General features: G+C 48.9%; 5 protein-coding genes and 2 pseudogenes across 38 annotated transcripts; 4 read left to right on the forward strand and 3 right to left on the reverse strand.

Annotated features, from left to right (window-relative positions):
* Positions 1-3,193: 3,193 nt before the first annotated feature.
* ZNF256 (zinc finger protein 256) lies at positions 3,194-9,619 on the reverse strand. 2 transcript variants are annotated; one of them, XM_005590562.4, is made up of 3 exons: positions 9,365-9,619; positions 6,354-6,480; positions 3,194-5,080 (listed from the first exon to the last, which is right to left on the reverse strand). In XM_005590562.4, the coding sequence occupies exons 1-3, from the start codon at positions 9,395-9,397 to the stop codon at positions 3,357-3,359; spliced, it is 1,884 nt and encodes a 627-aa protein (XP_005590619.1). In that variant the 5' UTR covers positions 9,398-9,619; the 3' UTR covers positions 3,194-3,356. The 2 variants fall into 2 exon arrangements, with proteins under 2 accessions (XP_005590619.1, XP_065391154.1); XM_065535082.1 differs by lacking the exon at positions 6,354-6,480.
* Positions 9,620-17,573: 7,954 nt separating this feature from the next.
* C19H19orf18 (chromosome 19 C19orf18 homolog) lies at positions 17,574-37,661 on the reverse strand. Of its 2 annotated transcripts, XM_045381272.3 has the most exons (5): positions 37,189-37,661; positions 35,579-35,620; positions 27,264-27,366; positions 21,681-21,841; positions 17,574-17,857 (listed from the first exon to the last, which is right to left on the reverse strand). In XM_045381272.3, the coding sequence occupies exons 1-5, from the start codon at positions 37,520-37,522 to the stop codon at positions 17,739-17,741; spliced, it is 759 nt and encodes a 252-aa protein (XP_045237207.2). In that variant the 5' UTR covers positions 37,523-37,661; the 3' UTR covers positions 17,574-17,738. The 2 variants fall into 2 exon arrangements, with proteins under 2 accessions (XP_045237207.2, XP_073881157.1); XM_074025056.1 differs by lacking the exons at positions 35,579-35,620; positions 37,189-37,661 and adding an exon at positions 27,791-29,120.
* A 2,608-nt stretch (positions 37,662-40,269) lies between these two features.
* Positions 40,270-66,215, reverse strand: ZNF606 (zinc finger protein 606). 3 transcript variants are annotated; one of them, XM_005590563.5, is made up of 7 exons: positions 65,783-66,215; positions 64,697-64,765; positions 64,094-64,150; positions 63,211-63,299; positions 52,262-52,388; positions 51,874-51,969; positions 40,270-43,476 (listed from the first exon to the last, which is right to left on the reverse strand). In XM_005590563.5, exons 2-7 carry the CDS (start codon positions 64,725-64,727, stop codon positions 41,498-41,500), a joined length of 2,379 nt encoding a protein of 792 aa, XP_005590620.2. In that variant the 5' UTR covers positions 64,728-64,765; positions 65,783-66,215; the 3' UTR covers positions 40,270-41,497. The 3 variants fall into 3 exon arrangements, with proteins under 3 accessions (XP_005590620.2, XP_015296496.2, XP_073881088.1); XM_015441010.4 differs by lacking the exon at positions 63,211-63,299; XM_074024987.1 differs by lacking the exons at positions 51,874-51,969; positions 52,262-52,388; positions 63,211-63,299; ... (1 more) ...; positions 64,697-64,765; positions 65,783-66,215 and adding an exon at positions 48,098-48,211.
* Positions 65,498-72,208, forward strand: LOC102121610 (uncharacterized; annotated as a pseudogene).
* Positions 66,315-108,309, forward strand: ZSCAN1 (zinc finger and SCAN domain containing 1). Of its 2 annotated transcripts, XM_065535099.2 has the most exons (8): positions 66,315-66,434; positions 77,497-77,629; positions 80,917-80,955; positions 81,786-81,838; positions 82,482-82,954; positions 85,195-85,289; positions 102,175-102,313; positions 103,120-108,309. In XM_065535099.2, exons 2-8 carry the CDS (start codon positions 77,546-77,548, stop codon positions 103,740-103,742), a joined length of 1,506 nt encoding a protein of 501 aa, XP_065391171.1. In that variant the 5' UTR covers positions 66,315-66,434; positions 77,497-77,545; the 3' UTR covers positions 103,743-108,309. The 2 variants fall into 2 exon arrangements, 1 of the variants encoding a protein (XP_065391171.1); XR_012428059.1 differs by lacking the exons at positions 66,315-66,434; positions 77,497-77,629; positions 81,786-81,838; ... (1 more) ...; positions 102,175-102,313; positions 103,120-108,309 and adding exons at positions 79,101-79,170; positions 81,621-81,743 and having other exon boundaries at positions 82,482-82,507.
* Positions 93,474-95,936, forward strand: LOC107128206 (mitochondrial proton/calcium exchanger protein pseudogene; annotated as a pseudogene).
* A 319-nt stretch (positions 108,310-108,628) lies between the features above and the next one.
* On the forward strand, positions 108,629-118,681 carry ZNF135 (zinc finger protein 135). Of its 29 annotated transcripts, none has more exons than XM_074025009.1 (6): positions 108,658-109,243; positions 109,357-109,423; positions 110,889-111,015; positions 112,331-112,404; positions 112,724-112,819; positions 116,021-118,681. In XM_074025009.1, exon 6 carries the CDS (start codon positions 116,212-116,214, stop codon positions 117,739-117,741), a length of 1,530 nt encoding a protein of 509 aa, XP_073881110.1. In that variant the 5' UTR covers positions 108,658-109,243; positions 109,357-109,423; positions 110,889-111,015; positions 112,331-112,404; positions 112,724-112,819; positions 116,021-116,211; the 3' UTR covers positions 117,742-118,681. The 29 variants fall into 29 exon arrangements, with proteins under 29 accessions (XP_015296497.3, XP_015296500.3, XP_073881097.1 ...); XM_074025011.1 differs by having other exon boundaries at positions 108,658-109,175; XM_074025012.1 differs by having other exon boundaries at positions 108,658-109,175; positions 112,724-112,807.
* The last annotated feature ends 10,394 nt before the right edge of the window (positions 118,682-129,075 follow it).

Below are 129,075 nucleotides of genomic sequence, written 5' to 3' on the forward strand. Positions count from 1 at the left end.
CTAATTTTTGTATTTTCTGTAGAGATGCGGTTTTGCCATGTTGCTCAGGCTGGTATCAAACTCCTGAGTTCAAGCAATCCTCCCACCTCGGCCTCCCTAAATGCTGGCATTATAGGATTCAGCCACTACACCTGGCCTGTTCATCTTTTTCTGACGTAGAATCCACTCAGTGACAGTGTAAGGAAAATGTCAAGAATCAAGAAAGAGGCCAGATGCAGTGGCCATGCTCCCTGAGCACTTTGGGAGCCCAAGGTGGTCACATCACTTGAGGTCAGGAGTTTGAGACCAGCCTAACCAACATAGCAAAAATCCGTCTCTACTAAAAATACAAAAATTAGCTGGGTGTGGTGGCGCACACCTGTAATATGAGCTACTCAGGAGGCTGAGGCAGGAGAATTGCTTGAACCCGGGAGGCAGTAGTTGCAGTGAGCTGAAATCGTGCCACTGCACTCCAGTGTGGACAACAGAGCAACTCCGTCTCAAAATAATTAATTAATTAATTAATTAATTAAAGCCAGAATACAATACACAAGCAACTGAAATATTTCAACAGCAAAGAAACCCTCAAACAATCCAATTTAAAAATGTCAAACGACTTGAATAGGCATTTTTCAAAAGCACATACAAATGGTCAACAAATATATATACATATATATATATATATTTTTTTTTTTTTTTTTTGAGACGGAGTCTCGTTGTGTCTCCCAGGCTGGAGTGCAGTGGCGTGATCTCGGCTCACTGCAAGCTCCGCCTCCCGGGTTCACGCCATTCTCCCGCCTCAGCCTCCCAAGTAGCTGAGACTACAGGCGCCCGCCACCACGCCCGGCTAGTTTTTTGTATTTTTAGTAGAGACGGGGTTTCACCATGTTAGCCAGGATAGTCTCGATCTCCTGACCTTGTGATCCACCCGCCTCGGCCTCCCAAAGTGCTGGGATTACAGGCTTGAGCCACCGCGCCCGGCCAACAAATATATTAAAACACACTCATCACTATCTGGGAAATGCAAATCAAAACCGCAATGAGGTATCACCTCTCCCCGTTTAGGATAATTATTAAAAAGACAAAAACAGATGCTGGCAAGGATGCAGAGAAAAGGGAACTCATGGTCGGGCGCGGTGGCTCACACCTGTAATCCCAGCACTTTGGAAGGCTGAGCTGGGTGGATCACGAGGTCAGGAGTTCGAGAACAACGTGCTGAAACCCTGTCTCTACTAAAAATGCAAAAATTAGCCAGGCGAGGTGGTGTGCGCCTATAATCCCAGCTACTCAGGAGACTGAGGCAGGAGAATTGCTTGAACCCAGGAGATGGAGGTTGTAGTGAGCCAGGATCACGCCACTGCACTCCAGCGTGGGCAACAGAGCAAGACCCCGTCTCTAGAAAAAAAAAAAAAGGCTGGGCGTGGTGGCTCACGCCTGTAATCCCAGCACTTTGGGAGGCTAAGGCAGGCGATCACCTGAGCTCGGGAGTTCGAGACCAGCCTGACCAACATGGAGAAACCCCATCACTACTAAAAATACAAAATTAGCCAGGTGTGGTGGCGCAGGCCTGTAATCCCAGCTACTTAGGAGGCTGAGGCAAGCGAATTGCTTGAACCTGGGAGTCGGAGGTTGCGGTGCGCCAAGATGGCACCATTACACTCCAGCCTGGGTGACGAGAATGAAACTGTCTCAAAAAAAAAAAAAAAACCAACAAAATACAAGAAAAGGGAACTCATACACTGGTGGTGCAAATGCAAACTAGTACAGCCACTACGGAAAACAGTATTGAGGTCCCTCTAAAAACTACAAATATGCTGGGCGTGGTGGCTCACGCCTGTAATCCCAGCACTTTGGGAGGCCAAGGTGGGCAGATCACCTGAGGTCAGGAGTTCAAGACCAGCCTGACCAACATGGTGAAACCCTGTCTCTTCTAAAAATACAAAAATTAGCTGGGCGTGGTGGCACACAGCTGTAATCCCAGTTACTCAGGAGGGTGAGGCAGGAGAATCACTTGAACCCGGGAGGCAGAGGTTGCAGTGAGCCGAGATCACGCCACTGCACTCCAGCCTGGACAATAGAGTGAGACTCCGTCTCAAAAAACAAAAGAACACACAAAAAAACTACAAATACAACTACCATATCATCCAGCAATCCCCCTACTGGGATTTTATCCAAAGGAAAGAAAATGATCACATTGGAGACACATTGACACCCTGTTTACTGCAGCACTATTCACAACAGCCAAAATATGGAATCAACCTAGATGTCCAACAACAGATAAATGGATAAAGAAAATGTGGTTTATACACACAAAGGAATACTATTCAAAGAGCAGAATGAAATCCTGTCACCTGAGGCAACATGGACGGAAATGGAGGACACTATTTAAGAGAAATAAGCCAGGAACATAAACATGCACATTCCCACTCGTATGTGGAAGCTTAAAAAAAAAAAAAAGTCACGTGCGCTGGCTCACGCCTGTAATCCCAGCACTCTGGGAGGTCAAGGTGGGTGGATCACCTGAGGTTGGGAGTTCAAGACCAGCCTGACCTACATGGAGAAACCATGTCTTTACTAAAAATATAAAATTAGCCGGGGTGGTGGCACATGCCTGTAATCCCAGCTACTCGGGAGGCTGAGGCAGGAGAATCGTTTGAACCTGGGTGGCAGAAATTGCGGTGAGCCAAGATTGTGCCATTGCACTCCAGCCTGGGCAAAAAGGGCAAAAGTCCGTCTCAAAAAAAAAAAAAAAAAAAGCCTGGGAGACAGGGGAAGACTGTCCCCCACCCCCACAAAACAAAAGTTGATCTCTTAGAAGTAAAAAGTAGAACAGAGGATACTAGAGGCTGGGAAGGGTAGTGGGTAGGCAGGAATAGACAAAGATTGGTTAAAGTCTACAAAATTACAACTAGACAAGAGGAATAAGTTCTAGTGTTCTATACCACTACCGGAGAACTAAAGTTAATAATATATAATTTCAGGTTGTTGGGAGAATGGCAATTGAGACTGAATGTTCCCAATATAAAGGAAAGACGAATGTTTGAGATGATGGATATGCTAATTACTCTGATCACTCTAAATTATAGGTATTAAAAAAACATCACTATGTACTCCAGGAACATGGACAATTATAATTTGTCCATTTAAAAATAAAGATTTTTTTTTAAAAAGAAACCATTTGGTTTTATGTGTGGACATAAGAGAGACAAAGTAGTATGTACACATATAAATTTATTTGTATAAAACAAAATTCAGATAACATATACTAGATATAAAGCATGGTTATTGAAAATACATATTTATTTGTTTATTTACATCTATGAATTCTGCAGGGACAATTCTCAGTCCACAACAGCCCTATGTGTGTTACCTAACCTTTATCCCTTGTGAACATGCTGATGTTTTAGGAGGTTGGAGTTGAAGGTAAAAGATTTTCCACAGTCACTACACTCATAAGGCCTTTCCCCACTGTGAACTCGCTGGTGATTACTGAGGTTAGAGCTCTGGCTAAAGGATTTTCCACATTCACTGCATTCATAAGGCCTTTCTCCAGTGTGAACTCTTTGGTGTTTAACGAGGCTAGAGCGGTTACTAAAGGATTTCCAACACTCACCGCACTTATAAGGCCTTTCTCCGGTGTGACTTCTCCTATGTCTAATGAGACTGGAGCTCTGGCTAAAAAATTTCCCACATTCATTGCACTCATAAGGCCTTTCTCCAGTGTGAACTCTCTGGTGTTGAAGGAGTGTAGAGCTATGGGTAAATGATTTCCCACATTCCCCACATTCATAAGGCCTTGCTCCAGTATGAACTTTCCAGTGTGCGATGAGGTAGGATTTACAGGTAAAGGATTTTCCACATTCACTACACTCATATGGCCTTTCTCCTGTGTGAACTCTCTCATGTACAATGAGGTCAAATTTCCTGCTAAATAATTTTCCACATTCATGACATTCATGAGATCTTACTCCAGTATGAACTTTCTGGTGTTGGAAGAAACGAGATCTATAAGTAAACAATTTCCCACATTCACTACACTCATAAGGCCCTTCTCCAATGTGAAGTCTCCGGTGTTTAATGAGGTGACAGCTCTGGCTAAAGGATTTCCCACATTCACTGCACATATAAGGCTTTGTACCAGTGTGAACTCTCTGGTGTGTAATAAGGCTAGAACTATGGATAAAGGATTTCCCACATTCACTGCACTCATAAGGCCTCATTCCAGTATGAATTCTCTGGTGTGTAATGAGGCTGGAGCTATGGCTAAAGGATTTCCCACATTCACTGCACTTGTAAGGCCTTTCTCCAGTATGAACTCTCTGATGTATAAGAAGATCATACTTCCTGTTAAATAATTTTCCACATTCATCACATTGATGAGGTCTTACTCCAGTGTGAACTCTTCGGTGCGTAATAAGGCTCGAGCTTTGCCTATAGGATTTCCCACATTCCCCACATGTATAAGGCTTTTCTGAAGTGTGAACTCTCAAATGATCACTGAGGCTACAGCTTGTGCTAAAAGATTTCCCACATTCACTGCACATGTAAGATCTTTCCCTAATGAGATCTCCCTGGTGCTGAACACGTACATGTTTGTAGCTGAAAGCTTTCACACATTCTCCCCAGTTGTAATGATTTTTTACACTGTGAAAGGCCACTGCACTCTTGGTTCTGTTTGACTTCTTTCTGGTGTGAGTAGCCTGTTGCTGAAGAAATCTTGATCTCGCCAGGAAATCCTTCCCAACCTCCTTGCAAGTAAAGGGCTTCCCAGATACTTCAAATGTGCAGCTGTTCAAAAACATGTCTCTGCCCCCATTGCTTCTGAAGTGCTTCTGTCCAACGTGCTGCTTCTGGTGCTGATGAAGGTATGCAGTAAATTGTAACTGTTTCCTACAGGCCCCATCTGTATACAGTTTCTGACCATGGTGTGTTCCCTGGTGCTCAAGCAAGTGCAAAATCTCTCTCAAGACTGGGCCACATATCTCACAAGGGTTGGTCTTCTGGGGAGAAGGAAGGGCCTTAGGAAGCCTAACCTGTGACACCCGCTGTGAAGAAGTGCTCTGCTGATAAGGTGCCTCCTCATCCCCTGCTCCACAACCACCTGCAAGAAAGAAAATGATGGTGAAGAGCATGCTGACTTTAGTGGCGTAGGGGTAGCCCACAGACAAAGGTGCATCCAATAAACCCAGAAACTGAGTCCATGGGGTTGTTTCCAGGACCAAGGTGTTGGGTTCAAGTTGAAGATGGGGCTGCCTAGCAGAACTGGGCCTCTAAAGATCACGGAACTGGGGAGGGTTCCTGAGTTAAAAAACACAGCCATGGGATGAGAAACATGGAGAAGAAGCAGGATACACAACTCATTCCTCTACAGCAATTTTCAGTGAGATCTGTTCTCCTGCTAACATGTGCATTGTGTACAGGTATGTGTCCTGGTCCAAGAAAATGTGACAACAAAATAGCAGCTGACATACGTGGACATTGGACACCTCATAACATACTATGTAGGGGCCAACACTGAAGAGCACTGCAGATAAGGCAGTGAGAAAAATGGGTGAGACATGGAGTCCAGAGATGTGGGGATTAACCCCAGGCTGCAAGTAAGAGACACAGAAACCAGGTATAGAGCTGACAAGCAGGCTAAGTGTCCAGAATGGGAAAGAAAAGGCAGTAATGAGGTTTGGCCCCAAATGTCATTAGCACCAAAATATTAGTCAAACAGGATATGTTTCTGGTATGATTTGGACACAACCCGGACAGAATGTCCTCCTTTAGGCGGTCCCTAGGGCCAGGATCCCTCTGAGTCCACCTTGCTGTGGGGAATCACAGCCATCCTCGGAACCATAGGGCCTGTCCACCTGACTCCTACGATCAAGAACATGGAAGTTGGAATATGCAAGTACCCAAGACCAGCCCAGAATGACTCTGCATATGATAGCCCACAGGAAAAGAAAACAATACAAGGAGAAATTCAGAGGAGGATTTTGCAAGAGCCACTCATAGTCCACATAACTGCTGGCAGAGGCAGGCGTGAGGAAGTGTACCCTAGAGGAAGGAAGTAGAACCTGGGTCTCCAGGGCCTCCAGGAGCCTCAGATCTGGGCAATGCCACCTGGTCAGGGAGACGCAAACAAGGTGAGATCCATGAGGCTGACTATAAGAAGCCTGACTCTGAATCTTTCCACATGAAAGGGAAGCAGGTGTTGCCTGCTCACGGAGAAAAGCAGGCAACATGCAACCTCAGCCCTACCAACTGCAGCACCTACCCAGGAACAGGAAGCTGTGTCAAGGGTCCTCTTGTGAAGACATATCTGTCCCTGGGGAAAGGGTAAGAGCAAAGACTAGCTCGGGGAACAGAGGTGGGTGTGAGGACCTTACCCAGGGAGGTTGTAAGTGTCAAGTTCTCCAGCATCACATCATGGTACAGGCATTTCTGAGCCTCATCAAGAAGACCCCATTCCTTCCAGGAGAAGTACACAGCCACGTCCTCAAACGTCACAACGCCCTGCCAGGATGGGGACAGATGAAACCACAAACGGTTCCTCCTCTCAGGATCCATAATCCTTCCCCTCACACATTTACCCCATCCTCTCTCCAAGTTCCCCAACTCAGAGGAGAAAGCAGTCAACTGGTGCTGTCGTCTCCTAATGGGGCTCTTGGTCACCGGTTGCAGCCATCAGTAACAAGAGGCAGGTGAACAAATACATGTATCTAAGCTGTGGGCATGGCGTAAGGGCAACCACTCCTTCCTGACAAGCATTCCTCTGGTATCACCAAGGTCACGTAAGTCTCAGCGGGGGCACTGGGGCCATCAGGTACACTCCCTCTCCAAGTGCATATCATTCATTATACTGCATATATCTCAGGTCTCCACATCCCACTGCCATATGACCGTGACCACCACTACGTTCCATACCAAATCCTGGTCTCCCCACATGCTACCTGGGTGAAAGAGTGGATAACCTGGGCCGGGCAAAGTGGCTCATGCCTGTAATCCCAGCACTTTGGGAGGCTGAGGTGGGCAGATCACGAAGTCAGGAGATCGAGACCATCCTGGCTAACATGGTAAAACCCCATCTCTACTAAAAATACAAAAAATTAGCCAGGCGTGGTGGCACGGGGCTGTAGTACCAGTTACTCGGGAGGCGAGGCAGGAGAATCACTAGAACCCAGGAGGTGGAGAGGTGGAGGTTGCAGTGAGCCGAGATCACGCCACTGCACTCCAGCATGGGTGACGGACCAAGACTGAGTCACCCCACAAAAAAAAGAGAGTGGATAACCAACAGCCAAATACAGACACGTGACACTGGACAAATGAGATCAACAGTTTATTTATTTATTTATTTATTTTGAGACGGAGTCTCACTCTGTCGCCCAGGCTGGAGTGCAGTGGTAAGATCTCAGCTCACTGCAATCTCTGCCTCCCTGGTTCACGCCATGGCCCTATTCAACTTCTGTGCTGCACTTACCATCCCCTTGGCAGTCACTATACACCTAAAGCTCATTTAAATCCCAGCCTCACTGGTCGCTCATCTCACACACAATGACTCTCACAAATGACCACGTGACATTAATTTAATATTCAAGCCTGAATGAAACACCCAGGCCCCATCAAGTTATCACAAAATCCTGGATACCTACAAAGTGGTGAATAAGCACAAGTTCTGTCCTGAATGGCCTATGCATTTGCATCTGTCTCATGTCCATTCTTCTCCTGGGAGCCCTGGCCCCTGCCAAACTACACTGTCTTTTTCATACCCTGCCTTCATGACCACTTACTCCATCATCCTCCTCCCCATCTTGGCCCACTAACAGCTTTACAACCAAAATCTAGAGCTTGCCCCGCCTGTGACCCACAGCTCACTCACCTCGGTGCACACAACAGCCACATCTTGAATATCTGCACCCTGAACTACTGTTTTGTTTTGTTTTGTTTTGTTTTTGAGACGGAGTCCCGCTCTGTCGCCCAGGCTGGAGTGCAATGGCGCGATTTCGGCTCACTGCAAGCTCCACCTCCCGGGTTCACGCCATTCTCCTGCCTCAGCCTCCCTAGTAGGTGGGACTACAGGCGCCCGCCACCACGCCTGGTTAATTTTTCTATTTTTAGTAGAGATGGTGTTTCACCGTGTTAGCCAGGATGGTCTCGAGCTTCTGATCCACTTGCCTCAGGCTCCCAAAGTGCTGGGATTACAAGCGTGAGCCATCGCGCCTGGTCACTACTCCCTAGATTTCAAGACCTGCGTGTTCACCTGCCCACTTAACGCCTGCATTTAGTAGGCTCTGAAAGATGTGACTCTTAGCATGACCCAAATAAACCTGATATCCCTAGTGAATATTACTCCTGTTGCCAATTTGTTCATCTTAGTTGATGAAACTTCTTTCCCTACAGCTACTAATACCAAAAACCCGGGGGTCTTCTCTGAATCCTCGGTTTCACTCCCTCACCACCTACATTATGTAATTTAGTTGTCCCTTTTGAAACCGCGCATCCAGAATCTAACCACATCTCCTAAACCACGATCCTGGGCCAGTAACCCTCACTTGGACTAGTCTACCCTGATTTTTCTTCCTCCTTCCTCAACCCCACAGTTTGTGCCCCACTGTGCACACAGATGAAGCCTGTGAAGACCTTGGTAATAACTTTTTGATTCACACTTGCTATTACCTCCTGAAAACACACTCAACTTCTCAGGCAGCCACTGCAGTCCTGACACCTATCCTCCTGTTCTTTGCTTCCCACCAGAAAGCAAGGAGACTTGTGGCTTCACAAATGCTTCCAGCTCCGTACTACACCTAAGCATTTGCACATCTTGTACCTTTCTGGAAAAACTTTCCACACCTGTTCATATTGGCTGCCAGAAATTGGAACAACTCTATATACAGACTAACATGGACATAGAACCCTGGGCTTGGGGTTCACCCAATGTCTTCAGAACTAAGGGCTGGGGGAATGACACTCCGCAACCCAGAGAACCTGTGGATGGGAGTTAAGGCTAGTGAGAGACTGGAAAACCCTCCCCTTCCTGGCGTAGGTTTCATAAACCCCTCTACAGCCAAGGGAAACGTGGAAAGAGCCAGGCCTCAGAGAAGGGCATCCATGGCGGTATTAAATGGGCTCAGGCCTCCCTGAAGCCCCATGCCTGGCCTCGGAGCCGGGTGCCCTCGCACTAGCTGTGTCACCTCTGTGCCCCAGGGCTCGGTGGCGCCTCTCATCAGGGACCCGTTGCAGTCGCGCCCTCCCTTTCCTAGCACACCAGGTGTTGGAAACGGGCGCCCCTCCGGCGAGCCCCCATGTCCTGTCCTGGGCTGCAAGGCCGCGACCAGGCGCCCTCGGGGTGCTACGACTCGCGTGGGGAGGGCGGGGAAGGTCCGGAGGATGCGGCACTTACCTGGGCCGGGGCCGTCAGCTCAGCCGCCGCCATCGGACTCTGTGGGCGGAGGGGGACAAGAGAGGAAGTCCTTATTCCGGGCCGGGCCGGGCGCCGCCGAACCTCAGCTTCGCCTCTGTGCAGCGAGGAAGACTGCTTTTGCGCCTTCTCAGTCAGTCACGGATGATGCTGACTCATCGCTCCGCTGCTTTCTACCAAGGAAAGAGTCCGGACAAATGCCAAAACGACCGCCACGAAGAGGACGACGGAAGTCCCGCCGCGACCGCGCGTGCGCTTACGGAAGCGCCACCTTTCGGAGGCCTCATTGGCTGAAGGCCGCCGTCGCCCAACGCAGGCCATTCTGGGTAATGTTGTAGGCACTGCGGGAGAGTAAGGGTCGCCTCCACCTCCTTCCGGAAGTAAAGGCCAAACCTTTGTAGGGGGCGCTGGGAAATGGACACTCCAGATTGGGGCGGAGGCGGGGCTTCGCTCTTTCTTAAAGGAGACGTATCCAGGTTTCTACCGATTGCTGTCTGAGAGTATTTGTTTGAAGACGTGTCATTTCATGTGTTCCCAGAGGCACATATCCAAATGCACATATTATTACATACAGTCAATCAGTCACAAAATATATCCACTGGAAGAGAAAGCAAATAAAAATGACTATGTTGCGGCCGGGCGCGGTGGCTCAGGCCTGTAATCCCAGCACTTCGGGGGGCCGAGGCGGGCGGATCACGAGGTGAGGATATCGAGACCATCCTGCCTAACACAGCGAAACGCCGTCTCTAAAATACAAAAAATACCAAAAAAAAAAAAAAATTAGCTGGGTGTGGTGGCGGGCGCCTGTAGTCCCAGCTACTCCGTTGGCTGAGGCAGGAGAATGGTGTGAACCTGGGAGGGGGAGCTTGCAGTAAGCTGAGATCGCGCCACCGCACTCCAGCCTGGGGGACAGAGCGAGACTCTGTCTCAAAAAAGAAAAAAAAGAAAAGAAAAGAATGTTGTAATTCAAACGCATGCACTCAAGCCCTGGAGTCAGTTTTCTCAGTCTCTATATGTTTGATTAGGGACAAGAAAAAAAAACACTTCACACAGGTTCATGACAAAGAGGGTGAAAGTGGGATACGGAAGCACCCTGTAGCAGCAGGACATAAGCAGATCCCTGTCTCCCGGCCCCACAGAAAATAACTCTCATGGGTGTATAGTTAAACATTGTGTCCAATTTACTAAGCAACACTTGTATGCATCTAATCTCACTTTCTCTACGTCTTTTTATTCACTTCCTTTTAATAATTTGACATCAAGCTCAGAAAGAGAACAACAAAAGGAATGCTATTTTGAAAAGGCACGATGGCGAGCCAGAGCATTCACAGGTGGAACAAAGGGTGCTCTGAATCTCAAATGTAGGGAGTATCTTAAATTCAACATCTCTTCTCATCGCTGAAATGATTATCTTTGCCCCCATTAGTTTCGCTCTTGTTGCCCAGACTGGAGTGCAATGGTGCGATCTTGGCTCACGGCAACCTCTGTCTCCCGCGTTCAAGCGATTCTCCTGCCTCAGCTTCCCAAGAAGCTGGGATTACAGGCGCCCGCCACCATGCCCGGCTAATTTTTTTTTTTTTTTTTTTTTTTTTTTTGTATTTGTATTTTTAGTAGAGACGGAGTTTCACCATATTGGCCAGGCTGGTCTCGAACTCCTGACCTCAGGTGATCCACCCGCCTCGGCCTCCCAAAGTGCTGGGATTACAGGCGTGAGTCACTGCGCCCGGCACTTTGCCCCCATTATTATAGGGCTGTTATGCTTAAAAAATTGATATGATCTCAGGAAAAGAATTGTAAAATACAAATTACAGAAAGCTACTAATAATGGGTGTCGATTCGCCAGCCAGAAACCTCTGTGGTCGCGCCTCTGCTTGAGTTTTGCTCACACCCGCTGGGCTCGTTCCACCCACTCGGCCCAGTAGGCTGCATCTGGATCCCACAGCTACCAAGGGTGAGCCAGGCGCGGAGCCGCAAGGGGTGTGTGAACGAGCAAGTGAAGGGTTCGGCCACTGCACACAGCCAGGCACGCTGGCTGCTGCGGTGGGGCGGGCAGCTCCAGGCGCTGGCACAGGCGCCGGCTCCTTGTAAGGCTGCGGCTGGACCAGACATACTGCAGGCGGCTTCTGCTGCAGGCACCAGCATCCAGACGAGAGAAAAGTGGTGGCGCTGGAAAGCTCGGAGACACCATGAACAACAGAGCCCCAAAGAGGGTGTTGCAGCGTGTCACAGCCCTGGCTCCGGAGTCTCGAGTCTGGGCTCCCGGAAGAGCCACAGCTCTTCTCTCCTTCCCGTCGCCAGCGGCCCGGCAAGCGGGGAGGTGTGTTTTGGGAGGGGTGTGTTTTCAGCTTGTTTGTGATGTATCTCTTTTAGTCCCGCCGCCCTGCTCTGGCCGGCTGCTGCTTCCCGTCGTCCGGGGCAGCCACCCAGTGCTGGCTGAGGGCAGGAGGGCTACAGTGTTACAGCTCTGGCTCGGGGAATCCCAAAGTCTGGGCCCCCAGAAGAGTCGCCATTTTTCACTCATGCAGCCCAGGAACATGGCTACTCAGCCAGGAATGTGTTACAGCCCCTTTCTCTCCTGCTGTTCGTTGGGTCCTAAGTTCTTGTCCCCCAAGTTCTTATCCCACGTCCAGAAACAATGAGGTTATGCAGACAACTGGATGGTGAGCAAGGCAGAGAAGGGCTTTACTGGACGACCCAACAGCCCTCAGTGGAGAGGAAACCTGAAGTGAGTAGCTTACACCCGCAAAGAAAGAGTCTCCAGAGTCTGAGTCTGGCTCAGTCTAGGGTTTTTTATGGGCTCAGAATGGAGACAGTGTGTACTGATTGGTCCATGGGTGGGGGGAAGTGCATGCTGATTGGCCCACAGTCAGCCATGGGCAGGCCTGGGAAAAGCACCATCCCATTGGCCGAAAGGCATCAAGGAACTTCTCTCTGTGGATCACAGACTCCACCTGAAACTGGCAGCGTGGCTTCCAGGCTTCAGACCATCCGTGGCTTGAAGGTGGGGTTTCACAGAAAACCCACCCCTTCCCACCTAGGAACCTGTCTGCCTCTCATGGCCATCAACAGGCTGTCCATGCTGAAGGTCGCCTGCAGGCCCGCCCCGAGCCACCCTCAGTGCCCCCGGCCTCCTTCCCCTGTCCTTGGTGCCCAAAGTGTCAGCCTCAGAAGCAGTTTCTGGAGCAGGTCGAAGTGGTGGGGGGCTGGCATGTCATCACTGCCCCGAGTGCACACACATTTGGCCGGGTCGTGATAGCTCCCAGGCTTGGCTATCTTGACACGTCCACAACTTTGCTCTGCCATGGAGCAGGTGCGAGAGTGGGGAGAGGCCAGGGAGTGGGAGCGGGCACTTTTGGGCCTGTGGAGAAAGGGTGCGTCCCAGGTCCCCAAGAGTGCAGGGACGCCCTGTCTGGAGCCGCGACTAGGTGGCTGCAGCTGCGCCTGGAAGCACAGGGCTCCCGTCCTGACAACTCAGTACGGCTCGGGGCTGGGATCCCACTGGGATCACCTGTTTCCAGCCCCCATGGGCTCCACGGACCATGCAGCCCTGGCTGTGCCTCCCCATTTGCAGCGGGCATCATCACAGCGGCCCCTCCAGATCAGCCACTGCTACCATTATAATGACTATGTGGTCATTCAAAAATGGTGGCAGAATCGTGTTTGGGAAGTATCAGCTGGTGAAAAAAGTGAAGGTCTCACAGAACTCTTTTGGTTTGGTTTGGTTTGGTTTGTTATTGTTTTTTTGCTTTTTTTTTTTTTTTTTTTTTTTTTTTTTTTTGAGACGGAGTTTTGCTCAAAACAGAGTTTTTGAGTCCAAGGATGTGAACTTGGACTGGAAGGTGTGCAGGAGGGGTGCTGAGTACTAGGTCTGCATGTCTTGTTCTGGTGGATGTCTCAAGCCATGGTCCACCTGGAGTGTGGGCTAGCTGCATTTCAATAATGGCCCGGTGGTTGACTAACTGCCTTGAAGTAATCTCTGAAATTTCACAGATAGGTCCATATGCCTACCAAGTCTGTCTCAAGATTATCCCCAGGAACTTCTGAGTAAGCACATAATTAGATACTAGCATACAATTGGACAAATGTGCATGGTCTAAGGGAGTGTATGGTGAGAAGTGGTGGACATGGTGTTTCAAAGAAAGTACATTTCAAGGCTGTATTTTAAGATTAACAAGAAGAAAAGATTCTGTGGTAAGGTTCAAGGTTATATCGCAAGACTAGGGAAAAATTAGAAAAAGGAAAAAAACTTTTAAAGTGCATTTTCAGGCTAGACTGTTCAGTTACAAAACTAGTTTTAGAGTTGCAGTGTGTCCTTTCAGTAGCCATGAAATAAAACTTGTTTCAGGTTACAGCAGGGAGTTTCAGCAGCCAGGCTTCCAGAGAATTACATTCTTGGATCAGTGTTACATGCCCTGAATGCTTTTCTTCCCACAGCTGTTTCAACTCTGTTTTAGGTGGGTATGACAAGAAGGACCCAATTCATATGATCAACTTTCGCACAATTAACAGGGATCCCTTCTAAATCTGCTAAATCTGCAGGATTTTTGAGCTGCAACTGGGGGAAAAAACGCACCAAATCTCAAATCAACACGTTTGTTTTCCTAATACAAAATAAAATGTTGTTTTCTATTATATATGTACTATCATAAAGTAGGATGTGAAAAATCTTTGTCAGAGACATGGAGGACATTTCCATGTGTATTAAAAAGCAAAGAAGCCATTCTGAAAAGGCTACACAGTGTGATTCCAGCTCTATGACTTTCTTTTCTTTTTCTTTTTTTTTTTTTTTTTTTGAGACAAGGTCTCACTCTGTCACCCAGGCTGGAGTGCAGTGGTGCAGTCACGGCTCAGTACAACCTCAACCACCTGAGCTCAAGCAATCCTTCCATCTCAGCCTCCAGAGTAGCTGGGACTACAGGTGCACACTATACCTGGCTAAGTTTTGTATTTTTTTGTAGAGATGGGGGTCTCGCTATGTTGCCCAGGCTGGTCTCGAACTCCTGAGTTCAAGTGATCTGCCTGCTTCAGACTCCCAAAGTGCTGGGATTACAGGTGTGACCCACTGCACCTCGCCATTTCCCTTATTTATATTTATAGCTCACACTTCCCCAGATGGGATCCATTTGCTGTGTCAGCCTGTCCAGCTGGTTGTGTAATCGGCCTTTCAGACTAGACTTGTCCAAAGGTTATCCCAAACCCCTGCTCCCGGATCTGCAGCCCCAGAGTCACCCCCTCAGCAGTGGCAGCTCAGACCTTCTGGTTCCTCAGTAGACAACCCAATAATCATGCTTCACTCCTTTCCTGCCCACGTGGAGCCTGTGAGCAAGTTGTCTTCTGCTTTCCAGGGACAAGAATCTAATATTTTTCCGCACTGCATGTGTTAACAACATTGATCCAGCTAGAGTCTTTTTTGACTCACGGAGGCCTCATGTGCAATCTTTCAGCAAAGTTTGTCCTAGACTCAAAATTCAACCAGAATGGAATTGGTTGTCATCAATACATACGTGATAGCCATGGACCACACTACCATCATCTCACACCTGCTTTCTTACAATTGTCTCTAAATGGTCTTCCTCTTCCATTCCTCATTCACCATTGTCTATTCTCCAAGCACAAGCCAGAAGGACGTGTTTCAATCCCCAGTCCAGTCTGGTCACTTCCCTTTCCAAACTCTCCAGTGCCTTCTCCTCCCTGAGTTAAGCCTTAGCTCCCACAGTGGCTTCCATGACCCTACAAGGCTTTGTCTGGACCCAACACTCAATTTTTGTTCTCCTAGAACTTCATACCCATCTCACCACTTGGGCCACAATGGCACCATAATGTTTCCATTATATCTTGAATAGGGGCTGGGTAAAATGAGACAGACCTGCTGGGCTGCGTTCCCAGGAGGTTAGGCATTCCATGTCACCAGAAGTTGTTAGTTAAGGGAACAGGTTAATCATGTTTTCCAGACAGACTCAGGACTTAACCAACCCAGAAATTAATGGACCCAGGAAATGTCCTGATGTCTCAATATCTTAAGAACAAAAGCATTCTTAGTTTAAGAATAAGTTTCACTTTAGGCTGGACGTGGTGGTTCACGCCTGTAATCGCAGCACTTTGGCAGGCCAAGGCAGGTGGATCACGAGGTCAACACATCAAGACCATCCTGGCCAACATGGTGAAACCCCGTCACTACTAAAAATACAAAAAATTAGTTGGGCGTGGTGGCGCATGCCTGTAGTCCCAGCTACTTGGGAGGCTGAGCCAAGAAGATCGCTTGAACCCGGGAGATGGAGGTTGCAGTGAGCCGAGATCGCACCACTGCACTCCAGCCTGGTGACAGAGCAAGACTCCATCTCAAAAAAAAAAAAAAAGAAAAGAAAGAAAAGAAGTAAAGAAGTTTCATTTTAATATTAATAATAGAGATTGTTGTGGAAGACAGTAGTTACACAACGATTAACAATCCTTTGTCAGGAACTCTTGTGGTAGAGCACACCTCCCGTATGATCTTTTACTTTGTTGTCTTATATATAAACAAGCACCGCACCTAAGGTGGGCATGTTCCTCCTCTTACTTCTGGGAATGCCCTGCTCTGTCTGAAGTAGCCATCCTTTGATTCCTTTACTTTCTCAATAAATTTACTTTCACTTTACACTGTGGACTTGCTCTGAATTATTTCTTGAATGAGATCCAAGAACCCCGTCTTGGGGCCTGGATCAGGACCCTTTTCCGATAACAACTTCAGATCTCTCTGCCCCAACTGTTTTCCTCTCAAATAGCTGTGTGGAGTGTTTGCTACCTGCTCCTTTCAAGTCACTGGCTAAATGTCACTTTACTATAGCCCTTTCAGATTCCCCTGTATTGGTCCGTCCTCACTCTGCTAATACATACCCAAGACTGCGGTAATTTATAAAGGAAAGAGGTTTAATTGGAAGGTGGAAACAACACAAATTTCCATTAACCAATAAGTGGATAAGCAAAATGTGGTCTATCTGTACAATTAAATATTTTTCAGCAACAGAAAAGAATGAAGTCACTCTGAGAGGCCGAGGTGGGAGGATCACGAGGTCAAGGGATTGAGGCCATCCTGGACAACATGGTGAAACCCTGTCTCTACTAAAAATACAAAAATTAGCCAGGCATGGTGGCGGGCGCCTGTAATCCCAGCTACTCACAAGACTGAGGCAGGAGAATGGCTTGAACCCAGGAGGCGGAGGTTGCAGTGAGCCGAGATCGCACTACTGCACTCCAGTCAGGGCGACAGAGCAAGACTCCATCTTAAAAAAAAAAAAAAAAAAAAAAAGAACATTAGTGTGCAGGTTTTTGTGTGTACATGTTTTCAATTCTCTTGCATGTATACCTAGGAGTGGAATTGCTGGGTCGTAAGTAACTCTGTGTTTAACTTTCTGAGGAACCGTCAGATTGTTTTCCAAAGCAGCTGCACCATTTCACTCAATCTTGCCTCTTTGCATTCCCACAGCCCTTGGTGTCCACTTGCTACCTCTGGCTGTGTTTCTTAGCTCCTTGCCTGTGGGCCTGTTTCCCTTGAGAGAGCTGGAACCTGACAGCGATGAGCATACATTTCCTTTTTTTGTGGAGACGGGGCCTCACTATGTTGTCCAGGCTGCTCTTGAACTCCTGGACTCAAGCAATCTGCCTGCCTCATGCTCCCGAAGTGTTGGGATTGCAGGCATGAGCCATCATGACTGGCCTGGATGAGTGTGTTTTATTTACTTATTAATTTAATTTATTTATTTATTTGAGACAGGATCTTGCTCTGTCAACCAGGCTGGAGTGCAGTGGTGCAATCTCGGCTCACTGCAACCTCCGCCTCCCGGGTTCAAGCGATTCTCCTGCCTCAGCCTCCTGAATAGCTGGGATTACAGGCGCGCACCACCAGGCCCGATTAACGACTATGTTTTAATCCGGTGTCATATTTATTTTGACATCCTCAGTTTCCTCATGTGTACAAAGGAGACAAGGTATGGAACTGACAGGTAATCTCACCAGGAAAGTTTGGCTTCATGAAAGCTATTCCCTGGCAAAGTCTGGGAGATGGCCCCCCAAAACTACTTATGCAATATTTCTGGTCAGGAGCAAGAAAAGAAAATCCTGACAAGTTCTCTTCACCCTTAACAAAGTTAGATTCTTTTCTATTTTCCAATTAAGTTATAATTATTCATGAAATATGAGAGCCAATAAGCAAGAGTTGCTATATCATGTGCCTTTATTTTCTGGGATACACGTTTGGCGTTTCTTTCTTTGATGTTCTCTTCCACAAGGTTCTCTGGGAGCAAGCCACGCCCACGGGCTCAGTCTCCCAGCACCCCCATAGTCTCTCCTCTGCCTCAGCCGGCACCTCTGTCATCTGTGTTCACAAATCTTCCATTTTTCCATTATGTGACGCATTCTTTGTTTCTTTTTGTGTTACTGAGTTTTTCTCTTCCCTCAGTTTCTTCTTCTTCATATTTTTCCTTCTTTTTGATCTAATAACTAAAATGTAGAAACGATGTTATCGATATAGTAATAAGTGAGGATTAAAACTGGAGACACAGGGGTGAGGGAAAAAGCCTGGAAAAATGGAGGTACCAACAGTGGAATTTTCAGAGGATTCATAATGAATGTTATTTGTCTGACAAGGATGGTGAAAATTAAATTTTAAAATTATTTTCCCATATTTTGTATTCAAGTTGTATAAATGCCCAGTAAAAGAAGAAGAAGAATGTAGAAAAGTTATAATCCGGCCGGGGGCGGTGGCTCAAGCCTGTAATCCCAGCACTTTGGGAGGCCGAGACGGGCGGATCACGAGGTCGGGAGATCGAGACCATGCTGGCTAACACGGTGAAACCCCGTCTCTACTAAAAAAATACAAAAAACTAGCCGGGCGAGGTGGCGGGCGCCTGTAGTCCCAGCTACTCGGGAGGCTGAGGCAGGAGAATGGCCTGAACCCGGGAGGCGGAGCTTGCAGTGAGCTGAGATCCGGCCACTGCACTCCAGCCTGGGAGACAGAGCGAGACTCCGTCTCAAAAAAAAAAGAAAAGTTATAATCCAATGTGGTAAAGAGACATTGGGAAAGTGTTTTCTTTTTCTTTTTTTTTTTTTTTTTTTTGAGACGGAGTCTCGCTCTGTCGCCCAGGCTGGAGTGCAGTGGCCGGATCTCAGCTCACTGCAAGCTCCGCCTCCCGGGTTCACGCCATTCTCCTGCCTCAGCCTCCCAAGTAGCTGGGACTACAGACGCCCGCCACCTCGTCCGGCTAATTTTTCGTATCTTTTTAGTAGAGACGGGGTTTCACCGTGTTAGCCAGGATGGTCCTGATCTCCTGACCTCGTGATCCACCCGCCTCGGCCTCCCAAAGTGCTGGGATTACAGGCTTGAGCCACCGTGCCCGGCCCGGGAAAGTGTTTTCTACAGGTTATGACAAAGCCCTCTGCCTCACTGAGCATCAGTGATCTCTCCTGCTCTGGCCGTTCTGCCTCTTTCTGGCTATGTCTGGAGTTTTTAGAGAGTAAGTCCATGTGAGGAATGGTTACTATGGCTGAATCACACACTGCACTTTCTATAGGTTTCTCTCTAGAAATTTTTAAACAGATACCCACGAATCTCAGAACTTCTAGGCTGGGCTCAGTGGCTCAAACCTATAATCCCAACAGTTTGGGAGGCCAAGACAGGAAGATCTCTTGAGCCCAGGAGTTTGTGACCAACCTGGGCAACACGGCGAAAACTGTCTCTACTAAAAATACAAAAACTAGCCCAGTGCAGTGGCTCATGCCTGTAATCCCAGGACTTTGGGAGGCTGAGGAGGGCAGATCACTTGAGGTCAAGAGTTGGAGACCAGCCTGGCCAACATGATGAGGCCTTGTCTTTACTAAAAATACAAAAATGAGCCAGTCATGGTGGTGCATGCCTGTAATCCCAGCTACTCGGGAGGCTGAGGCACGAGAATCACTTGAACCCAGGAGGCAGAGGTTGCAGTGAACCAAGATTGTACCACTGCACTCCAGCCTGGGCAGCAGAGCGAGACTCCGTCTCAAAACAAAAACAAAAACAAAAATGAGTTGGGCATAGTGACTTGCACTTGCAGTCCCAGCCACTCAGGAGGCTGAGGTGGGAGGATTAACTGAGCCCACAAAGTTGAGGCTGCAGTGGGCTGATATCGCACCACTGCACTCCAACCTGGGTGACATAGTGAGACTCTGTCTCAAAAAAAAGAAAAAAAAAAAAAAAAAAGCCAGGAGTGGTGGCTCACGCCTATACTCCTAGCACTTTGGGAGGCCAAGGCAGGTGGATGACTTGAGGTCAGGAGTTCGAGACCAGCCTGGCTAACTGGTGAAACTCCATCTCTACTAAAAGTACAAAAATTAGCCAGGCATCACGGTGCACGCCTGTAATCCCAGCTACTCTGGAGGCTGAGGCAGGATAATTGCTTGAACCCAGGAGGCAAAGGTTGCAGTGAGGCAAGATTTCGCCACTGCACTCCAGCTTGGGTGACATAGGGAGACTCTGTCTCAAATAAATAAATAAATAAGTAAATAAGGCCAGGCGCGGTGGCTCAAGCCTGTAATCCCAGCACTTTGGGAGGCCGAGACGGGCGGATCACAAGGTCAGGAGATGGAGACTATTCTGGCTAACACGGTGAAACCTCGTCTCTACTAAAAAATACAAAAAACTAGCCAGGCGAGGTGGCAGGCGCCTGTAGTCCCAGCTACTCGGGAGGCTGAGGCAGGAGAATGGCGTAAATTCGGGACGTGGAGCTTGCAGTGAGCCGAGATCCGGCCACTGCACTCCAGCCTGGACGACAGAGCGAGACTCTGTCTCAAAAAAAAATAATAATAAAAATAAATAAATAAACAAAAAATAAATAAAATTCTATAGCTGGGGTGCACTGGCTCACTCCTGTAATCCCAGCACTTTGGGAGGCCAAGGCGGGTGGATCACGAGGTCAGAAGATCAAGACCATCCTGGCTAACATGGTGAAACCCCGTCTCTACTAAAAATACAAAAAATTAGCCAGGCCTGGTGGCGGGCACCTGTAGTCCCAACTGCTGGGGAGGCTGAAGCAGGAGAATGGTGTGAACCCAGGAGGCAGAGCTTGCAGTGAGCTGAGATTGCGCCACTGCACTCCAGCCTGGGCAACAGAGTGAGATTCCATCTCAAAAAAAAAAAAAAAAAAGAACTTGTACAAAATCAGTTTTAAATGATCAGTGTCACCCTCTTCTCACAAGTACAGGAGAACATGTCTGTGGTGGACATGGCATGCTGGGAACTTTGACCCTGGGCTAGTGACCTCTATTTTGTGGGTCTGGATCCCATTTCCACATCAGATGGAGACATGGTGCAGGTAAAACACCTGCGTGTTGGTGTTCTGAATGCAGGATAACATCATGGTAATAAGTATGTTTAACGGAAACATGTTTTGTGCTGGGAAAAGTTTGTTTCCTGAACTCTGTTAGATCCTTGGAATTGCCCTGCAAAAGGAACTGAGCAACCCCACAGTTGTTCACCCCTCTGTAAGATTTGATGAGAAAGGTTCACTTCCATAAGTGTGGCTGTGAATATTTGTCTCTCTTACTTCAAACTCCCTTAACTCCCACTTATCTTTGCCTTTGAAAACCAAGCCACAGGCCGGGCACAGTGGCTCACACCTGTAATCCCAGCACTTTGAGAGACTGAGGCAGGCAGATCACAAGGTAAGGAGATCAAGACCATCCTGGCTAACACGGTGAAACCTTGTCTTTACTAAAAATACAAAAAAAGAAAGAAAGAAAGAAAGAAAATTAGCTGGGCATGGTGGCACTCTCCTGTAGTCCCAATTACTTGGGAGACTGAGGCAGGAGGATCACTTAAACCCAGGTGGTGGAGGTTGCAGTGAGCCGAGATTGCGCCACTGCACTGCAGCCTGGGCGACAGGGAGACTCCGTCTCAAAAAAAAAAAAAAAAAAAGTTGGCAGCAGTGGCTCACGCCTGTAATCCCAGCACTTTGGGAGGCTGAGGTGGGCAGATCACGAGGTCATGAGATCGAGACCATCCTGGCTAACATGGTGAAACCCCGTCTCTACTAAAAATACAAAAAATTAGCTGGGCATGGTGGTGGGCGCCTGTAGTCCCAGCTACTCGGGAGGCTGAGGCAGGAGAATGGTGTGAACCCAGGAGGCAGAGCTTGCAAGGTGAGCCAAGATCGCGCCACTGCACTCCAGCCTGGGCGACAGAGCAAGACTCCATCTCAAAAAAAGAAAAAAGAAAGAAACAAAGAAAAGAAAACCAAGCCACCGCTGCCAGCTTGGCCTTCCTGCGAGTGGCTCTGACAGGTCACGTTACCTGAGTGGATGAACTTCTCCAGCTCCTTTTCGTTCTCTGGAAGTAGGTGCGTGGACTCATCCTCATCCTCTGAGCCCTCTTCTTTGTCTCCTAATGACGGTATCCTGATATTCTTATAAAGCGACTCGAGCTGTTGTCTTTCCTCAGCCTGTGCCAGTCGACTGGAGAATGATATAAATAAATTTAGAAGCACAGTTTTCATGGTGAATAATTCATTTCTCAATCATGCCACTTTTTGACTGGAAAGGAGTTGCTTGTGGGGTGGGTGTAGAAGTAAGACTTTGAAACCAGACTAATCATGGTCAGATCTCAAATGTCTACCTGGTCAGGTCATTTCCTGGAGTAAGGAGTAACTCTTATCCCAAAGCATGGATCAAAGCCAGGACTAGACGTGAGCAAGGCACTCACATCGGGTTCCAAACTTAAGGTGTTGACAAAAAGCTCCATAATCAGACAAATCATCTTTCTTTCTCTCTTTTTCTTTTTCTTTCTTTCTTTCTTCCTTTCTTTTCTTTTTCTTTTTTTCTTTTCTTTTTTTCTTTCTTGTTCCTCTCTCTTTCTTTCCTCCCTCCCTCCCTTCCTTCTTTTTTCTCTTTTTTTTTCTTTCCTTTTTCCCTTTTTTTTTTTTTTCTCTCTCTCTCTCTCTTTCTTTCTTTGGAACAGGGTCTCAGTCACCCAGGCTAGAAGTGAACTGATGCAATCATGGTTCACTGCAGCCTCAAACTCCTGGGTTCAGTCTTCCCTGCTCAGCCTCCTGAATAGCTGGGACCACAGGCTCATGGCACCATGCTCGGCTAATTATTTTTGTATTTTTTTGTAGAAATGGGGTCTTGCTATGTTGCCCAGGATGGTCTCAAACTCCTAGGCTCAAGCTACCTTTCCTCCTTGGCCTCCCAAAGCACTGGAATTACAGGTGTGAGCCACTGTGCCCGGCCATAGTCATATTTCAGTGTAATATTTTACAAAATAAAAATTAATGGAAGAAATCCGTGATGAACAAAATGGGATAGAAAGGGTGTTACTGATGTTTCTACCTCACTGTAGGTCCAATCCTGGAAGTGGATCATTGAACAGCTATTTCTGTTTGGTGTGGAAATGGATGACAGTGTTTTCTTAACATACTTACCTTCCCAGTACTTTGTGAATTATGTAATAAAAAAATACTTTTAGATGCCAGGCGCAGTGGCTCACGCCTGTAATCCCAGCACTTTGGTAGGCTGAGGCGGGCAGATCACCTGAGGTCAGGAGTTTGAGGCCAGCCTGACCAACATGGAGAAACCCCATTTGTACTAAAAAAATACAAAATTAGCAGGGCATGGTGGCGCATGCCTGTAATCCCAGCTACTTGGGAGGCTGAGGCAGGAGAATCACTTGAACCCGGGAGGCAGAGGTTGCAGTGAGCCGAGATCGCGCCATTGCACTCCAGCCTGGGCAACAAGAGTGAAACTCCGTCTCAAAAAAATAGAAAATAAAAACTTTTAGGGTTAGCTTTTTTGTTTTTTGTTTTTCTTGCTCAAAGCCAAATCCCAGCAGAGGGTTGGCTCCTTTGGGTTCCAGGGGCAGTGGTGGAGGAAGGGTGTGGGCACTCTAGAAGCTGTGAGGCAGCAGAGCTGGCCGCAAACATCACCAAAGATCGTCAAAAGGCTGGGGCAGGAGCAAGAATTGAGTGACAAGAGGGAGGTGCTCGCCTCAGTGTGAAATGTAAGGAGGTGCCCCAAACACTGAAAAATGAAGATGAGGCCGGGCGCGGTGGCTCAAGCCTGTAATCCCAGCACTTTGGGAGGCCGAGACGGGCGGATCACGAGGTCAGCAGATCGAGACCATCCTGGCTAACCCGGTGAAACCCCGTCTCTACTAAAAAATACAAAAAAAAAAAACAAAACTAGCCGGGCGAGGTGGCGGGCGCCTGTAGTCCCAGCTACTCGGGAGGCTGAGGCAGGAGAATGGCGTAAACCCGGGAGGCCGAGCTTGCAGTGAACTGAGATCCGGCCACTGCACTCCAGCCTGGGCGACATAGTGAGACTCTGTCTCAAAAAAAAAAAAAAGAAAAAGAAAAATGAAGATGAGTTTTTTTTTGTTGTTTTTTTTTTTTTTGAGATGGAGTTTCGCTTTGTTACCCAGGCTGGAGTGCAATGGTGCGATCTCGGCTCACCACAACCTGTGCCCCCAGGTTCAAGTGATTCTCCTGCCTCAGTCTCCCAAGTAGCTGGGATTACAGGCATGCGCCACCACGCCCGGCTAACTTTTTTTGAATTTTTAGTACAGATGGGGTTTCTCCATGCTGATCACGCTGGTCTTGAACTCCCAACCTCAGGTGATCCACCCACCTCAGCCTCCCAAAGTGCTGGGATTACAGGCGTGAGCCACCACTCCCAGCCCTTAACTCAATATTTTTAAAAATTGAAATGAGGCAAAAAAAAAAAAAAATCCAGGATATACCAAATATCAAAATTGTAAACAGAGATAGGATCCAACAGTGCTGTGCTGAACCACGGGGGAGCTTGAGTCAAAAGGAAAGGTGTGAGTCCCTATACATATGTTTTAATGTATTTTTAAATGCTTATTCTTTTCCAAAACACTTAAGAAGTTCAGAATATTTTTAATAATTGAAAACTGGTGTATGAAAAGTCACAACGTTAAGTTTAAATATTTTATCTAGGCCAGGCATGGTGGCTCACGCCTGTAATCCCAGCACTTTGGGAAGCCAAGGCGGGCAGATCATGAGTCAGAAGATCGAGACCATCCTGGGTAACTCAGTGAAACCCTACTAAAACTACAAAAACAATTAGCCAGGTGTGGTGGCGGCGCCTGTAGTCCCAGCTCCTTGGGAGGCTGAGGCAGAAGAATGGCGTGAACCTGGGAGGTGGAGCTTGTAGTGAGCAGAGATCGTGCCACTGCACTCCAGCCTGGGCGACAGAGCAAGACTCCATCTCCAAAAAAAATAAAAATTATTAAAAAACATTTATACCCCAAACAAAATTAATTGTAATTTTACTTTCCTGGTTTAAATAAAAGCAAACTTACCAATAGTATTTTCAGAATCTACTTCTGGAAAAAATGAACCACTAAAAATTACATAAAACTTGTAATTTTGAATAGGTGGTTTTGTTTTTTTTGTTTGTTTGTTTGTTTCGGTTTTGGCCTCAGGCTCCACTCTAGCTTAGTGCTAATACAAATGTGAAAACAATAAGAATTGACTAGCTCAACAACTCAATTCAACACTGAGTGTCCAGGAGATATTTTTTACTGAGTTGCATTAGAAAACTTTATATTTATTAATAGTTTTGTCTATAATAATGAAATATACAGAAGCTACGGTTACATAATTTTTTTTTTTTTTTTTTTTTTTTTGAGACAGGGTCTCACTCTGTCGCCCAGGCTGGAGTGCGGTGGTGCGACCTCAGCTCACTGCAACCTCCATCTCTGGGGCTCAAAGCATGCTCCCACCTCAGCCTCTAGAGTAGCTGGGACTACAGGTGTGTGCCACCATGCCTGGTTAATTTTTGTATTTTTTGTATAGATGGGGTTTCACCATGTTGCCCAGGCTGGTCTCAAACACTTGAGTTTAAGGGATCTACCTGCCTCGGTCTCCCAAAGTGTTGGGATCACAGGTGTCAGCCACTGCCCCCGGCCTATACAGTTACATAAATTAAGTGGATGTAGTGGAGATAACCCACAACCAAGCACGCAGGTTACACTCTCATTAGCAACATTTTTCTCTTTTACCTTTAATGTCACTTTGCCTTCATGTGACCTACTCCAAGGTGGTCTCAACATAGCTGCCTCAAAAAATATCCCACACATGGCAATATATCCCATTTTCATACTTAATTCTAATGAAGCAAGTAATTTTGTACTTCTCAAGCTGTTTCTGGTGAGATAACAACGGAATCCTAGCATGGAATCATAGAGTAGGAGTCAGGGTCTGTTGCTTTGCTGTGACATGAGGTCACAGTGTGTCTCACCATTTTCTACCGTGAATTTCAAAACGATTACATCACTCGAAAGAGCTTGATCTCAAGCTTTATTTGCGAAGATGGTGACGTATCTTCCCCCAAAGCTGCTGTCACCCCAGACTGCACTGACATATTTCTAGTGAAAAGGAGAGTCGTCACTCTTTTCTGCTGTGCACTATTGAGATTCCTTCCAAAGTAGCAAGTTCATTTTTATTTATTTATTTATTTATTTATTTATTTATTTATTTATTTATTATTTGAGACAGAGTTTTGCTCTTGTCGCCCAGGCTGGAGTGCAATGGCGTTATCTCTGCCCACTGCAACCCCCGCCTCCCAGGTTCAAGCGATTCTCCTGCCCCAGCCTCCCAAGTAGCTGGGATTACAGGCGCCCGCCACCATGCCCAGATAATTTTTGTATTTTTAGTAGAGACAGCATTTCACTATGTTGGCCAGGCTGGTCTCGAACTCCTAACCTCAGGTGATCTGCCTGTCTCAGTCTCCCAGAGTGCTGGGATTACTGGCATGAGCCACCACACCCGGCCTCAAGTTCATTTTAAAATACCAAATGCTGGGGTCTGAGAATGGTGGCTCACATCTTTAATCCCAGCACTTTGGGAGGCCCAGGCGGGTGGATCACCTGAGGTCGGGAGTTCGAGACCAGCCTGACCAACGTGGAGAAACCCCATCTCTACAAAAAATACAAAATTAGCCGGGTATGGTGGCGCATGCCTGTAGTAATCCCAGCTGCTTGGGAGGCTGAGGCAGGAGAATTGCTTGAACCCAGGAGGCAGAAGTTGCAGTGAACCGAGATCCATACCACTGCACTCTAGCCTGGGCAACAAGAGCAAAACTCCGTCCCCACCCAAAAAAAAAAGTAAAAAAATAAATAAAATACTGAATTTTGGGAGGATGCCAGCATCTCAAACTGTGTCTTTCAAACATTTTTTTATCATGACTCCCAGTAAAAAATATATTTTATTTCACAACCATGTGTCTCTGTGTGTACATGTCTCACATGTGCATCTGAAAAGTTTAAAAATCAGCCTTTTACATTAATATTTTAAGTAATATTTCCTAATATATTCTATTCTGCTGAATTGTATTCTGTCCTGTGCCTTTCTTTCTTTTTTTTTCATGTGTATCATGACTCAACATGAGTACAACCCACATTTTGAAAAACACTAATCTGGAAATTTATAATGACTATAATAATTTAACAATTGTAAGATGTGTCATCATCATCCTTTGACACTAAATAATAATCAGTTGATTTGTTACGTCTCATTTAAGGATAGCAGATTTTTTTTTTTTTTGAGATGGAGTCTTGCTCTGTCGCCCAGGCTGGAGTGCAGTGGCCAGATCTCAGCTCACTGCAAGCTCCGCCTCCCGGGTTTACGCCATTCTCCTGCCTCAGCCTCCCGAGTAGCTGGGACTATAGGCGCCCGCCACCTCGCCCGGCTAGTTTTTTGTATTTTTTAGTAGAGACGGGGTTTCACCGTGTTAGCCAGGATGGTCTCGATCTCCTGACATTGTGATCCGCCCGTCTTGGCCTCCCAAAGTGCTGGGATTACAGGCTTGAGCCACCGCGCCCGGCCAGGATAGCAGATGTTACTTAGCAGATACTTACTATATCATATAGAAGATTGCCATCCCACTTATCAGGGCAATGCTGAAGGCTACGCTCGAAATTAAAATTACTTTAACAAGAGCAGGTCTATGCCGAATTATTGCTAAAAAGAAAGAAAAGAAAATAGTGCTCAAAAATGTTCATTTTAGCTATGTCTTTCAGTTAATATATTTGTCCTTACAGAGGGGAATAGAAGTCAAAACCAGACACACTTTTAAAAATAGCTTTTTTTTTTTTTTGGACACAGAGTCCCGTTCTATCACCCAGGCTGGAGTGCAGTGCATGATCACAGCTCACTGCAACTTCCATCTCCCGGGTCCCAGCGATTCTCCTGCCTCAGCCTCCCAAGTAGCTGGCACCACAGGTATGCGCCACCACACCTGCCTAATTTTTTTATGTTTTTGTAGAGATGGGGTTTTGCCACGTTGCTCAGGCTTTCTTAATTTTAGAAAATACTGAAGTTAGATTTTACGGCCTATGTGAACAAATATAATTTTTGCCCCCAACAATCCCTGACTCAAGTTCACCTTCCGTCCTGGGCTGGAGCCCTCCCCTCTGCTCTGTAGAGACACTGGGTCCCTGACTCTGTGTGGCAACACCTGCTGTGTATGCAGCTGAAGGGGAAGTGGCCTTCATCTTATGATTTGGGTGCTGCCCTGATGGTCTCAGATTGTGTGGTGCTCTCATGAAAGGACACTGCAGGACAACTTAGGATGGAATTCCATGGACCTGCATTCCAGGTGTCAATTTTAGGACTACGGAACACGCTATAAAATCACGGCTGTTCTTTGCAGGCTCAGGTGTGTCATCCTCCTTCATATTATCTGAAATGTGAAAAATAACAAGTTGTTGTTTGTGCAAACTGAACAAAGTAGCAGCTGGCGAAGTAAGTGCATTATTCAGCCACTTGTAAAATCTGACAAGTTGGAATGGGTGCCGTGGCTCACACCTGTAATTCCAGCACTTTGAGAGGCCAAGGTGGGTGGATTACCTGAGGTCAGGATTTCGAGACCAGCCTGACCAACATGGTGAAACCCTGTCTCTACTAAAAATACAAAAATTAGCTGGGCATGGTGCCGCGTGCCTGTAATCCCAGCTACTCAGGAGGCTGAAGCAGGAAAATTGCTTGACCCAGGAGGCAGAGGTTGCACTGAACCAAGGTTGTGCCATTGCACTCCAGCCTGGGGGACAGAGCGAGACTCCATCTCAAAAAAAAAAAAAAATCTGACAAGTTGAAGCAGCTCCCCCTTGCCTCATGCCTGGCCTTCCCCTGACTGCCATCTCTTCACTGGCACAGGGCAAGGGGTTCAGCCACCTGAGCTGAAAAGCGTCCTGAGATTCACCTGTCAGTGGAAACAGCATACTGAAAACAACCTGGACTATGAAAAAGCTAAGCGTGTAAAATGAATAACTAGATTTTAGGTGAGGGATATGGGGTGTTCACTCTACAGTTCTGTCTACTGTTCTGTATGTTTTCAAATTTTCATGAGGAAATATTTTGGGAGGGAAAAGAACACAGGTTGCAGATAGTTTAGGTGTGATGAAAACTGAAAATGGGCCAGGCGAGCTGGCTCATGCCTATAATGCCAGCACTTTGGAAGGCCAAGGCAGCTAGATCACTTGAGGTCAGGAGTTCAAGACCACTCTGGGCAACATGGTGAAACCCCGTCTCTACTTAAAATACAAAAATTAGCCGGGCATGGTGGCTCACACCTGTAGTCCCAGCTACTTGGGAGGCTGAGGCAGGAGAATCACTTGAACCTGGGAGGCAGAAGTTGCAGTGAGCTGAAATTGTGCCACTGCACTCCAGCCCGGATGACAGAGCGAGACTCTGTCCAAAAAAAAAAAAAGAAAAGAAAAGTAAAGACAACTGAAAACGGACCATTGGATGGGGCATCCAGAAGTTCATTAGAGATCTAGGCAGAGGACATATTAGCTGTGTGGTGGGGACACAACTGAAGCAGGTTCAGGAGGGAGTAAGAAGAAAGTAACTGGAAACCGTGATTTTGAAAATGATTTTGGGGAACTTTGTATAAAAGAAAGAAGAGAAATGGGCACAGCTCCTGGAGGAGTCTAAGAGATTGAGAGACGGATCTTGTTTTTAAGACGTGAACATTGGCAGCACGTTCGTGAATGGGAATGAGACAGTGAATCGTGATACTACAGTACCAGTTCATGCTGGCTGCTGTAACGAAACACCACAGGCTTGGTGGCTTAGAAACCACAGACACAGCCAGCCGCAGTGGCCCACTCCTGTAATCCCAGCACTTCGGGAGGTGGGCAGATCATGCGTGAGCTCAGGAGTTCAAGACCAGCCTGGGCAACATGGTGAAACCCTGACTCTACAAAAAATACAAAAATTCGTCGGATGAGGTGGCAGGTGCCTGTACTCACAGCTACTCAGGAGGCTGAGGCAGGAGAATTGCTTGAGCTAGGGAGCGGGAGGTTGTAGTGAGGTGAGACTGCACCATTACACTCCAGCCTGGGTGACGGGAATGAAACCCTGTCTCAAAAAAAAAAAAAAAAAAAAACCCTTTGGGAGGCTGAGGCAGGTGGATCAGGAGGTCAGGAGTTCAAGACCAGCCTGATCAACATGGCAGAACTCCATCTCTACTAAAAATACAAAATAAAATTAGCCAGGCATGGTGGCTGATGCCTGTAATCCCAGCTACTCAGGAGGCTGAGGCAGAAGAATTGCTTGAACCCGGGAGGCGGAGGTTGCAGTAAGCAGAGATCACACCACTGAACTCCAGCCTGGGCGACAGAGCAAGACTCTGTATGAAAAACAAAAAACAAAAAACAAAGAAACAACAGACATTGATTTCTCACAATTCTGGGGGCTGGGAGGTCCCAGATCAAGGTATCAGCAGCTTTGGTGGCTGGCGAGGGTTCACTTTCTGGTTCAACAGAGGGTGGCTTCTTTGTTGTGTCCTTACAGGGTGGAAGGAGTGAGATAGCTCTCTGTGACTTCTATTGTAAGGGTACTATTCCCAATCATGGGGGTTCCACCCTCATGACCTCGTCATCTCCCAAAGGCTGCAACTCCTAATATCCTGACCTTTGAGATGAGGATTTCAACACATGAATATGGGGTTGGGGGACACCAGCATTCAGACCGGAGCATGCAGGAAAGGGAGAAAGAATTGCCAGGAAAGTCCTTGAGTTGGCCTAAGAGGATGGAAGCTGGGACAGAGGCCAGCCTTGGCATGGACGGTTCAATTTCCAGTAGGAGATGGAGAAAGGGGGTGTGATTGCTGTTAGACAGGAGGGTGTGGACACTGTCTTTTAACTGCTTAAATTTTGTTTGTGAAGGAGGCAAACAAGGGCATTCTGGGAGTGCAAGGCTGGGGTAGAATACACTGAGATATTTGCAGAGCTAGATAAATATATGAGAAAGTCATCAAGCAGGATGGGAGAAGTAGACTAGGAAAATGAATAGCATATTTTTAATAAAATTTCCTAGAAATAGACCAGGCATGGTGGCTCACACCTGTGATCCTAGCACTTTGGGAGGCCGAGGTGGGTGGATCACGAGGTCAGGAGATCGAGACCATCCTGGCTAACATGATGAAACCCCGTCTCTACTAAAAGTACAAAAAAAAAAATGAGCCGGGTGTGGTGGCAGGCACCTGTAGTCCCAGCTACTCGGGAGGCTGAGGCAAGAGAATGGCGTGAACCCGTGAGGTGGAACTTGCAGTAAGCCAAGATCGTGACACTGCACTCCAACCTGGGGGACAGAGTGAGCCTCTATCTTAAAAAAAGAAAGAAAGAAATTCCTAGAAATGGAATTGCTGGGTGGATTTATTATATTTTCTTATTTTCTGTATTCCTGATGCTCTGGCATTTGGGGCCTTAATCCTGGAGAGACCTCCCTTCTCAGGGCTAGTTATTTCTTAGAGACAGCAGATGACTCCCCTGCAAGCACACCTTTGATATACAAACCAACCAATCCAGAGCCCACACCCCAACCATCTCCTTTTCAAACTCACACACTAAGCCAATCTCTCCCTGCCTGCCCTAAATCACTCCAGGGTCAAATACTGGATAACTAGAAACCACCCCTATGGTTTGCCAAAATTAAACCATTCAAATCTAAATTTACTCAGAGTACCTGCCATGCCTCACCCATTCCTTCCCTCGGAAACCCCAGTAGAGGCAGGGGCCATGCTCACCCTCCCTCCCTGTGCTTCCTGAGGGTCCTGCTGTGCCCCTCTGTGGTGGGCCGTGTCTCCTGTTTCCAGGAATCTGTGGGTATAAACTTTTTCCTTCATGAAGATCATTTGTATGTCTGGGAGTTTTGTCATAACTGATTAAAATAAATCCCCCAGGTATATTTCAACACTCTAAGTTAAAAAGTAACCACTGGCCAGGCGCAGTGACTCACACCTGTAGTCTCAGCACTTTGGGAGGCGGAGGTGGGTGGATCATGGGGTCAGGACTTTGAGACCAGCCTGGCCAACATGGTGAAACCCCATCTCTACTAAAAATACAAAAATTAACTGGGTGTGGTGGTGCACACCTGTAATCCCAGCTGCTCGGGAGGCTGAGGCAGGAGAATCTCTTGAGCCCGGGAGGCAGAGGTTGCAGTGAGCTGAGATCACGCCATTGCACTCCAGCCTGGGCAACAGAGCAAAACTCTGTCTCAAAAAAAAAAAAAAAAAAAAAGTAATTGCCTTGGCCAGGCGCGGTGGCTCACCTCTGTAAGCCCAGCACTTTGGGAGGCCGAGCCGGACAGACCACCTGAGATCAGGATTTCGAGAACAGCCTGATTAACAAAGTGAAACCCATCTCTGCTAAAAACACAACATTAGCTTGGCATGGTAGTGGGCACCTTGGCTGGGTGCAGTGGCTCACGTCTGTAAGCCCAGCCCTTTGGGAGGCCGAGCCAGACAGACCACCTAAGATCAGGATTTCGAGACCAGCCTGATTAACAAAGTGAAACTCCATCTCTGCTAAAAACACAACATGAGCTTGGCATGGTAGTGGGCACCTGTAATCCCAGTTACTCGGGAGGCTGAGGTAGGAGAATCGCTTGAACCCGGGAGGTGGAGGTTGCGGTGAGCTAAGATCTTATCATTGCACTCCAGGCTGGGGGCCAAGACTGAAACTCCATCTCAAAAAAACAACAAAAAAAAAGTGATCGCATTGTTTTTCTATTTTTTTTTTTTTTTTTTTTTTTGAGACGGAGTCTCGCTCTGTTGCCCAGGCTGGAGTGCAGTGGCCAGATCTCAGCTCACTGCAAGCTCCGCCTCCCGGGTTCCCGCCATTCTCCCGCCTCAGCCTCCCGAGTAGCTGGGACCACAGGCGCTGCCACCTCGCCCGGCTAATTTTTTGTGTTTTTAGTAGAGACAGGGTTTCGCCGTGTTAGCCAGGATGGTCTCAATCTCCTGACCTTGTGATCCGCCCGTCTCGGCCTCCCAAAGTGCTGGGATTACAGGCTTGAGCCACCGCGCCCGGCCTGTTTTTCTATTTATGAGAACTGTCAATTGCCCTTTCTAGAAGTTGTGCTCACTGCTATCTTACAAACAAGACCTGAGGTTATGTTTCCCAGCTCCTTTGCCGATACAGTTATGAGACATTTTACCCACTTTCAACAGGATAGCTGAAAACCGGAATTACAGTGTAGTTTTATGAAATCAAATCATTCAAACTTAAACTAATTTAAACTTAAAGCTGCTGGAACCTTGAACTACTCTGAAACTTGAGAGCAATGTGGCTATGCAGCTTGAATCACAAGGATGCAGCAGCAACTTCTGCCTTTTTTTCCTGTAAATAAGAAGACCAAGAGGTGCCAGCTGTGAGAGCCCCCTCTGATGGTTGCTCCTCCTCACACAGCAATAATCTTCCTTGGAACGGGGTTGCTGTCTGGAACCAATCAAATAGATGTAACTTATGCACTGGTCTCACATGGAAAATGTTACAATCCTGCTACAATGTCAGTCTCTGTGCATATAAGTGAAACCTTAACTTCTCTTTAGAAATGCTGTCCCCATTAGTTTGGAGTCAGTGTCTCCTGGGTGGACATCCTCAAGCTTTGTGCTCAAATAAACTCTGTACTTAATCATATTTGTCGAACTTCATTATTTAAGCTTGGCAGTTTCAATGCACAATTCTTACTATGAGTAACGCAGACATCTTTCCATATATATATATTTTGATATAGAGTCTCACTCTGTCACCAGGCTGGAGTGCAGTGGCTGGATCTCTGCTCCCTTCAACCTCCACCTCCCGGGTTCAAGTGATTCTCCTGCCTCAGCCTCCTGAGTAGCTGGGATTACAGGTGCCTGCCACCATGCCCAGCTAATTTTTGTATTTTTTAGTAGAGATGGGGATTCACCATGTTGGTCAGGCTGGTCTCAAACTCCTGACCTCAGGTGAGCTACCCACCTCAGCCTCCCAAAGTGCTGGGATTACAGGCACAAGCTACCGCAACCGGACCATCAACTTTATTAGACAATTTTGTCCCGCCTCCATTCTACCTACAACTGGGACCTGAAGCTCAGGGGTGGCAGAGGTCTCAGTGACCTTCCAGCGCCAGCGCACAAAACAAGCTAGTGTCAAAAGAAGGACCAGTGTACAGGCCTTTGACACCCCAGCCGGGACTCAAGCTCTGTGCTTTGGTGACGGTGGTGTCAATGAGCAGGAGAAATAGTCATAGCTGAGCTTTAGGAAGATTGATAATGTGTTTGGCATGGATGGATGTATTCATTGTGTTTTTTATTTTCTGCATTTCCTGATACTTTGACATCTTGGGGCCTTAACTGACCCTTGAAGATACTGCCCCTCCCAGGTCCAGCCAATTCCTAAAGATAGTAAACTCTGGCCTGCGAGTCCACCTTTCATGTGCAAGCCGACCCACCTGAAGCCTACGCCCCAACAATCTCTATGGAGCTCTCATGCTCCAGGACACTATCCCCTGCCCCCAGCTACCCCAGGGCCAGGTCCCGGACAACCAGGGACAGACCCCATGCTGCACAGCCACCAAATCACTCAAGCTGATCCCAAGCCTGCCTTGCCTACCTGCTTCCTATAAAAACCAGAATAAAGTTTGTTTTGTTTTGTTTTGTTTTGTTTTTGAGAAGAAGTCTCGCTCTGCCGCCCAGGCTGGAGTGCAGTGGCGCGATCTCAGCTCATTGCAAGCTCCGCCTCCCGGGTTCACGCCATTCTCCTGCCTCAGCCTCCCGAGTACCTGGGACTACAGGCGCCCGCCACCTCGCCCGGCTAGTTTTTTGTATTTTTTAGTAGAGACGAGGTTTCACCGTGTTAGCCAGGATGGGCTTGGCCTCCCAAAGTGCAGGGATTACAGGCTTGAGCCACCGCACCCAGCGTTTGTTTTTTTAAAGACAGTCTCCCTCTGTTGCCCAGGCTAGAGTACAGTGACGCAATCTCAGCTCACTGCAACCTCCACTTCCCAGGTTCATGCGATTCTCCCCCCTCAGCCTCCCGAATACCTGGGACTACAGGTGCCCACCACCACTCCTAGCTAATTTTTGTATTTTTAGTAGAGATGGGGTTTCACCATATTACCCAGGCTGGTCTTGAACTCTTGACCTCAAGTGATTTGCCCGCCTCGGCCTTCCTAAGTGCTGGGATCACAGGCATGAACCACTGCGCCCGGCCCAGAATAAAGGATTTTGCTCACACTTTCCTGGCTCCCTTTGCCTCCTGACCAACCCTGGTGCTTCCTTGTGTGGCCTCCTACTTCTAGGGACCCGTGAGTACCAGGCTTCTTCCTTCACGACAGTCATTTCTGCGTCTGCATGTCTCACTCAGCGTACGTGATTAAAACAAATGGTGGCTACGTGCTAAAGCGGTGGGGATGGGTGGGGGGCGGAGCTGACTCAGTAGCCGTCCAGTTGCAGGCACTTAGCGAATGTGCAGAGGAGAAGGAAGGACGCTCTGGGGCGGGAGTAGCAGCAGGACACAAGGTACCTTCTGCTTTGGAGGACTCTGAAGCGAGTGGTGTTGAGGAGGTTCCAGGACAAGCCACAGTGGGGAGAGTTGCTAGAAAGGCTGCTGACGGGGTCGCTGTGTGTGCCCATGCATTCTGTGTGTTCCACAGAGATCTCAGACACAGCCTGTGCTCTACTCACTACACCACCAGCCCATGGAGTTCAGCCACCTTCTCACCCGCCCCAGACGGTGTCACTGTGCATCCCCCTCCATAGGGGGCACCTTGTCTAACACACGTGAAGGTGCAGACTCCTTGTGCAGACTCCTTGGTGACCACCCGGCACCCTCTGCAGCCACATATCACAACAGCTTCAGGAATGTTGCGGGTCCACCCGCCCGCCCTTCCAGATCCCTTGTCTTACCTTTATTCCTCAGGAATTTCATGGGGTTCGTAGGTGACGCCGCTAAAAGGGCATCAAAGGGGATCAAGAAGAAGAGATTTTAAGATGGCTTAAGATGAATTTGGGAAAACAAGGAAATAACTTGGCATTAGAGAAGGCTGCCTAACACACAGCTTCCAAATATCTCAGATGGCATGTGTTAATACATTCCTCCCAACGCCTGGCAGCAATGTGTGGGTTAATTTGCAGAAGCCTGGTGTTCTTTTTGCATCCGGTGCTCCCTATCACGAAGAATGACCTTTAGGAACAGGATACCTTTGGTTTCTGGCCTCCTTTTGCAGTCATACAAGTTGGGAAATCTCTGCCCAAATTGAGGACCTGGAGGGAATTTGAGTTGAAGGGGCTATGACCTCATTAGAAGGTCAGAGAGGGTTGGGCACAGTGGCTCGTGCCTGTAATCCCAGCGAGGCAGGCAGATCACGAGGTCAGGAGTTCGAGACCAGCCTGACCAACAGGGTGAAACCCTGTCTCTACTGAAAATACAAAAATTAGCCAGGCATGGTGGTGCATGCCTGTAGTCCCAGCTACTCAGGAGGCTGAGGCAGGAGAACTGCTTGAACCCAGAGGTTGAGGTTGTGGTGAGCCAAGATCGCACCATTGTACTCCAGCTAGGCAACAAAGACTCTGTCTCAAAAAAAAAAAAAAAAGATCAGAGAGCCAGGCAGAGAGGCCAGGGAGCCAACAGTAGTGTCCTTTCCTCGGACACAAATTAGATGCAAATGTATCACACAGCATTTCCTTTGCACGGAATGGAGATTGTTTATAAGCATCATGTATCTCCACAGAGGGTTGCTGAGCTTCAAAGATTGTTGGGGTTGGTTTTGCTGTTGTAAGATAAACAGACATCCTCTAGTACTCAAATTAGAAAGGAACCATAGAAAACATTTATAAAGAATTCTCGGCCAGGTGTGGCAGCTCATGCCTATAATCCCAGCACTTTGGGAGACTGAGGCAGGAAGATCATGAGGACAGGAGATTGAGACCATCCCGGCTAACATGGTGAAACCCTGTCTCTACTAAAAATACAAAAAATTAGCTGGGCCTGGTGGCAGGCGCCTGTAGTCCCAGGTACTCAGAAGGCTGAGGCAGGAGAATGGCGTGAACCTGGGAGGCGGAGCTTGCAGTGAGCCGAGATCGCACCACTGCACTTCAGCCTGGGCGACAGAGCAAGATCCGTCTAAAATATAAAAATACAAATAAAAATAAAAATTCTCTACACTCGTAAACCTTCTGTGTCTAGACTTGCATGCTCTACTGCCAAAACATGCACCAAATTACAATTCAAGTCAGACAGACACATCTGTGTAATCTGGGTGGGATCAAGGTTTTTGTGTGTGCTAATTAAAGTGAAATGAAGAAGAAAGAGAAGAAAGTGGCAATCCCTAAAGAGAAAGCACAACTTAACAGAGTGAAGAGCATAAAATCGAATTTCCAAGCAAATGTTTATCTAATTACACTCTATTTTATGAACCTTTCTACTACCAAGCACACAGTACACATTCACATAGCAGATAAGAGAGGACTCCAGGCTACGATTCTCACTTCACTGAATGAGGAATTCAATGACTCACCCACGGATCTCGACGCAGCCCCTTGAATCCCAGGTAACTGGGTTTTACGAGAGAACACTTTGGGCCCTTTGGTGATGTTTCTGGGTGGTTGTGATTGTTTATTGCCTTGAAAAGAAAACGTTTTGTGGTGAAATGTAATTACCCTCTTTTTATCTCTCCTGAAACAGCTTTTCAGTTTTCCCTGAGTCACGTAAAACCAATGGCTGAAGCTACCTGGTAAGCCTGTTACGTTTCTAGTGGGATGGAGTCCATCTGCAAACGGCAAGCATAAATGAAGTGGGCATTCCATTACAAACAAAAACAAAATGAGGAAACCACTCTGAACCTTGTCCATCACTCTCAAATTATCAGCATTTTATCCTACGGATGAAAGGAAATACTCAGCTACAGTCCAGCATCTGCCCTCTATTTATCTGAGCAATCAAACTCTACTCCCTTCAGAATGTTTGGGCAGTGACTTGGAGCCACCAGTGTGAGGTCAGTCCTTGCTGTGGTAACGGAGTTCCTTCATGGAACCAAGCTGACCAATGGGGAGACTACAGGGTAAAAGGGCAGTGCTTGGAGGTGCAGGCATGATGAGACCAGGTCCCTGCCTGCAGTGTGCAGATTAGTGAGGAGGCAGAAAGAAATCAATTACAGTCAGCCCTCTGCATGCGTAGTTCCCCATCCGTGATTTCCACCAACCTCACTTGGAAAATGTTCAGGAAAAAAGGAATGGGCACGGTAGCTCACGCCTGTAATCCCAACACTTTAAGAGGTCAAGGGCAGATTGCTTGCAGCCAGGAGTTCAAGAACAGCCTGGCCAACACAGCAAAAGCCCAGCTCTACTAAAAAGACAAAAATTTGCTGGGTGTGGTGGTGTGCACCTGTAGTTCCAGCTACTTGGGAGGCTGAGGCATGAGAATCACTTGAACCCAGGAGGTGGAGGTTGCAGTGAGCTGAGATCATGCTACTGCACTCCAGCCTGGGCAACAGAGCAAGACTCTGTCTCAAAAAGATAAAACAACAAATGCAAAAACAAAAACAAAAACTAGCCATGCATGGTGGCGTGTACCTGTAGTCCCAGCTACTTGGGAGGCTGAAGCAGGAAGATCACTTGAGCCGAGGAGGCAGAGGTAGCAGTGAGCCAAAATCGTGCCACTGCCCTCCAGACTGGGCAACAGAGCAAGATTGTGTCTCCAAACAAACAAACAACAACAACAACAACAACAACAAAAAAAAAAAAAACAAAGAAAGAAAGAAAAGAAAAAGAAAAGAAAGTGGAAGGAAAGCAGTTACCCTTAGAAGGGAGGCAATGTGCACCAGGGAGACCCACAGCAGGAAGGTGAAGGGGGACTCCTGATGACTGAAAGTGGGCCCTAGGCTTCCGAGATGGCAGGAATGGAAGATGGGCTCAAAAAGGCAATGAACTCAGTCATGTATGAGGGAGACAGAGGGGACCTGGGAGTCCTGGACATTAGGGAACACCAAAATCAATCTTGATTCTTTAGTGTCCAGGCTGTGCATGATAGGTGACAGGAAGGGAATACTTCCCAGAAGCAGCAGAAGTCTGGGACTTTCTTTTGACTCGTGATGTGACCTGAGCCACAGGAGGCCACCCCCCTTTTTTTTTCTTTTTTGAGATGGAGTCTTACCCTGTCACCCACACTGGAGTGCAGTGGCACAATCTTGGCTCACTGCAACCTCCACCTCCTGGGTTCAAATGATTCTCCTGCCTCAGCCTCTGGAGCAGCTGGGATTACAGGCGCCTGCCACCACACCCAGCTGATTTTTGTATTTTTAGTAGAGATGGGGTTTCCCCATGTTGGCCAGGCCAGTCTCGAACTCCCTGATCTCATGATCCATCCACCACAGCCTCCCAAAGTGCTGGGATGGCAGGAGTGAGCCACTGTGCCCTGCCAGGAAGCCCTTTAAGACATTAAAAAAACTGTATCTATTTAAACAGAGATGGGATCTTGCTATGTCGCCCAGGCTGGCCTTGAACTCCTCAGCTCAAGTAATCCTCCTGTCCCAGCCTCCCAAAATGCTGGCATGAGCCTCGGTGCCTGGCCTAGAAATTTTTTCAAGATAATAATCTTGATAATAAGGTTATAAGTTACCAGGATGCTTGTGAAATATTGCATATGACTTATGAAATCCTTTGGAATCTCTAAATCAGAGAATTTGGATTCACTTTGGATATTAGAATACAATATCCACATCCTACTGGTAGTATGATTCTGGGTATATTATGCTGCTTTCTCTAAGCTAATACTGCTGACTTCATTCTCTCCAAGGGCCTTTGCATAAATCATGTAAAAAAAAAAAAATCCATCAATGACCAACTTGCCCCTGCCACATTTATCACGTGACCACTAATGTGTCAGGCCCTACAAGGACTGCAATGAAATGTTGCACACCTAAGTGAGCCCCAGCTGGGAGTCAGAGGGTGAAAACAGCCTCCCCATGACATCACTAGGCCATCATTTCTCAACCACCGGGGAGCCACGGGCCCTTTAAAAATTAGATGAGCTTTATGAACCCCAGAGTTCCACTCAATGCCCTTGAAGCCTATCCAGGAAGGATCCTTGGCCCCCAGTTAGAGCCCTGTTTTAGAGAGCACAGGAAATACTTATGACTGGAGAGAAGCCACCCAAGTCTTTCGATCCATCTTTCCCCTGTGAACACTGAGACTTCATTACTCTAGGTGGAATGGCTAGCTCTCTTCCCTTCTGAATCCTGCTCCTTCAAGTAAGCTTTTCATCTGCAGAAGATTTTGAAAAAATAAACACTGAATTCAAGGTAAACCTTGGGAAATGGTGCTCTGAAGTGCAGTGGTGTCTGGTTATGGAAAGGAACAAACATCCTTGCCCTCTGCTCTGTAAGTGGCATTCTAAACCCACCAAGGGACTTGCCCAGTCCTCTAGCAAGTCCTCCAGGCCCTGCTGCCCTGTAATCCTTGGGGCTGTAGGCAGCAAAGTTCTAGGAAACTCAGGTCCCAGAAAATGCAGTGATTCTGAATGTCCAATACAGACTTCATATTCCAAGGAGATATTAGTTCTCATGTTACTATAAATCCTTCAAGACAGAGAAACAGGTAACTTTATTCCTCATTGTTTAGGATTTTCTTTTTATTATCAAATCTCTACTATAGAAACACTGAAGAAAATGGAAAAAAAAAATCACTGGCGAGGCAGCATAAAATGGTGGCTGAAAACAAGAACTCTGGAGCCAAACAATCTCAGCTCTACTCCCTTACTAGTTGTGCCCCTTAGGTAGGATCCTTCAACATCTCTGCTTCGGCTTACCCATTTGTAAAACTGGGGTAACAGTATCTATCTCATAGAGTTAAGGGGACTAAACAAGTTAACACTTGGAAAGCATTTAAAATAAAGCCCAGCACATAATTGTTATATGTATTTGTAAAACTTTTTTAAAATCTCAAATTAACTGGGTTAATTTTTCCATGGATCTTTCAGGTCTTTATCCATACACATTTTTTAGATCTGTTACAGTAAATATGTATATACAATTCTGTATCCTTTTTATTCCTTTGTTATGTATACTGATGCAGTGTCCATAATTATAATTTATAGTGATTGCCTAAAACAAAATACAAACTAATTGCCCAACAATGCAGTGATGAGTAACAATGGACGCTGACACACTGGGCTAAGGATCACTTTCTGTCCAGCAACATCAGTCTCATACTCCTAGGCAATAACTTTTCTACCATTAGTCATCTCATTCATTAATTTTCTCTAAGGAGGTTAATCAACAGTAAATACCCCATTCAATACTATTATTTTTCTTACATTCAGATTCAGCATTTCATATTCTACTCCTGAGCACCTAGACCCTCCCCTTATAACAAAAAAATCTGCATTTCTACAATTATGCACAAAATGTTATTGTAAAGTTTTCCATCCAATACTCCAGCTTGATGCAAAACAGTGTATTTCCAGTCAAAAACTTTTCTCTGCATAAGGTTTTTCCCTTAGCAATTCACACCAATCTAGGTGAGAGCTCTTGCTAAAAGATGCCTCATTCCCCACAGTCACGGTTCTCAAGTATGAATTACTGGTAGACCGTAAGGGGAGTTTAGTTTTCTTCATTGTAATTATGATTTTGAATAAGGGCTACATAACTGCTGAAAGCTTTTCCCTATTCTTTTACTTCACGGGGTTTCTTCTAAGATAGATACTTTCTAGTAAATAATGCGGGAGAAGTCTTACTGAACTCTTAATGAAAAATGTCCCCTCTTGATTATGTTTATAGAGTTTTCCTCAATGTGTTGTCAAAATGTATGATAAACAAAAAACTCGCAAATTCAATTCAGTTTCTCTTCACTGTGATTTCTCTGGTGTTGAAGAAGGGCTGAGTGACCACTAAAGGCTTTTCCACATTCACTGCATATAAAGCGCTTCTCTCCACTATGCATTCTCTGATGAATAATAAGGGAAGAATTCTTACAAAATGCTTTCTCACAATGATTACATTTGTAGGGCTTTTCTCCAGTATGGTTTCTTAGGTGTACAATAAGGGATGAACTCTCATTAAATGCTTTCCCACATTCATTACACCTGTATGGTTTCTCTCCAGTATGAGTTCTCCGGTGTGCAATGAGGTGAGAACTACAGTTAAAGGATCTTTCACATTGATTACATTTATAGGGTTTCTCACCAGTGTGAATTCTCCGATGAGCAACAAGGTGACAGCTTTGACTGAAGGATTTTCCACATTTATTGCATTCATAGGGTTTTTCTCCAGTATGAGTCCTTTGATGTCTAACAAGGTGAGCCATTTGGCTACAGGATTTTCCACATTTATTACATTCATAGGGCTTAATTCCAGAATGAATTATCTCATGTTTAGTGAGGGCTGAGCGTTCTCTGAAAGCTTTGCCACATTCCTGACAGTTATACGGTTTCTCTCCCGTGTGAGTTCTCTGATGGGCAATAAGATGGGAGCTCCAGCTGAAGGATTTTCCACATTCAGTACATTTATATGGTTTTGCTCCAGAATGAGTTCTTTCATGTTTACTAAGGGCTGAGTAGTCCCTAAAAGCTTTTTCACATTCATCACATTTAAAGGGTTTCTCTCCAGTATGCATTCTCATATGGGCAATAAGATGGGAGCTCCAGCTGAATGATTTCCCACATTCAGTACATTCAAAAGGTTTCTCTCCTGTATGAGTCCTCTGATGTCCAATAAGATGAGAGTTCCAGTTGAAAGATTTCCCACACTCATTGCAAACATAAGGTTTTTCTCCTGTATGAATTCTCTTATGTACAATAAGATGAGAATTCCAGCTGAAGGCTTTTCCACATTTATTACATTCATAGGGTTTTATTCCAGTGTGAGTCCGTTCATGTTTAGTAAGGGCTGAACGATTCCTAAAAACTTTTCCACATTTATCACATTCATAGGGTTTTTCTCCAGGATGAGTTTTCTTATGCTGAATAAGGTAAGAGCTCCAGATGAAAGACGTCCCACATTCATTGTAGTCATAGGGTTTCTCTGCAGTGTAAGTGCTTGTATGCTGAGTAAGGAATGAATCATACCCAAATACTTTCTCCCATTCATTGTATTTATATGCTTTCTCTACAGTACCAATTTTTTGATGTTCCATAAAGGATGAGAAATAAAAGATATTCTCATATTCTTTGTAATTATACTGGTTTTCTCCAACATGAAGCCTTGGGTGTTCATTAAATGATGGGCTCTGGTTAAAGATTTGATGGCATTCCTTATATTCATAGAGTTTTTCTCCTGTGTGAATTCCTTTATGATCACCAAAACGTATTATATGATTGAAAGATTTAACAGCATCAGTACATTTGAAAAGATTATCTCCAGTTTGTATTCTTGAAGGGTAAATAGGTTGAATTGACTGATAAAGAGTTTTGTCATAATCATTATTTTCACAGGTAACCTTATCTGCATACATTATGGCTGAGTCACATCTCCAACTTTCAGCATGCGTATCAGGCTGATAGAAATGTTCTATCTGAGAAACTCTCTGAGATGGAACAAAGTTTAAGTTCTGGCTAAACTCTGCCCCAAGTTCACAGAATTCAGAGCTTCTCTGGGATAGTACTTGCTTTTGCATGAAGACCATCTGCCTCATAGCTGTACTCTGGTTCACGTGATACATTTCTAATTGGTCTTTACATCCCAAAACTTCTAACCTGGAGAACCAAGGATCATCCCATATATATCTTTCCAACTTCATGCCATGGGATTGTTCTTCCTCAAAAATGCTCTGTGCTGGGATCAATGCTTTGCTTTCAAGATTTCTCATCCATTCTGAAACAGACAGAAAAAAAGCTATGAGAGCATAGAGAAAGATATTAGAATAAAGTGGGAATGGTGAGATTTACTGTCCATATTATCAAAAAGACAAGTATAAGTTTATTTTCAAGACCAGACTTAGAACTCAGAGAAAGATCATAATAGGGAAAAGAATAGTGAAAAGTAAACAACAGTTAACCAGAATAAAGTGTGTACTGAAAACTAATGAAACCATTTAAAAGTACTTTCCATGAAAAGGAAGACCAGGATAAGAATGTGCAAGAAAGAGGCTGGGCGCGGTGGCTCACCCAGTGCTGTAATCTCAGCACTTTGGAAGGCCGAGGCAGGCAGATCATGAGGTCAGGAGATAGAGACCATCCTGCCTAGCACAGTGAAACCCTGTTTCTACTAAAAATACAAAAAATTAGCCAGGTGTGGTGGCAGGCGCCTGTAGTCCCAGCTGCTCAGGAGGCTGAGGCAGGAGAATGGCGTGAACCCGGGTGGCGGAGCTTGCAGTTAGCCAAGATTGCGCCACTGCACTCCAGCTGGGTGACAGAGCGGTACTCCATCTCAAAAAAAAAAAAAAAAAAAAAAAAAAAAAAAAAAAAAGAACATGTAAGAAAGAGTTAACTCTGCAGGCCCGACATGCTCAAACCTTGCAAAGGTGGCCTGTTTCCTAACTGGCCCTTAGCCAACTCCTGGGAATTAAGATCTTGGAATGTTCTAACTAGTAAGAGTGTTTTGCATGCTCAAGGTATTGAAGCACATTTACCAATTTCTTCAGATATGTGTGCAAACAATGTCGTTCATAGTGATCACCTGCTTTCCCTCTGGGTGGTCTGGAGTTTCAGCGATTGCAGTGAGTCATGCAGGCACTGTGTGCCTGTACAAACAACCTCTCAATAAACACACTGGACTCCTAGACTCAGGCAAGTTTCCTAGTAGACATTTCACGTGTGTTGTCACAACTCCTTGCTGGAGGAATTAAGTGTGCCCCATGTATGCTACTGGAAGCTTGCACCTGGTCTAACCCCATGCACCTTTTTCCTTTGCTGATGTTGCTTTATATTCACTGTAATAAACCATAATCCTGAGTATAATCACTTCTGAGTCCTATAAGTCCTCATAGTGAATCAGTGAACCTGGGGTGGTCTTGAAGATCCCTGACAAAAGGACACAGTGAATGTTATTAAGGTTAAAAAAGAAAAAAAGAGAATAAAGCCTTTCATCTTAACAAAAGGTAGGTAGGTGAGCACACAAGGCCTTTAGCAAGTAATGTTTACATCATGAGTGCTCTAATTCACTTCTGTGTCATAATGTCCTTCTACTCCCATATCTTGACAAATGCAGAAAAAAGGAGGAGAGGGGTGTTAAGAGAGTATCACCAAGTGAGGCTTCAAGCCAGGCTGTTACCTATGACAAAATGCTATCACATTGTTTCCTGTGTCACAGAATCCAGTCAATCACACAAGATCCACCAACCCAAAGGGCAAACATCATCACAGTTTATGGATACCCCTAAAGTTACACTTCTATCCACCACAGAATATTTTTAGAGCAATGATAGATGGACTAGGAAGACAGCATAGTGTAAAAAAACAGACACAGGCGTTACATATAGGTTACACAGGCTAACCTATATTTGAACAATGGCCCTGCTGCTATCCTTAGAGAACTTTTCTGATAACTAACGAGACTCAGAATCCAGCCAAACTCCTGGTAAGTTTAATACACAGGAGCTGCCTATTGTCACTGCTGAAGTATCAGTTCTCTAACAACCAAAGGAGGCTATATTAGTTTCTTTCTGCTATTGTAACAAATTACCACATATTTAGTGACTTAAGATAATACAAATTTATGATCTTACCATTCTGGAAGTCAGAAGTCCCAAACGGCTTTCACTGAACTACAATGGAGTTATCGGCTGGGTTGTGCTCCCTCCAGGAGCTCTAAGGAATCCACCATATCCTTGCCCTTTCCATCTTCTAGAAGCTGCCCAAATTCCTTGGTTCACAGCTCCTTCCTCCATCTGCAAAGCTCGTCACTCTGACCTCTGCTTCTGTCATCACTTCCTCTCCCTGTGTCTCTGACCCTCCTACCGCAATCTTGTAAAAGGACCCTTGTGAGTACAGTTAGAATCCACTCAGACAATCCAGGATAATCTCCCCACAGCAAGATCCTTAATTTATTCTCATCTGAAGGTCCCTTTTGCCACACAAGGTGCACTATTCACAAATTCTGGAGATTAGGATGCAGATATCTTTGTAGGGGAAGTCATTATCCAGATTGCCACAGGGTCTAAAGTCCCAGGCAAGTCCCAACAAGAACTAGACCCTGTCCTCTCTCTCTGCTTCTTTTTCTCTCTTTACTGTATGTAATTTTCCCCCTTTTACCACCCAAGTCCATTATTTTTTGTTCAATTTTTTTGAGACAGGGTCTCACTCAGGCATCATAGCTCACTGTAATCTCAAATTACTGGGCTCAGGCGATCCTCCCACCTCAGCCTTCCGAGTAACGGGACTACAGGCGTGCATCCTGTACACATAACCATGCCTGGCTAAATGTTTTTAATTTTTTTGTAGTGACAGGGTTCTGCCATGTTGCCCAGCATGGTCTCAAATTCCTGGGCTGAAATAATCCTCCCACCTTGGCCTCCCAAAGCTCTGGGATTACAAATGTGAGCCCCCATCCTGGCCCCCACGACCATTATAACAGAGGGTCTACTCTGCACAACTGGCATTTATTATCAACTTCAAGCTCAGCTCTTAAAAGTTACTGAATTATCTTCATACAGATTTTAAATCCTTCCAGTAAAAGCTTTTACAAATGGAAGCTGACCAATTCCCTGACCAAATGAAAGACCAACTGAAAGACCAAATGAACAGCTCTTATCCAACTTTATACTCACTCAGTACTTGTAGTCTACTGAGTTTCCAGTACCAGGGACGAGGCAAGAAAGTATGGTCTCCCTGGAAGTCAGAATCTATGTGATGAGAGGTCATACCAAACAGTGACGAATATATATGAAATATCACTCTGAGGCTGGGCGCAGTAGCTCATGCCTGTAATCCCAGCACTTTGGGAAGCTGAGGCAGGTGGATTACCTGAGGTCAGGAGTTCAGGACCAGCCTGGCCAACATGGTAAAACCCCATCTCTACTAAAACAATACAAAAAAATTAGCCGGGCGTGGTGGCAGGCGCTTGTAATCCTAGCTACTCGGGAGGCTGAGATAGGAGAATTGCTTGAACCCAGAAGGTGGAGGTTGCAGTGAGCTAAGATCATGCCACTGCACTCCAGCCTGAGCAACAAGGGCGAAACTCCATCTCAAAAAAAAAAAAAAAAAAAAAAAAAAGAAACATCACTCTGAGATAGTGGGGTTATAGAATAGATGCTAAGTGGGTAGGAGATCAAAAAAGGAGATCAGCACTAACTGAAGTGATTGAGGATGGTTCACACAAAAGAAACAACATGAGCTCAGCCTTGAAGCACGACCTGGGTACAGAATGACTAGTCACTCTGCATGAGCAGAGGCATGCATGGCCTGACCAGTGTGTAAGGAGGAAGATAAGGATACCTACTGAATAAACTCCAGGAACTATTCAGGAAATGAGAGAAACAATAGAAAAAATAGAAGGTCTTGAAATTCAGTTGTTTTGTTAAAAGGCAATTAGAATCACTCTAGGTTTACTGACAGGGACCTCATAATGAAGAATTTCAGGGATATAAACCCAGAAATAACACCTGAAGTGGCTAACAAGAAGTGAGAATTTCCTCATCAACTTGGGCCGGAATTTTATGAGAAAGGGGCCGGACTGAGAGTGATGATGGAAGCTGAATGACATAACTAACATTTCAGAGGAAGAAAATCTTGGGAGTTAGAAGGGAGATTACTTCTTGGTGAGGAAAGAGTAGGAAGTCAAGATGACTTCTTAATCTCCAGCTTAGGGGACATGAAGAAATACATCTCAGGGAGATGGGAAAACATCTAGAAAGAGGAGACAAGATTACTGGTTCTATCGGCTGTGATCAAGGAGACAGCTGAGATGCTTTGTAAAGGGGAAAGGTGTAAGGACAGAGGTGCTGGAATTGTAGGGCTCTGGATGGTAATTAAGGATGGGCAGCACCGAAGGCAGAAGAATTAAAGCTCCTGGAATTCATGAGCTCTTAGGGGAAAGTTTCCAATTTGAATAGAAAACAACTGGCGAGATTCTCCACCAAAGTCCCCTCCATTAGAGTGGGTGGAAGATAATCCAACTTCAGGACTCAAGAAGAGACTGTGGCACACTGCCAAAAACAGTAAGATAAAGACAATGTGTATAATATTCCTACTGGTGAAAACGTGAAAAGTAACACAAATTCCTACATGCTTGTAGTTGCATAAGGAAACTCTGTTATGCACATAACAGAAATTACTAAAAGTGATTACCTGGGGCAGAATGTCAGTGAAAATGGCAAAGTAAAGACATCTAAAATTTCAACACTCTGTAAAACCAACTAAAAAACTGGCAAAACTGTCAGAAGGCAATTTTTTCAAAATTCTGTAAATTAACCAAAGCCTTGCAGCAACCAGGAAACATTTATTCCAGAAAAGTAAATTTTAATAAGAATAGTAAGCTATATGGTGTTTTAACTTACCCTGGTCCCATCTCTGGCTCAGTAACAGCCTTTGAAAATGACAGCTCCCACTGCTGGTACTTCAGTGAGCAGAACAAAGCTGGAGCTTTTTCAAAGCCTCAATCCCAAAGAACAATCATTACTAGACCTGCCTAGTGGCTCCCTGGAAGACTCCACCGGAAAAGCTGGTCTTTATTTTGCCTGACACAGAACTCTCATAGTGTTAAAAAGCCTCCAGGGAGGACGTACTTTTCTAACATTTACAGGCAATGTTTTAAAGTCACCATTGGCCGGGCGCGGTGGCTCAAGCCTGTAATCCCAGCACTTTGGGAGGCCGAGATGGGCGGATCACGAGGTCAGGAGATCGAGACCATCCTGGCTAACACGGTGAAACACCGTCTCTACTAAGAAATACAAAAAATAGCCGGGCGAGGTGGCAGCGCCTGTAGTCCCAGCTACTCGGGAGGCTGAGGCCGGAGAATGGCGTGAACCCGGGAGGCGGAGCTTGCAGTGAGCTGAGATCCGGCCACTACACTCCAGCCTGGGCTACAGAGCGAGACTCCGTCTCAAAAATAAATAAATAAATAAATAAATAAATAAAAATAAAGTCACCATTGCCCAAGGTGATGGCGAACAGGTGGGGCCCAAAATACAGGAGTCAAAAAGATAGAATGAAAGAACTGAGGAATGAGATGTCTATAGGGACTCTGAGAAGCTCCAACCTAGAAGGCTACATGCATACACATAATAATTAAACTAGGGCCGGGCGCAGCTCACGCCTGTCATCCCAGCACTTTGGGAGGCCGAGGTGGGCAGATCACAAGGTCAGAAGATCGAGACCATCCTGGCTAACACAGTGAAACCCCGTCTCTACTAAAAATACAAAAAAAAAAAAAAAAAAAAGCAGTCCGGCGTGGTGGTGGGTGCCTGTAATCCCAGCTACTCGGGAGGCTGAGGCAGGAGAATCGCTTGAACCCAGGAAGCAGAGGTTGCAGTGAGCCAAGACTGCGTCACTGCACTCCAGCCTAGGGGACACAGTGGACTCCGTCTCAAAAACAAAAACAAACAAACAAAAAAAAGAATTCTACACTCAGTAAAATTATCCTTCAAAAATGAAGGAGAAATCAAGAGATTTCCAGATAAACAAAACGCCACAGTTTGCTGTTAGCAAACCTGTCCTATAGGAAATGCTGGCTGGGGATAGTGCCTCATGCCTGTAATCCCAGCACTTTGAGATGCTGAGGCGGGGGCATCACTCGAGCTCAGGAGTTCAAGACCAGCCTAGGCAACATAGTGAGGCGTCGTCGTGTGCACCTATAGTCCCAGCTACTCAGGAGGCTGAGATGGGAGGATCACTTGAGCCTAGAAAGTTGAGACTACAGTGAGCCATGATCATGTCACTGCACTCCAGCCTGGGCAACAGAGTGGAAATGCTAAAATGAGTCCCTCATGCTGAAATGAAAGAACATTCAACAGTAACTCTAAATAAAAAACATCAATAAAGGCAGCTACATAAGTATGAAAAGACAATATAAATACAATTCTTGTTTCTAGCTCCTTTTCTTAGTCTGTTAGAAGACAACTGCATAAAGCAATAATTATAAATCTATATTCATGAATACACAATGTATAAAGATGTAATCTGTGACAAAACAGCATAAAAGGAGGAGGACAGAGCTATACAGAAACAAAGTTTTGATATACTATTAATATTAAACTAGTATTAATCCAAACTACATTGTCATAAATCAAGATGTCAATTGTAAGGCCAGGCGCTGTGGCTCACACCTATAATCTCAGCACTTTGGGAGGCCAAGGCAGGAGGGTTGCTTATGCACAGGAGTTCAAGACTAGCCTAGGCAATACAGTGAGACCTCGTCTCTACAAAAAAAAAATTTTTTTTTTAATTAACTGAGCATGACGGTGCATGGCTGTAGTCCCAGCTACCCAGGAGGCTGCGGTGGGAGGACTGCCTAAGCTTGCAATGCAGAGGTTGCAGTAAGTCAAGATTGTGCTACTGCACTCCAGTCTGGGCAGAAGAGCAAGACCTTGTCTCAAAAGATGTTAATTGTAATCCCCAGGGCAACTATCAAGAAAAAAACTCAAGTTTTCTTTTTTTTTTTTTTTGAGACAGAGTCTCACATTCTCGCCCAGGCTAGAGTGCAGTGGTGTGATCTCGGTTCACTGCAAGCTCTGCCTCTCGGGTTCATGCTGTTCTCCTGCCTCAGCCCCCCAAGTAGCTGGGACTACAGGCGCCTGCCACCACGCCCGGCTAATTGTTTATATTTTTAGTAGAGACAGGGTTTCACCGTGTTAGCCAGGATGGTCTCAATCTCCTGACCTTGTGATCCGCCCACCTCGGCCTCCCAAAGTGCTGGGATTACAGGTGTGTGAGCCACCGTGCCCGGCCAAAATAACTCAAGATTTTATAGTAAAAGAAAAGTGGTTACCTGTGTGTATGCCTCTGTGTATCTCTGTTTTGGGGGAATAACAGTAATGTGACTAAGAACAAGGAGTATAAATGAATTATTTTTGGTGTTGTTTTTGAGACAGGGTCTTGCTCTGTTACTCAGGCTGGAGTGCAATGGTGAAATCACAGCTCACTACAGCCTCAACATCCCAGGCTCAAGCAATCTTCACCTCAGCCCCCTGAGTAGCTGGAACCACAGACATGCACCACAAAGCCCAGCTAGTTTTTTTAATAAAGGAGTTTTTTTTTTTTTTAGCTTACACATTTTAAGTAGCTTTCAGGTATTTGAACATTACCTATATTTTAAAAATCTATTTTGTTTGGTATCCAAGAAGATCTTAGTAAGAAAGAACAAAAGCCCAAGCCGGGCACCGTGGCTCATACTGTAATCCCAGCACTTTGCGAGGCTGAGGTGGGTGGATTACTTGAGATCAGGAGTTCGAGACCAGCCTGGCCAACATTGTGAAACTCTGTCTCTACTAAAAATACAAAAAACAGCCAGGCATAGTGGCGGGTGCCTGTAATCCCAGCTACTCAGTAGGCTGAGGCTGGAGAATCGCTTGAACCCGGGATGCGGAGGTTGCAGTGAGCAGAGATCGCGCTACTCACTCCAGCCTGAGCGACAGAGCGAGACTCTGTCCCAAAACAAACAAACCAAAAAGCCCAAAAAACCTATTTTTTTTAAAGAAGTATCTGTAGTTATAGGTTACAAGTTTGGCAACAGAGGGAATAAGGAAAACATTTTAAGTAGCTACATGGATGAGAGGTAACGTTAGAAGAAGGGACCGCAGAAAAGAGGACCATCAAGAGAGCCGCCAGTGAGGGAGGGAAACTGCAGCACATGAAAATGGCTATCTTATTAGGATGGTGATGCTTCTTTGCTCTAAATCAAAAGCAGCAAGAGAAGAAAGCTCTTTAGAGGGAATTCTAAATATATCTGAGGAAGGTAACTCTTCATGGCCTTATTCCATTTCTTTTTTTTTTGAGACGGAGTCTCGCTCTGTCACCCAGGCTGGAATGCAGTGGCCGGATCTCAGTTCACTGCAAGCTCTGCCTCCCGGGTTCACGCCATTCTCCTGCCTCAGCCTCCCAAGCAGCTGGGACTACAGACCACCTCGCCCGGCTAGTTTTTTGTATTTTTTAGTAGAGACGAGGTTTCACCGTGTTCACCAGGATGGTCTCGATCTCCTGACCTCGTGATCCACTCGTCCCGGCCTCCCAAAGTGCTGGGATTACAGGCTTGAGCCACCGCGCCCGGCCTCCATTTCTTAACAAAGAGGGCCTGGGGGGAATTCCGTTCCTTGTTCAGCCTGGGCTCTGCCCTCACCTGGACAAGTGCGTTGAGGACATGCCTGCTCCACCGACCATGGCTCTTCTCCTTGCTCCAACAGGGAGATGACCTCAGGCTTGGCAATCTGATTTCCTGTGCGTGGAGGAAAAGCATGGAACTCGTGTCATGAGGCGTTGGGACAGCTAAAGAAAGCTTCTCTTGCTTATTCCTCCCTGTGACTTCTCAACCTGGGCAGAATACGCAAGGTCCTTCCCACTCCGTGCTCTGTAAGCATTAGGAGTTTTGTCCCCGAACCTCAGGGCCCAAGATCATGTCAGCTCTTCTGAGACACCACCCTCGCCCCTGCAAGGAGCTTCTAAACATGGAGCAGCTGAAGGCATTACCATGGGAACAGCTTCGTTTACTTGGGCAGCACCTGCCTTACCCACAGAGAGCAGGTGCCCATAGGTCTCCAGCATCACATCGCGGTACAGAGTCCTCTGAACAAGGTCCAGCTGCCCCCACTCTTCTTGGGTGAAGTCCACGGCCACATCCTTGAAGGTCACTGGTTCCTAAAAGAACACAAATGTTCCTTCTCAGCCTGTGACCACCGCCTCCAATATTTCTAGGGATGGAGTGAGGCTGACAGCCCTGGGGAGAGAAGACAGGATATAGAGAAACTGTCCTGGTTATTCACGAGTCTGACTAATGTGAGGCAGGGCTCATTGAGGACCACCCAAGACCCCATCTTTGGTATATACTCTTAGGGAATTAGATACCTGGGCCCACAAGAACCACAGCAAAGCTGAGCAGGTCTCTTCGAAGACTCTTGCCAAATTCCAGCACACTGGCTATGTCCCCCACCTTGGCAATGCCCCTCTTCTGGAAAGGCAGTCATGTAATAAGGCCTGGACCGGTGCGGCAACAGGCTATAAGCAATGGTTGCAAGCCAGAGACCTTTAGGATGGAGTCTTTGCTTCAACACCCAGATCAAGGACCTGAAAGGGTGATCTGTACATTCACAAGTTGTCTTTCTGGCCATGGTGGGGAGCCTTCCATTCCCAGTTCATCTCTGTCCCAAGGACTGAAGCTAAGGGTGTGCAGGATGCCCCAGAGCAGCCCAGTCCAAGGAAAATTGGTTACAGCTGCCATCAAAAGCACTTTAGTTACAAATAATCTAAACTGATTTTTTTTTTTTTTTAATGAAAGCAAGAAAACTGGAAAACTAGAAGGAAAAAGGAAAGGTAACCTAAGTCTGGCTTTTCCTATGAATACATCCCTCAAGTCTTTTTATTATTATTTTTAAATTATTTTTCTCGAGACAGAGTCTAACTCTCGCCCAGGCTGGAATGCCATGGTGCGATCTCAGCTCACTACAACCTCTGCCTCCCAGATTCAAGTGATCCTCCTGCCTCAGCCTGCTGAGTAGCTGGGACAATAGGCGTGCACCACCACGCCCGGCTAATTTTTGTATTTTTAGTAGAGATGGGGTTTCACCATGTTCACCAGGCTGCTCTTGAACTCCTGATCTCAGGTGATCCGCCCACCTTGGCCTCCAAAAGTGCTGGGATTACAGGCATGAGCCACTGCACCCAGCCTCAAGTCCTGATCTGAGCCAGCCCTCCCTGCTGAATCTTCAGTGTATCAACTTTTATTGTCTCAATTGCTTCCCCTCTACCTTCACATGATGGGCTTAAAACAAAGAACTGCTTCTGCTCCAATAAATACCACACCCTGAAAAGTCAACTCCTGCTCACAACTCCCCAGGCTCAGCCTTACTGTACCCCACGGCAAGGACTGTCCATCCTCTTTTCCATGGCTGAACCTCACCTCTGCGTCCCACATCCTCGGAGGCAAAGAATCATCCCTCCCGAAGCCTCACACCCCCTGTAGAGATGTCTCCTGCACCCTTGTCCCATTTCTTCTGTGTCTCACGTCCTCAGAGGCACAGAATCACCCCTCCTGCAGCCTCACACCCCCTGTAGAGACGTCTCCCGCACCCTTGTCCCACTGCTTCTGGCAGTCAACCTCCTCCTGCAAGGTACAGTGCACTCTCACCTTCTCTCCTTCCTTGTCGTCCGGCCTTGCCCCAGGGCAGTTCCTTCTCTGCCTTTATTATCCGTTTTCCTGTTCCTTGGTAATGGAAATTTTTTCTGAATATTTGTCATTTTTGCTGATCTATATTGAAGCATTTTGGAGCAATAATTATATGAGTCTTATTTTTACCAGGCTCTCACCAAGATCTCACCAATGTCTTGTGATTGCCAAGTCCAAAGTTTGATTTCTGCCTTTACCTTCTTGGCCTATGCAGCATTTAGAAGTGCTGGCCACAACCTCCCTCTATGATACCCTCCCAAACCCCATGGTCAATGACAACTTCTTGGTTTTCCTCTCACAGACTGCCCAGACCTCAGTATGCTTGACGGCTACTGTTTCTACATTTTATGGTAATGTAATTTTTTTTTTATTTAAATGTAACATGGGAGTTGGGAGCACTGGCTCATGCCTGTAATCCCGACACTTTGGGAGGCCAAGGTGGGTGGATCATTTGAGGTCAGGAGTTCAATACCAGCCTGGCCAAGATGATGAAATCCCGTCTCTACTAAAAGTACAAAAATTAGCTGGACATGGTGGAGCACTCCTGTAATCCCAGCTACTCAGAAGGCTGAGGAATGAGAATCCCTTGAACCCGGGAGGCAAAGCTGCAGTGAGCCAAGATCGCATAACTGCACTCCAGCCAGGGCGACAGAGTGAAACTCTGTCTCGAAAAATAAAAAAACAAAAAACAAAAAGTAAATGTCACATGGACAGAGAAGTGCACCACACCTACGCCAGATGCACTTTGACAGAGCAACAGCACCTGGGGAGGCAGCTAGGCAGCTGTGCTGATGACCCAGGGTGCCTCTGACCCGGTGCTTCTCTCACACATCGTAACCTCCCTGGGGTAGCACCTTCTTAGATGGCTTTGATGTTCACCTACACTGACAAGGTGCAAACCCACATCCTAACGCTGTCCAGCTGGTAGACCAAGCCACAAATTCACTTCCCACCCCTCCCAAGACCCCAGTGGAATCATTATATGTTTAAAAATACAGGAATTAGGTCTAATAAACACAAGAGGAATGAAATTGTGAGAGCGGTTCTGCAGTCCCGAATAAAACAGTGGACAGTGGCATGACCATCAATGACTGCTCAGCCGCAGGTGAAAGGTAGACAGGGGGCTTTATAATGGAGGGGTCAGCCTGACAGTACCTGCACCCACTAACCCACCATACCTGAAAATGGGACAACCAGACACCATGTGCTCACGGATGCAAGCAGTACGAAGAACCCAGCACCACCTACGAAGTATTCTTTCTAAAAATACCAGATGAGGCTACTCAGGCCTCTAGTCCAACTACTGCTCACAGGAGACGAGGCGATGGAGGAACGTATTCAATGACATCATGAAGGCAAAAATCAGGCAAATCAACGAGACCAGTGACCTAGCTTCTTCCGCATAGGAAGCACGTGCAGTGTGTGAGCCTTGTTTGGATCCTGATTTGAACAAACCAACAACTGTAAAAAGCTATCTTAGGGACATGTAGAGAAAACAGTATGAACTGGATATCGGGTAACATTGAGGAATTATGGGTAATTTTGCTGAGTATGATAAACGTATTATGATTTCTTCCTTAAGGGTACATATCTCTTAGATACATACACAGAAACACTCACAGGTGAAACGATACAATTCTGAGATTTGCTTTCAAATCCTCCAGTTTAAAAAAGGTTGTGTTGGAATAGATGAAAATAAATGCAGAAAGCAGAAAGCTGACAGCTGCTGAAGCTGGTCAACATGGGTGCTTGCAGCAGGCTGAATGACAGCCCCCAAAAGATGCCCATGTCCTAATCCTAGAACCTGTGACTGTTATCTTAATGATAAAAGGAACTTTATAGATATAATTAAGAATCTTTAGTGGGATTATCCTGGATTACCCAGGTGGCCCAATGTAATCACCAAAGTCCTTATCAGTGAGAGAGGGAGGCAGGAGTCTGAGTCACAGAAGATATGACACAAACAGAGGTTGGAGTGATGTCCTTTGCAGACGGAGGACAGGGCATGAGCCAGGAAATGGCTCATGAAAGAGGACAGGACATGAGCCAGGAAGCAGTCTCCCTTGAGCCTCCAGAAGAAACACAGCCCTGCAGACCCATTTTAGACTTCCGAGCTGCAGAACAGTAGAATAAATTCATGTTGTTCTAAGCCATAAAGTCTGTGGTAATCTATTACAATAGCAACATAAAACCAAACTAATACAGGGTTCATCTTCTACTTTGGGGTTCAAAAATCTCCTAACAAGTTTTTTTTGTTTTGTTTTGTTTTTTGAGACGGAGTCTCGCTCTGTCGCCCAGGCTGGAGTGCAGTGGCTGGATCTCTGCTCACTGCAAGCTCCGCCTCCCGGGTTTAGCCATTCTCCTGCCTCAGCCTCCCGAGTAGCTGGGACTACAGGCGCCCGCCAACCCGCCCGGCTAGTTTTTTGTATTTTTTAGTAGAGACGGGGTTTCACCGTGTTAGCCAGGATGGTCTCAATCTCCTGACCTTGTGATCTGCCCGTCTCGGCCTCCCAAAGTGCTGGGATTACAGGTTTGAGCCACCGCGCCCGGCCAAGTTTTTTTTTTTTAAAGAAAGTTAAAGAAATAACCCAGCCAGTGAAAAAAAATGGGGGCGTCAGCACCTTGAATTCCACTCATTCCTCCCAGAGGCAGAACAGATGAAGGTGAGGCTGACCAACTAGACTAGAGGCGAATCCAGCCCCACACTAGGAGGCACCATGGTGAAGCAGGTGCTTCCTGCAAGAGGACTCTAGGAGAGGCAGGAGTGAGTCAGGCTGAGAACAGCAGGCAGAAGCCTCCACTTGAATAGCTTTGCAAGTGCCCCACCTCGTGGGCGGCACTGCCAGCAGCCATGCACTTATACCCAGGCAAAAGTCCCAGGAGCCTCCTCAGACTTCAGACTGCGGCTAAGTTCTCAGGCTGCCCAGATGCGTGGAGACCTCTTCAGTCCCACCAGATGGGGAAGAGAAGGGAGTCTGTGGCCTCACAGCTCTTTATCTATGAAACTGGAAGTAGAGCTGATCGGCTGACCCTGGCCCATGAAGGCCCACAAAACCCAGGGCATGCCTCACCAGGAGGGCAGAGGGGAGCGGAAAGCACCAATCAGGAATCAGATCTACGCAGCTGCAGTAGAGCAGGACTTCCAGCCTCACAGCCCTGCCCTAGACCAGACGACTCTTGGACATGAGAAACCCCTGATGCAGATCAAGAGACTGAACTAAGTAGCCACAAGGCCAGAGAATCCAGACAACAGCCACATTCAACTTTCAGAGAACTGTAATTCCTATTCTCAGATTCTCAGATCAGAGTGATTTCAGTATAAAGTGGGACAGGATGCTACAAGAGAGGCTGAGAGAAGAGGAAAGCCTTCACAGAGTAAGAAAAGACCAGAAGACACAGCAATTAGTTCAGGAGGCCCTAGACAGTTCTGCTGTGGTGAGAACATGATCATCACACCCCCAAACTCTGCCAAGAAAAGGACATGGAATATAAAGAGATCAGAGACACGGCAATTTGTTCAGGAGGTCCACCACCTAACAGAAGAGCCCAGAAAGAGAACATAAAGGAAAAGGACAAGAGGGAAGTATTACTTTTTAAATAACACAAGACTTCTTAAAATAAGACACACAAAAACACTAGCCATAAACAAAGATAGGCACATTTGACAAAGACATACCAACATTCAAACATCTGACTGACAAGACACCACCAGTTAAGACAAGCTACAAGGCCGGGCATGGTGGCTCAAGCCTGTAATCCCAGCACTTTGGGAGGCCGAGACGGGTGGATCACGAGGTCAGGAGATCGAGACCATCCTGGCTAACACGGTGAAACCCCATCTCTACTAAAAAATACAAAAAACTAGCCGGGCGAGGTGGCGGGCGCCTGTAGTCCCAGCTACTCGGGAGGCTGAGGCAGGAGAATGGCGTGAACCCGGGAGGCGGAGCTTGCAGTGAGCCGAGATCCGGCCACTGCACTCCAGCCTGGGCGACAGAGCGAGACTCCGTCTCAAAAAAAAAAAAAAAAAAAGACAAGCTACAGACTGGGAGGAGACAGTTGATATGTGACAAAGAATTAGGATTCAGAATGTGTGTGAAATACCTACATTAAAGTTGGTCTCTAGAAATCCAGGGATGGGGGAAGAGAAACAAAGACAGAAGGAAATACAGACGGACAATAAAGACATCAAAAGGTACTTAGCAATCAAGAAGATGCACATTCAAGTCATGCAATATACCTTTCTGGTCCTGAGGTAAGCAAATATTTAAAACACCTGATAATGTCAAGTGTTGACAAAAATGCAGGAAAATGGGTATTTTCTCCCAGAGTGGGGAGACTGTGAAGTAGCTTTGCCCCTTGGAGAGACATGTGGCAGCACTAGTAACATTGAAAGTATATACCTAGCCGGGCATGGTGGCTCACACCTGTAATCTCAGCACTTTGGGAGGCCAAGACAGGTGACTCATGAGGTCAAGAGATGGAGATCATCCAGGCCAACATGGTGAAACCCCGCCTCTATTAAAAATATAAAAATTAGCTGGGTGTGGTGGCATGCACCTGTAGTCCCAGCTACTCAGGAGGCTGAGGCAGGAGAATCGCTTGAACCGGGGAGGCGGAGATTGCAGTGAGCTGAGATTGCACCACTGCACTGCAGCCTGGGCAACAGAGCAAGACTCCATCTCAAAAAAAAAAAAAAACCTAAAACCAGGTACAATTCTGCTTCTAGGGGTATGCCTAGATAAAAAACTACATACACACTTGCACAAAGTGAAGCTACAGGAATGTTCACACAGCTTTGGCTCCAGCAGCAAAAACAATGGGGAAAAGAGGAATTTATAAACCTGTCCATAAAAGAAACTATGAACAGAGGCGCACTTCTCTAATGGATACACTTGGCAGCACAAAAGGAATAAGCCTGACTTCTCCGTATCTATCAACATGGATGGACCTCAAAGTCAAAAAAAGAAAATTATAGGAAAACTACATGTAGAAAAAAATCACTGGGAAAAAAATAGAGTGTTTGACCAGGTGCAGGGGCTCACACCTATAATCCCAGCACTTTGGGAAGCCGAGGCAGGCAGATCACTGAGGCCAGGAATTCGAGAACAGCCTGCCCAGGATGATAAAACCCCACCTCTATTAAAAATACAAAAATTAGCCAGATATGGTGGCACATGCCTGCAATCCTAGCTACTTGGGAGGCTAAAGCACAAGAATCCTTTGAACCCGGGAGGCGGAGATTGCAGTGAGCCGAGATCACCCACTGCACTCCAGTATGGGCAACGCAGTGAGACTCTGTCTCAAAAAAAGAAAAAGACTATGTCTATATGGTTTATCATCTATGTATGCATATGAAAACGAATTAGCTGTGTACAAACTGAATCCATGAGTGGTTGCCTGAGAAATGGTGGAAAGACAGAGTACTATGTAAAAGAAGAAAAAGGTAACAAATATGACAAAACAGTAATAATTGTTCACTGATGGTGATGCCATTTGCTTCCTTTTTATACTCTTCTGTAATTATGAAATTTGTTAAAATTAAAATTAAAATAAATTTTTAAAAAATTCAGAAATGAAAAAGTGGACATTTTCAAACTGTAAGGCCCATGGGCTAAAAAGCAGGAAGAAAAAAAGAGCTGCCCCCAGCTGAATATGTAATCATGTCCTGGCCCACAAATCATGGAGGCCTCACCTCAAGGATGGTAATGGGACCGCGCACAATGGCTCATGCCTGTAATCCCAGTGTTTTGAGAGGGCAAGGCAGGCAAATCACCTGAGGTCAGAAGTTTGAGGCCAGACTGACCAACATGGTGAAACTCTGTCTCGACTAAAAATACAAAAATTAGCCGGGTGTGGTGGTGCATGCCTGTAATCTCAGCTACTCGGGAGGTTGAGGCATGAGAATCCCTTGAACCCAGGAGGGGAGGCTGCATCAAGCTGAGATCATGCCACTGCAATCCATTATGTACAACACAATGAGACTCTGCCTCAAAAATAAAAATAAGTAAATGAATGGTAAGGGGACACAGTAAACACCTTTGGCCTAGAATTGCAAAGGAAAATGCAAAACCGAAAGGCCAAAAGGAAGAGATGGTGGAAGACAGGAACCTAGTGTCACAGGCTGTGGAGATGAGAGGGACCCTTCAAGGATAGGAGAGGAAATGCAGGTTTCACTGTTGCCTGATGCTGAGGTTACCACAAGGGTGCTAAAGAGAGAAGAGTCCTGCTAGAGGGAGGAGCAAACCCTTCTGGTCCACAGGTCACCCTCATGAGCTACATCTGCATTTTTCAATTATATCCTAGGATGACTTGCAAACGTGTTTCACCCAAATTCTCATAAACATTCTTGCACACATCACTTTGTACACACGTATACGCACTTATCTAGGCATTCTAAAACACTTTATGGAATCTGCTAACAAACCAGCCACACATTTAAACCCTGTGAGAGTCTGAAGGAGAGAAGACCAAGGGTGCTAAGCTGGGTCTCAGATGTTTGCTAACAGATCTTGCCCAACTGCTCCCCCTTCAAGGAACATGGGGCAATTCAGATGGCTTCTTTGGTAGATTTCACTGCAGAGAAGGAAAACAGAACTAGACTAGGCACATCCCCAAGTCCGACCAAGGATGAGCGCAGATTATTATTGGTGTTTTATGTACATCATGTTTGTTACGCAGATATCCTAGGTGGATTGTTACAGAGGGGTTTGAATGCTTCCATATTTGGAGAGGCTGGTTGGGGTTTTTTAGATGGAATGAGATATTATCACTACAATTATTATTTCCCCCTATTTCTAGAAATAAGGGGATCTGGGCTTCTGTAGTTAAAACCTCACTATTCAACATACTTCCATGAATGGAATATTCAGATAATGAGGGATGACAGCATTTGATGTTTTCACCAGATAAATGCTTTATTTCAATAAATATTTAAACTTGGAGGGAACAACAAAGGACACCGGGTTCTTTTGCATTCCTGAAGATCTCACTTAGTTAAAAACACACAGCAGTCAAATCCAAGTTTCCCACAGGAAAAAATCCAAAGTGTGGGGAGGGGGGCCAGCCAGGAGCATGTTATCAGAAATCACAACTCTTCAGACATTGGAGGATGTTGTTATTTTTAATTCTGTTTTATTTTCTCGGCATTAACTTGGATAATTCTCAGAAAGCCTAGCATAAATTAACAGCAGAGTGTAGTATGGTGGTTAACAGGGCTTCTTCGCAGTGTTTTATTATAGCTAACTTCTACTCCTCAGAATCTGATTCACGGGCCATCTTTCAGGCTAGCCTAGCTTCACTACTGATGATTCTGTTTTAGGATTTAATAATGACTGTACATTGTAACAGCAGCAAACCTCATAGCTGCCCAAGTTCTGATACCAGGCAACAATCACCTTGCATCATATGGTTCAGGCCGTCTGCTTCCCATCTCATCCGGACCAGGGATAGCAACGCTGCCAAGTGGGGACAGCATACTTATGATGTATTTCACCCACCAGATTTGAAACTGTGGGCGGTTTCATTAATATTTTTTAATTTCAGGGGGAGGCACAAAGTAGAGACATGATTTTTAAATTGTTTTATATCCAAGTATGTCACATCTGCTTGATTCATTATTTTAACTTAAAAATAAAAGACCTAAAAAAAAGTAATGAAACTGTTTTTCTTCATCTTTCACAGCAGGGAGTTAACAGGGTAAATGTAACTTTCATGAATTAGAAAAAACCAATTTTTAAAAATCTCCCATTTAGAAATACAGAGACAACTCTAAAAAACTGAAAACAGAAAGTTAAAAATGGCTGCCTCAGTCATTAAAAGAAATATTGACGCAATGCTACAACATGGGTAACTCTTGAAAACGCAAACACTATGCTAAGTGAAAAAAGCCAGACAAAAAAGACTGTGCCATATTATGATTCCATTTTTAGGAAAGTCCAGACTAGGCAAATTCATAGAAACAGAAAGTACACTAGTGGTTGGGAGGGAGGAGGGGGACAGGGAGTGACTACTAATGGGTACAGGATTTATTTTTGGGGTGATGAAAATGTTCTAGAATTAGATACTGGTGATTGTTGCACAATTCTGTGACTATACTAAAAACCACAGAATTATAAACTTTAAAAGGATAAACTTTACAGTATGTCAGTATCATCTCAATAAAGCTATTATAAAAATTTTTTTAAGTGGTTGCATGTGGTGAGGAGGCTGGGCAGGAGGAGCGCAGAGAGATGACACCTTTCCTAAGTGACTCCATTGTCCTATTTCTCTCAGGAGCCACCCTGTCCCCATAATCACAAAGGCCCCTGCTTTGATTTCCTCATACCTCTCCTCCCTAGTTCCAAGGTCCTGGTCAGACTGAAGCCTGAAACACCAGCCTGCTTCCCACAGCCCTCCTCTTCCACAACCATCACCACATTTCGAACCCTGGTGCCCCCTGATCCCAAGACTTCTGAGGCTCTGCAGCAGGCATTCAGGGCCTGGCTGGGTTCATTCTGGCCTCTCTAGCCTAAAATCTAACTGGAGTCAGTCTCACTCAAACACTGGTCACGTAGTGTGCCTGCCACCCCCCACCCCTGTAGTGCTGCAGGAGGCCAGACTCCCACTCACCAGGCTGTGCCCAACTGGCTGATGCATTCTTTTCACCTCTTGGCCCAGGTCTCCCAAGCAGCCTTCTCCTCACAGCAAAAGCTGACCTCACACAGACTCTGTCCCATCTCCCAACTCATCAGGTGACTGAGCTCCTCCGGGCCTATCCTACCCGTCTCAGGTTTCTCACATCCCACACTGCATGTGTGGCTCCAGGTAGGCCGTGAGATGTCCTCAGCTGAGTGAATAACCCTGGAAAAGGGTCTGGGAGCTCCTCAGGGTGGAGGCTCACACCTGTCCTTGTTCCCCTCACAGCAGGCACTGCACAGCATAAGCCTAAATCAGGTGCTAAAGACATAAGTGAAGGTGGCAAGAGAGAAGTGGGGCTGCCAGCCAAAAGGGCTGCCCCTCATGCCCCACAAGCAGCCAGGCTAGTAGGAGCTCAGCACTGTGGACAGGCGGGTCCGCAAGGCCAGGCTAGTTGGAGCTCAGCACCGTGGACAGGCTGGTCCGCAAGGCCAGCCTCCGAGCAAGGCTCCGAGGCACTAAAATCAGCCTGATTCTGCCTGCCTCCTCTCAGGAAGCATTAACTTCCAGTTGCTTCCTTTCCTACCCAAACTCCAACTGTTGTAAACTGGTGAGCCACATCAACTGGGATGACCAAGGATAACCTGGACATCATCCTTTGGGAACAGAACAGCCCCATCTCACCTGAACCTGGGCTGCTGGGAGCCCAGTGGCCCTCCTCCCCTCCTCGAGGTTCCCCTCCACGTGCCAGGCAGGATCCTGAGGACACAGAGCTAAGAAACGAGAAAAAAGTCATGGAGGCAGCTCTCGCTGCCAGGAGCTCACCTGTCCTTCTGCGGGGCTGAGGACCAGCCCCTGCCCCTCCCCCTTGAATGAGGGAAGAGACCTACTTCCTCATTCTATAGATGAAGGAATTAGGGTTCAGAGAAGGTTAGGAAAGTACTTGAACACATGAATCTCTCATTGCCCCCACTGTGCTATTAGGTACCATCTCTGAGAAGCAGTGTCTGGTCACAACCTTCCTGGGCCTGAATCCTAAACGGCCACACATGAATTCTCATGCATCTTGAGATGTCACCATCACCTTATTGCTCACTAGTTTTCTGATCCCTCCTTGCTCCAACTCTGCACATAGACAGATCTGGACCACCTGCCCTAAAGCCCCACCTGTTCCCCATTCTTTTTTTTTTTTAAGATGGAGTCTGGCTCTGTCACCCAGGCTGGACTGCAGTGGCGTGATCTTGGCTCACTGCAAGCTCTGCCTCCCAGGTTCACGCCATTCTCCTGTCTCAGCCTCCCGAGTAGCTGGGACTACAGGCGCCCGCCACCTTGCCCAGCTAACTTTTTGTATATTTAGTAGAGACGGGGTTTCAGCGTGTTAGCCAGGATGGTCTCGATCTCCTGACCTTGTGGTCTGCCCGCCTTGGCCTCCCAAAGTGCTGGGATTACAGGCGTGAGCCACCGTGCCCAGCCCACCTGGTCCCCATTCTAATCTCCAGCTGTGGCAGAGCACTACAGCGAGAGGCCACAATATGGCAGCCCACAGCTGACCGGGCTCTTGACTCACCCCAGGAGGCCCATGGGTCAACAGCCGTCATCCCCCAAGACTGGTCCGTAAGGGTACCTGCACAGAAGGATCAGGTTAGGACTGTGACACCAAACCTAGTGATTTGAGGCGACAAAATACAAGAGGAGACTGACTTGCTAATGGGCGCTACAAAATTCCATAAACAGAGCCCAAAGGCGTGTAAAAAAATCCAACATAAGCTGGATTCACACAGACAATGCACAGGTGAGTCGCTATTGCTTAACACTGTTTTAAAGTTACCGACCAATGCTATATAAGTAAAAACAACAAAGGTAAAAATATATATGGGAGCAGTAGAGACAATATTTTCTTATATGTATTACTGTTGTTTAGGAAACCCCATAAACCACCAGAAAATCTCTTAAGAAACTAATGACACCTCTCAGGAGATGACTATAAAGCACATAAAAGTTAGTGTCTTTTATGCCAACAATTTTCCTCCTTTACCACCAATCAGTTCTAATTTTGTACCAAGATAGACCCCCTTCCATCCTCAAAAGTCCTCAGCCCGTCCCAGCTCTGACCCATGACTGCAGCAGCTAATGTTAGGGGAGGCCCAGAAGAAACACAATTTGGACTCACCCCAGGAGGCCCATGGGTTGATGGCTGCCATCCTGAGGACACCTGCTCAGGAACACTGCAAATTTCAACCTAGTGACAAAAGTGAAAGAAGACAAAACTAGTCCTTTCTCATAGAAAACCAAGTGGGAACAAAGAAGGGAATCCATCCACAGAAGCGACAAAAAAACTTGCAAGGAGCATCATCAGAAAAGAGAATTTACATGTCAAAAAAGTAACAATTCCTGGAGAGAAATGAAGGGTAATTTGCATAAGCTGGAAAAAAGCATGATCCTGATAGAGAGGGTACAAATTTGTCAGCCATTCCCAAGAGACAGCCAGTCACAACACAAATGGAACTTTTGGATTGACAACAATTATTGTAAAATCAACTTGCAATCCTCATATATTAGTGGTTGCCTAGAGCTGGGGGAAAAATGAAATGGGGAGTGACTGCTTAATGGGAACAAGGGTTTCTTTGTGGGGTGATGAAATGTTCTAAAATTAGATAATGGGGATGGTTGCACAATTTTATTAATATACAATAAAACCAGTGAATTACACACTTTAAAGTGGTTAAAGTGGTGAACGTTAAGCAAATTTAATCCCACCTCCAAAAGAAATTCACGTCCAAGATTTACTAAGCCTAAGCTTGTGTGTGTGTGGAGGACTTAGGGATGGGCCTGGCGCCCAGACCCCTAACTCCTCAGGTTCCAGATCTTTGTACAAGTCAGCAACCTCTCGAATGGATTCCTGGGTATGTGTATAAAGCACTAGAACACACAGTGGGCCTCAGGAGCACCGGAATCAGCGCGAAAACGCAGAATGCAAACCGTATTTTGCACCGTTATTTGCAACTTGACAGTGACCGCCACCGTCACTGCATGTTTAAGGGAACCCGGAGCTGTTTCCAACCCAGGTCTGACGTCCTTCACAGTGCTTTGTGTGAACTGGCAGGGAGAGAAATGCCGGCTGGGGAATGAACGGGGTTATTCGTCCCATCAATGGCCTCAGAAGCATCCTTATCACCTGCTTCCAGAGCTACCGACCCAAATTTCCTCCGCAAGACCGACGCGGCCGCGACGCTGCAGAAGCTCGTCCCGGCCTCACCTGGCTTGCAGCCGCCGGTCCCCCTTGAAAGCGGCGCAGCAGGCTCGGGGTCGCCTCGCCTGGGGCGTTTGGCTTTTGTCCCGCGCCGACGTCCGGCCCAGCAGTGCGCTTGGGAGCTCCAGGCGCGGCCTCGGGGACAAAGGCGCGCGGAGCCGACGTGCAGAGTTCACCCAGGCCCGTCCGGCCAGACAAGGAAGAGCGCCCGGAGGCGGGAGGCCGGAGGCAGGCTGCTGGCTGGAGAGCCGAAGGCAACGAGGGCGCAAAGCCGGCGCGGAAAGGGCAGGCGCAGGACCCGCCCTGGCACCGCCTTTCCCCGCCGGCTCTCCCGACCCCCGAGCCCCGCAGCTACCGCAGCCCTACAGCCCGAGCAAAGGCCTCGCCTCAGCCGCGGACAATGGCGGCTGCTCCCCCGGCTTCGACCGGGGCGCGCCGCAGGGTCTTCTGGGAGCTGGAGTTCCAGGCGGGCACTTCCGGCGTCGGGCAGCTGCGCCGCCGTGACGGCTGCGTGGGCCGCCCCGCCTCGCACCGCCCTACTTGGGCGGGGTAGGGACCATTCTGGCAGCTGCGTCGAAGCCGGCGGCAGGGTGGACTACGTTGTCCCGGCCCGAGACCACCCTCTTCCACCGCCGCCTCCCACTGCAAAAGGGCCTGGGTAAGTCGCGGCGCCGCGGGCCTCAGTTTGCCCGTCCGCAAAATGGCGCCTCGTGATCCCGGGTTTCCCGGGAGGAGCTCGGCGAGTTCTCAGCGCTCTCGAGGGATCCTTCCATTTGGCGTTCGCAAGATTGTGAGAAAGTGGCTGCTCTTATTCTCTTTATTTAAGATAAGGAACCTAATTCGAGGTACCCCTCTCTGTGAAGCCCCACGGCTGAGAACGTCAGGGCTCGTTCCCAGGTCTCTTTCCAGAGGCCAGGCTTTATGGGAGCATGGATTACCAGCGACGCATCCTGTGAGTTTTCCTGTATCAATATGTATGGAGCAGTTCGGGCGCGGTGGCTCATTCCTGTAATCTCAGCATTTTGGGAAGCTGTGGCGGGAGGATCGATTGAGTTCAGGAGTTTGACACCACCCTTGGCAACATAGTGAGACCCCATCTCTACCAAAAAAAAAACACAAAAATTAGCCCGGTGTGATGGCGCGCGCCTGTAGTCTACTACAGAAGGCTGTGGTGGAAGGATTGCTTGAGCTCGGGAGGTCAAGGTTGCAGTGAGCTAGGATCGCACCACTGCACTTCAGCCTGGGCAACAGAGCAAGACCTGGCCTTAAGGAAAAAAAATAGGCCGGGCGCGATGGCTCACGCTTGTAATCCCAACACGTTGGGAGGCCAAGGCAGGTGGATCGCCTGAGGTCAGGAGTTCGAGACCAGTCTGGCCAACATGATGAAACCTCGTCTCTACTAAGAATACCAAAAATTAGCCGGGCGTGGTGGCGGGCACCTATACCCAGCTACTCGGGAGGCTGAGGCAGGAGAATCGCTTGAACCCGGGAGTTGGAGGCTGCAGTGAGCCGATATTGTGCCATTGCACTCCAGCCTGGGCAGCAAGAGCAACATTCCATCTCAAAAAAAAAAAAAAAAAAAATGTATACATACACACACACATATATATGGAGAGGCGCTGGGAAATAGAGCAGGGAGCACGGTTAAGGACACTGCCTTGGCGGCTGCCATTAAAAAACACAAACAGGGAGGCTAAAAATGAAGGAGCCTGAGGTGCTGACCCCCAGCCTGATCCTGGAGGATCCGCTTGGCAAAGCCCATTGACGCCCCTTTGGGATCCTCACAGAGCCGCCTCCTCACCTCTGTTAAGGATGACTCTAGGTCGGGCGCGGTGGCTCAAGCCTGTAATCCCAGCACTTTGGGAGGCCGAGACGGGCGGGCACAAGGTCAGGAGATGGAGACCATTCTGGCTAACACGGTGAAACCCCATCTCTACTAAAAAATACAAAAAAAATTAGCCGGGCGAGGTGGCGAGCGCCTGTAGTCCCAACTACTTGGGAGGCTGAGGTAGGAGAATGGCATAAACCCGGGAGGCGGAGCTTGCAGTGAGCTGAGATCGGCCACTGCACTCCAGCCTGGGCGACAGAGCGAGACTTCGTCTCAAAAAAAAAAAAAAAGGGATGACTCTAGCCCAGAGCTTCCTTGCTCACTCCCCTCCCCATACCCAGTCCCTGTGCTCCTCACTCTCCTCGTGTATTTTGTCCACCCTCATTCCCACTGCTCCTAGGGTCTGATCTGGGCTGGTTGTCTTCCCTCAGTACCTCAGTGAGAGACCCACTTTTCATGCACCCACTGCTTGCTGCTTGCACATTTTTACTTATTATTTTGGTTTGGTTTTTTTTTTGGTCAGAGTTTTGCTTTTGTTGCCCAGGCTGGAGTGCAATGGCGTGATCTCGGCTCACTGCAACCTCTGCCTCCCAGGTTCAAGCGATTCTCCTGCCTCAGCTTCCCAAGTAGCTGGGATTACAGGCGTCTGCCACCACGCCCAGCAAATTTTTTGTATTTTTAGTAGAGATGGGGTTCACCATGTTGGCCAGGCTGGTCTCATACTCCTGACCTCAGGTGGTCCACCGCCTCGGTCACTCAAAGTGCTGGGATTACTGGTGTGAGCCACTGTACTCAGCCTATTTATTGAGACAGGATGTTGTTCAAGCTAGAGTGCAGTGGGGCCATCTTGGCTCACTACAGCCATGACCTCCCAGGCTGAAATGACCCTCCCACCTCAGCCCCCAGAGTAGCAGGGACTATAGATGCCTGCCACCACGCCCAGCTAACTTTTGTATTTTTTGTAGAGACAGGGTTTTGCCACATTGCCCAGGCTGCTCTCAAACTCCTAGGCTCAAGTGATCTTCCCACCTCAGCCTCCCAAAGTGCTGAAGTTACAGGAGTGAGCCACCACACCCAGCATTTGTTTTTTCCTTGCACGTTCATTGAGCACCTACCCTGTGATAGGTGTGGAGGTGTTCAAGACGAGACTTGTTTGTGGCCTGTGAGGATCCACACCTTCAGAGGATGACAGGGAAGAAATGTGGTAAAAGTGGCTCAGGAGTGGGGTGTGTGTTTGTGTGTGTGCATGGGTTTCAGAGAAGCAAAGGATCAGCTCTATTAGAAAGGGAAGAGGTGGCCCCAGATCAGGTGTTGACTGATGCAGGACATTTACACTCGATATGGAACAAATGGAAGAGGTTGTCTAGACAAAGGAAAGAGTGTGTGCAAAGGCTTAGGAGCATGTTAGGAGATAAGTAACTGGCTTAAAGTTGCTGGAATGGAGAGTGTCAGAGAGCAACAAAAGTGGGAGGAGAAATAGGAGTGACAAGAGATACAGCTTTTATAATGAAGTTACAGAGACTCATTGAAAGATTTTAGGCAACGGCCCGGCGCGGTGGCTCAAGCCTGTAATCCCAGCACTTTGGGAGGCCGAGACGGGCGGATCACAAGGTCAGGAGATCGAGACCATCCTGGCTAACCCGGTGAAACCCCGTCTCTACTAAAAAATACAAAAAACTAGCCGGGCGAGGTGGCGGGCGCCTGTAGTCCCAGCTACTGGGGAGGCTGAGGCAGGAGAATGGCGTAAACCCGGGAGGCGGAGCTTGCAGTGAGCTAAGATCCGGCCACTGCACTCCAGCCTGGGCGACAGAGTGAGACTCCGTCTCAAAAAAAAAAAAAAAAGATTTTAGGCAAGGAAGTAGTGAGGTTACATGTGAATTTTAACAAATCAGGGCCGGGCGCGGTGGCTCAAGCCTGTAATCCCAGCACTTTGGGAGGCCGAGGCGGGCGGATCACAAGGTCAGGAGATCGAGACCACAGTGAAACCCCGTCTCTACTAAAAATACAAAAAATTAGCCGGGCGCGGTGGCGGGCGCCTGTAGTCCTAGCTACTCAGGAGGCTGAGGCAGGAGAATGGCGTGAACCCAGGAGGCGGAGCTTGCAGTGAGCCGAGATCGCGCCACTGCACTCCAGCCTGGGCAACAGCGTGAGACTCCGTCTCAAAAAAAAAAAAAAAAAACAAATCAGGCAGCTAATATAAAGAAGGGACTGGGCCAGGCGCAGTGGCTCATGCCTGTAATCCCAGCACTTTGGAAGGCCAAGGCCGGCAGATCACCTGAGGTCAGGAGTTCAAGACCAGCCTGGCCAACATGGTGAAACCTCATCTCTACAAAAATACAAAAATTAGCCAACCATGATGGTGGATGCCTGTAATCCCAGCTACTCGGGAGGCTGAGTTGGGAGAATCGCTTGAACCCAGGAGGTGGAGGTGGCAGTGAGCCAAGATCAAGCCATTGCACTCCAGCACGCCAGCCTGGGCAACAGAGCGATCCTCTGTCTCAAAAAGAAGGGACTGAGGGACTGTAGGTGGTGATACCAAAGGCAGCATGGCCATTTAGGAAGCTGAACTTGAGTGAGCAGTGGGCAAGAGAGATCTTGAAGATATTTCCACTGGTAATGGAGGATCATTTTAAAAAGCAGGCCTGTGGGTTGAGCTTTTGTTGTTGGGTGGTGTTGGCACTCACTGTGGGTGGGCAAAGGGGAGTAGCCCTTTCAGAGGAAGAGGAAAAGTTCAAGTAGAACAGGCTGAATTCAAGGGAGAGGACTAAGAGAGAGGTAAGATGGAAGGGGCAAGGTATTGGGACAGGCCCCAGCTGGCAGGAAGGTGAACCTAGGCAGAGTGGGCACTGAGAGGAAAGCAATCTATGGATGATATAGCCACAATTTCCATCTCAGGCTCAAGCAGAGAAAGAGACGCTGGAGAAGGAAGAGTGACAGAAGTAAGAGGAGTATCTCTCCGCTTCCACTCCAGCCCCCTACAGCTCATCCTCCAGCAGGCAGCCAAGTGCACTTTTAGGATGTCACATCAGGTCCTTGCCTCACATTCTGCACTGACTTCCCAAGTAGTTAGAGTAAAATCCAAACTCCAACTCGCAGCTTAGAAAACTCAGCAGGACTGGCCTCTGTCCTATCCCACACCCCACCTCAGTCCCTCAAGCTCATCTCCTGTCACTCCTGCGGACTCCAGCCATTCCTCAAACAGGGTAAGCCCATTCCTGCTTCAGGGCCTTTATACGTATTGTTTCCTCTTCTGGAATCTTCTTCCTTGTACAGCCACAGGGTTTTCTTCATTCAGATTTCAGCACAGATGTCACATCCTGATAACAGCCAGCTGTGACTCATCCTCCCTAATTCTCAGTCACATTACCCTCTTTTTATTTTCTTCATATCAATATGTAAAGTCATAACTGATTATCTCGTATAGAAGCTAAGTTTTATGATAGGCAATCACCTAATACCTGCTACACAAACCTCAATGTTCATATAAGACTAGAATTCATATTCTAAAGAGAGATAAGGTAGCTCTGTTCACTTTTGAGAGAGCACTCAAATGAGAGAGATACCTTTGACCTAAAGGTGTCAGGAAACTGATGAAGAAAAACACCCCTGCTATGTTTTGAATGTTTTTATCCCCTCCAAAATTCATGTTGAAACTTAATCCCCAGTGCAGTCGTGTTGGGAGGCAGGGTCTAATGGGATTTATGTCGGTCATGAGGCTCTGCTGTCATGAATGGATTAATGTTGTAAACCAAAAAATAAAATTATAAGCCACCCCCCCCAACTATATGACTAGACCTCGGCCAAGGGCATTCCAAAGGTAACCTGAAAAATGAGTTTGGGCCATGATGGGAAGCAGAAGCTGGACTTGCTTCATTATACCCTCCTCCCTTCTGGAATTAGTGATGGAACAGACTTTAAGTCTGATAAGAAACATTTATAGTCTGTTATCTCTGGAAGTTTCATCTGCATGATAAAACCTTGAGCTCCACAACCCCAGACATTCCTTTCTATTGACAATAACTCTTTAAATCAATTGCCAATCAGAAATCTTAAATCTGCCTATAACCTGGAAACTCTCTGTACCATTGTACATCTTATATGTATTGATTGATGTCTCATGTCTCCCTAAAATGTATAAAACCAAGCTGTACCCTAACCACCCTGGGCATGTCCTCAGGATCTCCTGAGAGCTGTGTCAGGGGCCATTGGTCACCATATTTGGCTCAGAGTAAATCTCTTCAAATATTTTACAGAGTTTGACTCTTCATCAACAATGCCATTGTAAAAGGCTCATGAAGAGATTCTGCATGTACTTGCATGCTCTTTCTCTCTCTTTCTCTCTCCCTTTCTCTTTCTTTCTCTCCCCCCACCCCTACCCCTCCACCACCCTGCCCTTTAACTTCTGTCATGTGAGAATGCAGTCCCTGTCCTTTACCTTCTGTCCTGTGAGGATGCAGTGTCCAAGGCACCATCTTGAAATCATCATCGCCAAATATGTCAGCACCTTGATGTTGGACTTCCCAGCCTCCAGACCGGAAGGCAATACATTTCTTTGTAAATTACGCAGTCTCAGGTATTCTGTTATAGCAGCACAAATGGACTAAGACAACTCCTGAGATAGGAAGGGGTGAGGTAAATGTAATCAGAGTTGGGGTTTTAGATCTTAGTCCAGTAAAGGAGCTGGAACTGTTCTGTATAAACAAAGGGCAAGGTAATCGCTACATAGATTCTTTTTTTATTATTGCTGATTCTTATCCTAAAATAAAGGATGTTGCCACTATACATCCACTAGAATGACCAAAAATAAAAATACTGACAGCATCAAATGGGACGACATGGTGCCAACTGGAATTCTCATACCCTGCTGATGGGAGTATAATGTGGTACAGTCACTTTGGGAAAAAGTTTGACAATTTCTTATAAAATTATACATAAACCCGTACTATGATCTAGAGATTCTACTCTTGTTTGTTCAAAAGAAAGGAAGACCGGGCGCGGTGGCTCAAGCCTGTAATCCCAGCACTTTGGGAGGCCGAGACGGGCGGATCACGAGGTCAGGAGATTGAGACCATCCTGGGTAACACAGTGAAACCCCGTCTCTACTAAAAATACAAAAACTTAGCCGGGCGAGGTGGCAGGCGCCTGTAGTCCCAGCTACTCGGGAGGCTGAGGCAGGAGAATGGCGTGAACCCGGGAGGCGGAGCTTGCAGTGAGCTGAGATCCGGCCACTGCACTCCAGCCTGGGTGACAGAGCGAGACTCCGTCTCAAAAAAAAAAAAAAAAAAAAAAAACAAAAGAAAGGAAAATATCTGTCTGCTAAAAAGATATGTACAAGAGTGCTCACAGTGGCATTATTTATGACAGTCCAAACCAGGAGATAATCCAAATGTCTTGTTACCAAGAGAATGGATAAAGAAATTTTGATACGTCAGTTTAATGGATTACTACTTAGCAATAAAAATAATTAGCCACGCTGGGTGCAGTGGCTCACGCCTGTAATCCCAGCACTTTGGGAGGCTGAGACAGGCAGATCACCTGAGGTCGGGAGTTCAAGACCAGCCTGACCAACATGAGGAAACCCCATCTCTACTAAAAATACAAAATTAGCCAGGGTGGTGGTGCATGCCTGTAATCCCAGCTACTCGGGAGGCTGAGGCAGGAGAATCGCTTGAACCCGGGAGGCAGAGATTGCGATGAGCCGAACTCGCACCATTGCACTCCAGCCTGGGCAAAAGGAGCGAAACTCCGTCTCAAATAATAATAATAATTAGCCACATATCCACACAACAATATTGCATTATCACAGGTATAGTGATACTGTATGATTCCATTTATATGAAGTTCAAGAACAGGCAGGTAATCCATGGTGAAAGCAGTACTTACCCCTGGGGGTGGCGGTATTGACTAAAGAGGTACAAGGGGGTCTTCTGGGGCCTGGAAATGTTCTATATCTTGATCTGGGTGGTGGTTACACAGGTATATGCGTGTTAAGAATTCATCAAGCTGTATACTTAGTAGTGTACTGTAATGTAATTATACTGTATTTCGATTAAAATGTGAAAGAAAAAAAGGGGGTGTCTTTTGCTTCCACATTTGTAGCCCCAGCTTCTGTAAGTATCTCCTGCGTGATAATGGTTGGATGAATTAAAAGGTAGGAGGGATAGAAGAGGAGAGAAGCAATAGGAAGAGGAAGGTTGGAAGAAAAGCCCAGCTCCACTGTCTCACAGGGGTGTCACTGGGTACTGGGGAACTTGGAAGCACTAAGGAACAGAGAGGAAGTTGCTGTCTCAGGCTTCCACTTCTCAGCCCAGAAGTGAGAGGCTGTGAAGCTGTTGGTCCCTGGTGGGGGACAAGTGAGACCAGTGAGAGAGGGTTTTTGCCTTTGAATTGCCCCTTCCCTGGAGACAGCAGCAAGATGAAGGCCTCTCAAGAAGTGCTTCATCCTCTGGAAACCAACTGAGGAAATGACTTTCCCAAGAGAAGGATCATACATCACTCAATCATCAGCAAACATTTATGAAGCACCTGCTCTGCGCCAGGCCCTAAAGTGAAAAAAACAAACACTGCACTTACAGAAGCACGAGATAAACAATAAACATAAGTAAGTTAAAGAGTAGTTAGAGGCTGGGCGCGGTGGCTCAAGCCTGTAATCCCAGCACTTTGGGAGGCCGAGACGGGCGGATCACGAGGTCGGGAGATCGAGACCATCCTGGCTAACATGGTGAAACCCCGTCTCTACTAAAAAATACAAAAAACTAGCCGGGCGAGGTGGCGGGCGCCTGTAGTCCCAGCTACTCGGGAGGCTGAGGCAGGAGAATGGCGTAAACCCAGGAGGCGGAGCTTGCAGTGAGCTGAGATCCGGCTACTGCACTCCAGCATGGGCGACAGAGCGAGACTCCGTCTCAAAAAAAAAAAAAAAAAAAAAAAAAGAGTAGTTAGAAGGCAACAACTTTGGAACAAAGAAAAAGAACAGTGTAGGTGATGTAGTGCCCAGATGGGAAGGGCAAGTTGCCATATTAAATTAGGTGCTGAGGATGAGTCAGAGTCACCTCATTGAGGTGACATCTGAGCAAGGACTGGAAGGAAATGAATGCAGACGGCCGGGCACAGTGGCTTACACCTGTAATCCCAGCACTTTGGGAGGCCGAGGCGGGCGGATCACGAGGTCAGGAAATCAAGACCATCCTGGCTAACATGGTGAAACCCTGTCTCTAGTAAAAAAATACAAAAAAAAAAAAAATTAGCCAGGTGTGGTGGTGGGCACCTGTAGTCCCAGCTACTCGGGAGGCTGAGGCAGGAGAATGGCATGAACTTGGGAGGCAGAGCTTGCAGTGAGCCAAGATGGTGCCACTGCACTCCAGCCTGGGTGACAGAGCAAGACTTCGTCTCAAAAAAAGAAAAAAAAAAAGGGATGCAGATATCGGAGGGAAGAGCTAGAACAAAACCCCTGGTGTAAGGCCGGCCTAGTCAGCTGCAGGAACAACACAGAGAGGCAATAAGGGGGTCAGATGGTAGAGAAAGCTGAAGGCATCATGGGGGCTCTGGCAGGATTCTGAGTAGATCATTGATGGGCTCTATCCTCTGTGGAGAGTAAACTAACCAAGGGAAGCAGTGGAGTGATGTGTGAAACCAACGTAGTAGTTAAGTGGGAGATGATAGCCACTTGAATGAGATTGGTGATCAGTGGCTGGATGGTGAACATGCTGATACTTTAAAGGTAGAGCCAACAGACCGTAGGTTCAAGGTTTTGCATCATAAGGGGCAATATAGCCCATAATGTCCAGAACGAGTCAGGACATAAAGGAGGCCTCTCAATACAGAGCTATTCACCAAAGGCCTTGATGGGTAGGAAATGAGTTGCAAGTGTGTGGAGATACTGCTCCCCTCTGGCCCAAGCTCCCTCCCACTCCAGTTACCCAGTGTTCTGGGTAGCACCCTATTCTCTTCTGTGAATAGGCAGAGGCAGGGCCACACCGTCTTCTTGGATGCACCTATTATGGGAGACTGGAGTGCAATGGTACCATCTTGGCTCACTGCAACCTCCGCCTCCCAGGTTCAAGCGATTCTGCCTCAGCCTCCTGAGTAACTGGGATTATAGGCGTGCGCTACCATGCCCGGCTAATTTTTCTATTTTTAGTAGAGATGGGGTTTGGCCATGTTGGCCACGCTGGTCTTAAACTCCTGACCTCAAGTGATCTGCCCGCCTTGGTGTCCGAAAGTGCTGGGATTACAGGTGTGAGCCGCCATGCCCAGCCTGGACTTGCCTTTTACCTCATCCATGGTGTCTTTTGAAGAAAAAGATTCTTTAGAAATACTTTTTCTTTCATAACTTGTGTTTTATGTATTACTTTCAAGATCCCAACTACATCTAGGTCCTAAAAATAGTATCCTACCTATTCTAAGTTTTTGGTTTTTTTTAAAATCAACTTAATTGTGGTGTAATTGCACACTGCAGATAAAATGCACATGTTTGAAGTGAGTAACGTTGTAAGATTTTTGTCTTGGAGCCCTGAGGTAAACTTTTATTTCTAGCTGACAGGACTTCCACACCCATGCTCCTCTCGGCACCTTTCACCCAGCCCAAGCAGCGGCGGCCCAGTGCAAAAGTGCCGTGGCCAAAGGGGTGGGAGACTCACTCCGCATTCTAGGCCGGAGAAGCGGGCGGGCTTGGGATGCCGGCAGGAGGCAATGACTCTCCCCAGGCGCTGCATCCTGGCTCCAGGGCACAGGCTCCTTTCCGCCCTGACGCTGATGCTCGTCTGGCTGCCTCTGGTTCCTTGGCATCAAAATACCAGACGACGGTGGCACACTCCGTGGCCTGGGCTGCCTCACCTCGTTCGGCCCCGCCCAGAAAGACCAGACTACCAGAAAACCAGAAGCCGGTCACAGCGACAGCCGCGAGCCTCAGCGTCCACGCGGGTTACCTGGGTAACGCGCCGCTTGGGCTCGGTGCCCAGCAGATGACAGGGGAACCCTGCCAGGCAGCAAGCGCCTCCTCCAGCCCCGGGGGCCTCCAGCTGTGCACCCGCCCGCCCTCCCTTCCTCTCACTGCGGTCGCCTGCATGCGTTTTGACAAATCTCTAAACCCACAAAACCATCACTAGCTCTGGTTTCCCAGGACTCTTGAAGCCCCTCGGTTCAGCATTCCACGCCCCTCTGCCCTGCTTTCAAACCACCGCCAATCTTTCTGTTATATATACAGATTAGTTTGGATTTTCTAACAGTTGTATATAAATGCAGTGACACAATTGAGTGTACTCTTTTGTGATCTGGCTTATTTTACTCAGCATAATTATTTTGAGATTATCCATTTTGTTGCGTTATGTAAGTAGCTCATTCCTTCTATTGCTGAGTGGTGTTCCATCTCATGGATGCACCACAATTGTTTATCACGCTGGATATGTGAGCTGTTTCTATTTGGGGCTGTTAAAAATAAACTTATGTGAACATTCGTGTACAAGTCTTCCTAAGGACACACATTTCTTTGTTGGATAAATGCCTAGGAGTTGAATGACTGGATCATATAGGAAATGAAAGTTCTTTTTTTTTTTTTTTTTTTGAGATGGAGTCTCACTCTGTCACTCAGGCTGGAGTGCAGGGGCGCGATCTCGGCTCACTGCAAGCTCCACCTCCCGGGTTCAGGACATTCTTCTGCCTCAGCCTCCCAAGTAGTTGGGACTACAGGTGCCTGCCACCACACCCGGCTAATTTTTTGTGTGTGTATTTTTGGTAGGGACGGGGTTTCACTGTGTTAGCCAGGATGGTCTCCATCTCCTGACCTCATCATCCACCCACCTCCACCTCCCAAAGTGCTGGGATTGCAGGCCTGAGCCACTGCGCCCGGCCACTCCTGGGACTCTTAATCTCCAGGCCCTGTTTTATTTTCTTCTAGGTATTTATATTTCCATGAAGCATCTGCTTTGTTTACTGGCGTTTGCCCCATGAACATGGGCTTCCAAGGGACTAAAGCCCTATCAGTCCCTCTCACTGACGTGCTCCCACCCCAGTGTCCAGAACAGTGCCTGGTACGTATAGGCCCTCAATAAACAGCTGTTCAGCAGATGCATGGTGGTCAGGCCCAGGCCCCTGGAGGTGGGTCCTCCTCTCCTTCCTTAGCTCACACTCTCCTGCTTCTTCAGCAATGGGCAGGTTCACCTACCCTGAGCTCAGTCCCAGAGTTGAGGACCCCTCCTTGCATCATGATCTCACCCCCACCTGATTTTCAGATACAAACGGAATATATGTGGAATCCTACTATTCTGGCACATGGTTACATTGTAGACAATATTAAAACTTATGTATATGAAATGTACTTATGTAACGTTTCATTAAAGTATATGAAATATAGGACACATTGATACTAATTCCTTTTCTCTTTTCTTTTCTTTTTTTTTTTTTTGTTTGAGACAGAGTCTCACTCTGTTGCCCAGGGCAGGCTGGAGTGTGTTGGCAGGTCTTGGCTCACTGCAACCTCTGCTTCCCCGGTTCAAGCGATTCTCCAACCTCAGCCTCCCAAGTAGCTGGGATTGCAGGCACGCGCCACCATTCCTGGCTAATTTTTGTATTTTTAATCGAGACGGGGTTTCACCATGTTGGCCAGGCCGGTCTCAAACACCCGGCCTCAGGTGATTCGCCTGCCTCGGCCTCCCAAGTCTGGGATTACAGGCGTGAGCCACCGCACCCGGCCTACTTGTTTTTCTTCAGTTTACATATAACTGAGCTTTCTTTTTCTTTCCTTTTTTTATTTGAGACGGAGTCTCGCTCTGTCACCCAGGCTGGAAAACTGGAGTGCAATGGAGTGATCTCGGCTCACTGCAACCTCCTTCTCCCCGGTTCAAGTGATTCTCCTGCCTCAGCCTCCTGAGTAGCTGGGATTATAGGCATGCGCCACCACGCCCAGCTAATTTTTGTATTTTTAATAGAGACGGGGTTTCACCATATTGGTCAGGCTGGTCTCGAATTCCTGACCTCGTGATCCGCCTGCCTCCGCCTTCCAAAGTGCTGGGATTACAGGCGTGAGCCACCGCGCCCGGCCGACGTCCTGTATTTTTATTTACTAAGTCTGGCGATCCTAGTCTGGGACATAATCGTACCAAACATATTTATATTAAAAACAATGTTTTCACATACTACTCTTGGACACTGTAAAAAACGGTTGTGTGTCTGGAACGTCCTCGTTTTGCCCAGCGGCCGCATCGTACATGGGCATCCCCGCAGCCTCCCCCTTCTCCACATCCCCCAGCAGTGCCCCCTACGCTGCGCTACCCGTTGCCAAGACGACCGTAACCGCGGGCGGAGGTTACTGGAGGGCACGGCGGGGGCGGGGCGCTCATTCCAGGCGGCTTCTGACTGGCCCCGGCCGCCTCAGCGTCACAGCCCCGCCCCTGCCCGGGAGTCCCGCGGCGCGTGACATATCGCCGACGCTCGGCGCGCTCCAGCGGACCAATGGCGGCCGCCCGCGGCGCGCGGGGTGCCGGGATGGGGTCCGCCCGCGGCGTGGGGCCCGCTCGCCAGCCCAGGGGTCGCCATGACTGAGCGGCCCAGGCCCGAGCGAAGCCCGCGCGCGGTGAGTCCGCCGCGGCCCATCCGTCCCTCCGCCCGCCAGAGCGTCCATCGGGACGCCCACCCGGGAGGGGCGCGGCGCCGTGTCGGCGGGAGCTGGCTCGGGATTGCGGGCCAGGGGCGCGCGTCGGGGGAGGCGGGCCCGGGCGGGGGCGGACCGGGCCGGGGTTCCAGAGCCCGTCCGGAGTCCTGAGGTCTCCGTAGGGGAGCGGAGGGGAAGGCTAGAGGCCACGCGGCGCGGGGGACTTGGGGGCTAGGGCCGCCCCTTCCTCAGGGATCCCAACCCCCGTTGGCATCCGCCTGTCAGTTTGAGGCCGAAGCCCCTCTACGTACCCCCTTTGTCCGCCCAGACACCACTCGGCCGCGTCCAAGTTCTCCCTTCCACACATGATCGGCATCCCGTGACCTATCTCCCTCCTGAACAGCTGCCCCCGGACCCATCTCCCTCCCTACCAGCCCCCCGGCCCCATCCCCCACTGGAACAGCAGCTCCCGACCCGTCTCCCTCCCTACAAGCTCCCCCGCCCGGGCCCATCTCCCTCCTGAGGAGCCGCCACGACCCATCCCCCACCCGACCAGCCGTCGTCGCTGCCCCTCCCCCGTGTTCCCAGTGCACACTTCCCCAGCCCATTTATTATGGAGCTCCCCCGGGTGGCATCCTAAGCTCCCAACGCCCTCCCTACTCTAAGCCCTTCTCAGAGCCAGAGCCATTCACTGACTGTCGCAGCGAACACGTCTACTATGTCACTAAGCATCCGCCATCAGCGGCAAAGCCCTCCCGCCCATCCCCACAATAGAATTTGGGGCTTGGGCTGCAGATCTCAGTGCTCATGTCAAGTGAACCTGGCCCTTCCACAGGCACTGAACCCTCCAAGTGACACTCTCTCACACACACACATCCCCAGCATTAATCCCAGACTCCCACCAAAGTACACCTCTAGGACCCCAGGGCCACCACAGCATTGCCCATGGGGGGCCCAGATCCTCCTCACCAGCCATGTAGACCTCAGTCCCCTCCACATCATCCCAGGCCCTCTTCGTCTTCCAGAAGTGGCCCCCCCATCAGTCCTGGACTCTCATCAGCTCAGGCACCCCCACATTGGCCCAGGTTTTCCGTCAGCCCCCATATAGACCCCAGACACACCCATGGACCTCTGGTGCCTTCTGCTAAGACCTCCTCTTTACCCTCATCCGGGATAAACTTAGCCTCTCCTCCCACAGACCCCAGCCCAAGACCCTGGAGGATGCTGAGGGGCTACAGCCCCCCTCCCTGCAGTCTCCAGTGTGAGCTGCCATGAGCACCTGAGAGAATGTAAGGTCTGAGGCCCCAGGGCAAAGGGACTTCTTGAACCTGTGGAGCTTCCAAATGGGCCCTTTTTTCTTACTCAAAACTATATATATAAGAGCGTAAATACAACATAAGAGAGCATTTTTGCCTGTGGCCTTGGCAGGGAAGACCAAGCTGGTAGTTTCCCAATCAGGGTATGGGTGGCTGGGTACGCTGACGAAGATGGCTGGCCGGGCACAGTCCCCATGAGTTGCCTTTTCTGCCACCCTGCACCTCTCCTTTCTCCTGGATTGTAAAACCAGATGCACAAGAACTGCAGAGTGTATGAAAAATGCAGCAGAAGATGAAGAGGGAAAAATCCCATGGAACTCCTCCTTTTCATTTGTCATAAGCATTTCCCATACGGTTAAAAATCCTTCCTAAAGATTTCTTGTTTTGTTTTTGTTTTTCCATGTTGATGAAGGTCACATGGGATCCTGACACCATTTGGAGATTCAGAGAAGTATGAAGAGCACAAAGCACTTGGCTGCCCTCCCGTGGGCCTCTTCCCAGCACTCCCTTTCTATGACACTCATGCATCATCCTGCATCCCACGTTCCCTATGCCTCATGTCATCTGTACATCATGTGTCTACTCCCCATGGTCATGTCATGGTGTTGTGTACTGGACACAGTTGAATACTCCCGTCACATGATGGGGAAGGTAGTTGATCCCACCACATTCAACTGTTGGGCACTTTTGTAGTAAATCTTGGTGCCTGAATCTCACATCTTGCACGCAATCTACCAAGTGTTCTTGATACATAAGTGGCCACAGTGCTTTCCAGAAAGGTCGTGACAATTTATATTCTCACCAGCAGATCAGTCCAGAGTACAATAGTTAAAGACAAACAACCAAAACCTCCCTGCTTATTTTTATTTTCACAACTTTTAATGTTTTCTTCAGTTATATGTTTACCATAATGGGCTTGGAAAATGTACAAAAGGTAACTTCTTTTTTTTTTTGAGACAGAGTCTTACTCTGTCACTTAGGCTGGAGTGCAGTGGCACAGTCTCAGCTCACTGCAATCTCCGCCTCCTGGGTTCAAGCGATTCTCCTGCCTCAGCCTCCCCGGTAGCTGGGATTAGAGGTGTGCACCACCACACTGGCTAATTTTTGTATTTTTAGTACACGCGGTTTCGCCATGTTGGTCAGGCTGGTCTCAAACTGCTGACCTCAGGTGATCCACCCACCCCGGCCTCCGAAAGTGCTGGAATTACAGGTGTGAGCCACCGCACCCAGCCACAAAAGGTTATTTTTAAATTGCCCTTCCCACTTTCCCTCTCTTTTCAGAGTCTCCAGTCTCCCCTGCTCTCTTCCTGGTCTCCTCTCCCAACTTGGACTAGGTAGGAAAGGCAGGAAGACAGCAAAGATAACACCATGGGCAGAGCTGCTGCTGCTGGTGCTGTCATCCATTATTATGTAGCCCACCTGGCTGCTTCCATTTAAATGGAATTTAAATTTAAAATTCAGTTCCTATTTCAGGTGCTCCCAGCCACCTGTAGGTGGCTGCATGGGTAGAGAATGTTTACATCCCTGTAGGAACTACGCTGGGCAGTGCTGGCCACACCACAGGGCAGGCATTCTTGTTCCCGCAGCTCAGTCGATGTGTGTTGAGTGACTAAATGAGAGGGAGATAGACGCTAAACTAAGTAAGGGGAAAAGATATGTTCAGAAAGTCATGGGGGTTGTGAAGAGGGCGCCATGAGGATGATGGCTGGGACATCTGCGAGGGGAGGAGCTGGGGGGAAGGGGGAGGAGCTGGGGTGGGATGGCAGGTGCAAAGGTCCTGGGGCAGCCAGTGGCTTGAACTCAGTGCAGAGTAGCCCGTGAGAAGCATGTGGAAGATTAGGTCAGGAGGTGGGAAGAGGTCAGGTTAGTTCCTTGGGGTGCTGGAGATCAGGACAAGGAAGCAGGGAGCCGAGGGGCATCCTGAGTATGGAGGGCCACCATCTGATGTGGCCCTTCTGTCCCTGCCCCTCTCTGCAGGCCCCTGATTGCTGACTCTGCCCGCCTGCCACACTGGCTGTGTCCGGAGCCACTCGGGATCCAGTCCACACACACCCCTCAGACAGGCCCTGTGGCCAGAGAAATGCTCCCACGGCCCAAAGCCCCTGCCTCCCCCAGACGCCCCCAGACCCCAACCCTGAGTGAGCAGGACGCGGACCCTGGGCCAGCAAGCCCCAGAGACACCGAAGCCCAGCGTCTGCGCTTCCGGCAGTTCCAGTACCACGTGGCGGGCGGGCCTCACCTCGCGCTGGGTCAGCTCTGGACGCTGTGCCGCCAGTGGCTGAGGCCCGAGGCGCGCTCCAAGGAGCAGATGCTGGAGCTGCTGGTGCTGGAGCAGTTCCTGGGCGCGCTGCCCAGCAAGATGCGGACCTGGGTGCAGTCACAGGGCCCCCGAAGCTGCAGGGAGGCCGCCAGCCTGGTGGAGGACCTGACACAGATGTGCCAGCAGGAAGGTGAGAGGCGCAGGCTCCGAGCCCTGGGACGGGCAGGGGGCCTGACGTCTCCGAGGACCGAACTGCCCTCCTGCCCGCCCGCATCGCTCCCACCCCTGCCCGGTCCCTCCCGACCAGCAAACCTCTCCTACCCTGCGGCTGTGTTTTTAATTATTTTTACATATAAATGTGCTGCACGCCTCATCTGCCTCGGGTTTCTCACTCAGTGATTAAAGATGCCTCCATTTCCCATGCGTCCATCTGTCCTGTGGCTTTGTGTCCGCTGCTCCTCACCGGCTGCTCTCTGGGAAGGACGCTGCCCGGCCACTTCCTCCCAGCCACATGCAGCGCCTCCTGCAACACTTAGGAATCCTAGAGATCCTTAAGCCTTCACAGGGCGCAGGCCCCATCGCTGGCTGATGGTGGGGAGAGACGCTTAGGTCTGCATCCCGACTCTGGGAGCTGGGAAATGTGGGGTTGGAACTGGGCTTCCTCCCTGTCTCCTCTCTTAGCTCCCCTCTCCCCTGAGAGGGCTTTGTCCTCCCGCATCTTTGCCCCTGTGACCCCACGTGGAGATTCCATCCACCCAGGGCCCAGTCCCATGACTGAGGCTCTTTCTTTCCTAGTGACAGAAGTGCAGGGATTGGACACTGGGAGGCCAAAAGAGGCAGCCACGAATGGTGAGAGCAGTCATAGCACTGTGGCCTCGGAAGGGCTTCCTCAGCAGGGCCCCAGCAAGGAGGGTATGCCAGGCAGCCACACTGCAGGAGCAAAGGCTGGGAGTGACAAGGGTCGGATCAGAGCTCAGAGAAAAGAGGGCTGGAGCAAGGGAGAGGAACAGGCCCTCCCTTTGCACCCTCGGACTACAGCTTTCCTACAGGCTAACAGTGATTATCAGTTTGCAGAACACAGGTTCCAGGGTCCCCTTACTGCCTCAGGGCAGCCCGTGAGCTTTCCAGAGGCACAAGGGTAGCCCTGTAAACTGCAAGGCAGAAGCCAGATGAATTGGCCCTTTGAACTTTCTGCTCCTGGGGCAGAGGGCCCAAGACCACTGGCTTCTGATGCTCTGTGGACCTCACAGCCATCCCAGCCCAGAGCCACCCTTGCTAGGTTTAATGTTCCATGGTCACTCTCGAAATTCTTCATCGTTTTTGAGCAAAGGGCTCTATTTGTCTTCCATAGCAGTGGTCTGCTTTTTACATTCCATATTTTGAGCCTACGAAACAGTAGAGCAAGTATAATGAACAGCCCTGCACATACCACCCAGCACTATCAAAGCCCAACCTCCAGAAAGGCTGACTTGCAGTTGTTTTAAAAGAAATACCCATGGCCAGGCGCGGTGGCTCACCTCTGTAATCTCAGCACTTTGGGAGGCCAAGGCGGGTGGATCACAAAGCAGGAGTTTGAGACTAGCCTGGCTGACACGGTGAAACTCCGTCTCTACTAAAAATACAAAAATTAGCCAAGCGTGGTGGCACATACCTACATTATATCCCAGATACTCAGGAAGCTGAGGCAGGAGAATCGCTTAAACCCAGGAGGCGGAGATTGCAGTGAGCCAAGATCATGCCACTGCACTGCAGCCTGGGCGACAGAGCGAGACTCTGTCTCAAAAAAAAAAGAACCAACCAGTGGAGTTGGCTGAAACCCCGTGCACGTCTCCTAGTCCTGTTGTCCCTCACTCTGCCTGACACCCCAGAGGTGGCCATGGTCTTGAATTTTTCTTTTTTTTAATTAAAAAATAGAGGGAGGGGTCTCGCTGTGTTGCCCAGGCTGCTCTCAAACTCTTGGTCTCAAGCAATCCTCCTGCCTCAGCCTCCCAAAGTGCTGGGATTACAGGTGTGAGCCACCTGGCCTGGTTCCCACATCTTGACCCTTCTGTAAATGGTGTCCTGAACCCTGCTTCAGCAGTTGTCCTGTCTGTGCACAGCAGCCCCGGGGGTCTTGGGGAGCAGCGGGCTCACGGTGTCCGGGCCTCCCTAGTTGGTCAGGGCTGCAGTGCGTATCCTCGTGGGCTTCTGGAGGCACACAGGGGTGTGGAGTGTGAGTGAAGAGGGTACTTGTCCTCAGCAGCCCTCGGTGTCACCACAGGTTCCTACCCGGCAGCCACATGGAGGGATAGAATGACAGCCATCGCTCTTGCCTGCGCCTCAGGGATGCTGCAGGAATGTTTGGGGAAAGTCTGCCCTCCCCAGAAGGTCTGGAGAATTGGGGGCTCCGGGAAGAACAGGCCCCTCTCACAATCCCTTTCTCCCGCACAGTTCTGGTATCTCTGGACTCGGTCGAACACCAGGACTGGAGTTTCGGTGAGGAGGAAGATGGGAAGAGTCCAAGGTCCCAGAGAGAACCATCCCAGGTGAGCCCGAGGGCCCCCTGCTCCGTGCTCCTGCACCCCAGGGTGTGCGTGCCGCTCCTGGGACGGACTCAAGGAAACCCCATCCAAGGACTGTGTGAGGTTGTCCCCAATGCTCCCAAAAAGCCCAACCTCCAAACTCCCCGCCTGCCCCACAGATTCCCCAGGCTTCCTGGGGCTCAGTGCTGGGCAAGGGCAGTGAGTGCAGGTGTGTGTATGCCGTGTGCCTCTGGGCCTCACCCCAGCCCCTCCCGTCCTTTCCAAGCCGCGCAGTTAGGACCCATCCTCCTGTGTCACCAGCACCAGATGCTGGGTGTTGAGAAAGTCCTGCTGCCCCTGATCACCTTCTCTCAGTGAACCCAGGATTCTGGGCGGGGCCAGAAGGAAACGCTGAGGGCTCCCCGGCAGCTAGACCTGCTGGTGCACAGGCCTCAAGGCGACAGGAGGGGCCCAGCTGGGTTGGGAGCCTAGCAGATCTTGGTGTGGCTGGAGAGATTAAAATCAGGGGTGGAGCCACGCAGATGTGTGAAATACAGGGGTAATGGGTAAATCACAAAAGAACAAAAGTAAGAACCGCTAAGTGAGTAGCATGTGTTCCTACGATCAGGGCTACCGTGAGTTTGAACACTTTCTGCCCCTGGATCTTGGTATTGGAGCTGCCAGGGGAAACACAGCACGATGGAACAATGGATAGAGCAAGGTTTTGCTCACAGAGCAGAAACAGGGCCAGAGCACCATCTGCCCATGTGGCTGTCAGGCCCAGGCCAGCAGGTCCCTCCTAGAGGGGACCTGACCTAACAGTGGGGCTGTCTAGATGCCACGTGAAGCACACGCCTGAGCAGAACAAAGGGGCACACATTAGGAAACAGAGACCCCCACATGAGGCACTGCACCTAGCACAAACTGCAGGGACCCCTTATCTCTTGGTAAGGAGATGTTCTAAGCCCAGGGCCCACTCTCAGGCAGCTGAGTAACAGGCTGAAAGACTGCACATGTGTCTCTCCCACTGACTTAGTCCATTCTGGGTGCTATAACAAAACACGGCTGGGTGTGGTGGCTCATCCCTGTAATCCCAGCACTTTGAGTGAGGCCTCATGGGAGGCTGTGGTGGGAGGACCACTTGATCTCAGGAGTTCAAGAACAGCCTGGGCAACATAGCAAGACCCCATGTCAAAAAAAAAAAAAAACCATAGCCAGGTGTAGGGGCATGCACCTGTAGTCTTAGCAACTCTGGAGGCTGAGGTAGGAGGATCACTTGAGCCCAGGAGTTCAAGGCTATAGTAAGGGATGATCATCTCTCCACACTCCAGCCTGGATGACAGAGTGAGACCCTGACTCAAAATACAAAAACAGCCAGGCGCAGTGGCTCACGCTTCTAATCCCAGCACTTCGGGAGGCTGAGGCGGGCAGATCACAAGTTCAGGAGTTCAAGACCAGCCTGGCCAGCACAGTGAAACCCCATCTCTACTAAAAATACAAAAAAATTAGCCAGGCATGGTGGCGGACACCTGTAATCCCAGATACTCGCGAGGCTGAGGCCGGAGAATCGCTTGAACCTAGGAGGTGGAGGTTGCAGTGAGCCAAGATTGCACCACTATACTCCAGCCTGGATGACAGAGCTAGACTCAGTCTCAAAACAAACAAAAAAAACTAGCCTGGATGGCTTATAAACCACAGAAGTGCTGGGGATGGTGGCTAATGGCTGTAATCCCAGCACTGTGGGAGGCCAAGGCAGGAGGATGATGAAGTCAGGAGTTTGAGACCAGCCTGGCCAACATGGTGAAACCCCGTCTGTATTAAAAATACAAAAATTAGCATGGTGTCGTGGCACACACCTGTAATCCCAGCTACTCAGGAGGCTAAGGCGAGAATTGCTTGAACTGGGGAGGCGGAGGTTGCAGTGAGCCGAGATCGCACCACTGCACTCCAGCCTGGACAACAGAGCGAGACTCCATCTGGGGAAAACAAAACAAAACAAAACAAACAAACCACAGAAGCTTATTTCTCACAGTTCTGGAGACTGGGAAGTCCCAGGTCAAGCTGCCAGCAGATCCAGTGTCTGCTGAGGGTCGGCTGCCTCATTCACAGGTAACCTCACAGGGTGGAAAGGGCAAGGGAATTCTCTGGGGCTCTGTTAAAAGGGCACTAATCCCAGTTGTGAGGGCTTCAACCTCATGACCTGATTCTCTATCAAAGGCCCTACCTCCTAATCCCCTCTATTTGGGGGTTAGGGCTTCAATATATGAACTTCATAGAGACACAAACATTCAGACCAGAGCAGCAACAAAATCGAATCACTTCCCCTTCCCTCTGGCACTGAACAGATAGGGCCATGTCCTCATTCTTCTTCAGAGCGCAGGCCCCTCTCTCTCCTTCTCTGAATGATAACCTTGTCTCTCTTCTTTGTCCTCTTGAACAATAACTGCCAATCCCCGGCTGTGTCGGGACCTCAATCCCTCCAGCACACCGTTGACAGCCTGGGCGGCCCCAGGACACCCCCACCTCTCTCTCAGGGCCACCCAGCTTCCTTCATCCTTGACTGAGGTTGCAGGCCTCCCCTCCAAGCCCCCCACGCCCTCTGTACCATCCACTCACAGCCTTGCAGCATCTTTGGTTTCCTCCATGTTTTCTGTTTTTTGGGGAGGGGGTATCTCACTGTTGCCTAGGCTGGAGTACAATGGTACAATTGTGGCTGACTGTGGCCTCAAACTCCCAGACTAAGGTGATCCTCTCACCTCAGCCTCCTGAGTAGCTAGGACTACAGGTGCGTGCCCCACCACACCAGATAATTTTTGTATTTTTAGTGGAGATGGGGTTTTGCCGTGTTTCCCAAGCTGGTCTCGAACTCCTCGACTCAAGTGATCCACCCGCCTCAGCCTCCCAAAGTTCTGGGATTACAGACATGAGCCACTGCGCCTGGCCTTAATTAGCTTTTATAGATAATGAGTTTTAATCCATGAAGGCCCTGTTTTAACTTACATGCGACCATATTGTTTGAAATGCTTGTTCCCTGGTGCCATAAAGAAATAGCACTTGAACATTAATTTCCTTAGCAAGGCCATTTTTACTTTCTGCAGAAAGGGTACAGTCACCAGCAGTTTTGCTACGAGAGTACACTGAACAAAGGAGACAGGGTCATTTATAACCTGATGTGTCCACCCTACTGCTGTGTCCAGTTTCCATTGGCTGGAATGGGACCTTACATTCTGTATTTGTCCTAATTGGCTAGTAACTTAGAACTTTTTAAAAGAAGCGGCTGGGCATGGTGGCTCCTGCCTATAATCCAAGCACTTTGGGAGGCCGAGGTAGGCAGATCAGAAGGTCAGGAGATGGAGACCATCCTGACTAACACAACAAAACCCCATCTCTACTAAAAACACAAAAAATTAGCCCGGTGTGGTGGCGGGCGCCTGTAGTACCAGCCACTCAAGAGGCTGAGGCAGGAGAATAGCTTGAACCTGGGAGACAGAGGTTGCAGTGAGCCGAGATCGCTCCACTCTAGTCAGCCTGGGTGACAGAGCAAAACTCCATCTAAAAAAAAAAAAAAAAAGAACTTTTTAAAAGAGGCAAAGTCAGAGGAGAACAAAGGAAGGAGGAAGTAACTTGTGGAATGCTGAGAAAAGTAAAAACACCTTCAAATAAGGAAGAGAAATAAGCTATAACCTAATGCTTGCTTAGACCAATATAAGCATGCCAGGGCAGATATTTAGGCTAAATTGTGGGAGCTAAGAACATAAAGTACAGCCGGGCGCGGTGGCTCAAGCCTGTAATCCCAGCACTTTGGGAGGCTGAGGCGGGCGGATCATGAGGTCAGGAGATCGAGGCCATCCTGGCTAACACGGTGAAACCCCGTCTCTACTAAAAAATACAAAAAACTAGCCGGGCGAGGTGGTGGGCGCCTGTAGTCCCGGCTACTCGGGAGGCTGAGGCAGGAGAATGGCGTAAAAACCCGGGAGGCGGAGCTTGCAGTGAGCTGAGATCTGGCCACTGCACTCCAGCCTGGGCGACAGAGTGAGACTCCGTCTCAAAAAAAAAAAAAAAAAAAAATACAAAAAACTAGCCGGGCGAGGTGGCGGCGCCTGTAGTCCCAGCTACTCAGGAGGCTGAGGCAGGAGAATGGCGTAAACCCAGGAGGCGGAGCTTGCAGTGAGCTGAGATCCGGCCACCGCACTCCAGCCTGGGCGACAGAGCCAGACTCCGTCTCAAAAAAATTAAAAAATTTAAAAAAAGAACATAAAGTACATTGATTTTTTTTATTACAGCTAGCAGATATTTAAGAATGTTAGCACAGGTCTTTTAATAAATTTTGCTTCCTAAGAGAAGTTACTATTTATTCCTAATTAGATGCAGAGGAAAGTCTGCACCTCTACTTTACTTTTTTTTTTTTTTGAGATGGGAGTCTTGCTCTGTGGCCCAGGTTGGAGTGCAGTGGTCCGACCTCGGCTCACTGCAGCCTCTGCCTCTCAGGTCCTGGTTCAAGCAATTCTCCTGCCTCAGCCTCCCGAAGAGCTGGGATTACAGGCACATGCCACCATGCCCAGCTAATTTTTGTATTTTTAGTAGAGAAGAGGGTTTCACCATGTTGGCCAGGGTGGTCTTGAACTCCTGACCTTGTGATCCGCCTGCCTCGGCCTCCCAAAGTGCTGGGATTACAGGCGTGAGCCACCGCACCCAGCCTTACTTTATTTTTTACAGTATGAACTACTTTACCGGGGAGTTCATGAAGTCCCATCATATCTGGCTGATTTTTAAGTGGCAAAGACTTACTTTAATTTTTATTTGTCATCGTTATTATTTTGAGACACGATCTGACTCTGTCGCCCAGGCTGAAGTGCAGTGGCCCAATCATGCCTCACTGCAGCCTCGACCTCCCAGGCTCAAGTGATCCTTCCACCTCAGCCTCCCAAGTAGCTGGGACTATAGGGACATGCCACCATGCCTGTTTACATTTTTCATATTTTTTAGAGACGAGGTCTCTCTATGTTGCCCAGACTGAGCTCAAACTTCTGAGCTCAAGTGATTTGCCCACCTCAGCTTCCTGAAGTATTGAGATTACAGGTATTAGCCACCAGGCCTGGCCAAATTTTAATTTATTGTTTATTGTGTCAGAATATCTATGCCCGGCCAGGCGTGGGGCCTCACGCCTGTATTCCCAGAACTTTGGGATGCCGAGGCAGGCGGACCACCTGAGGTCAGGAGTTCGAGACCAGCCTGGCAACATGCCCAAACCCCATCTCTAGTAAAAATACAAAAATTAGCCAGGCATGGTGGCTCATACCTTTGATCTCAGCTACCCAGGAGGCTGAGGCAGGAATATCACTGGAACCTGGGAGGTGGAGGCTGCAGTGAGCCGAGATCGCGCTGCTGCACTCCAACCTGGGCGACAGAGCAAGACCCTGTCTCAAAAACAAAAAAGAAAAAAAATGCCCAATACAGCAATGGAGATGATGACTATGGGAAATATAGGCCAAGCTACAGTGAATGTGAGGCATACCCATTTTTCAGATACTATATGGTCACCTTCTCAAGAGTATAGAGCAGAGAAGGGCTCATTTAGGGGGACAGGGATGGTGTCAGAGGTTCCAGAGGGCACCCAAGGGAGGCTGAGACTGCACCGCCTACGCCACCTGGGGGAAGTCAGGGTCAGAGGTGAGCATTGCTGCTGGGGCCACCTACTGTGTTCCTGTGTCTGACACCAGCCTGAGGCAAGCCAGCCTGAGTCCCTAAGTATGAAGATGTGTTGGCATCAGGCAGTTGGGAGGAACCCTGGGTACCCAGTGTTGGTAACCTCAGTGTCCTTAGACTAGTCACTCTATTGTCATTCCCGGCAGATCTCTGCGGCCCCAGAGAGCCTCCCTGCTGTGGGGCAGCTGCACAAGCCACCCAACACTTGCCAGCGTGACCCTGCTGCTGGGACACGGGCTCTTCAGGGTGGCTCTGTCTCAAGAAAAAAATTTTTTTAATTATATATTTTATGACCACACTGGTATAAAGATCAATATATTCCAGGCTGGAGTAGTCTTTATGTTCGTTTTTTCCATTTAACTTTAAAATCAATTTTTTTTCTTTTTTTTGAGACGGAGTCTGGCTCTGCTGCCCACGCTGGATTGTAGTGGCCTGATCTTGGGACACTGCAAGCTCTGCCTCTCGGGTTCACGTCATTCTCCTGCCTTAGCCTCCCGAGTAGCTGGGACTACAGGTGCCCACCACCACGCCCGGCTAATTTTTTTGTATTTTTAGTAGAGACAGGGTTTCACCACGTTAGCCAGGATGGTCTGGATCTCCTGACCTCATGATCTGCCTGCCTCGGCCTCCAAAAGTGCTGGTATTACAGGCGCGAGCCACCGGGCCTGGCCCTAAAATAAATTTAAAGATCATCATGAGAACCCCTCTCCTGCACCAAAACAAAGTTTCGTGGGCCTGTGGTCTCTCTTCTGCATCTAACGGAGGCATCTAACCTGGGTAGACTACAGTTGTCGGCCACGGGTTTCCTCAGCTTCTGCAGGCAGATGTGCTATCTGACTCCCTCTCCCATCCCAGACTCCACGTAGAAACCACAGCTGCGCTCAGAGGCCATCCCCTCACTACACAGCAACTCAAAGGACTCTCTTTTTGGGTGGTCGTAGGTGGGGAAGGCTGCTGAGAGGATCCTTGTTGGCGCTGGGTTTGGCTGTGGGGCTGGCTCAGCCGCAGCAGGGTGCCCCAGCATCCCTGAGTGAGCGGCACTTGTGGAGGGAGGGGCCTTAGGGCTGAGGCCTGGCACCTGCGTGGAGCGACAGCAGCTCTGGGAAGGGGCATTGATGGTGCTGGTGCGCACCAGCCCAGGCATTCCCGCTGCCAGGAAGCTAACACTGCCTGAGGTACCTCTGCTTTTGAAGCCGCCGGGTATTGGAGAGTGGGAGTACAGATGAGGCAGAGGTGGAGCCGCTCTGCGTGGGGCAGCCCGGCTCGCCAGAAGGCACTGTGGAGTGGGCACAACTGGCGATCGCTGAGCATGTACAACCGCCGAAGCATCAGGACGCCTTTTGAGAACTGCTTCCTTAGGCAGTTTCGTCACCATGCATACATCGCAGAGGGCACTCACATACCTAGACGGCACAGCCCATGGCTCCTAGGCTACCGACCTGCACTGAATACTGTGGTGACGGTAACACAATGTTGTGTATTTAAACATAGAAAAGATACAGTAAAAATACAAAATAGAAGACAAATAGTACACTTGTATAAAGCACTTGCCAGGAAGGGAGCTTGTGAGACTGGAAGTTGCTCTGGGTGAGTCTGAGTGGTGAGTGAATGTGAAGGCCTGGGAAGTTATTATGCTGTGGACTGTATAAACATGGCGCACTGAGGCTACTAAACTGACAAATATATTTTCTTCTTCAATATAATTTATCTAACTGTAAGTTTTCGCTTTACATTTTTTTTCTTTCTGAGACAGAATCTCATTCTGCCACCCAGGTTGGAGTGCAGTGGCATGATCAGGGCTCACTGCAACCTCAACCTCCTGGGCTCAAGCGATCTTCCCATCTGAGTCTTCTGAGTAGCTGGGAACATAGGCACACATTACCACACCGGCTAATTTTTATATATTTAACATTTTTTTTTAGTTTTTGTGTAGATGGGATTTCACTATGTTGCCCAGGCTGGCTTCAAACTCCTGGCCTCCTTCCTCAGCCACCCAAAGTGCTGGAATTACAGGTGTGAGCCACTGTGCCTGGCCTGAAAAACTTTCTCTTATAACAACATATTAAAACATAAACAAGCCAGGCGCGATGGCTCATGCTTGTAATCCCATCACTTTGGGAGGCTGAGTTGGGCGGATCTCAGGAGGTGAGGCATTCAAGACCATTCTGACCAATATGGTGAAACCTTGTCTCTACTAAAAATACAAAAAATAGCTGGTCATGGTGGTGCACGCCTGTAATCCCAGCTACTCGGGAGGCTGAGGCAGGAGAATCGCTTGAACCCAGGAGGCAGAGGCTGCAGTGAGCCGAGATCGCGCCACTGTACTCCAGCCTGAGTAACAAGAGCGAAACTCCGTCTCAAAAACAAAAACACTGTGTCATTTTAAAAGAAACAAATGATACATCATTATCCCACAGAAAGGTTATGCTCTGGAGGCAGCAGAAACAAAAGCTTTGTTTGAAAGAAGCGGAAGAAGGATTATACCTTTTTTAAAAACACAAAAACATCGGAGCTGTGCGCCTCCCGTCGGAGGCCAACCGCCGCCGTCAACCGTTCGCGCCGGCCGTGCCTGAGGTGCCGCCGAGAGGGCGAAGAGTCGCGGCCGCCGCGGAGGAGGAGGAGGAGCCAGCGCAGGCATGGCGTCCATCTTACTGAGGAGCTGCCGGGCCGGGGCCCGCCCGCCTCCCGCCGCCGCCGCCTCAGGTCACCGCCCCGCGGGGTAGTCCGGAGGATCCAGCTCATCTCAGCTGTGCCAACATCCTAGGGTTGAGGAGCTGCCTGAAAGTTCCATTTGGCTGCTGTACTCGCATCCATCCTGTGTATCCGTCCTTCAGAGGCGATCACCTCAGCTGTTGCGCTCTGAGGCCCGAGTGCCTTCGCACGGCGTGGAGAGCGCCATGGACCCCCACCTCTGTGGGTTTTGTGGTCCCGGGGCCTCGGTGCCTTCCTGTGTACGGATGGCACTCTTCGCGCCCTGTTGGCGATGACTCAATAGTAGTGAAGTCCCTCAAGTCCTTGAAGGACAAGAACAAGAAGGTGGGGGAAGGCGGCCTGGTGTACAGCGCCCCCGCAGAGGTGGTGGTGATCCTGGGGGCAGAAGGTGCTGGGCGAGCTGAGGCACTACTACCATGGCTTCCGCCTGCTAAGATCGACACCAAGATGGCAGCACGCATGCTCCGGCGCATCCTCAAGGGTCACACCCTGACCCGCGGGCAGGCAGGCAGTTCCTCCTGATCTGCGCCAATCTCTTCCACCTGGTGCGTGTTAGCAGTGGTGCTGTTTGTGGAGTTTCTGCTGCCTGTTGCTGTAAAACTCTTCCCCAATATGTTGCCATCCACATCTGAGACTCAGTTCATCAAGGAGGAGAGGCTGAAGAAGGAGCTTTGGGTCAAGCTGGAGCTGGCCAAGTTCCTCCAGGACACCATTGAGATGGCCTTGAAGAACAAGGCAGCCAAGGGCAGCGCCACCAAAGAATTGTTTTTGTTTTTTGTTTTTCCAGAAGATCCGGGAGACAGGGGAGAGCCCCAGCAATGAGAAAATCATGCGTTTTTCCAAATTATTTGGGAATGAGCTGACCCTGGACAACCTGATACAGCCGCAGCTGGTGGCCCTTTGCAAGCTGCTCGAGCTACAGCTTCCTGCGCTTCCAGCTCACCATGCGGCTGCACTCCATAAAGGCAGAGGACAAGCTGATTGCTGAGGAAGGGGTCGACAGCCTGAACGTCAAGGAGCTGCAAGTGGCATGTCAGGCACGAGGCATGTGGGCCCTGGGCGTCACAGAAAACCAGCTGAGGGGTCAGCTGAAGCAGTGGCTGGACCTGTACCTGCATCAGGAGATCCCAAGATCGCTGCTCATCCTGTCCCTGACCATGTACCTCCTGGACACCCTCTCACCAGCCGACCAGCTCAAGTCCACACTGCAGACCCTCCCAGAGATTGTGGCAAAGGAAGCGCAGGTGAAAGTGGCCGAGGTGGAGGGCGAGCAGGTGGACAACAAGGCCAAGCTGGAGGCCACACTGCAGGAGGAGGTGGCCATCCAGCAGGAGCACCGTGAGAGGAAGCTGCAGAAGCACTCCGAGCGGCGAAGGATGTTGAGCCCAAACATGTGGAAGCCGCTCCCCAAAGGCCAGGGGTCCAGCCACAGCCATAAGTGCCTGACACAGTCCTGCAGTCAGAGATCCTGAAGGACACTGCCCCCATGCTGGAGGGCTTGAAGGAGGAAGAGATCACTAAGGAGGAAATCAACATCCTCAGGGATGCCTGCTCTAAGCTGCAGGAACAGAAGTCACTCACCAAGGAGAAGGAGGAGCTGGAGCAGCTGAAGGAGGACATGCAGGACTACAGCGAGGACTTGAAGGAGGTCAAGAAGGAACTTTCAAAGACTGGCGAAGAAAAATACGTGGAAGAATCTAAAGCCAGCAAGAGACTGACAAAAAGGGTACAGCAGATGACGGGCAGATCAACGGCTTGATCTCGCAGCTGGAGATGGACCAGCAGGCCAGCAAGTTGGCCCCAGCCAAGGGCATGCCCACGGGGGAGAATGTCATCAGTGTTGCCTAGCTCATCAATGCCTTGAAGCAAGTCAAGCACATTCCCGAAAGCAAGCTCACCAGCCTGGCCACAGCACTGGATGAAAATAAGGATGGCAGCCAGGCATGGTGGCTCATGCCTGTAATCCCAGCAATTTGGGAGGCCGAGGCAGGTGCATCACGAGGTCAGGAGATGGAGACCATCCTAACACGGTGAAACCCCATCTCTACTGAAAATACAAAAAATTAACCAGGCGTGCTGGTGGGCGCCTGTACTCCCAGCTACTCGGGAGGCTGAGGCAGGAGAATGGTGTGAACCCGGGAGGTGGAGCTTTCAGTGAGCTGAGATCACACCACTGCACTCCAGCCTGGGTAACAGAGCAAGACAACGTCTCAAAAAAAAAAAAAAAAAAAAAAAAAAAAAAAAAAAAAAAGACAGGCCGGGCGCGGTGGCTCAAGCCTGTAATCCCAGCACTTTGGGAGGCCGAGGTGGGCGGATCACAAGGTCAGGAGATCGAGACCACAGTGAAACCCCGTCTCTACTAAAAATACAAAAATTAGCCGGGCGCGGTGGTGGGCGCCTGTAGTCCCAGCTACTCAGGAGGCTGAGGCAGGAGAATGGCGGGAACCCGGGAGGCGGAGCTTGCAGTGAGCCGAGATCGCGCCACTGCACTCCAGCCTGGGCAACAGCGTGAGACTCCGTCTCAAAAAAAAAAAAAAAAAAAAAAAAAAAGAAAGAAAGAAAAGAAAAAAAAAAAAGAAAGAAGAGAAAAGGAAATAAGGATGGCAAGGTCAACTTCAACCACCTTGTCAAGGTGATTGAGCTGGTGGACAAAGAAGATGTTCACGTCTGCACCAGCCAGGTGGCCGAGATTGTAGCAACACTGGAAAAAGAGAAGGTGGAGAAGGAGAAGGCCAAGGAGAAGGTGGAGAAGGAAGTCGCAGAGGTGAAGAGCTAGAGCCACCGGCCCGGGCACCTGTCCTCTTGCTGTGCCGCCACCCTGGCGAGGGCCATAAGAGCGATTGCTTTGTGGTGATTCTTAGTGGCTCATCTGATACTTTGGTTGGAATAAGTCAGAGACTTCCATAATCAAGTAAACTTTCATTTTCATCATTCCATGGAGATTGAATCTGTCTGGAATCCCAGAACCCCTCCACAGAATCGTGTCTGGATCCACTGTGGTATGGCTGCTACGGCCTCCTGGCTCTAGAGGCGGCTGGGCCAGGCCAAGGCAGGAAGGCGCCCCCCTGTGTGTAGCCTCACGTCTCAGCGTCTGACTGTGCTGCCCTGTCCCCAGGGAGGGGAATAAGGACCATGTGGGCTCTGCCCACACAGAGCTGGCTGCTGTGCCCACCCTCAGAGGTGTCAGGAGACACAGCCTGGTCTCCTCAGGGCTAAAGATGCCTCCATTCACCTGTGGACCTTGATTTCTAGATTTCAGCATCAATAGACCTGTCTTCCTGAACGCTTTCAAGTTGGATCTGGGTCACTGTGGAGACAGAGGTATCTGCCATCTCTGTGGCCTCTGGAGAGTGATGTCTCCCTGCTGGGAGTGCCGCTTCTCACATGCGGTTTCCCTTGTGTATCAGAGCTCTTTCTTGACTTTCTATTTTCCCCCAATTCTTTAAGCAGTCGATTGGCACAGAGTTTTCCCATGCCGGTGTGCCTGCCCCAAGAGCCATCGTGACTCGGACGTAGCCCTGGCCATGAGACTCCCTTGGGTGGTGCTTGGGCTGTGCACCACAGGGGCTGCAGTGGATTTGCTGTGTCAGGGATGAGCCTGGCTCAGGGGTTGGTGGGGCTCTGAAGCGCATTTGGGGTTCTTTGTAGCTTCTAATGCGAGGTTTGAGTCCAGTGCACCCACAGCAGCATGCCTTTCTTACCCCTGTGGTGTTGCAGGCTCAGGCCCCTGGGCTCCTTTAACAAGCAAGCTGGTCACTGAAGCACGAAGATGCAGCACAGGGCATCCCCTGGGGCTTCAATGACAATACCTGCAGTGCTTAGGGTTTGCCCTGTGCCCTCTGGGTAGGGCGGCCTCTCCGCACTCGGCACTCGGCAGCATGGTCGGGCTGGCCAGGGCATGGGCAGACAGTGTCCTGTGGCCACCTCCACCCTCCTGCCCAGCCGGCTGTTTCACACTCATCTTTTTAAGGTCAGGTTGGTTCCTGGCAAAAATGTCCCTCCAGGGGCCTCCAAGCATAGGATTTGGAAGACATAGGAACAGCACAGGCAGCCAGGAAAGCAGCTGCGCTCAGACGATGCCTTCTCCATTACTCAAAGCTTCTTTTTGTTCAGCCAGTAAAGAAACTTGACAAAATAGGAACAGGAGATATTTCTCAATTGTAAACCTTTGTGCAGGGATAGTTGGCTTCCAAAGGCTTTCAGATTTCAATTACTTGAGAAAGAAGTTTGTTTTAGATCCTTAATATTTATGAATTCTCAAAAAAATTGATGAACAGGCATTTTATAGCTTTAACCCTGCAAGTGTTTCTTAATGAGTATACTAACTGCCCTGGGGCACGTAGGTAAGTGTAAATGCTGTGGTTTGAGCCGAGTTTTCATCTGTAATCCCAGTGCTTGAGGTGGCCAAGGCCAGAGGATAACCCAAGCCCAGGAATTGGAGGCCAGGCTGGACAATGGAGTGAGACCATGTTACTTTCTTTGTCTTTTTCTTTTTTTTTTTTTTTTTTCTGAAATGGAGTCTTGCTCTGTCGCCCAGGCTGGAGTGCAGTGGCATGATCTCGGCTCACTGCAACCTCCACCTCCTGGGTTCAAACAATTTTCCTGCCCCACAGACGAACACCACCATACCTGGCTAATTTTTGTACTTTTAGTAGAGACGGGGTTTCACTACGTTGGCCAGGCTGGTCTCGAATTCCTGACTTCAAGTGATCCACCTGCCTTGGCCTCCCAAAGTGCCAGGATCATGGCATGAGCCACTGAGGCCAGCCCTTTTTTCCTTTTTTTGAGATGGGATCTCCCCAGACTGGGGTGTAGTGGTGCAGTTACAGCTCACTACAGCCTTGACTGCCCAGGCTCAAGTGATCCTCCCATCTCAGCTAGAATTACAGGCTTGAGCCACAGTGCCTGGTAATTTCCCAATTTTGTAGAGATGGGACTTAGCTATGTTGCCTACACTGGTCTTGAACTCCTGGTGTCAAGCAATTCTCCAGTCTCGGCCTTGGCCTTCCAAAGTGGTGGGATTCTAGGTGTGAGCCACTACGCCTGGCCTTTAAAATTTCAATCTCTCCAAAACCTCCAAAATATTCTTTAGTTAGTTCTTCAGAAGTAGCTGGGCTCAATCCACCCACAAAAACCTTTCAGGGGGTTCTTTCCCTTTTCAAGCTTTGGCTCTATGTGGCAGGGGTGGGGGGTGGTCCTATCAATTTGCCATCCAGCTTCTGTTCTTTCCATTCCAAGGCCTTAACAGCACTAGCATTTTCCAAAAGCACAAATACAAATCCCCTTGATCTTCCAGTAACTGTTTTAACTGTGCAGTCTGCAACCAGCCTAAGTCAAGACACACCATCAGATCTTTTTGCTTGTAACACTGTACCATCATCCTGCAGATCTTGGATCCCTCTGTGATTTCCTCTGTATTGCTTGCGGTACTCATTCAGGTCTTTGCTGGTCCTGGAGGAGTTGTAGGCAGGGGGCTGCTGGTGCACACTCAGGGTAAGGAAGCAGTGTATGCTATGGAGTTGGACTTCAAATGGTGGTGGAAGACAGTCATTATAATTTTATGGGACCACGGTGGTGTGTGTGGTCTGTTGTTGACTGAAACGCCATCACCTCATGTGGGGAGCTGCCAGAAGCCTGTAAGAGTAGCTGCCTGAAGCCCTTTGGGGGTAGCACTCTAAGGTCCCTTAGATCACATGGGTGTAGCACCCTGAGGCCCTGGCGGGAATGACTGTTGGAACCTCTGTCAGTGGTAAGTGATGCCAGTGTCCTCTGTGGAGCAAACTGCTGGGGTCCCTGGTGGTTCCCACCGTGTAGCTGACACTCGTGGCCTCTGCTTTTCTTCTTTGTTCACAGTGTTCTCCTGGCATCTCAGGTATGCATTATCTCACCAGTGAACTTTTTCATGTGGACGTTCTCGGGTTTTTTCGTTTTACTCCACTGTGTTGCTGCAGATCTTCAATGGGTCCTTGAGCGTTCTGGGCTATTCTGGCTTGTGAATATCTGTCTGTAGTTGATTTGTGTGTGGGTAGTGGGAGGGGGAAATGAAGGTTGGTATCTCCTACTCCACCGTCTTGGTGATGTTGCTCCACTCTTTCCTTTCTTTTTTTTCCAAAATAACCCAGCAACATTGCCCCAACTAAAGCCATTAAGATAATTCCTGGCCGGGTGCGGTGGTTCACGCCTGTAATCCCAGCACTTTGGGAGGCTGAGGTGGGTGGATCACTAGAGGTCAGGAGTTCAAGAGCAGGCTGGCCAGCATGGTGAAGCCTCATCTCTACCAAAAAATACAAAAATTAGCTGGGTGTGGTGGCACGTGCCCGTGGTCCCAGCTACTCGGGAGGCTGAGGCACAAGAATCGCTTAAACCCAGGGAGTGGAGGTTGCAGTGAGCTGACAGACATCACGCCACTGCACTCCAGCCTGGGTGACAGAGCGAGACCCTGTCTCTAGATAAATAAATAAAATAGAGCCATTAAGATAATTCCTCAAAAACAGTAAGTTGCCAGGCATTCACATTTCTCCTTTATTCTCGTTTTTGTTTTGTTTGAGACGGAGTCTCGCTCTGTCACCAGGCTGGAGTGCAGTGGTGCGATCTCAGCTCACTGCAACCTCTGCCTCCTGGGTTCAAGTGATTCTCCTGCCTCAGCCTCCCAAGTAGCTGGAACTACAGGTGCGCATCACCACACTCAGCTAATTTTTGTATTTTTAGTAGAGATGGGTTTCACCATGTTGGCCAAGATGGTCTCGATATCCTGACCTCTTGATCCGCCCGCTTCTGCCTCCCAAAGTGCTGGAATTACAGGCGTGAGCCACCATGCCTGGACCCTCATTCTTGTTTTCTTTTTCTCGGTTGCTTGGTTTGCATTAGGACTTTCCCAGGGTGTAACTGCGTCTCCCTCCCCTGTCCAATCTCCCCACCTGTCATCCCTGAGACAATAAACCTGGGTCCATCTCTGGAAGGATAAGAGCCCAGATCTGTGGCCAGTGGCTCACTGGGGCTATGGGGATGTGTTTGCATTGAAGGTACAGATAGGGCCCCAGGAATGTCTTGGTTTCTGTGCCCGACCCAAGTGTGCTGATAGCTCCTCAGATGCCTCCTGAGAGTCAGAGGAACTAAGCATGCCCGTCTCCACACACACACACACAGGCCACCCACTCTTCCCTCCACGCAGCCCCTCTGCTGCCCTTGATTAGTCACAGACACCAAGGTGGGTGAAGTAGGGAGTAGGCTGACTGTCCACAGTGGCCCCCAGCAGCCAGGTACCGGAAAAAGGCGTAAAAGGGAGTCCCGCCTTTACTCTTGCAGATGATGGCTCCTCTGGTGACGATTTCAGAATTCAACATGTTTTACAATCAAAACTAGCATTTGATAATAAATAAAAATCAACAGCCCAGCCAAACACACCATCCACATACTCCCAATGTGAGAGCAGGAAGACTCTTGTGCCTTAACTCCCTTCCTGCCACCAGCTCCCTCTCTCCCTCCCTCCTCTGTCTCTAGCCCAGCAATCCCTCCACTCCGGTTCTGCCCAGCTGTTGGGAATCTTGGACAGCTTCCTGAGATCCCTGTGCATCCAGTCAGGGTTGGGGCAGCAGAAAACGAAGACCCACTCAAGACCTTATCAGTGCGTGCTTGACTCCTGGTCTCTCTTCTCATGCTTTGTTTGACTCGACATACCTCCTCCAACAACTTGATTTGCATTGATAAGTGTCACTGTGTTTTCCTTTGACACGACCCTGTTGCAGTTTGCCGAGCCCTTGATGGTACCAGGCTCTGGGCACGTAGAACCTACATCCTCATTGGAAACCCAGAGAGCTAAAGCTCCTCAGCCAGGGTCACAGAGCGAGCAGAGCTGGAGCCTGGATACCAAGCCAAGCCCCTCTGTTTTGAATTCTTGCTCTTCAACTACAGCTCAGTCTCCTCCCAGGAAGTGGTGATCCCCGCTTTGGGCGGGACAGGGTTAAGTGCCTCAGAGGTCATAGGTCGCAGGTGGGATGTGAAGTCTGTGCAGTCGCCCACCTTCTCTGGGCTTGTGGGCAAGGACAGTGCAGCCTTGGGGGATGGGAGTTAGGAGCCCCAGCGGGTAACAGTGACCTGAGCCGTGGCACGGGTCCCCTGGCTCCATCTTATGCTCTGTTGTCACCGTCCTGAAATGATCAACTATTTTTGAACAAGGGGACTTGCATTTCCATTTTGTACAGGGGCCCCTCGAATTATGTCTCAGGTCCTGGTAAGAGCTCCTTGGGAGTGGTTACTTATCCTTTTGTATAAGCAGAGTCTTGCTATGTTGCCCAGGCTGGTCCCAAACTCCTGGACTCAAGCAATCCTCCGGCATCAGCATCCCAAAGCAGGGGAACAACAGGCACGCCACCACATACCGCCCTGGGAGACAGCCTTTGGGGATGACGCCCGTTCCTTTGTTGTTCCGTGGTGGTGGGGAGGACGGCTCCTGAGGGGCAGCTGCCGAACAGTCCTGTGCTTGCCATTCCAGGCGTCTGAGCTGATTCTGGATGCAGCGGCAGCAGCCCCGGCACTCCCTGAGGAAAGTGAGTGGCTGGAGCCCACCCAGCTCCTGCAGAGTCTGCACACCAGGGCGGAGGCCGAGGCGCCCCATGCCCCTGGCTTGCTGGGTGAGTCTGGCTCCTGCGTGGATTAAGGGTTGGAAATGGAGTTTGGCACCTCAACCCAAAGTCACAGACTTTGTTAATGGGTGGAGTTGGGGGCTTCGGTGGTAAACTCCACACTTCCCCCAGAAACCATGCACACCTCCTGTGGGGACTGAGATCAGGGGCCCCTAGAACTGCCACATACATCGTTCAGCCCACGAGAAGGGCCTCAGCCTCCCCACCTGAACAGCAGCCAAGGCAGACAGTCTGACAGTGTTGGAGCACAGGGTTACCCAGAAGGCCAGCCAGGTAGGAACAAGGGGCCAGTGCTGTGGGATCTGCTCCCAAAACACATGCCCTTCTTTTTTTTTTTTTTTGGAGATGGAGTCTTGCTCTGTTGCCCAGGCTGGAGTGCAGTAGTGCAATCTCGGCTCACTGCAACCTCTGCCTCCCGGATTCAAGCGATTCTCCTGCCTCAGCCTCCTGAGTAGCTGGGATTACGGGTGCCCACCGCCACACCTGGCTAATTTTTGTATTTTAGTAGAGATGGGGTTTCACCATGTTGGGCAGGCTGGTCTTGAACTCGTCACCTCATGATCCACGCTCCTCGGCCTGCCAAAGTGCTGGGATTATAGGCGTAAGCCACTGCGCCCAGCCACATGTGCCCTTGTATCTTAAAGGACAGAACAGAGGGCACAGGGGACATATTGAGCAGAAGAAGGGCCCAGACTTGGCTCAGTCATTGGGGTCCTCCACGCCCCTGGGGGGCACAGGGAGATGCCAAAGCCATCCACTCACTACAGGTGACCTGTCTCCCTCGCCCTCCACAGGGTCCCGGGCCCGCCTGTCTCTGAAGCCATGTATCTGGGACGAGCCTGAGGATCTTCTCGCAGGGCCCTCCTCAGACCTGCGTGCAGAAGGGGCTGTGATCTCAAGCCTCAAGGGTCCGAGTGCTCAGAGAATCAGTCCCCGAAGGAGAAACAGGAACACTGACCAGAGCGTCCGCCACCAGCCATCCCTCAAGCACACCAAAGGTGGCACCCAAGAGGCTGCTGCAGCGGTCTCAGCAACGCTGCGTGGGCCCCGAGGTGGGCGGCCCTTCCAGTGTGCCGACTGCGGGATGGTCTTCACCTGGGTCACCCACTTCATCGAGCACCAGAAGACCCATCGCGAGGAAGGGCCCTTTCCGTGCCCCGAGTGTGGCAGGGTCTTCCTGCACAGCTCTGTCCTTGCTGAGCACGGCAAGATCCACCTGTTGGAGCCACCCAGGAAGAAAGTCCCCCGGAGCAAGGGCCCCCGGGAGTCTGCCCCACCCAGGGATGGAGCCCAAGGCTCAGTGGCCCCTCGCAGCCCCAAGAGACCCTTCCAGTGTAGCGTCTGCGGGAAGGCCTTCCCCTGGATGGTCCACCTCATCGACCATCAGAAACTCCACACGGCCCACGGCCACATGTGAATGGCCAGCCTCGGGCCTTGGCCACCCGGCCCTGAGTCCCCGGGGGGCACCGATGGGCACCAGAAGATGGGGGACATCCCCCAGCCCCACCAACCCCTGGCCACCATGGGACTCCTCTTGAAGGACACAGGCTGCTTCTCAGAAGATCCTGGACACCTGCTCCAGAGCCGAGCATGGCTTCCCAGGATCTCGGCCAAGAAGCAGCAGTTCCACAGCAAAACCTGGTCAGTCCTGCACACTGTGTTTTGCAAGTGGCTTGAAGAGGAGTTTCATTCGCGTCTCGTCTTTCAGAAGCCTTGTCCAGGTCTCCCTGTGAGCACCTGACTCAGGGGCAGACTCTGCCGCTGGGTTTTCATTTCACTGTGGATATCCCTGAGGCCATGAGGGCGGGAGCCGGCCTGGGCAGCTCCAACTCCAGAGAAGGGTACAGCTGACCCCGGCTGCCCTCCTGCCAGCTCAGCCCCCTTGGAACCTAACAGATAAACAGGGTTTTGTTTTTTTTCCTTTTTTGGGAAACATAAAATTTACCATTTCAGTCATTAAAAATGCACAGTTCAGTGGCATTAAACACATTCACAACACTGTGCAACTACCAGCACTCTTTAGCTCCAAAGACATTTTCATCTCGCCCAGAAAGAGAGCCCACAGGCCTCAGCACGCCTTCGCCGTTCCGCCTGCCCTGACAACCAGAATCTGCTTCCTGTCTCTAAGGATTTCAGGCGCAGTCTTTAGGCCTGACCAAAACTGACCTGCCTATATTTTGTTTGACTTACAGAAGGAGTTTTTTTTTGAGATGGATGCCAACATTTGTTTAAACCATAAACATCTGGCATTCTGGTCTGCCAGGAAGAACCAGATGGTCTCCAAAGAGTGGGGCCGCCTCTCCTGCTAGACTGGAGCAGAGGTGGGCAGGCGGTGAGGTCACAGCAGGGAGCCAGCCTCAGATTCAGCGTCTCGCCCATCCCCAACTCATTGTTGCTGGACACTTGTCCTCTTTCAAGCCTTAAAAGTTTTTGTCTTTTTCTTTTTCTCCTCCCAACTTCACTTTGAAACACAGTGTTGGGCTGACTGTGAATCTGCACAGGCAGACATTTTTCCAAGTCGCCTTCTAACTCAAAAGCCTTTGGACCTACCCACGTCACATCCGCCTGCTGCTGATTCTCAACCAATCTGCCCCCACTCTCGGCCTCTGTCCCCGACGGCCGTCACAGGCTGTGCAGGTCCCGCGGACCTGCCGCTGCCTTCACTTCATCCTCGCTGCCGTGCTTGCCTTCTCGCGCTTGCCTTCTGGAGCGCCCCCAACCGGGCCTCTGGACTTTGCTTCCCCGGCTCCCTCCAGCATCCCCAGCTTTTCCCTGCAGTCCCCACTGGGGGCTCCTGGCTCTATCCTATGCCTTAATTGCTGATGGGCTCCAGCTCCCCTCCTGGGGCCTTCTCTCTCATCCTGCAAAGGAGGAGCTTCTTCTACCGAGCTCAGGATGGAGGGTGGGGTCTTGGCCCCGCAGTCAGCCCATTACTCTCGGAAGCCCCCCTGAGCCTTCTCTCAGGGGCAGATCGATCATCTCGCACAATGGGATATGTAAAGATAGCTCTCCCGAGTGCCCCCACTTGTTGGGAGCCAGGGACTCATTCCATGCAGTTTCCATCTCGGTCTCCACCTGCTGGAGGCACAATCACAGCTGTTTGTTGGTGCCAGAATTGCACAAGAAAGTGGGTGCCATTGAACACAGGGCATCAGTCAGGCTCAAGTCTACCTGGGCTGGCCCCACAGACATCCATCTCGTGTCCCTCAGTCCTCCAATTGAGTTTGTCCAAATAACTCATCTTCCCTTGTGCAAAAACAACAAAAAACATGCAAACTGCCTCCCCTCTGGGGTTCCCACTCTCCTCAGAGGGACCACCACCTTCCAAGGCCCCAGAAGGATTTTTGATTGCCCTGGGAATCCACCTCCCAACCCCTCTGAGTTCTCTTTTCTCCTCTGCACCATCAGCCCCAGGCTCTCTCCCCATTTCTTGAATGCCTGCAGCTGCCTCTAAGCAAACTCTGCCTCCAGCCCGTTCCCTCTGCCCCATCCCCATCCTGCAGCCAACAGGGTCCCTCTAAAATGCAGACACTGAAAAGACAAACCCCAGCAGGGCAGCTCCATCGTGTCTTTTGTGGCCCTGCTGCCTCCACAGCTCCCAGCACTGGGATGGTGGAGGCTGGTGTCCTTAACTCACTGTGTCTCTGCCTAACTCCACACTGCCTCTCACCTTGGCCTCCTCCTGTGCCTAGAACAGTCTCCACTGCCACACTTGACCACACTCAGCATACAACAGGCCCTGCAGAGTGAAGGGATGACTCAATGAGTGAGGGGAAGTCCCTGTGGAGATAACTGAGACACTGTTGTGGGCTGCAGTTTCCAGCCGGGGAAGCCTCCCTCAACCTCTGAGGGGAGGTGGGCCACCCCTGGAGGGCCACTCTCACGCACTCCACCTTAGCTGACAGAAGCAAGGACGTGGCCCAGGGTCCCGGAGCAGTTGTGGCAGCTGCCGCAACTCTCGAAAGCCACCACGTGGTGTTCTTCGCCCAACTTGCCCAGTCCCAAGACCCTGCCTGAGCTGCAGTGAGACACAAAGCTAGCCTCTCTCTTCTCTTTAGGTTCACCCCAGCTGTGGAAGCCCCAGCACCTCAGCACGCCTCCCTCACCCTGTGCCTTCCTCTGCCAGCACTCCCCAAAGACCCCAACACCCCCATCATAATGTGTCCCAGTCTCCTGTCCTCCAGCCCTTGTCACAGGAGCTGTGAGCCCAGCCTTGGGCACTTAATGCTCTGGAAGACTAGAGTCTCACAGGTCACCTTTCTCCCTGGCAGCCAGGGTCTCTTGGGTCAGAGGAGGGCTGGACACTGCTAGGTTTTGAAGCTCTCAAAAAAAAAAATTTTTTTTAAGGGAGAAATATGTCCAGGGAGCTGTAACTGTCACAGTATATTTTAAATGTATATGTTGAACAGATTAGCTTTTTAAACATTAACATACAGCATGACACAGTTCTGCTATCCATGCTGTGATTGCAGGATTGCTTGGAAGCTGCACTGATGTGCAGCCCACCTGCTCATGGTGGGGGTTCCTGTCCCAGGCCACACAGAGAGGCAACCAGCAATGCTCTGCTTGGAGATTCGGACAGGAAGCCAAGAAGGAGCTGAGAAGGGCCCAGCCAGTGGTTATGAAAGAGCAGGAGGTTCAGACCACAGCAAGGGCGGCACCGGAGTAGCCTCTAGCTCGTCTTATTTGACTGGTAGTGTTATTAAAGCCTTTGAAATCCCTACCAGCTTTTAAAAATCAAGAGATTTCACACAGAAATCACGATCTCTGGGTTCTTTTGAGAAATCCAGACCTGGGACGCTGGGCTTACCAGTCTGCAAGACCCCACTTGGCTGGAGCCAAGCAGCACCTGTCCCTGTAGAAAGAGCCCGCCCCTGCTGGCATGTACGGTTTAGAAACCTGGCTGAGAAAAACCGAGGATCAGAAGGTCTGAGGAAGGAAACAGAGGGGCAAGTGTGAGGGAGCTGGGCAGGGCCGCCTGGCCACCATCAGGGCTGAGCAAGCTCAGCGTGGCACCACCGACAGCTTCTCACCAGGACTATCAGACCGCTTGGGAAAAAGACTTCACCATAAGTTGTGTGTTCATACCTTTTGATCCAGTAAAAGGAAACGGGTGGAGGAGGTGGGGTGGGGGCAGGGGACAAAAGAGTATACATTTTGTGAAAGAAAAACATAGACACACAAAATGTTTTGTGGCATTTGGGTTTGTGAGTGAGAGAACTGAAAAATGGCATTTTATGTACAATGGAAAGCCTCTTTACTGCAGTAGAGTGAAAAGCAGGCTGGCTTTCAGTGTGACGGTCACTAATGTGGGGCTTTACAGCTCTTGGAACGTACAGGACACCCTTAAAAGCCAAGAAGCTTGCCTTTGCTTTGTTTACATCAGTGCATTATGATGCACTGAGCCATTATATCTCTTCATAATTGCCACTGTTTTAGGGCTTATGACATTTAAAGTCTTAACTTATGTGTCAACCAGCTAGATCTTTTCAAGTGTCTGTGTGTGGTATGAGAATTCGTATTGTGTTCTCTGCTGTTTTCAGAGTTCAGTCAAAGAAAAAAAAAATGCCCATCTTAAAACTTTTCCGCAGCTTCAAATACAGTTCCCAAGCCCAGGCTGATTGGAATTAATCAGTCCTCTCTTAAAAGGGCAAAAGCACAAGGCTCAGCCCTGGCTTTCCCAGCTCCTCTCGCCTGGCTGCTCCATGCACGTGTGATGTATGCTGGTGAAACGAAGCCCGCTTGAATGGGGGCTTCGCTACTGTGTGCTGCTGAACCTGGGCCTAGCGCCTGGCAGGCTTTGGTGAATGTTCAAAAAATGACAATTCATTTCATGTCCGCGAGAACACACCAGCTTTGAATATTATACTGCTGTTCAAATGCACAATTTTGACTACCTAGCAATGTCCGAAGTCGTCATAATTGTTAGTGTCTTGCACATTATGTTCCTTATAACCATGTAATAAATACAACAGGAAGTCTCCAGGGCTGCCTCAGTGTGGAAAATGCAAAGACTCCCGTGCGTGCGATCTTGGTGAATGCTTTGGTTTGAAGTATGTGTTTTGAAAAACCACTGCTTTGTTTGCAGCAACAAAGCTGACGGTGGAGTTTCCAACACGAAAGCCCGTGTGGTCGCGCCGGGAGCTCACGGCGTTCCAGGTGGCCCCGATCCCGCGTTGATGCCCAGGCACCTCCCGCGCCCTGTTTCACCAGGCCCGGTGACTCCAGCTCCAGCAGCACTGAGAGGCCGCCAAAGCCAAGGGGCACAGCGACGTGGGGACCCGAGGCCGGAAATGCGCGCGCGGCTTTCCGGGAAATGGAGTCAGGCGCGCGCAGGCGCAGTGTCGGCCGCCGGTGCCGCGGCCTTTGTCTAGCCGTCAGGCGGGTGAGCTAGGCCGGCGAGGTGGGGGAGGGGAGGCCAGGCTGGGCCGGGCCGGGTGCAGGGGTCCGGGGATCTTCCTGGGGCCCTGGCGGGGCGAGTTTCCAGCAGCGCGCGTCTGTGTGGAGTCCGTTTTGCTGCCCGGGGCCTGGGGAAGGCCGTTTCGGGGCTGGCGGGGACAGGATTTGGGAGGCATCCCTGGTCTGAGAGGAGGGCGGGGCCCAACGCTCAGCTGTACTGGAGCCGCTCCGACAGCCCCTGAGGGAACGCGCGCCCCGCCCCCGGCCCCACTGCTGCCCTACACCGGGCACTGGGCCGCCACCCTTGTTGATAGAAGAGGGAAAGTGAGGCACAATGCCCAGGGCCAGGGGACCGCAACCACCCGGTCCTTGTCACTGTAGCGTTAAGGCCCAGAGTCTGCGCAGCAGGCATGTGTCGGCACCCGCCAGGCCCTCAGCTTCCCTCAGACAGGTGGGGAAACCCTAGGCTGCCCTTCCCCGCGCGGGGGGCCGCCCCACACACAGCAGGCGCTTAAACGGGTACGCGGGGCCCTGGAGGGCTCTCCACGGAGCTAGGCTCTGGCGCAGTTCCGCGGCTTGGGGACCTGAGCACCGCCTCGGCCTCCCAGCTGCTCACCTCCCCTTTCCCGCAGAGCAGGGCCAGCCGTTCCTGCCAGAAGCCAGGGCATGACCCCTGGGCTGCGCGTCTCCACAGACCCGGTGAGAATCTCGGCCTCGCGCGTGTTCTCCACCTCGTGCCCGGCTTCCTTCTCGTGCGCGGCCTCCTCACACCCGGCCTCCTCTTTGCACCCCGTCCCTACTCGCGCGTAGCCTCCTCCTTGCGCCGGGCCCCTACTCCGTGCCCGGCCTCTGCTCGTGCTCGGCCTCTGCCTGCACGCCCGGCCTCCTGAAGTCCGCGCCAGGCTCCCCAACCACAGCCTCTGCTCTGCCCACGCTGCGCTGGCGGTCAGCGGGCACGGGTCCCGGTCTGAGTGGGCTTTATGTTTGTGCGGCCGTCATTGCATACCTGAGGCTGGGTGATGTCAGACAACTGTAGGTGCCCTGACTCTGCAGTCTGAAGTTGAAGGCCTTCGCATGTTCTGCGCTCCAAGATGGCGCATCGAGTGCCGCTTCCTCAGACGGCTTGGAGGCCAAGGGGGCGGAACTCGCCTTTTTATGATGACATTAACCCCACCCATAAGCCCCCCGAAAGAAACCGGCCTCCTGTGGGAATGTCAGAAAACCCATACAAGGGGACTGGTGCGGTGGCTCGTAGCTGTATCCATAAGCCCAGCTACGGGGGAGGATTGCTTGAGCCCAGGAATTGGAGGCTGCAGTGAGCCATGATCGTGCCACTGCACTCCAGCCTGGATGACAGCGAGACCCAGTCTCTAAAAAATTAAAAAACTCAGATTCAGGCCGGGCGCGGTGGCTCACGCCTGTAATCCCAGCACTTTGGGAGGCCGAGGCGGGCGGATCACGAAGTCAGGATATCAAGACCATGCTGGCTAACACGGTGAAACCCCGTCTCTACTAAAAATAGAAAAAATTAGCCGGGCGAGGTGGCGGGCGCCTGTAGTCCCAGCTACTCGGGAGGCTGAGGCAGGAGAATGGCGTGAACCCGGGAGGCGGAGCTTGCAGTGAGCCGAGATCGCGCCACTGCACTCCAGCCTGAGCGACAGAGCGAGACTCCGTCTCAGAAAAAAAATAAAAATAAAAAAAACCCCTCAGATTCAGTCTTTAGACTTGCTGCTACTAGCTTTATAACCTTGTTTATCCCCTAGGCTGAAGTGCAGTGATGCAATCACGGCTCACTATAGCTTCAAACTTGTGTGCTCAAGTGATCCTCCCCACTCAGCCTGTTGAACAGCTGGGACCACGGGCATGTGACACCATGCCGGACTGGTCCACTCCTTTATTATTATTTACTCCTTTATTTTTATTTATCCTCTGCACCATTTCTTATTTCAAGAGACAAATTATTGGAAATGGGAATGATGCCTTAGATTCTAAGATCCTCCACCTCATCAGCAGGGCCCCCATCCAGGCCCCACAGAAAAACCTGACCCAAAACCCCAGACCAAAGAGAACTCCATCCGACCCAGCCTGGCTGGCATTCACCAGCTATCCCACCTACAGCCAGTGCCAGGGTTGGCTTGCTGAGGACACATGTGTGATGTTTCAGGAGCAAGTGACCTTTGAGGACGTGGTGGTGGACTTCAGCCAGGAGGAGTGGGGGCAGCTGAAGCCTGCCCAGAGGACCCTGTACCGTGATGTGATGCTGGACACCTTCAGGCTTCTGGTCTCTGTGGGTAAGGCCATACCCATGCCCTATCTGATGGTCTGTCCCTGACATGAATTCTGAGTCTACTAGGTTAAATATGGGTATAGGATGGAGCTTTAAAAGCAAATGCCTGGGGCTGTATGTCTTGGGCTTTAGGAACCTGACTGTTTTAATGTAGGAAATATCAATTAGGACCAATATCAACAAGTCTCAGACTCAACCTGAAATCAACAGAAGCAGAGAAACATACTGGGTCTCAAGACTACAGAATCCCAGGGTAGAACAGGGTCTTCTGTAGAGCTGTCAGGAGCCCTTCCTTCTTTAACACCTCCCTCTGCACTTCTGTCTTAGTCTGTTAGGGCTGCTAGAATACCTTAGACTGGGTAATTTATAAACAATAGATATTTGTCGCTTATGGTTCCAGAGGCTGGGAAGCCTAAGATCAAAGTGTCAGCAAATTCAGTGTTTGGTGAGGGCCTGCTCCTCACTGATGGCACTTCCTTCCTGTATCCTGACATGCCATAAGGGGCAAGGGAGCTCTCTCAAGCTTTTTTTATAAGGGCCCTAATCCCATTCATGAGTGGAGCCCTCATGAATTAATCACTTCCCCAAGGCCCCACCTCAACACTGTCACATTACGTTCCAACATTTGAACCTTTTTTATTTATTTATTTTTTATTTATTTTATTTTTTATTTTTGAGATGGAGTCTTGCTGTGTTGCCCAGGCTAGAGTGCAGTGGTGCGATCTCGGCTCACTGCAAGCTCCACCTCCCAGGTTCACACCATTCTCCTGCCTCAGCCTCCCGAGTAGCTGGGACTACAGGCACCCGCCACCACACCTGGCTAATTTTTTTTTTTTTGTATTTTTAGTAGAGACGGGGTTTCACCGTGTTAGCCGTGATGGTCTTGATGGTCCTGACCTCCTGATCTGCCTGCCTCAGCCTTCCAAAGTGCTGAGATTACAGGCGTGAGCCACCGTGCCCGGCCTGAACCTTTTTTATTTTTAAGAAACAAGGTCTTGTTCTCTTGCCCAGGGTGGAGTGCTGTGGCACAGTCATACTTACTGCACACTCAACCTCCTGGCTCAAGTAAACCTCCCATTTCAGTCTCCCAAGTAGCTGGGACTACAGGTGCATACCACCACACCCAGCTAATTTTTAAAATTTTGTAGAAACGGGGCCTTGCTGTGTTGCCCAGGCTGCCCTCAAGCTCCTAGGCTAAAGCTCCCACCTCAGCCTCCCAGAGTGCTGGAATTACAGGCATAAGCCAGTATGCATAGCCTAAATTTTAGGCGGACACCGACATTCAGACCATAGTAATCTCTTTCTGGCTTCATTTCCAGAGAGGCTTCTCTGGAGGTGACAAGACAACTGCCAAGGTGCCTTTCTTGGGACCAAGACCAGCAGAAAAGACAGGGTCTATGTCCCAGGGTTGTCCTGGTTTGGCTGCCAGGTCTTCTTCACAGTGATCATTGTTGCCAGCGGGCAGGGGAGGAACCAGAGTTCTGATTGTCCAGGCCTGGGTCACATGTCCACCCCAGAAGCAGGGGTAGGGTCGGGGACTGAGAGTAGGGGAATGAGTCCCTGGGGAACATCCAGGGCTGTGGGTATGACAGCTGAAGTCACTCAGGGGTCCCCAGCCATCTGGGACCTGGAAGACCAAAGGTGGAATGGGCTGAGGCTCAGGAAGGGTCCTGGAATACAAATGCTCACTCTGTGGGTCTCTCCCTGAGTAGGACATTGGTTACCGAAGCCGAATGTCATCTCCCTGCTGGAGCAAGAGGCAGAGCCACGGGCAGTGGACTCTGGAGTTCCCCCAGGTGTGTACCCAGGTGAGATGGGAGCCCTCTGGGGCTGAGAGAAGCCTGTCCATGCTTGCTTCCTGGTTTCTCGCTCTGCAGCTGTTCTCTAATTCTTCACAGAAAATTTACTACTCAGCCTTAGCGAAGATTTAGCGAGCACCCATTTTGCTGTGAGTGACGACACCAAGTCCTCATCTCCACTGAATTTACATTCTTGGTGAGGGAGTCAGGGAGACAAACAATAAATCGGTAAAATAATAATAATAAAATGAGTTGGATGATTACAGATTGTGATGAATGCTGAGAAAATGAAAATGAGCAATGAGGTAGACTAGGATGGGGGTGAGGAGACTTTAGCAGAGAGATGAGGGATAGCCTCTCCAAGGGGGTGACATGTGACTTGAAGCCTGAGCCATGGGGCAGTCTGAGTGAATAGTAGTATTTCAGGCAGAGGAAACAGCAGGTGCAAAGGCCCAAAGTCATGCATCAGTCAGCTCTTGCATAGGAAAAGCACTCCGACCTCAGTAGCTTAAACCAAATAATTGTTTATAACTCATGTGTCTGTGGGTCAGTGGATCCAGGCTGGGCCCTGCCATGTGCCTGTAGGGTGATTGGTAGGTAGCAGAAGTATTCCAGTCTAATGACAGTCAATTTCCCATTGGCATCAGATGGGAAGACTGGCCTGTCACCAGAGTCCAGGAGGGATGGCCAGTGTGGGAGAGGGTCACGGTAGGGTCCCTCCACATCAATAAGAGTCAGCCCTTACGCAATATATTAGCTTGCTATTGCTGCTCCTGTAACAAGTTACCATTGACCCTTAAACAACATGGGTTTGAACTGTGTGAGTCCATTTATACATGGATTTTCTTCTGCCTGAGCCACCCCTGAGACAGCAAGACCAACCCCTCCTCCTACTCCTCAGCCTACTCACTGTAAAGACAAGGAGAATGAAGATCTTTATGGTGGTCCACTTCCATTTAATGCATAGTAAATATATTTTCTCTTCCTTATGATTTTTTTAAATAGCATTTTCTTTAGCTTACTTTAAGAACACATTATATAACACATATACAAAATATGTGTTAACTAAGGGCTGGGAGCAGTGGCTCACACCTATAATCCCAGTACTTTGAGAGGCCGAGGCAGGCAGCATTTGAGGTTGGAAGTTCAAGACCAGCCTGGCCAACATGGTGAAACCCCATCTCTACAAAAAAAATACAACAACAACAAAAAAATTAGCTGGGCATGGTGGTGCGCGTCTGTAGTCCCAGCTACTCAGGAGGCTGAGGCAGGAGAACTGCTTGAACCCAGGAGGTGAAGGTTGCAGTGAGCCAAGATCACGCCACTGTTCTCCAGCTTGGGTGACAGAGCAAGACCACGTCTCAAAGAAAACAAAGTGTTAACTATTTATTTTATCAGTATGGTCAACAGTAAGCTATTAGTAGTTAAGTTTTTGGGGAGTCAAAAGCTATACGCAGATTTTTCTATTGTACTGGGGTCAGTGCCCCTAGCCCCCTCATTGTTCAAGGGTCAACAGTACTACAAACTTCGTAGCATAAAGCAAAGCAAATTATCTTAAAGTTCAGGAGATCAGAAGTCCAAAATGGGTCTCTCTGGGATATAATAAAGATGTCAGCAAGGCATCATTCCTTCTGGAAGCTCTAGGGAAGGGAAGAATCCATTTCTTTCTTTCTCTCGTTTTTGTTTTTTAAGAGATGGGATCTTGCTCTCTTGCCCAGGATGAAGTCCAGTGGTATGATCATGGCTTACAGCAACCTGGACCTTCTGGGCTCAGGTGATCCTCCTGCCTCAGCCTCCTCAGTAGCTGAAACTACAGGTGTGTGTCACCATGCCCAGCTAATTTTTTTATTATTTTTTGTAGAAACAAGGTCTCATCATTTTGCCCAGGCATGTCTTGAACTCCTGGGCTCAAGGAGTCCTCCCGCCTCAGTTGTCCAAAATGTTGAGATTACAGGCATGAAGCCTTGTGCCTGGCTAAGAATCCATTTGTTTGCATTTTTCAGCTTCTAGAGGCACCCACATTCCTTGGCTATGGCCTTGTCCATCTTCACAGTCAGCAAGCCCTGGTCAAGTCACACATCATATTCACTCTGACTCTGACCCTTCTGCCTCTTTTCCCCATTTAAGGACCCTTGTGATTACACAGGTCCACCCGGATAATCCAGTGTAATTTCTGTATCTTAATGTTAGCTGATTAGCAACCTTAATTCCTCCCTCCCATGTAATTGGAAACATACAGGTTCTAGGGTTAGGATGTGGGCATTTTGGGAAGCCACTATTCTGCCATTCACTCCTGGCTTAACTTTTTTTTTTTTTTTAACTGAACTTTTCACTGAAACATAACAATATGGGGAAGGTGCCCACATCACACCTCTCGGCCACTGTGGGGTCAGGGTAGGGGCAGCAGGCACCCAGGTCATTGCTGTGCAGAGAGGGCTGGGTACCAGAGCAAAAAGAGAGTCCTGCCAGGAAGGAGGAGGAGGGAGTGCATTTGTTCATTCATTAAGCATGTATATTGAGCTCTTGCTGTGGGCTATAGATACAGTGGTAAGCAAGGTGGACAGAAACCCCTACCCTCAAGGGGTTCCCAGTTAGTGAAATGGACGAAATCAAAGTACTGTAATACACCACGGGTCATTTATCTTCCTCTTAGTGATGCACATTGCAGCTATTCCTTTTTGTGGGGAGCAGATAGGTTCCTTTACATCTAGAGTGAGGTGGTACAACAGCATATGCTGTCAGGAAGAAGCTGGGTGTCAGCCAGCTTTCTCCATGCAGCACCGTTTTCTCTGTTGCCACCTGGCATCGTGGAGGCCACTGTAGCTGGGGCCTGGGTGCCACACTTTTCCTTCCAAGTCCAGTGCCTCTGTAGTGCTCTCTCCTGGGCATCCCCTTTGCACCCACCTCTGTGCTCCCCTCACAGACTGCATTCATATTTCTTGTGCCAACTGTTTTTTTGCTCCCTCTCCTCTTCCTTTCCTTATTCTGTTCTTTCCACTTCCTTTCCTTATTCCTTATTTTCCTTTTCCTTATTCTGTGGTTCCCTCTCTTCCTTTCCTGATTTGCAAAACTATATTTTTAAATGGTCAAAGCCACTTGAACCTTGAACCTTTCAAAATCACTAGTTTTATCCTTCGTCTTCCCATCTCACCACAAACTTTTGCCCTGGAACAGAGATTAAGGGACATTTCCAGTTTTTGCTTCTTTCAGACTTGGAAACTAGACCCAAAGTCAAACTGTCAGTTCTAAAACAAGGCATCTCTGAAGAAATATCCAACAGTGTCATCTTGGTAGAAAGATTCCTATGGGATAGTCTGTGGTACTGCAGGGGTGAGGACACTGAGGACCACTGGGAATGGAGTTGTGAAAGCCTGGAGAGCCTGGCAGTGCCGGCGGCCTTCATGCCTGTGAAGACGCCTGTTCAGGAGCAGTGGCAGAGGAATGGGTTTGGGGAAAATGTAAGTCTGAACCCTGATCTCCCACATCAACCAATGACTCCTGAAAAACAAGGCCCCCACATGTGGGGAACACGTAGAAAAAGGGAGAAGCCAGACCTAAATGTTCTACAGAAAACGTGTGTAAAAGAGAAACCCTACAAATGTCAGGAATGCAGAAAGGCCTTTAGTCACAGCTCAGCACTTATTGAACACCACCGGACACACACAGGAGAGAGACCTTACAAATGTCACGAATGTGGAAAAGGCTTCCGGAACAGCTCGGCACTTACCAAACACCAGAGAATCCACACTGGGGAGAAACCCTATAAATGCACTCAGTGTGGGAGGACCTTCAACCAAATTGCCCCACTGATCCAGCACCAGAGAACTCACACAGGCGAGAAGCCCTATGAGTGCAGCGAATGTGGGAAATCCTTCAGTTTTAGGTCCTCCTTCAGCCAGCACGAGCGAACTCACACAGGCGAGAAGCCCTACGAGTGCAGCGAGTGCGGGAAAGCCTTCCGGCAAAGCATCCACCTCACCCAGCATCTGCGAATCCACACTGGGGAGAAACCCTATCAGTGTGGTGAGTGTGGCAAGGCCTTCAGCCACAGCTCGTCCTTGACCAAACACCAGCGAATCCACACAGGCGAGAAGCCCTACGAGTGCCATGAGTGTGGAAAAGCCTTCACCCAGATCACCCCACTGATTCAGCACCAGAGGACCCACACAGGAGAAAAGCCCTATGAGTGCAGTGAGTGTGGGAAAGCCTTCAGCCAGAGCACACTCCTGACCGAGCATCGGAGGATTCACACAGGAGAGAAGCCCTATGGATGCAACGAGTGTGGGAAGACCTTCAGCCACAGCTCCTCGCTCAGCCAGCATGAGCGGACGCACACAGGAGAGAAGCCTTACGAGTGCAGTCAGTGTGGGAAGGCCTTCCGGCAGAGCACACACCTCACTCAACACCAGCGAATCCACACGGGGGAGAAGCCCTATGAATGCAATGACTGTGGCAAAGCGTTCAGCCACAGCTCATCCCTCACCAAACATCAGCGAATCCACACTGGGGAGAAGCCCTATGAATGCAACCAGTGTGGCAGAGCCTTCAGCCAGCTTGCTCCCCTCATTCAGCATCAGAGGATCCACACAGGAGAGAAACCCTATGAATGTAACCAGTGTGGCAGAGCCTTCAGCCAGAGCTCCCTTCTCATCGAACACCAGAGGATTCACACCAAGGAAAAGCCCTATGGGTGCAATGAGTGTGGGAAATCCTTTAGCCACAGCTCCTCGCTCAGCCAGCATGAAAGGACGCACACTGGGGAAAAGCCCTATGAGTGTCACGATTGCGGAAAGTCCTTTAGGCAGAGCACCCACCTCACTCAGCACCGGAGGATCCACACAGGAGAGAAGCCGTACGCGTGCAGGGACTGTGGAAAGGCCTTTACACACAGCTCCTCCCTTACCAAGCACCAGAGAACTCACACTGGATAAACCCATTCCACATGTGCTGGGGACATAAGACCTTAAGCCATAGCTCATCCCTTTCCAGATTTGACCCAATCATACACATGAGAAATGTATATTCATACACAAGCCTTTTCACACAGCACTTCCCTCAGACACCCTCAGAGAGTTCACACTGATGGGAAATGACCATAGGACCACCAACCTCTAGGTCGTCCATCCCTGCATCCAAATAGTAGGGAAATGTGAAGATAATCAGCACTCAGGACCTTCACCCTCGAATGCCCATTAGTGCTACGTTATAGAACCTACAAAAAAGAAATGGAACAAGTGTAGTGGATTCAGGGAAAGCTTTTGTCCAAGGACTCACCATATTCCAAACCAGAGATGTTCAGATTGGTGAGAAACCCAACAAATGCCTTTCATATGTACAAGAACCAAATGAAGTCAGAATTTGCCATTGTTGCACATCACGTTTTGTGGGGGAAAGTGCTTATGAATGGTGCAGGTTGACTCTGATATTCCCAAATGACAATATGGCAGAGTGTTCCAGAAATGAGAGTGGCATCTTTATGGAATCACTATGGATACTGACTGTCTCAGTAAAAAGCTGTCTGGTTTGTGTGTATATTGTTTGATCAGGGTACATGCCAGCCAGTCACCGATTGGAATTCCATATGACAAAGTATCAGTGTACTATAAACAGGTTTTTAGTTATCCCTGCTTTATTTTTGCAATTAATCTTTATATGCAATGAGATTGAAAAGCTTTGTATGGGAAGACTTAAAATGTAAAGTTGCTTCCATAGAGTCTCACTGATTCTGAGATGGCTTTTGCTACTCTGTTCTCCCTCTACATTTCTCTGCAGAACTCGCGTTAGAACACACAGGTATTTGTTTTACAAAAAGGAAGATTTTTCCTTTGTTAAACCATCATCTTATAAGCAATAGCAAATTCGTGTTAGAAACTTCTGTTTTGCAAGATTCATCTTTTTTGGGAAATGTTCAAGTTAATCCTCTCAAACTGCTTTTTCATTGTTTTCATACAATTTAACATTTTGTTAAAGCCTAAGTCCACAAATAGCAGTCTTTCTGACAACTATAACCTTTAAACGGTGACTTGCTGCCCTCATTAGAAATTGCATTGGCTAGCCGGGCACGGTGGCTCACGCCTGTAATCCTAGCACTTTGGGAGGCTGAGGCAGGAGGATCACCTGAGGTCGGGAGTTCGAGACCAGCCTGACCAACACGGAGAAACCCCATCTCTACTAAAAATACAAAATTAGCCGGGCATGGTGGCATATGCCTGTAATCCCAGTTACTTGGAAGGCTGAGGCAGGAGAATCGCTTGAACCCGGGAGATGGAGGTTGCGTTGAGCTGAGATTGCACTCGAGCCTGGGCAACAAGGGTGAAACTCCATCTCAAAAAAAAAAAAAGAAATTGCATTGGCTGCTTTTGGTTATCAGCTGTCAGTTGTGGTTACATCCATCAATTTGATTTTTCTAATCCCAATGCTGGGATATAAATTTCCAGTTACTTGAAATTTCTCTCTTGGGGAAACCATGTTGCAGACAGTCTTCCAATATTGCTTCACAGTATGATTGTGGAGTGCCTCTTGGGATAAATGCCTTTGTCATTTACAAGCCACTGGAGAGCCGGACGTGGCTGCACCTGCCTCTAGTCCCAGCTGCTTGGGAGGTTGAGGCAGGAGGATCACTTGAACCCAGAAGTTCTGGGCTGTAGTGTGCTCTGCTGATTGGGTGTCCACACTAAGTTCGGCGTCAATATGATGACCTCCAGGTTGCCTATGTAGGGGTGAACCAGAGCAGGTCAAAACTCCCATGCTGGTAGGGCTCACACTTGTAATCCTAGCACTTTGGGAGGCTAAGGCAGGCAGACCACCTGAGGTCAGGAGTTCGGGACCAGCCTGACCAACATGGTGAAACCCCATCTCTACTAAAATTACAAAATTAGCTGGGCACGGCAGTGCATGCTTGTAATTTCAGCTACTTGGGAGGCTGAAGCAGGAGAATCACTTGAACCTGGGAGGTGGAGGTTGCAGTGAGCCTAGATTGTGCCAATGTACTCCAGCCTAGGTGACAAGAGTGAAACTCAACCTCAAAAAAGAAAAAAAAAAACCTCCCATGCTGATCATTAGTGGGATCATGCCTGTGAATAGCCACTGTGCTCCAGCCTGGACAACACAGCGAGATACCATCTCTACAAAAAATTTAAAAGCTAACCAGGCATGGTGGCACATGCCTGTAGTCCCAGCTACTCAGGAGGCTGAGGTGGGACAGATCGTTTGAGCCCATGAGGTTGAAGCTATAGCCTTGGTGACAGAGCAAAACCCTACCTCAAAAAAAAAAAAAAAGACTGGGCACGGTGGCTCACACCTGTAATCTCAGCACTTTGGGAGGCCAAGGCGGGCGGATCACGAGGTCTGGAGATCGAGACCATCCTGGCTAACATGGTGAAACCCTGTCTCTACTAAAAATACAAAAAAATTAGCTGGGCGCGGTGGCGGGTGCCTGTAGTCCCAGCTACTCCGGAGGCTGAGGCAGGAGAATGATGTGAACCCAGGAGGTGGAGCTTGCCGTGAGCCGAGATTGCGCCACTGCACTGCACTCCAGCCTGGGTGACAGAGCGAGACTCTGTCTCAAAAAAAGAAAAAAAGAAACACCACTGGTAAGCTGGGTGTGTTGGCTCACGCCTGTAATCGCAGCACTTTGGGAGGTCAAGGCAGATGGATCATTTGAGGTCAGCAATTTGAGACCAGCCTGGCCAACATGGTGAAATCCTGTCTCTACTAAAAATACAAAAAAAAAAAAAAAAAAAAAATTAGCCGTGTGTGGCGGTTGCCTTTACTGCCAGCTACTTGGGAGGCTGAGGCAGGAGAGTTGCTTGAACCCCAGAGGCAGAGGTTGCAGTAAAACAGGATTGCGCCATTACACTCCAGCCTGGGTGACAGAGAGAGGCTCTGACTTAAAAAAAAAAAGAAACACAGACACACACACAACCGGTAAATTACCTGCCTCTCAATGTGCAGTGATGATTAAATGAGCTCCTGGAATCCCAAAGCATGTGGCAAAGTATAAAGTGTATGTAAAATATCCATTCATTTGCATCACTTGTAAAACTGTCATGCCCATTCAATGCCCAAAAGAAGAGGCTGTTTCTGAAGACAGTCTCTTTGTTATAGTACACACATACTTTATATAGCAGCGCACAGACGTATATATTTAGATACTGTACACATTCATATAGAGAGGAGGTAGTCAAAGCTTTAGCTATCCTTAGGAGAAGCCAAGAGTGACACCATGAAACCACACGTTGCTGGCTCTAGCCCACATCCGAACTCAGTGATTTAGATTTCTGCTGGGAGATTTTCCTGCCTTCAAAGGCCACTCCATGCATTTCTTTTTCTTTCTTTTTTTTTTAAATCCTTAGGGTCTTACTCTGTCACCCAGGCTGGAAGGCAGTGGTGTGATCATAGTTCACTGCAGCCTCAAACTCCTGGGCTTAAGCAATCCTGCCTTAGCCTCCTTAGTAGCTGAGACTACAGGCACGCACCACCATGCCCAGCTAATGTTTTATTTTTTGTAAAGACGGGCCCACTATGCTATCCAGGCTGGTCTTGAACTCCCAGACTCAAGCAGTCCTCCCACCTTGGCCTCCCAAAGCACTTGGATTATAGGCATGAGCCACCACTCCACCATGCTCCACGCATTTCTGCAACACACTCGCCCCCAAAGTTATGTTTCTTTTAGGAGAGTGAGGGCTTTAAGGGAAGTCCTCAGGGTCAAAGGAATTGATTAGTTTATTCTTCTCTTTGAGCCCAAAGTAAACAAGTGTAGACCACACAGAAAATGCCCCTTGCCCTATGCGGGTTGCAAGCTAGTGGGCAAGATAGGCAAAGCAGGTCATCAGAAGAAAAACAAGGTGAGTCATAGTGGAGAAAACACGATAAGACGGGCCAGACACGGTGGCTCATGCCGTAATTTCAACACTTTGGGAGGCTGAGGCGGGTGGATCACCTGAGGTCAGGAGTTCAAGACCAGCCTGGACAACATGGTGAAATCCTGTGTCTACTAAAAGATACAAAAATTAGCCAGGCATGGTGGCAGGCGCCTGTAATGCCAGCTATTTGGGAAGCTGAGGCAGGAGAATCACTTGAACTTGGGAGGCAGAGGTTGCAGTGAGCTGAGATTGTGCCACTGCACTCCAGCCTGGGTGACAAGAGCAAGACTTTGTCTCATTAAAAAAAAAAAGGGATAAGATGAATACTAGCCAGAGATGATAATAACTTGAGGATTATTGTGTTTGGTGAATGGGGTGAGAGACGTCACATTAAAACCATGGCATCAGGGCAAACCTCTATGAAAAGACAGGCATAGCCATAGCTGGAGAGACCTCTGCAGTCCCAGTGGCCTTGGTGAGGAGCTGGGGAGCTTAGATTTCCCATGTCCCAGAAGCCACCCTGTCACTGAGCGAATTTCCCTGGCAGTTGCCCCCGTCGCATGTGACTGGTCCCTCAGGAGCCCGTCTCTCAGGAGCTAGCTGGTCAGCCGGAGGCTGGGCTTTGGAAAGCTGTTCATTTCATTGAGATGTCTGGGAACCTTTCTACAAATTCAGGTTCTTTCGGGTTGAGGGAAGGCTGGCCTGCACTATGTTTTGAGGCTCTGGCTTTGTGGATTTGCCATGAAAGTAAGCTGAAACTCTAGTTCCCTCACTTTCAGGGATCCCTTCAAGACCAAGCACCTAATTTTATCTTTGTAATTTTGAATTATTCTTCTGAAGAGGGACCCTGCACATGTGTGAGCCTCAGGCCCAACAAATCTGGATTGACCCCTGGTTCCAGCAACCCTCATCTTGGAGACTTCTGTATGGACACAGGGAAGACAGAACCCAGCACTGCCAAGGGTGGTGGATCTCCCATTTTGATGTGAGTGAAAACCACCTGAAGGTGGAGGGTGTGAAACCTGGGAGCTTGCTTTGGTTGGTCCGAGGGGGGTTGGTAATCTGTACGCCAAGGCACTGGGTGATTCTGTGCCGTAATCACCCAAAGCCTGGAAGCCTCAAGTGAGAATTGTGCCCAAACTTCCTGAAGCGGTTCCTCTGCGAAGCCCATAGTTCCCAAGTGTGGCCCCATCCCAGGAGCCTCTTAGGTTGAAGGAACAGCTATTAATAAATCACTGACTTTTCACTGGGCTCAGGGTAGGCAGAATGGAGTATCTGCCTTTCTTTGCATCAAAAGCACATCACCCTGTCCTGTTCTGCATCTGCCTGAAGGAAGTCCACAGGGTATTCCCGAGGCCCATCAAACACCTCACTCATTTTTTCATGACACCCAAGAGACGTGCTTAGAATGTGCGCAGACTACATATATACCAAACACATTATACTCACATCTCATACCCTGAAAAATGACTGGGAGACATAAATACACTGAGATGTCAAAAGGAATAGTCTGTTGCCCAGGCTGGAGTGCAGTGGCACGATCTCGGCTCACTGCAACCTCTACCTCTGGGTTCAAGCGATTCTTGTGCCTCAGCCTCTTGAGTAGCTGGGACTATAGGCACGCACCACCATGCCTGGGTAATTTTTTTGTATTTATACTAGAGTCAGGGTTTCACCATGTTGGCCAAGCTGGTCTTGAACTCCTGACCTCAGGTGATCCTCCCAGCTGGGCCTGTCAAAGTGCTGGGATTACAGGCGTGAGCTACAGCGCCCCGCTGAATCTGTGTGTTTTTAACTTTTACATAATTGGGATAATTCTTTTCAAAATGGTGAAAAATGAACTTTATTATAAAAGCCCATGGCCGGGCACACTGGCTCACACCTGTAATCCTAGCACTTTGGGAGGCCGAGGCAGGCAGATCACTTGAGGCCAGGGGTTTGAGACCAGTCTGGCTGACATAGTGAAACCCCATCTCTACTAAAAATACAAAAATTAGCTGGACACGGTGGCAGGCGCCTGTAATACCAGCTATTCAGGACACCACGGTGAAAGAATTGCTTGAACCTGGGAGGCAGAGGTTCCAGTAAGCTAAAATTGTGCCACTGCACTCCAGCCTGGGTGATAGAACGAGGCTCTGTCTAAAAGAAAAAAAAAAAAGCCCTGTAAGTGCGTAACTTTCAAAGGAATTCCAAAAACTGAAATAAATGTCCTCATAATTTCATGACCCTAACACAACTGCTATTTGCATTTCTATACTTTCTTTGCTAGGATTTGACAGCTAATGCCCACTGTTTATACAGTTGCAACAGAATCAACAGTTGCATTCTACTTCCTGAACTACACTTAGAAATTACTCTTCTAGGGCCAGGTGCGGTGGCTCACACCTGTTATCCCAGCACTCTGGGAGGCTGAGGCGGGTGGATCATGAGGGCAGGAGTTTGAGACCAGACTAACCAATATGATGAAACCCCGTCTCTACTAAAAATACAAAAATTAGCTGGGTGTGGTGGTGCATGCCTGTAATCCCAGGTACTCAGGAGGCTGAGGCAGGAGAATTGCTTGGAGCTGGGAGACGGAGATTGCAGTGAACTGAGGTCACGCCATTGCACTCCAACCTGGGCAACAGAGAGAGAGTGAGACTCCGTCTCAAAAAAAAATAATAATAATAATTAATTAAAAATTCTTCCATTTTGCTAGTCTTAATGATCATTCATGCCTTTTACTATTGCTTTGAATGGCTCTACCATTCATATTGAAGTTATAGTATCTAACTTCATGCAAATCAGCACCCTTGTGTATATATATTTTTTGGTCCTTTTTTTTTTTTCCTTTTTGTGGAGAATGGGGTCTCACTATGTTGCCCAGGCACATCTTGAACTCCTGGGCTCAAGGGATCCTCCCACCTGGGCCTCCCAAAGTGTTGGGATTATAGGTGTGAACCACTGTGCCTGGCCCCATATTGTTACTGAATACAGTTGGACAGTTAGCTTTCCAAAATGATTGCACTAGTTGGCGCTGATTCATAAAACTCTCCTCAACTCAAATAGTGATGGCAGACATGTATTCGCCTGCTTGGGCTGTGATCACAAAATACCACAGGCTGGGAGGCTGAGTCAACCAGAATTTATTATTTTCTCCCTGCTCCGGAGGCTGGAAGTCAGAATGGGTTCCACGTGAAGCTTCTCTTCCAAGCTTGTAGATGGTTGCCATCCTGCTGTGTCTGCACCTGCACATGGCCTTTCTTCTGTGTGTGCACAGAGAGGGAGCGATCTCTGGTGTCTCTTGCTATCTCTCTTTTTTTTTTTCTTTGAGACAGAGTCTCACTCTGTCACCCAGGCTGGAGTGCGGTGGTGTGATCTCAGTTCACTGCAACCTTCACCTCCCAGGTTCAAGTTAATTTCTTGCCTCAGCCTCCCAAGTAGCTGGAATTACAGATGCCTGCCACCACACCTGGCTAATTTTTTGTATTTTTATTTATTTTATTTTATTTTTTATTTTTTGAGACAGAGTCTCGCTTTGTTGCCCAGGCTGGAGCGCAGTGGTGCAATCTCGGCTCACTGCAAGCTCTGCCTCCTGGGTTCACACCATTCTCCTGGCTCAGCCTCCTGAGTAGCTGGGACTACAGGCCCGGCTAATTTTTTTTTTTTTTTTTTTTTTTTTTTTGTATATTTAGTAGAGACGGGGTTTCACCGTGTTAACTAGTATGGTCTCGATCTTCTGACCTTGTGATCCACCCGCCTCGGCCTCCCAAAGTGCTGAGATTACAGGCGTGGGCCACCGCACCCAGCCAATTTTTTGTATTTTTAGTAGAGACACGGTTTTGCCATATTGGCCAGAGTGGTCTCAAACTCCTGACCTCAGGTAATCCACCTGCCTGGATCTCCTAAAGTTCTGGTACAAGTGTGAGCCACTGTGCCTGGTCCTCCCTCTCTTTTTTTGAGAGTGTCTTGCTCTGTCACCCAGGTTGGAGTGCATGGTGTATCATAGCTCACTGCAGCTTTGACCTCCAGGGCTCATGCCATCCTCCCACCTCAGCCCCCCACACAGCTGAGACTACAGGCACATACCACCACACCCAGCTAATTTTTAAGTTTGTAGAGATGAGGTCTAGCTGTGTTGCCCAGGCTGGCTCCTGGGCTCAAGGGGTCCTCCCACCTCAGCCTCCTAAAGTGCTGGGGTTATAAGTGTGAGTCACCTCGCCCAGCCTCTTGCTTTTCTTTTTTTTTCTTTTTTTTTTTTTTTTTTTTTTTTTTTGAGACGGAGTCTTGCTCTGTCACCCAGGCTGGAGTGCAGTGGCCGGATCTCAGCTCACTGCAAGCTCCGCCTCCCGGGTTTACGCCATTCTCCTGCCTCAGCCTCCCGAGTAGCTGGGACTACAGGCGCCCGCCACCTCGCCCGGCTATTTTTTTGTATTTTTTAGTAGAGACGGGGTTTCACCGTGTTAGCCGGGATCGTCTCTCGATCTCCTGACCTCGTGATCCGCCCGTCTCGGCCTCCCAAAGTGCTGGGATTACAGGCTTGAGCCACCGCGCCCGGCCGCCTCTTGCTTTTCTTATAAGGACACTAGTCCTGTTGGATGCAGGCCCCACTCGAACGACCTCATTTAGCCTATGTACCTCCCTAAAGGCCTTGTCCCCACATATCAGATTGTGGGCTAAGGCTTCGACATATGACATTTAGTGGGGGACACAATTCAGCTCGTACCAGAGGGTGTTTAAGCATTTTCCCATTGAAATGTATTCCCACCTTTCCAGGTTTCCATCTCTCATTTACTTTTCCTACTTATTGAGAACACAGCTACCTTCCAACACCCTGTATAAACCCACCCTGAACTCTACCCCTCTTCACTGCCAGCCTGCCTGGGGCTTTCCCTTGCCCCCGAGAGTCTGTGTCCTTTTGCACACGTCCCATCCCTGCCAACTCCACTGACAGACCTGAGCCACCCTCTCCTGCCTCACCCCACCTGTCTTTCTTGCTGGTCCATGTTGCTGCGCTTTTGTATGGGAGCTGAGACCCACTGCCCCAAATGCCTGAACCAGCCCAGTTGCCCCTGAGGTTAACAAGTGGAAATATCTAGCTTAATAAAACATCCATTTGTGCTCCTTACATCCTGGGCAGGGTGGTAGTGGTAGGGGAACAGCAAACAAACCCCAAAATCTCAGTCGGTTCGCTTTTGGTAGTGGTTTGGGAAAAGAAATTCTGAAACTATATTAGAGTTATTTTAAGATTCATCGAATTAGTAAAATGCCGAATTTTGGGGTGTCAGGGTTCTCAATGTTAAAGAAAACACATACAGATATGGGCTGGAGGGAGTCACGGATTGAGTTGGAGGTCTTACTGGATACGTACGTGCATGTGCACAGACACACCTTTGTGTGGGACCTATGTGCAGTCATATATTTCATAGCTCAGCAGGAGACACCTCAACTGGCTCCCTATCTTGGTCTCTAATGCCGTTACCCACTAAAAGGAACCAGTTCTTCAAAGACATGGCCAATTTCAGGGCTGAGGAAGGGTAGAAAGGAGATGGGCTTAGAACATCCTACTACACCAAAAAGCAAATAAGCACTTAAAAAAAGGGGGGGGAGGGGCATGTCACGAGGATACAGGAGTCAACTGAAGGGAGTCTCACTGGCCTCATCTAGGGCAACTTGAGCACCAAAATAAAATCAGAAGCTAGTTATAAACCACTGAATAAACAGAAATTCTCGAGTCCATTCCAATACTAAAGACAAATTCTTGGGGAGAAGAAGAGTACTGGCTGGCAGTAGGATGCTGAGGGCCAGCTGGTCAGCATGGAGGGAGGGCTGGTGTTGGAAAATCACCACCCTGGTAATGACGGATTCAGGCAAGAATGAGAAATGAAAGCCAAATTTAGGGGGAAGTTTTGATGAGGAGCAGGATATTTGCATCATCTTTAATCTTTTTGTGACAACTGAAGATCATCAATATTTGCATGATCTTAAAAGTCTCTTCCCACCGATTCTTATTCGTTGAAAGGAGAAAAAGTTAACTATATTCTTTTTTTTGAGACAGGGTCTTGCTCTGTCACCCAGGCTGGAGTGCAGTGGCTCGATCTCAGTTCACTGCAACCTCGACCTCCTAGGTTCAAGCCATCCTCCCACCTCAGCCTCCCAAGTAGCTGGGACTGCAGGTGTGCACAACTACGCCCAGCTTCAGCCTTGCAGGTGCTGAGATTACAGGTGTAAGCCTCTGCATCTGGCCCCAGTTAGCTATACAGTGGGAAAACTGCACTCTAACCAGGTGAGCAAAGAGAACATCACTGACAGGAGGAATGTGGACACTGTGCACCCTGGATGGGGTGGTGGAAGGTGCACACAAGCAGGCCATAGGTAAGCAGGGTCGAATGTTAATAGGTGGGTCTGGGTGAGGGTGTGTGAATGATCTGTGCACTATTTTAATTATTGTGCCTTTTTAAAATATATAATTATTTCCAAATAAAAAACTTAAAAAAAAAGGCATAGACATCTGGCTGTGCACTAAATGAGACAGGAGATGGGAAACTGAAGATGGAGGGTGAGGCCCTATAATAACAAATGACAATCACCCACAGCCTGAGAGCTCAGTGGAACACATCTCAGGGGATGCTCCCTGTGGCAGTGCAAGAAGGTTAGCTCACAGGTTCAGCTGAGAAATGAGAGGCTACATTTTAGCCTTTTTCTTTTTTTTCTTTTCTTTTTTTTTTTAAATGAGATGGATTCTCACTCTGTCCCCCAGGCAGGAGTGCAGTGGTGCGATCTTAGCTCACTGCAACCTCCGCCTCCCTGGTTCAAGCGATTCTCCTGCCTCAGCCTCCTGAGTAGCTGGGATTACAGGTGCCTGCCACCATGCCCAGCTCATTTTTTGTATTTTTAGTAGAGACGGAGTTTCACCATGTTGGCCAGGCTGCTTTTGAACTCCTGACCTCAGGTGATCCACCCGCCTCTGCCTCTCAAAGTGCTGGGATTAGAGGTGTTAGCCACCATGCCCGGCCCATTTTAGCCTTTTTCTTACCAGAGCCACACTCAGCTTGGAGTTTAGTTAGGATGGATAGGCTAAGAGGAAACTAAACTTAGTAACTGTTGCAGAGACAGACACTCCAGGTGACAGTTCCCAGGCCCTTCCAAGTGACTGGGGCCATTTCTGTCTGGCCATTTCTCTGGAATCATTTCTCTCCAAGGATATGTGAGTAGAAGTGATGTGTGTCATCTCCCAGGTGAACAGGTGTGGGCTTCCCCACATGCTCCAAGAGTACAGTGAAGAGTGGAGCTACAACAGGGATGGGGCCTGGATCCTTCAATCACTGTATGGAGCAGAGTGCAAACCAATACATAAGCAAAGCAACACCAACACAGGACAATCAACTGTGAGTAAATTTTTTTTTTTTTTTTCTGAGAGAG

The sequence above is a fragment of the Macaca fascicularis genome, chromosome 19, assembly GCF_037993035.2.
Source record: "Macaca fascicularis isolate 582-1 chromosome 19, T2T-MFA8v1.1".
NCBI lineage: Eukaryota > Metazoa > Chordata > Mammalia > Primates > Cercopithecidae > Macaca > Macaca fascicularis.

Bases quoted from the DNA above. Each gene is read 5' to 3' on its own strand.
- C19H19orf18 (XM_045381272.3), bottom strand. From the start codon at position 37,522: ATGGACAAGGTTCAGAGTGGTTTCCTCATTTTGTTTTTGTTTGTAATG. The intron at 21,842-27,263 runs GTAAGTATCTGC...ATCATTCTCCAG, and splicing joins GCAATCTTCTATATGATATA to TCGACTGGCACAGGCTGAGG. The intron at 17,858-21,680 runs GTAACGTGACCT...TCTACATTTTAG, and splicing joins GGAGAAGTTCATCCACTCAG to TTATTAGATCAAAAAGAAGG.
- ZSCAN1 (XM_065535099.2), top strand. From the start codon at position 77,546: ATGAACATGGGCTTCCAAGGGACTAAAGCCCTATCAGTCCCTCTCACT. The intron at 77,630-80,916 runs GTACGTATAGGC...ATGTTGATGAAG, and splicing joins AGTGTCCAGAACAGTGCCTG to GTCACATGGGATCCTGACAC. The intron at 80,956-81,785 runs GTATGAAGAGCA...CTCTCTTTTCAG, and splicing joins CCATTTGGAGATTCAGAGAA to AGTCTCCAGTCTCCCCTGCT.
- ZNF606 (XM_005590563.5), bottom strand. From the start codon at position 64,727: ATGGCAGCCATCAACCCATGGGCCTCCTGGG. The intron at 64,151-64,696 runs GTGAGTCCAAAT...CCTTCTGTGCAG, and splicing joins CAACCCATGGGCCTCCTGGG to GTACCCTTACGGACCAGTCT. The intron at 51,970-52,261 runs GTAAGGCAGGTG...CTCCACGCACAG, and splicing joins TGGGCACCTGCTCTCTGTGG to GAAATCAGATTGCCAAGCCT.
- ZNF256 (XM_005590562.4), bottom strand. From the start codon at position 9,397: ATGGCGGCGGCTGAGCTGACGGCCCCGGCCCAG. The intron at 6,481-9,364 runs GTAAGTGCCGCA...CCATCCTGGCAG, and splicing joins AGCTGACGGCCCCGGCCCAG to GGCGTTGTGACGTTTGAGGA. The intron at 5,081-6,353 runs GTAAGGTCCTCA...TCTTTCTTGCAG, and splicing joins GACACTTACAACCTCCCTGG to GTGGTTGTGGAGCAGGGGAT.
- ZNF135 (XM_045380041.3), top strand. From the start codon at position 109,135: ATGTGTCGGCACCCGCCAGGCCCTCAGCTTCCCTCAGACAG. The intron at 109,176-109,356 runs GTGGGGAAACCC...CCTTTCCCGCAG, and splicing joins CCTCAGCTTCCCTCAGACAG to AGCAGGGCCAGCCGTTCCTG. The intron at 111,016-112,723 runs GTAAGGCCATAC...CTCCCTGAGTAG, and splicing joins CAGGCTTCTGGTCTCTGTGG to GACATTGGTTACCGAAGCCG.